This window comes from Bactrocera neohumeralis, chromosome 4 (genome assembly GCF_024586455.1).
Source record: "Bactrocera neohumeralis isolate Rockhampton chromosome 4, APGP_CSIRO_Bneo_wtdbg2-racon-allhic-juicebox.fasta_v2, whole genome shotgun sequence".
Classification (NCBI taxonomy): domain Eukaryota; kingdom Metazoa; phylum Arthropoda; class Insecta; order Diptera; family Tephritidae; genus Bactrocera; species Bactrocera neohumeralis.
The window spans coordinates 78,847,111-78,983,662 of NC_065921.1; the positions used below are offsets into that span (position 1 = coordinate 78,847,111).

General features: G+C 36.2%; 9 protein-coding genes across 20 annotated transcripts in view; 4 read left to right on the plus strand and 5 right to left on the minus strand.

Annotated features, from left to right (window-relative positions):
• Positions 1–419: 419 nt before the first annotated feature.
• LOC126754766 (Golgi-specific brefeldin A-resistance guanine nucleotide exchange factor 1) lies at positions 420–13,806 on the minus strand. The gene is made up of 10 exons (XM_050466869.1): positions 13,414–13,806; positions 13,120–13,318; positions 11,930–13,056; positions 10,893–11,867; positions 10,620–10,828; positions 10,326–10,552; positions 6,896–8,192; positions 5,739–6,832; positions 2,439–2,656; positions 420–2,380 (listed from the first exon to the last, which is right to left on the minus strand). The coding sequence occupies exons 1-10, from the start codon at positions 13,513–13,515 to the stop codon at positions 1,283–1,285; spliced, it is 6,546 nt and encodes a 2,181-aa protein (XP_050322826.1). The 5' UTR covers positions 13,516–13,806; the 3' UTR covers positions 420–1,282.
• A 513-nt stretch (positions 13,807–14,319) lies between these two features.
• On the plus strand, positions 14,320–17,890 carry LOC126755458 (protein HID1). Its single transcript, XM_050468038.1, has 2 exons — positions 14,320–15,869; positions 15,924–17,890. Exons 1-2 carry the CDS (start codon positions 14,528–14,530, stop codon positions 17,204–17,206), a joined length of 2,625 nt encoding a protein of 874 aa, XP_050323995.1. The 5' UTR covers positions 14,320–14,527; the 3' UTR covers positions 17,207–17,890.
• A 221-nt stretch (positions 17,891–18,111) lies between these two features.
• Positions 18,112–19,482, plus strand: LOC126755322 (uncharacterized). Its single transcript, XM_050467796.1, has 3 exons — positions 18,112–18,505; positions 18,569–18,634; positions 18,705–19,482. The coding sequence occupies exons 1-3, from the start codon at positions 18,210–18,212 to the stop codon at positions 19,003–19,005; spliced, it is 663 nt and encodes a 220-aa protein (XP_050323753.1). The 5' UTR covers positions 18,112–18,209; the 3' UTR covers positions 19,006–19,482.
• Positions 19,483–19,606: 124 nt separating this feature from the next.
• Positions 19,607–24,873, minus strand: LOC126755320 (spondin-1-like). Of its 2 annotated transcripts, none has more exons than XM_050467794.1 (6): positions 24,666–24,873; positions 21,903–22,294; positions 21,626–21,838; positions 21,313–21,567; positions 21,080–21,251; positions 19,607–21,015 (listed from the first exon to the last, which is right to left on the minus strand). In XM_050467794.1, the coding sequence occupies exons 1-6, from the start codon at positions 24,841–24,843 to the stop codon at positions 19,757–19,759; spliced, it is 2,469 nt and encodes an 822-aa protein (XP_050323751.1). In that variant the 5' UTR covers positions 24,844–24,873; the 3' UTR covers positions 19,607–19,756. The 2 variants fall into 2 exon arrangements, with proteins under 2 accessions (XP_050323751.1, XP_050323750.1); XM_050467793.1 differs by having other exon boundaries at positions 21,891–22,294.
• A 2,235-nt stretch (positions 24,874–27,108) lies between these two features.
• LOC126755321 (spondin-1) lies at positions 27,109–30,324 on the minus strand. Its single transcript, XM_050467795.1, has 7 exons — positions 30,023–30,324; positions 29,573–29,952; positions 29,212–29,412; positions 28,899–29,156; positions 28,672–28,837; positions 28,264–28,595; positions 27,109–28,200 (listed from the first exon to the last, which is right to left on the minus strand). Exons 1-7 carry the CDS (start codon positions 30,192–30,194, stop codon positions 27,238–27,240), a joined length of 2,472 nt encoding a protein of 823 aa, XP_050323752.1. The 5' UTR covers positions 30,195–30,324; the 3' UTR covers positions 27,109–27,237.
• A 2,691-nt stretch (positions 30,325–33,015) lies between these two features.
• Positions 33,016–113,990, minus strand: LOC126756776 (spondin-1-like). Of its 7 annotated transcripts, none has more exons than XM_050470143.1 (8): positions 110,177–110,718; positions 36,195–36,461; positions 35,729–36,120; positions 35,454–35,660; positions 35,135–35,389; positions 34,903–35,074; positions 34,474–34,838; positions 33,016–34,414 (listed from the first exon to the last, which is right to left on the minus strand). In XM_050470143.1, the coding sequence occupies exons 1-8, from the start codon at positions 110,400–110,402 to the stop codon at positions 33,260–33,262; spliced, it is 3,039 nt and encodes a 1,012-aa protein (XP_050326100.1). In that variant the 5' UTR covers positions 110,403–110,718; the 3' UTR covers positions 33,016–33,259. The 7 variants fall into 7 exon arrangements, with proteins under 7 accessions (XP_050326100.1, XP_050326102.1, XP_050326103.1 ...); XM_050470145.1 differs by lacking the exon at positions 110,177–110,718 and adding an exon at positions 41,089–41,288; XM_050470146.1 differs by lacking the exon at positions 110,177–110,718 and adding an exon at positions 41,089–41,288 and having other exon boundaries at positions 36,195–36,489.
• On the plus strand, positions 43,311–50,606 carry LOC126756778 (early endosome antigen 1). Of its 4 annotated transcripts, none has more exons than XM_050470152.1 (16): positions 43,311–43,503; positions 43,584–43,789; positions 43,928–43,978; positions 44,047–44,272; positions 44,338–44,682; positions 44,742–44,893; positions 45,764–45,865; positions 45,935–46,078; positions 46,156–46,292; positions 46,997–47,273; positions 47,343–47,401; positions 47,673–47,739; positions 47,808–48,053; positions 48,128–48,330; positions 49,983–50,124; positions 50,199–50,606. In XM_050470152.1, the coding sequence occupies exons 1-16, from the start codon at positions 43,455–43,457 to the stop codon at positions 50,214–50,216; spliced, it is 2,424 nt and encodes an 807-aa protein (XP_050326109.1). In that variant the 5' UTR covers positions 43,311–43,454; the 3' UTR covers positions 50,217–50,606. The 4 variants fall into 4 exon arrangements, with proteins under 4 accessions (XP_050326109.1, XP_050326111.1, XP_050326108.1 ...); XM_050470154.1 differs by having other exon boundaries at positions 49,983–50,112; XM_050470151.1 differs by having other exon boundaries at positions 49,983–50,606.
• On the plus strand, positions 53,506–67,467 carry LOC126756779 (sodium-dependent nutrient amino acid transporter 1). 2 transcript variants are annotated; one of them, XM_050470155.1, is made up of 11 exons: positions 53,506–53,630; positions 62,093–62,290; positions 62,364–62,661; positions 63,736–63,964; positions 64,032–64,147; positions 64,212–64,366; positions 64,440–64,543; positions 65,876–66,105; positions 66,211–66,447; positions 66,532–66,803; positions 66,882–67,467. In XM_050470155.1, exons 2-11 carry the CDS (start codon positions 62,180–62,182, stop codon positions 67,026–67,028), a joined length of 1,899 nt encoding a protein of 632 aa, XP_050326112.1. In that variant the 5' UTR covers positions 53,506–53,630; positions 62,093–62,179; the 3' UTR covers positions 67,029–67,467. The 2 variants fall into 2 exon arrangements, with proteins under 2 accessions (XP_050326112.1, XP_050326113.1); XM_050470156.1 differs by having other exon boundaries at positions 62,096–62,290.
• An 11,652-nt stretch (positions 113,991–125,642) lies between the features above and the next one.
• LOC126757182 (calmodulin) overlaps positions 125,643–136,552 on the minus strand; it is a 30,082-nt gene continuing 19,172 nt past the window's right edge. Inside the window, exons 4-5 of the mRNA XM_050470879.1 lie at positions 134,394–134,636; positions 125,643–127,238 (exon numbers count right to left, since the gene is read on the minus strand). Coding sequence (XP_050326836.1) covers positions 127,210–127,238; positions 134,394–134,636 — 272 coding nt within the window. The 3' untranslated portion in view covers positions 125,643–127,209. The remainder of the gene's footprint in view (positions 127,239–134,393; positions 134,637–136,552) is intronic.

Sequence of the window (136,552 nt, forward strand, 5' to 3'; positions counted from 1 at the left end):
CTATAACATATAGCTGTCATACAAACTGATCGTTGAAACTCAAATCCTCATATGGAAAAGTCTTTTATTTGACAAGATATCTTCATGAAATTTGGCATAGATTATTGACCAAAGCAACGCTACAGTCTCCGAAGTAATGGTTTAAATTGGACCACTTTAACATATAGCTGTCATACAAACTGATCGATCAAAATTAAGTCCTTGTATGGCAAACTTTGTCATTTGACGAGATGTCTTCACAAGATTTGGCATGAATTATTTTCGAGGGGAAGGCTATAATATCTGAAGAAATTTTTCAGATCGAACCACTATAGCATATAGCTGCCATACAAACTGATTGATCAAAATCAAGTCCACGTATGGAAAACTGTTTTATTTGACAAGGTATCTGCACGAAAACAAAAACAACAACAAATAACTGCATTTTTTTATTTTTATGCACTTTTTATATGTGTATTTATTTGTTACGTATGTATTTACAGTAAATTTACACACAGACACAATAATAATAGTTATAATAATAAATTAACGCTAGAATTATGTATGTAGATATATATGTATATATGCGCAAACTTGCCACGCCCTGCTACTGCTGGTGTTTAAATATATTTTCCTTCCGTTTCTGCTGCATAATAGACAAGGAAAGCTTGTTGTTGCCATTTTTACTAAACATTCAACTATTAAAAAATAACACGCAATATTTTATAGAAAAAAGTGTGTGTGTGTGTGTGTGTGTGTGTTTAAAACCAACAATTACGGAATGTAAATTTAAAATTTACAAAAAAAATAAATCAATTTGCAATTTGTGTATAAATATTTGTATTATATATATAGATAAAATTTGAAAAAAAAATTATTTTGACACTGAATAAAAATAGTTGCATAATTATTTTTATTTAGCGCAATTTTCAAAAAATTTTTCTTGCACACATTGGCTATGCAATTGCAACAATGTTTTTGTTTATTTTTTTTTTTCATAACACAAACCATAACCAACCACATTCCTTTTAGGCCACTCTTCTACTTAAGGAAGTAACACATAACTGTAAATGTGCTTAAAAAATAACGAGAAATTTTGAATTTCGAATTTTTGCATTTGCAACAACTTTTCATTATAAAAGATGTTTCACTTTGCATTTTGCAACCACACACACGCACTATATTTTGCACAACACTGTAGCACTGTGCATGGAGTGGTGTGCATGTCGTTTGTTACTTATTTATATATGCTTGTATATGTATATATGTAATACGTTAACTGTAATTAACTGTTAGACGCAACCTATGGCTGGCCATAGAGCATTTCCGAGCCGGGCGGTATTGAGCTGGGATCTACGCTGGCATTAAAGTAGCTCGCTGGCGAAGCGAAGACATTTGTCAACGCTGTTGGGGCTGCTGTCAGCTCCGGGTGTCGACCAGTGGTCGGTGTTGATAAGTTATAGGGATTTTTCAGATACTCTTGATAGATGTCGTTTTCGCCGCTTTGTTGTTGTTGTTGCAGCGTCGGGTATTGCATAGCAATATTCGATGCGTAGCTCGAGACGATGGCAGGATTGTTTGGTTGTTGTAACAATGGTGGTTGTTGTTGTTGCTGTTGTTGCGTTTGCCTGCTGCTTTGCATGGCGATGTAGGGAGCACTGGTGTAGTAGGGATGTTGTTGGGTGGGTATTGGCACATTATCGGACACCGGCGCATCTATAGCGGACTGCTGAAGTTGTTGTTGTTGTTGCTGGGGTTGCTGTTGCACGTTCGCCTGCACGGTTGCTGCGTGTATGGCGCTATGCTGCTGCCCATCAAGCGCATGTTGATTGTATAAAGCGTGCTGTTGTCGTTGTTGTTGTAGCAAGAGTTGTTGGTACTGCTGCTGCGTGGCCGCGGCCTGAGCGGCAATGTAATCTGCATACTGCTGCTGCTGTTGCAATTGCGGCTCATGACTCTCTTGTTGTTGTTGTTGTTGCAACAATTGCGTGTTCGCCTCGGCGGCCGCTGGTGGCGTTTCCGGCAACTCAATAGCGTACGAATAACTGCTGTAGATATTATTTTGCACCGTGTTGTTGACAACGATCGCCGGTTGCTGCTGTGTTGCCACCGACGACGACGTGTTCGATGCATGCTGCGTTTGTTCGACAGCTGTTGGGGCGCTCACCAGCGACAGCTGTGCTGTGTCATGCACTAAATCAGGTAAACTAGTAGGCGCAGTGACGCCAGCTGCGGCGGGCAAAGCTGTCTCCGACACGCTTTGTGGCACAATGCTGGGCACTGGACGCACCAGCAGTGGCGTGTCATCCAACAACAACAGCGGATTGGTTGTGATCGGCGAAGCGGCCAATGAGTGACGCGGTGATGCGGCCTCCAAAGTGTGACGCTGAACGCTGCTCAACTGTAATTTGTAGGTTATTTTAATATTATATTTCGACATTATTTCCTTTGGCACTTACTTGCTCGGCGGAGTGTGGTCGTTGCGCGTAAGTGGCTTCCACTGCACCTGCGGACGCATGCGTAGCTGTTGCGGTGACTGGCAGCACCAATGGTGTGGGCGGCAACAGCACCGGTTGCGAGTCTGCTGGCTTTATTGCCGAAATGCTGTTTGGTGCGCTGGCGGTGTCGGATGTTGCGGATGCTGCATTGGTCATAGACATCACTTGAGCGCGCTTATCTGAAAGCATAAACAACAAGGAGGTGTGTGTGATTGGAAACATCTATAACAAAAGTTATAAGGAATGTTTGTAAACAAAACAATGAATGAAAATATAACAACAATAAACTGTGGTCGCTATTAGTGTTGCAGTCATCTGAGTAAAACAAATATTTCGACAAGTGACTTATCATAACCTCAAATTCTGCATTTATAAACGAACAAGTACAGTTGTTGTTGTTGTCGTAGCGACGGAAAACATTCCTTAAGTAATTTCGAGGAATGGTGCCGAGTTGACTGCCCTTGGTCGCATAAAAATCAGGGTCCGTTCCGGTTATTTAGGCCCCGACTGCCGTGGGAACGGTTCTTGTTGTTGTTGTAACGGGAACCTAACTCCCGTTAGGATGGTAAGGATTAGATAAGTTGTCATCGACGTCATCCAACGGTAGGCCCAGGAAACGTACTGTTTTGATGGGGTCGGACCAAAGGGAGAAGGGTTAGCAGGGCATGCAAGGAGGTAGCTAGTGTCATGCGGGGACTCATTGCACGTTGGGCTTATGTTTGATATGTCAGGGTCTTTTCTGAGTAAGTAGAAGTTTAACCAGCTACAGTATCCAGAACGAAGCTGCGCAATCTCGTTTCTCGCGGCAGCTCAAGTTCTTCGTCTGCAATGGGATGTGGTTTGACTCCAAATACGAGAAGGAGTCGTTGCAGCTGTTAATGGCTCAACTGTGAATGGCGGTCAGTGCATGTATTACGTCCGAAGTCTGGTCGGCGTTTTGTTTTTTGTCGACGTAGTTGAGGAAGGACCTCTTGATACTCGTAGGAGGCGGTTCCGCTCCGCTCTTAACGTTACTGACAGTCGGAATCTTAACGCCATGGACTGCAATATTAAGGTCCAGCCTGTACCCCTCCGTCCAGTTTGTGAATATGCCACCGACGTCATTATCGTGCAATCATCAGCGTACGAGGTGACAGAAATTCCCTCAGGCGGTTGCGGGAGTTTCGAGATGTAGAAGTTAAACAGTAAAGGGAAAAGGAAACCATCCTACACAACTCCCTGTTCAATTCTCCTCAATTTTGGAGTTTTTACTTCAAAATAGTACGGAAGATTGACAAGTAGTTCATAGTCCACCTCTTCAGTCCTGGAAAAGGCGTAAATTTTTCGATGTTCTGAAGAAGCGTTGAGTGATTGACTGTGTCAAAAGCTTTTTACAAGTCCAACGCTACGAGGATCGTTCTTTCGCAGGGTGATTTCTGGCTAAGGCCATAAACTAGCTGGGCGTTTATGACGCTAAATGTTGTGGTGGGGATGTGCACTGTTCGGAAGCCATACTGGTGGTTCGCTAGGCTCAGGTGGTGCGTAAAGGTCGGGAGTAGCAAGGTCTCAAGTGTCTTCACTACTGGGGAGAGGAGAGTTATCGGACGATGGGACTCGCTTTTGTTGGCGAGTATCCCCGGTTTCAGTAGTGGGGCTACTCTTCCGATTTTCAACACATCGGGTATTTAGGGGTGGTCAGCGACAGGTTGAGTCCCTTGGTGAAGCAGCTAACTTACTATTTTCGGAGATCTAACTCCGATCGGTAAGTTTTTTAGTCGTGGTAATGGTCAACAAGTGGGGTCATCGCAGCGGCTTTCCACAAAACACTTTGTAAACAAGCTTTTAGGAAATGTTACTGTACCAACGACTACCAGACTACTACAAGATTACCGTTCCCACGTCAATCAGATCTAAATAACCGGAACGGAAACGGCTTTTTATCAGTCCAAGGACTGTCAACTTGGCAGAATTCTGCCGCTCTAACAACAACAACACAAGATTCTCACAATCGTAAAAGCTAACGGCTTAAGGATAAATAATTTTGACAGCACATCCAAAAATGTAACATAACCTCAAAATCGAAAAATGTTATAACCCGTGAAAAAACATAAACTTGTGGATTAGTAAAATAGTAAAGGAAAGCTTTTGCAAAATTATTTCTGGAAAAGCATTAAAATATACATAAAACGTAACAAAAACCGAAAACAGAAGGAAATGGAAAAATTAAAAACATATGTAAAGAGAGAAATAAAAAAGATTAAAAAAAATAATGAAAAATTAAAAACAAAAACATAGAAAAATAAATAAATAAAAAATATAAATTTAAAAAATAAATAAATAAAAATAAAAACAACAAAACAAAAAAATACAAACAAAAATATATAAAATATAAATATAAAAAATATAGTAAAAAAAATATTAATTAAAAAATAATAATAATAATTAAAATAAAAAAAAAAAAAAAAATTTAAACAAAATTAAAAAAAAAAATATAATATAAAGTAAATAAAAATAAAAAATAAAAATAAATAAATATAAAAAAACAAAAACAACAAAAAATATATAAAAATAAGTGAAAACAAAGAAAATAAAAAAAAAAAAAAAAATTAAAAAAAAAAAAAAAAAAAAAAAAAAAAAAAAAATTATAAAAAAAAAAAAAAAAAAAAAAAATAAAAAAAAAAAAAATAAAAAAAAAAAAAACTTTTTAATAAAAAAAAATATATTAAAAAAAAAATTAATAAAAAATAGTAAAACAAAAAAAATAAACAAAAAAAATAAAAAAGAAAACAAAAAAATAAAATAAATAAAAAAAATAAAATAAAATAAAAAAAAACTAAAAAAACTAAAAATAAAAACAAAAAAAATTAATAACTAAAATAATTTCCTCTTTTAACTAGTTTTCAAAACTAAATACTGTTAGCGATAGAAAATTTAGTTATCTGCTTGTTTTTGCGCGAATTTTGAATTAATCCAATGGCACTTGGCGTTTGAGTTTCCATAATTTTCTTAGTTTCCTCGGCGCTGAGCTCGTGGCAACTTTCGCATTCGTTTGCAATGGAAAAGCGCTTTCTGGCCGAAGCACTTGCTCTACTACGCTATGGAGCTCAGGGCAGTTATGGGCCAAGTCAGCGCGCAATAAATTTATTTGGTTGCAATTTTCATAATGAAAATCCATATTTTCTTTAAAAGTATATTAATTATATAAAAACAAAAGCTTAAAATATTAAATAACGAACAAAAGCACACACACACTAATGCACACACGCAACAACGCCGACTTACCTTCATCGTGAAACAGCTCCTCCTTGATGTTGGGCAGAAATTCGCCTATGCGCTGCCACGTCAAGTCCCACAGCGGCAGCTGCAGCGTGCCGTCATCATTGTGGAAGACGCGCACCGAATGCATCACCAACAACATATTCTTCAGTATTTCCTGCATCTGTTCGGACAGCATATCGGAGCCGACTTTCATGAATCTCTCAATATAATCCAGTATATCGATCCACAGCTCGTTGAAGGCCGTGCCCAATTCAATTAACGGTGTTAGATGGTGCAAGAACACCTTCGACATAATGGTCGCGGTGCGTATGCGCGACTCCTCCAGCAGCACGATTTCCAAATGCGCCACCGAAGCGCTTTCCGGCAACAATTCGTTGAGTAGCGGGAATAGAACTTGTTGGAAGCACGACGCCCATTCGGCGCCCGACAATGTCTGCAAATCGTGCACTAGCAGCGCGCGCTGCTGCAGACACGATATGGCGTAGGTGCGCACCTCACGACGCCGATCCATGGCGAGCCGCGCAATGCCCTGCAACAGTGGACACCAGCCTTGCGCCCACAGCGCCGAGCACTGCGGCACCGCGCACTCCTCCTCGGCCCACCAACGAAAGATTTGCGCTGTGCGCGTATACAGCGTGTACATGAGGTCAATCAATTGTATGGAGAGCGTTTCGTAGCGTTGACGCAAGTCCTCCTCCTTAGCGTCGCCGCCACGTTGCTCATGCGCGTAGTAATCAGCCGCCGCATTGGATTTACGCTGTGCATCGCGTTCATTACGCTTGCCGGCCGCTTTGCGACGTTGCGCAGCCGTAGTGTTGGCCGTCTGCCTTGCCGAGAGCTCAGCGGCGAATTTGCGGCGTTGCGTTATGCCACCATCGCGGCAACACTCGACAAAGGTGCGTATGCAACGCACGCACGACTCGAAGTTGTAGGGTGTAATGTGTGCGACATTGCGCACGATGAACGCTAGCGAGTCCCAGCATTTGAAGAGCGCGATGGGCGAGTGTTCGCCCAATTTGCAATTGTAGATGAGCGGTGTGGCTGTCGGTGCGGCTGCAAACGAATTCGCCGCATTCGCCGTAGGCGGTGATTGTGGACTGTGGAACAAAGTCGAAATTAGCAAATTTTATAAAGCAAATAGTTACAGTTATAGCTATTACCGCGATTGCGTAGACAAATCACTATCCTTATTCACCAAAATCCAATTCTCGGCCGTCGGACTCGACGGATACGGACTGCTCGTGTTCGACTGTGCTTGCTGTTGCTGCTGTTTGCTTTGTTGTTGCGCTGGCTGCTGCTGCGATTTAACGCTCGCATCTGTGTCCGATATATAACCGCGATCGGGCAAACCGGAATCCTCCTCGCTGCTTAAAGTGCCCTCGGAATTGGCACCGCCGCCCAACTCAACCGCCAGCTGCGGCAATATAATGTCCACATACTCGGGTGGCACAGCGCCGGCGCCGACACATTCCAATATCGTGAAAATTATTTGCCAATCCTGTTCGGAGTGTATATTTTGTGCCGACGTCTTGAGCAGCTCGTAAACGCCGGTGGAAATTTGTCGAGAAATGCGTAAAATAACGGGAGATTTCAGCGTGAGCAACATTTTCAGTGATTGCAACACAATCGGACAGAGCTCTTCGTTGCGCATCAAGTAAATGGCCAACTTCAGCACAGCCACAATGCTGCGATTGAGCAAATATTCATAGTTGAAGGTGGTGGCACCGATTAGCAGCAAATAGATGCGGTCGCGCACATCCGGCCACAAATGCACCATGCGATCACGATTCTGTATGACTATTTTCACGAGCAACTCCATCCAGAAGACAACAACATCCTCGGCGTACGGTGTGCCGTCGTCGTACTTGGGCGCTGTCGGTGGCTTGATAAGCGCCAAGATGTTGCGCAGCAATTCTTGTAGCGATTCCAACTGCACGAATTTCGATTCTTGTATCATTTGATCTAGTTGGCATTCTTTGATGCATTTCTTGCCCAATTTGATGAACTCTTGCTCTTCGTAGGTCGGTTCGCGTTGCCCCTCCGATGAGAGATACGAGTAGAGGCTGGAGAAGAGGCTGGCCTCTTGCTTCTGGCTCGGTTTCTCCAATTTCAGCTGTGTTTTGCCGCTCTCCTCGCAGAAGTCCTCCACTTCGATTAGTGATTTCGGCAGTAATTTCAAACGGAACAATTGCAGGAATAACTCGAGTATGTGTTTCCAACCTTCGCGCAAGCAATCGCCATAGTCGTGCACCAAAGCGAAGACTGTACGCATGGCCGCCTGCGCTTTTGCATTGAAGCCGAAGCTAACCGATTGGGTGAGCTCGTTATTGGCGACGGTGGGCGCCTCCGGCTGTGACAAATTCGAAAGTGTGGTGAATTTGCAAAGGGTGAGTATGAGCGCATCGAAATTGGCGTGCAGATTGTAGTGAGCGGCAATGCCAGCGCATTTGGTGAAGCCTAGAAGAAAGAAAAGAGTGGGAATTATTTAAATTATTTTTTAAAAAATATATTTACATATATTGTATTTAATAAAAAAAGTATGATAATAAACTAAGACTTAAAAAAATAGTTTAAATAAGAAAAGTACATATATTTAAGTGGAAAAATAAAAAATAAAACAATTTAGGATATTAAAAAAATATTTTAATGAAAAAAATAAAACAAAAGCGCAAAAAAACAATTTAGGATATTAAAAAAAAAATTTTAAAGAAAAAGAATTAAAAAAAATAAATAAAAAATAAAAAAACAATTTAAGATATAAAAAAACAATTTTAATGAAAAAGAAATAAAAAAAAAATTTAATGAAACAGAATTAAAAAAAATAAATAAAAAAAAACAATTTAAGATATAAAAAAATATTTTAATGAAAAAAAATTAAAAAATTAAATAAATAAAAAAACAAAAAAAAAAACAATTTAGGATATTAAAAAAATTTTAATGAAAAAGAATTAAAAAAAAATATTTTAATGAAAAAAATAAATAAAAATAAAAAAAAAACAATTTAAGATATTAAAAAAAGATTTGAATGAAAAAAAATTAAAACATGCATATTTTTATGAAAATTTTTGAAAATATTAAAAAAAATATGAAAATATTAAAAAAATATATATGTATATATTTTTGTATGGAAATATTAAATGTGAATGGTAAAACAAAACTATTGGATACATATAAAAAAATTAGAAAATTAAACAAAAATATTTTTTTAATGAAAATCTAAAAAATACACGTAGTTTATTTTTATATTTTTAAATGAAAATATTTAAAAAAAATTAATATTTATAAGCATATTAATGAAAATATATATTTTTATGAAAAAATTAAAAAACAATACAGTTATTATGGCAAATCAAATTAAAAAAATTTAAATATTAAAATGAAAATATTTTTATGAAAATATTAAAAAAAATTAAAAAAATATTTTTTTATGAAAATATTAAAAAAATAGGAAAAATATAAAAAAATATATTTCTTTTTGAAAATATTGAAAAAAAATATTTTTTTATGAAAATATTAAAAAAAAAATTAATAAAAATATTTAAAAAAAATATTTTTTTATGAAAATATTACAAAAAATATGTTTTCTTTTATTCAAAATATGTTTTTGTATACAACTCTTTTTAACATAAAACGCTTATTTTTGTTTAAAAAATTGTGTTACATAACTTTTTTGTGAAAAAAATTGCATAAACAAATTTAACGTTAATTTAAAAACTAATTTTACAAAAAGTAACTTAAATAAAAATATTTAATTAAAATAATATTAACAGTTTTTATAAAATATTTACTGCTAAATTTTTTATTTATAGTACATATTGGAAATAAAGCTTCAAAAAATGTTATAAAGAAAAAAATAATTTTTAATTAAAAAGATTCAATAAAATAAATTTAATAAAAATTAAAGCTAATCAAAAGATAACTTTAAAGAATTTAACATTTATTCCAAATATATGTTTTGTTTAAAACAACAGTAATGAACGACTTGCGATTAAAAAAAATTTCCTTAACAAAAAGTAAAAATTTTACAAAAAAAAACTTTTTACAAAATATTTTATTAATAAAATCAAGAAATTTGGAAAGAAATATTTTTTAAAAAATCCTTTGTTATGAAAAAGTATTTTTTTAATTAAAAATTTTATTTAAAAAAATTATATAAAATTATTTTTCTTTTTCATTAAAAAAAATGTTATTAATAATAAATAATTTGATATAAAAAAATATACATTAATAAGAAAATATTGTAATAAAATATATATTTTAATAAAAATTATTAAAAAATTTTATATAAGAAAAATAACTTTATAAAAAATAAAAAAAAAATATTTTTATATTAAAAAAAAAATTATTTTTTTAATGAATTTTTTTTTTTTTTTATATTTAAAAAAATATTTTTATATAAAAAAATATACATCAATAACAATAAAAATATTTTTATATAAAATTAATATTTATATTTTTATATAAAAAAATATACATCAATAACAATAAAAATATTTTTATAAAAAATATACGTCAAAAACAAAAAAAAAAATCATTAAAAAAATAATTTTAATAAAGAAAAATCATTTAAAAAAAAAGATGCCGACTCACCACTCAGTATGCGTTGATAACCATTTTCGGAGCTCTTGTCAAACATAAAGCTGAGTGCACTCAACGAAGCACCCCATAACAAATTGAACACCTCCAAATCGTAGGCTGCATCCTGCACGTATTTATAGCCGCCATCTGGGCCCAAACCACGACGCAATAGCACCTTCCACAAGTAGTTCTCACGCACCAGACCCGTTTGCTCAGCGGGCATGACAATTTCTTCATTTCTGCGCAATAAAAATGGTTGGAATAAACAGAAATTCAACAAAATAAATAACAACAAAAAACCCTTACTTGATTGCATTGAAGACGTTTGAAAGCATCTCCTGATCAAAGTCCACGCCACCATTCAAGCCACGCAGATTCTTGAGAAAGTCCTCCTGTGTCATGGGCACATTCAAACGCTTCGCATTCAAATTATGCTGATCCATATTCAACATAATGATGGCATAAGCCAAGCTAAAAGCAGCATCCGTATTGGCGAATGGCGCATTATTTTGTTTCTGCAAGTAAATTGAAAGGAATTAATATAATTTTATTTAGCTAGCGTAAGTGGGACACACGCACATGCCAGTGATCGGCAAAATGTTCGAGTACGAGAAATATGAGCGGCGCCTCGCCCGGCAAACGGAAAGTCTCCAAGTACAAACGCAACGCTTGATCCACGCGCAAGCCGGCAAAATCGAAGGAGTCGACGAAATTCATCAAAATCTTCGAATCCACATTCTTCTTCTTCGATATGTACTCGCCAATCATCTTTTTGTCTAAGCCGGGATTTTCGCGCAAGAACAAGGCCACCTCCATGGGATCCAGTTGCGCGCTGAGTATGCCGTGTTCCTGTAAATACAGTATGCCCTTATCGGGACGTTGATTGAACAACTCGGTGCCCTGTGTGAGCACACGCTTCTTCTGCTTCACATTAGCCAAGTATTCGCGTGTCAAGCCGGCATTAGCTATGCCACCGGCGCCGAGGCGTAAACGTGATGAGCTATTAATGAATTTGGAGATATTTTCCACAACCGATTTGTTGTCTTCATTGTTGCTATCGATAATTATGCCCTCCAACTCGGAGTTATGACGTGAGTGACGACCGGTGGTTGTTACTGCGCTTGCGCTTGTGCTGCCATCTTCGTTATTGACGAGCTTTGAGGCTATGCAATTCTGCTCAATATTCTCAATAACCGATGACAGCGTGTCTAGCGAGATGATGTGTGTGCTGTAGACAGCATTGGTAGCGGACAGTGTGTATTTGGAGAGCAAGTTAACCAGGCCCTCAAACAGATCGGTGCAGTATAAATCGCAATCGTAATTAATATAGAGTTCGGAGACGAAGCCTGGTATGCGCCACAATTGTAGCAGATTGTCGAGTGCCAGCTCGCGCATTTCATAAGGCGTTTTTGGACTGTCGCTCGCAATAATCTCGGATAGTCGCTTGAGATATGCTTCCAGCTGGAATTTCAAGTGGCCGCGCAGCGATTCGAAGAGCAGAAAACAAAGCTGCAAATCGGCGGCGAAAATTGTTAGACGCTCGGAGTTCATTAACTGTGAAGAAATAATAAAAAAAAGTAGTAAACACTAAATTTTTATATATTTAGTTGACTTACAGCGAAAAGATTTCTGCACAAGTCATCCTTGACCAACTCCAGCAACGTATCGTATTTACCGATGTTATCGGCGCCCACTTTGAACGCCACCGTAAGCAAACTCAAACCCATATGTATCATGGTATCGGTATTTTGTTTGTCCAATGGATTGCACAGCAGTATGAGAAAACGGAATAGTTCCTGTATGCATGGCAAGCCATAAGGCAGCAGCGATGCCGTGCCCTCCGAGCCATCAAGCGAATTTTGTTGTGTGAAACGCACGCCAACTGAATTTATATACTCACTGCTGCCGCCACTATTCGACTGCAAGCAGTTCTCTTCACCTTCTACCAGCGTTGTTGATGTTAAGCTGGCGCCAGCATCAGCGACCGGCTGTTCGGCAGCATTTAATGGTTGTGTTTGTGCAGCGCCTTCAACGACGTCTGCCTGCTCTTCACAATGCTCGACATTTATAGACGGCTCTGTTGTTGCTGTAGTGCCATCAGCATCAACAATGCCTTGTGTTGTTGTTGGCGTTTGTGTAATTTTTCCCTGCATATCGAGTATATTGCCCGCCGGTGTTGCTGGCGTTGTGGCTAAGGGTAGCGCTTTCGTGTGTGGCACCTGTAAATGTGGAGTTTGTGGATCTATACCAGCAGTGGCTGATAATTTACGTTCCGAGTCGGGTTTTGTATTTTCGCTACCACTTCTTGATAGTGTATTGGCAGCTGTTGGCGGCTGACCACTTTTGGATATTTTCTTGCGTTGTTTATTTTTATTCTGATCCATTGAGGTGGCTATCATTTGGAATTTGCGCAATACATTTGCCGTATTACGATCTTCGGAGAATTGTGGTAGACGCATGAAGAGTAGATAAACCATATCTTTGAGCGCTTTTTTAGCATAGCGTCGCAAAAGTTCATTGAGTCGCGGTTCAAAGCAAATTTTAAAGCAACTGAGCATTACTTCGCACACTGCCTCGTTACTCAGCACCGAACCCTCGGGTGAACGCATAAGTGTGTGCAGCACTTCAACGACACAAAAGAGTGTAACACCATCTGAAGACTGATCGGTTCCCATAAAGCGTGCATGCGTGACGGCATCAACGATATTCTCTACAGTTACAGCGAGATTGGTTGAGGTGGGGTCTGGATGTATTAAAACAAAACATATTAGTGGCAATAGCTATTTGTATAATAAAACATGCGTACCGATTAAGCCGGATGAAAGAAATTCATTGATTGCCTCTAGCGCCAGACTAGTGACAGCGCCGGTAGTCTCGTCGGTACGTATTACTTCCAAGAATGGCGCCAGAAATATATTGGGCTCTATTAGTCTTAAATCTTCCACATTTTTTAATATTTCTTTAAGGTTAACGAACATTTTCATTAAGCCATCCTTTTCTTCATCCTAAAGATAGTTGAAACACACAAAAAAAAAAAACACCATTGAAATTAAACATATGTTCGTTACATATATAGTATATACAAATGTTTCCTACTTACCACGTAAGCGGCGGAGTTCCAACGGGTGCCACGGCGCATGGCCGTCATAAGCGTGGACATCTGTTCGCGCACCACGAAGATTCCATTGCCGGGTAACGTCATTTTTATAGAATCTTTTATGAATTGCTTACGATTTTCTTCTCAGCCACGGAAATACCCGCAGTAGAAGTATAACACACACACAAACACACTTCCTCTTTAGCAATACAACTGGCGAGCCTATAAATCGTTGTGGATAATATAATTCGTTTTTTGCCTGCTGCTTTACAAAAATTGATGCTTATTTATTCTTGAACATTTTGTATATCTACAGAAAACTATTGATGAAAATATACAATTTTTCCACGCAGCCACGACAATTTTTACTCGATAGACAAATAAGTGATGACGTTTCGTTAAGAGTATTAAGTTGACAGCTGTTTATTGATGTATTGGTATTTGAAATGGCAATGCTAATGTGAAGCAATGTTCTCACCACCAGCGGCATAGCTGGTATTTATTTTGAGCTATAAATTAAAAATTAAATATTGTGGGAAAATTATTTGGATATAATTGGAATATGTTGTTAAAATTTGTTTGTTATTTTGTAAAGATTTATGTTATTAATATTTTTACGAATATAAAAACAAATTTTCTCAAAAGATTGCAACTGTTATATTTACATATGTTATTTTATGTTATGTCAGCACTTCAGCTCATGATGATTATAAGTGCATGAGTACAAAAATTGAGCCAATATTTTGCTGTTACTTTACTCTCTATATAACTTAACAAAAAAATTAAATAAATACAATTCTAACAAAAAAAATTTATTATCAACAAATTTTCGAAAATTTTATTCTACCAATTTGTATAAAATTATGCCTTCAGCTGCACTGACAGAGAAGTCTGGCAATATTCGGGGAAAAATGATAGATGAAAGCAGAATTTCATTTTCTACGTTGGAGTTTTTAATGAATTGTGAATATAAACGTGTGAAAAGTGAAAATATTTATAAAATATAGCTTTTTATTAATTAATTATTTCATTCCACGTCCCTACAAACATTTTCCCGTACGTCCTTTGACCAAACAGAGTCGCAGCTAAATTTTAAGGAGCGCTTTGGACACGCAATATGGGAAATTCTGACTCAAAATTAAACTTCCGCAAAGCTATCGTACAGCTCACGCAGAAAAACCAGAAAATTGATGACACTGACAATCAATTTTGGGACCAGTTTTGGTATGGACATCAAACAACGTTAGAAGACGTTTTTGCCTTGGTCACATCAGCAGAAATACGAAATATACGTAATGATAATCCGGCCAACTTGGCGACGTTGTGTTACAAGGCCGTTGAGAAGTTGGCCCTGGCAGTAGATAACAGTTGTCGTACGCATGTAGAACAGCAGTGTGTGTTAAATTGTGTGCGTCTATTAATACGAATTCTACCGTATATTTTTGAGGATGAAAAATGGCGTGAGTTTTTCTGGAGTAGTCTGCCTACGCGAAATACGCCCACATCTGCCGATGCAATTGAAGTATTACGTGAAAATTCGCCACGCCTTACTAGCACACAACCTGTGCCATTGGCACAATCTTTAATCAACGCTTTATGTGATTTGTTATTTTGTCCTGATTTCACTGTGACCGCTACACGTCGTGCAGGACCCGATAAGGCGGAGGAGTTGGCTAATATCGATAGTTGTGAATACATTTGGGAAGCTGGTGTGGGTTTTGCGCATTCACCACCGAAAAATGCCAACATGGAAAAACGGCGCACGGAAATTTTAAAACTTTTACTCACCTGTTTTTCGGAAACCATCTACAGTTTAACGGATGAACCTAACAGGTGGATCGCTTATTTTACCTCAGCCGATAATCGACATGCGCTACCACTCTTCACCTCACTGCTGAATACTGTGTGTGCTTACGATCCGGTCGGCTTGGGCGTACCCTATAATCATTTGCTATTTCAAGATACCACTGAACCGCTTGTGGAAGCTTGTCTGCAAATACTTATTGTAACATTGGATCACGACATGATAATACACCAACAGCAACAATTAGAGTTGCGACGCCAAATGCAAGGTCTAACAACAAACACAACTACACCGCCTGCAGCTAACTCTTACGATGACGGTTTCGGGGATAATTTGTTTATTAATTATTTATCGCGTGTACATCGCGATGAGGATTTCCATTTCATACTGAAAGGCATAACGCGTTTGCTTAACAACCCACTACTACAAAATTACCTACCAAACTCAACAAAACGCCTTCATTGTCATCAAGAGTTGCTTATACTATTCTGGAAAGTATGCGACTTTAACAAGAAATTCCTCTACTTTGTTTTAAAGAGCTCCGATGTTTTGGATATACTTATACCAATATTGTATCATTTGAACTATTCACGCGCAGATCAATCCCGCGTGGGCCTTATGCATATTGGTGTTTTTATACTATTACTACTCTCAGGTAAATTCATCTCCCTATTGGTTTAACAGTATATTAAATTCATTATAATTTTAGGTGAACGTAATTTTGGTGTACGCCTTAATAAACCTTACACCGCTACCGTACCCATGGATATACCAGTATTCACTGGCACCCACGCTGATCTTCTCATAACGGTTTTCCATAAGATTATTGCCACTGGTCATCAGCGTTTGCAACCGCTATTTGACTGTCTGCTCACCATACTGGTGAATGTATCGCCATATCTAAAGACTTTGTCAATGGTCGCTAGCGTTAAATTGTTGCATTTGTTAGAGGCTTTTAGCACGCCATGGTTTCTGCTGTCGGCGCCCAATAACCACCATTTAGTTTTCTTCTTATTGGAAATCTTCAATAATATAATCCAATATCAATTTGATGGTAATTCCAATTTAGTTTACACAATCATACGTAAACGACACGTATTTCATGCCATGGCAAATTTACCATCGGATATGGCTGGTATCGCGAAATGCTTAAGTGGACGTAAGGTCGGTAAGTTCAGCATACCGCCTGTGCCACACTCAAATGCATCAGCGCATCTCGCCACATTGAGTGGTGGTCGTCAATTAGATGTCGATGTCGATGACGAGGAATGTGAATCCGAGACTGAGTCTCACGATAAACAAAGCGATGCACAAGGCGAAGGAAATATATTGGCAGCATTACCCGCTGAACCGGGTACTTTAAAGACGTCTTTGCTGGAAACGCCTGCCATTAATCAAATGACAGAACGCGAGGCTGCTCATCCAAGCAACGAAGACTCACAAACGCCCACCGTCGATGGTACCTCAGACATTACACAGTTCGAGCAAACAGGCAATCGCACGCCAACTAGTCTAAATCGTAATGATATTGCGCGTCGCAGCAATACATCGCTCAATTCAACCGAAAGCAATTCCATACCGAAGGAGCATCAAACACGTCTCTCGGTGGCCACGCGCGGCAGCATACGTATGGTTCCGAATGCAACGGGTGATCACTGGACACCTACACCAGAATGGATTGTATCATGGCGTTCAAAATTACCTCTGCAAACTATTATGCGTTTGCTACAGGTGCTCGTACCACAGGTGGAGAAAATATGCATCGACAAGGGCTTAACTGATGAATCGGAAATATTAAAATTTTTACAACACGGTACACTTGTAGGTTTGCTACCGGTACCGCACCCAATATTGATTAGAAAATATCAGGCGAATGCTGGCACAACCGCCTGGTTTCGTACGTACATTTGGGGTGTCATATATTTGCGCAATGTAGGACCGTCTATATGGTATGACACGGATGTGAAACTTTTCGAAATTCAGCGGGTATAAATTGCATAAAAACTGACTATTTGCGAACGTCTATAACTATTTAAAGGTGCAATTGGCATAACAGCTGTTATTATTGTTTTGTTTATTTTGCAATCATTTATAAACTAGCATTCCAAAAATGCTTTGGCTACACGGAAGCGCCTATAGTAATTATTATTTATTAGTATTTTAACTATATTATGCCTGAAAGTTTTAAAAAATGTCCTTTTATATTTTAAGAAATTATTTTAAAGCTTTATAGTGTGTATTAAGTGTCTAATTAAATAATTCCTTAAAACTAAAGTTTGTATATAAGAGAAAATGACAATTTCGTTTAAGTTTATAATATTATTAAGCTGATAATATGAAAAAAAATCTTCATAGAAGCTAGCGCTAGATGCGCTTTTAATTTATTTTATATTCTTTTTTTTGTTTATTTACATTTGTTTAAAACAAAATTAAAGGATACAAAAAAAAAAAGAAATTTAAAAGTTAATTTAGAAAAATTATGTTGGCTATACACATATTGAATTTATACTAAAGTTAATACATATACATATATAAATATAAATAAAATGCAAAATGTAGTTCACGTATAACATATAAATAACTTAAATTATGCAGTTCCCTACTAAACATATACGTACATATACACTAAAATATCTACAATGCAAACGAAAAACCAATAAATAACGAATAAATCAAGATTTTCTGCAAATTTGAAAAAAAAAAATCAAACTTTTCTTATTATCAAAAGAAATCTGTTAAATGTATTGTATTCAAAATTAACTTTTAATTTTTTGCTTTTAACAACTAATTTTTAGAACATTCTTATATTTGAAATAGACAATCGCAACACAATTTATCGATGTTTGTTATCGATAAGAGAATACTGTGCCATCATTTGAATCGCTTTGACAGCTGTTTTTACCAGCTGTTAGCTGTAAGGAAATAAAGAAACAAAAACAAAAGTGAAAATCAAATTTTATCGCGAATTTTCACCACAAAAATATTTACTTAAAAAATGAATCTGCTGCTACAGAGATCAACAAGAACCTTACTCTATTCTTTGGTTCAACAAAATGTGCAATTAGCAGCTTTTGTGCGTACTAAAAAGACAAGTGCACCGTCACCCGCCAGTAGTGCAGGAGTTGCGCAGCAACATATCACGAATCCTTTGTCCAAAATAACACTTGTGCAACCCAATCAAAGTATGACAGTGACAACGTTTAAGGAGGCACAAAAATTAGCCAAACGTCGTGAGTTGCATTTGGTTAAACAACAGGATTTCGATACAAAGACGCAACGTGCTGTTTACAAGTATTCATAAAAATATAGAAATAATAACTATAATCCACCAATTGTATCAATATCTACTTATAGGTTGGTTACCGCTGCCGAAATGCTTTCTGAGGATGTGGATGAGAGCGCAGTAGATAAAAAGAACAGGTGATACATTCGGCTATACTAAATATATTCGTATACTAAAACCAGTACTTGCATTTTCTTTATTATACAGCACCGAAAAAAAATCTGAAAAATCTCTCACACTTGGTTCGCGCATAACCGAACATGATTTGGCGTCACGTTTGAAACACATATCCAAATGGTTGGCGAAAAATCACGAAGTCTGCGTACTCATACAAGGCAGCCCCGATGATATTGGTAAATGCGAGCGTATATTGAAAACTATTGAACAAAGCGTTAAGGAACCGGAAAATATTGGACGAATTGTACAGAAACGCATCAAGGGTTCACATATCAAATTTAATATTTTACCCGTACCTAAGCCAACAGGCGAAACAGTGACGCAATCATGACAAGTAATGCCCGTGCTTCGGAGCCAAATATTAACCGGTGCACGGTGCTATTCCACGCAGCTACTTACGCAGCGTGCTGCGCAAATATCGCAAGACTTTACTAACACTAAAAGTCTTAGCTCATCATTTAGTGATGAAAACAAAAAGCCAGTTATTGTGTTCGGTATTTTCACGGTTATGCTATTAGTTTCGAAATATTTCTATTGGTTCAAGTTGAAGAAAAGCAGTAAAGCGCAAAGATAAAATATTTAGTCGAACTTCATATTGTTATTTAAAATGCTCGCGAATTTTAATTTGAAAAGAATGCATAATATTATTTTTAACCTAACCTCAAAATTGTAAATTGCTTTAAGTTCAAGGAAAGTAAATATAAAATAAGCATATGCATATGTTATATAATGTGCGTTATTGGGATTGCGGAGATACCTGGGAAATTCGAGAATAAAAAAATATTACAAACGGACCAAAGATAACAGATATCAAGGGGCTGAGTCTCAAGGATAAGTTCTTTCCCAAAATTGATGATAATTAACTCGAAAATAATTTTTTGAAAAGAATTTTCTTGGAAAATCCTTTTCGTATAAAAATAAAAACCAAGACCTTTTCGGTTTTTGGCACACGTCCGTGACTGCCGTTAATTATGTTAAATATTTACGAAATATAAATATTCGAAAAATAATCAATTTGAAAATTAGCTAATGTATCAAAAACAAAAATTCTTACAACTAAAACAAATTGAAACAATCATGTCTTAAGTAATACCTAAATATCTAGATTTTTGTTTCAACGCGTTTGGCTGGTAACAGCTCTGTTTTTGCTTGCGACGCAATAAGAATTGAGTTCTCGGCGGCCGACACGTCTCCTCACACGCTTCTAAGGTGGTGAATTTATTTTTATTCCTATCACACTTATCCGCGGTAAAGAGCATGCACATGTCCTCGCAATAACTGTAGAACCAGTAGTTTTTCAAGGCTATTTTTTGTGGACAGTTATACACTTTGATCGATTGAAGGCAATAATATGGTATTTTGGACTGCTTATTGTCAGGCTCCTCGTCATCAACCGGATTTCGGCGTGCATTAGGACGGCGGTTGCTGCCACGCCCTTTCGATCTGCCAAAATAATCTTCTTCCACTTGCTCCTGCTCCTCCTCCTCCTCTTCGTCTTCATCTTCATCATCCTCTTCATCTATTTCCTGATTTGGTCGGTTGCCACCGCCACTGTACCGATTACTGTTACTAAATCGACCTGGCGTTCGGTTGCCAGTATTTTCATCTTCATTAGGTTCAACTTCGTCAACTGTACGAAATTCACTAGAAGCACCTTTACGGCGTCCTCCTACATTATAACGGTTGTTGTAACCATAACGATTGCCATAAGTATTCGCTTCCTTATTAGCATCTTCATCTTCTTCATCAGCATCTGCATCTTTCTCGCCTTCTGCTTCATCCTCTTCTTCTTGCGCTTCTTCGCCCTCCTCATTCTCGTCATTATTTTCACTTTCTTGTTCCTCTGCATTGATGGGTCTCATGTAGCCGTAACGATTACGCCCACGACTTTGTTGCTTGTTACTAAATCCTGGTCGTTGTGGCTTTTCTTGTGCTTCCTCCACTTCATTTTCATTTTCAGCTGTTTTCTCATCATCCTGTTCGTCCTCGTTCTCCGCTTCAGCTTCAGTGTCACCTTCATTTTCCTCCTCTTCCGATTCGCCTTTTGCCTCATCGTTGCCTCCATCTAACTCCTCTTCTTTCTCTACTTTTTCAAAGTCATATTCGCCATACCCATCGCGGTCTCGCATTCGATTTAAGCGTCTTTCGGCTCTGCCACATTCTTCTCCCATACATGTGCGATCTTGTCGTGTCTCCACCTCACACTTGAAAATTTTGGCCAAATCCGGCTGTTTGTAAACGCGCGTACGAAATTGCCGACCCTCTCCGCATTTAGATGTGCACTCGGTCCATGCAGTCCAAGGGTGTGTGAAACATTCGCGCGGCACGTCCACATTGTTGGCTGTAAGTATTTAAAATAAAAATTATTCGAATACTGCGTTTCCAAAAACTATTCACAAACTTACATTCTTCATCCTCACACAAACGTTCATAAAGTCGTTGACGTTTAATCTCTAATATTGCTAAAGGTTTAATTTTTCCGCCATTCTCGTCGAAAAATGGCGAGCGCGGATCATTTGGCAAATCGGAGCGTATACGTTGTATAACCGCGGCCGGAATTTGTGGCTGATCTGGCGACTAGAAGTGATAACTAAGCAGTCACATAAATATATCGTGAGATTATATATGTTCGAGTTACCGTATAAGAAGGTCCCGCATCGGTGCCGATATCCCACGGATATAATGTTACAGTTTTCTGTTCAAGCCACGTACAATTGCTCATGCAGAGCTCTAAGCCAGAGACACCGACAATCCAATCGGGTGATGGATCTATTTTGGAAGCTAATGACAGCAGATGATGTTGCGGATCGGCACGTATGGAAGCCATAGATTGCCCGTTCAAGTTGGGAAAAGCCGGACCACGCGCCTTAATAATGGTGCGTATTTTGCCTTTCTACGCAGGACATAATATTATAAATACTCACTGAGAAATACATACATATTACAAGTACCTTAAAGTTATAACTGAACTCGCGCTCCAATGTTTGCGCCGCACCATGCTCCGCAAACTCTTTCATACCTTGACTGGCCAGTTGCCCATATTCCCAAAAGCGATAGTCCTCCATATGCGATGAGCCTATAATGTCACTGAAACGTGTTATCCAACCTTTTGAAGGGAAGTCTTTCGGATGATGATTGCGCGACCAAGTGCCTTTGAAAGTGAGCTAAACAGAAATTTACCACTTAGTTAACAACTTGAAACTTCAGCGCATTCACCTTTTTGCTCACCTCATAGCGTGCCTCGTCGCAAGCGCAACATTTATTTTGATTCTCACTCAGCGGCGCACTTTCCACTTCGTCTGTGCTTTCCTCACAAATCTGGCGCGTTAGGCCGCCATCGTCCATGTGCCAAACTTCACGATGTTGCAACAGTGTGGTGCGTATGAGTATACAACCGCTGCCTGGTTTATCCGGCGCCACCCACATAACATCGATGCGCGCCTTCGGATTCGTATTTGTACTCTCCACCATATTTATACAATTGGGACTGTAGCGTGTCTCCACCGGATCTATCAGTTCAAAGTGTCCAAGATCTTGTGTATAACCTGGCTTGCCATCTTTACTCTCTAGCGCAAGTTTGAAGCTAATGAAACGCAGATCACTGTAGGCTTGGATTGTGACTGTGTGTTGGTGGGAAGTTGGAAAAGAGAAAAAAGTGTAAGTTTAAAATGTTTTTTCGTACTAATTGGAGCTGCTGAGAAAACACATTTCCACGAAGTTTCGTTCCCATCACATAGAAAGTACAGGGAAGTAGACATGAGGCAGACGTTGGAGCACGTCCTCTGCTTAAATACGGCCTTATCTAGAAATCGGCTTGGATGTCTGGGAACTGCACAGTTCAAGCGACTGAATGAAGTTTCGAAATTAAATATCAAGTCTCTATTAATCGTTGATATCCTGCACGTCGTAAACTTTAGCTCTTATTATTAATGAACTCCATCCGGCATTTTAAAGGACATTTTTTTTACTAATTGAAAAAGCTGAAGAACTAAATTTCCACAGAGCTTCATTCACCGCACATAGAAAGTACAGGAAAGTGGGATTAGGAGAGACTCTGAAGCACTGGAGTCCTTCCACAGTGGAAGCTAACCTAAACTTCGTTCACATCAGCCTATTCAGTGTACCGATCAATTATCACTTTATCAATTGAAAAAACCATTCATGAACTCTGCAGATGAAGTTCTAAAGAAAAGCTTTGACCAGTGTTTCGGACTCGATATGTGATTTACATTTACGGCAACGCAATTCATACGACCTCAGAATGAAAGGACAGTGACAAGATCTAGAAGTGAAGGTACTTAATGTGTAATTGCGGACGTGGAGTTTGATTTCCCTTTACGGCGAAGTTGGAACTCGTTTGAAATGAAAAGTTGTAGAGCAAAATAGAACCAACTTTCATATAGATATTCGAGTATTCAGAGCAAAATCTACGAGACATTTAAAGCGGCAATTGAAAATACGAAGATCTAGAAAGCACTTTGTTTATAAACAAAAAATCCGCGTCAAAAAATACATACATACATTCGGATGTAAATAAGTTTGTGTGTAATCAAAGGAATTGATTAAGCGCCCTTGATTTTTCTGAGGTCTCAGAAATGTAGTAATTTATTTATTACCTCATCGTAAGTGTGTAAGAAAGTACGACTGTACGGAACTTTATTTGTTTAGAATGCTAAGCGAGGGTGGTTGGATAATTCTGTATTTCTTTCGGACCGTTTTTTACTTTGTACATTATTGAAGTCGTGAAGAAGAACCTTCGTTGCAAAGTAGGCTGAAACTTCACGTTGTCATAGTGAAAGATTGCTTTTTCGTTCGCTAAATCTGGTCGTCCGCCTCGAGCGTTCCAATGAGTCATCGTTGATCTATTTATCCTGTGACTTCTAAGGTTGTTATTTCAACATATATCTCTACACCATTTACGATTCATTGGCATTTAGTATTATACTGATAGGTGTACCCGATGTCGATCTTTTAGGGTGAGTTGCGCAAGTTTATAGCTGAGTTCCACTCAATTAGTGGCATCAACTCAGCTGTGATGGCTATCATCTTAGATGACTCAAGCCCTTTCATTTTTGGAATATATCGGCGAAATTCAGCTCTAACGACAGTTCCCTGGCTATTCGCACTTAAATAAATTTTCATAAGCTATTTTTTATGAGATTTCGAGGGCAAGGTTTTGCGGAAGTTTTTTGTTTTTGGAGCTTTGCGCATTGGCAACCGCGAGTATCGGATTCGATGGAACGATTAACTGTGCGAGTTCGACGACATTGACATAGTTCAGCGAATTAAGAGACGGCGGCTACGTTGGCTAGTTCATGTCGTCGGAATAGACGAAAACACTCCAGCTGTGAAAGTATTCGGCGCAGTAACCGCCGGGGGAAGCAGAGGATGAGCAATAACTCCATTCCGTTGGAAAGACCAGCTGGTGACGGACCTGGCTACACTTGGAATCTCCAATTGGCGCCTAATTGCTGTTGTAAACTCGGCTTAAACCGCGTAAGCGCTGTGTACGCCAATAAGGAAGAAGCTATTTTCAAACCTAGCAAATCGGCGTCTTCAACATATTTTATTCAAGCATTCCTCAGTTAGCAGCAGTTCTTTTCAGTGCATTTCAAAAAATTATTAACCTATTGCACTACCCTCATATTTCGTACAGCCTTCTAGCAAATACATAATATGAAATATGCGGCGTCTACGCCAGCCAATTCCAGTAAACGCTTGATAAGCCAGACTTTATACTCCAACAACACTTAGCAACTATTTTGAAATTTATATGCACCGTATGCATAATATACAATATTGTCTTGCCGTTGGCGCGATTTCTATTTCGTAATTTTCAAGTTCACGGTTCGTCCAATCAACTCTGATAATGTCAAAGCCGAATTTCAATGCACTCACACACATTATTGATTAGTTTTTATTGTTGTTTCTTTGCTAAAAACACATGAATTGACCGGATATTCGACAAACACTTCTACCAACGACACTCACCGTTATATGATTGTCCCAAAATATAGGTTTGCGGATTGTCACTAATTGTGACTAAAAAATTCTCATCTACCGGCATTTTGTCGTTATTTGTATTTGTCGGATAACGGCTACATATTATCGCCACCGACTGCCTGACGGCTATAAGTAACAGTACGTAAATGGCTTGGAGCCACAGCATTTTCACTAAAACTGTTGTTTATGCGATCGATTTGAAAAGTGAACTGAACGGCTCGGATGCTGTTGAGAGCGCTTCAAGTGAAGATTGTGTTTTTTGCAAAAACAAATGGTGATAAGTACACAGTGGGGTCCACTAAAATAAGGACCAAACAGAAAAAAAAAATATTAGAGACGATACAAACGAGAATAAGTATTCAAAAGTGGCTTAAACTTTATTGCTTCTGAAGGAAAGTGGGTGTCATATTATCCACCATCAAGTCTCTAAATTATGCCGAGCTCAGTCTGACATGGTACTGATATAAACTAAAATTAGAAGATGACGCCAGATATTCTACTTAACCGTATGATTTTATCCTTCATATCTTCTTAAATAGCTTTGGAATCATTGGACAGTGTAGATCAGCTCTAAATTTAGTACTTCATTGATGTTAGGTCCTGTCATTAACGTTACCTAACGAAGGTACTCCAAGTTTATGTTTTATTTCTATTTTGTGTCGGAGATGTTGAGCGGATCGAAACAAGCCAAAACTTTATAGAGCTCTCGTGGTTCTATGTTGTTGTTGTAATAGCATACCATACCAATGTTTTCGAATATGCCACTGAAGCGATAGCCTTTGGATAGACATAAGGCGAATTTCGTACGACGACATTGACATAATTCAGCGAATTAAGACCTCCACTCCGTTAGAAAGACCAGGACCTAGCTATACTTGGAATATCCAACTGGTGCGAAACACGAAAAGGAAAAACGACTGTTGGCTATAACCGCGTAACGACGTCTACGCCAATAAAGAAGAAGAAAAAAAGCCATAACGCTAAAACAATAATCAGGTGATCAAATATCAGCACAGAACTTGGATCAATCGAGCTGTACATAGTATTTCATTTAACTTCGCTTGAAGCGTAGGACCAAATTAAAAGCGTTGAAGTCAGTCCGACATTTTGCGAAGAGAGATAAGCTATTTAGATTAGTATGAGAGCCCTTCAAGTCGGTTTCTGCCATACGTCGGACGTCGGACGTCCGCAATTCCTAGACCCTTGTGGGCTCTGTAAATCCCATTGTCCCCAAATTGTCTTCATTTGATTGTTAGCTCTATAGATAGTTCGTTGGTTTTTTGGAAATAGATCTTTTTTAGATATGATAAGAGGCCACCAGATACTTAAGATTTTTCTTAAACACTAGTTTGCAAAAGACTGCAGCTTAAGGACCAGTATTCATACGTATAAGAGTACTCTCTTCACACTGGAGTTAAAAATACGAAATTTAGAGCTGGCTGAGACAGATTTACATAATCAGATGGTGTTTAACTGAGCAAACGCACCACGTACTTTGTTTATGCACTCGCCAAGCTTATTTAGATGTCATTATTTTTACTGCCAGTAGAGCAATATCATCCGGGTAAGACAGTGCTTTCAGATGTTTCATGGAGCACCGTGTTTGTTTATTCTTCCTCTTCCTTATTGGGTTAGACAACGCTAACGCGGTTATAGCCGAATTTACAACAGCGCGCTGATCTTTCTTCCTTTTCGCTGTTTGGCGCCAATTGGAGAATCCAAGTGCAGCCAGGTCCTCCTCTACCTGGTCTTTCCAACGTAGTGGAGGTCTTCCTCTGCCTCTGCTTCCCCCGGCGTATTTTCATCCATTCGGATGACATGTCCTAACCAGCGGAGCCCTGTCTCTTAATTCGCTGAACTATGTCAATGTCGTAATATATATATTCTCTCTCTCGAAAACTCGTAATGCCGACTCATCAAAAGTTGTCATCGTCCATGTCTCTGCACCATATAGCTGGTCAGAAATGATGAGTGACTTGTAAAGTTTCGCCTTTGTTCGTGGAAACTTCTCAATTGCTTACTAAGTCCGAAGTAGCACCTGTCGTAAGAGTCTTATAACTTGAAGGGCCCTGCTTACACATAAGGAAACTTGGTATTTATGTCTTTAAAGGTGTACGGAAACATGTGTGACGTAACTCCATTTTAGTTTTCATAGCATCTTCATTAATGACACAAGTGATTCGACTCCTCTGCCCACCACTGTACTATTCAATTGAATCTTATAGAAAATAAGAGGGGCCAGTATTGCTGATAAGGCGATAGCTTGGCGGCCTATCAATGAATGGCACCACTAAGCGGTAGTTTAAATCGAAAGCGAACTAGTACTTGTAGTATTCAGAACAATCAGAAAATAAAAAATAGATTTTTCGCGAAAAAATGCTTATCTCAAACATGAGAAATGAGGAAATTTAAACAAATAAACAACGAACGGTTTTGTACTGTTGCTGTATTTATTTATTTTTGAAAACGTATTAAAAATATCTACAAAAAATGTGTTGGTGTACCTCGTACCCATAAACCCGTATGTGTATAATAATATATTATTAATCAGCTAAACTTTTCACTTATACGAGTAGTTCTTTATATTGCCGACGTAATAGTTTTGTTTACGTTTACGATTTTTACGTCCGCTCTTCTTTTTCGGTTTCTTCACCAACGATTCCGACTCACCAAATTGCCGACTCCAGCCATTGTCATTATCCTCATCCCTATCCGGCTGACTTAGATAGAGACTGTGCGGCAAGAGACAGGTGCCTTCACATGCCGACAGTGTTCTGAATTTATTTTTATTCTCATCACAACCATCGGCGGTAAAGATTTGACATTGGCGTTCGTCCGCGTCGTAGAACCAGTAATTACGAAAACCTAAATTAAGGCGATCACAACGCGTTGTTCTTGCAGAGGGTTTTTCAAAACAAAATCGTTGCAGCACATCGTAATTGTTTGGATCACTGGCGCCCACAAGTATAGCTTTATGTCCATCCTCATCGTAAACTTCACGTAAATTAGAGTTGTTGTCTTCATCGTCGCCCTCGTTGTTGCGATCGTATGAATCATAGCCGGTTGCAGAGCCGCTATAACGATTTCGTTCACGTCCACGCACGAAGCCACCACGATTGCCATATGGACGACTGTAGGCATCGCCAGCATTCAGTGCATTATCGTTATCTTCAAATTGCATATTATCATCTTCTTCACCTTCAGCTGCCCGATCGGAATCGTCGTTGTCACCCCAATCAGTTTGGCGTCCGTTGTAGTATGAATTTGTGCGCCTGTTTGACAACTGCGGGCGACGACGTCCAAACAATTCTGGCTGTGGCAGTCGGTTAATATCGCCCTCAACATTTTCTTCTTCTTCTTCTTTGTTATCATCATTCTCGTCATTCCGCTCAACATCTTCCACAGCTAAGTTATCATTGTTATTTTCATTGACGTCTTCATCGCGATCTTGTTGTGTTCGCCGCGTACCACAGTCGCGACCTTCACAATCTCGCCGTTGCTCTAGCTCTACAGGGTTGTCGTTCTGAAAAGTCACTTATTATTCCAAAAATCGTGTGCTTCGTTCTGATATTTTCAATCAACTCACCAAGCATTGTTCGCGTTCATACGGTTTGACATACTCACGGCTACGTGTCATGTACCCACGTCCACACCGCCTTGAACATACGCTCCATGCCGACCAATGCGTCAATTCGCAACCGTCAGCTTCACCATCATCAGGCTCTACGTCGGCTACACGGCATTGTTCGCCAACACACCTTTGTGCTTGCTCCAGCTCTACCTTACAACTGAAGCTTGCCGCCAAGACGGGATCTTTATATGCGCGCGTACGGTATTGTTTACCGGGACCGCAACGTGTTGTACACTCACTCCAAGCGGTCCATGGGTGTGTTGCACATTCTAATGGCATTACTTCACCTGGTATTTGTAGAGAACAAGCAGAAATAATTAAAAACTTAGCTGGTTCAGAAACCTATTATGAGCTTTCGCATACCCGAATCACATTCGCGTTCGTATAACTTCTTGCGGCGCACATACAAAGTAGCCAGCGCTTGCATTGGCTTGCCAGTCTCCTCATAAAATGGCGAGCGCTGATCATTCGGTGAGGTGGAAGTTATGCGACGCACCACGTCTGGCGGTTTTTGCTGCTGATCTGCCGACTGCATATACATTTTAACTACAATTTGTGTCGTCACAATGCAAATTCCCACTTAAACTTACCATATAAGATGGACCAGCATCGGTGCCAATATCCCAAGGGTATAAATTTAACACTTTCTCATTAACCCAAGTGCAATTCTCCAAGCACAACTCCAAACCGGCAACGCCTAAAATCCAGTCCGGCGAAGGTTCAATTTTCGACACCAACGAAATGACATGGTGTTGTCGGTCGACGCGCACATTAGCTAGCGTGGTGCTGACAGTATTTTCGCGATATATAATGCCCGGTGCCTTGATGATCGTGCGTACATCGCCGGACTGCAAAATAATTATTCACTCATCTTATTTAAGTTCTGTGATTACGAAGCGTTACCTTGATTTCCCTTTCCAACTGCAGTGTGGCGCCATGTTCTGCCATCTCTTGTAGACCAGGGCTCGCGTACTTACCATATTGCCAGAAACGGTAGTCTGGCGTATGCGATGCACCAATGAGCTCACTGAAGCGTGTGCGCCAAGGTTCTTTCGGGAAATCATGTGGATGTGTATTGCGGCTCCATTTACGCTCCACAATCAGCTGAAAGCCAGAAAAAAGCAAGCACGTCTTGATTAGTGCTTGTTTACAAGAGGCCAGTTTGAGCGCAATGCGCGCTCTCAACTCGCGTTATCACTGTTTTTTAAGCTCTCTGGCAATTTACTGCCTGCTTGTTTAGACTTTTTACTCCACCACCACCCACCTCGTATTTTGCCTCATCACACGCGCAACACACATCCAATGCCGGCGTTTGACTGTTGACTTCGTCAATCTCTTCCGCACAAATGCGTTTCGTAAGGAAACCGTCGTCCATATACCACACACTGCGATGTTGCAGCACCGCCGCCTTGATGAGTACACAACCGCCGTTTGGCGCCACCCAACCAACACTGACACGTACTTTTGTATTCGCATTTGTACTTTCGATCATATTCTCGCACAGCGTACTGAAACGCGTCTCGGCCTTGTCGATGATCTCAAAGTAGCCGATCGTGTCGGGCGTAGGGCTTATATTATCATCTTCACTCTCCACAACCAGCGTGAAGCTGAGAAAATTGAACGCGATGTCAACAGATAAGCTTACTGAAATTATTATAGTTTAAATAAACATTTTTTTTTTAATAAAAAAATTTTGTATAAAGCTTGCACTCACTATTATAAGTCTGTCCCGGTATGAAGGTCTTTGGATTGCCTTGGATCAACACTTGAAAGTTCTCATCGACCGCGGAGCGTTCACCGGTGGCACCTTGCGGTCTGCGATCACAGATTTGCCATGAGTCGCGTATGATTACTAATACCAACAACAATTGCAACCACGTGAACATGGCGCACACGTTTCCAAAGCAATTTCAAAACAGTTCTCAAATATTTACCGCAATACCTACGCTCAGAAAAATCCAGAAACGGAAGTAAATTCGTAAGTTCGCAATGTCACTGACTTGCCGAAATTTTTTTGTTCCGTTCGTAGTGAAAGCGTCACAGTAAATGATGTTTGGCTGCGAATAGTGACTTGAGTTAGGTCCAAATTGTTGTGGCTGCGGAGAGCGCCTATGTTACGCGCTCTACCCCGTGACGCCTTCGGCCAACGTCGAGTTGTGTGTTGACGAAAAATATTTATTCTTTTTAACTTTTAATTGTCCGGCAACCGAAATTGTGTCATCAGCTTATCACTTGTACAAAAAATTAATAGCATTTTTGCGTCTTTGGCGCCTTTAAGCTTACTCACGCAATTCCCTCAAGCAGACATTTGTATAAGTACGATGTTTATAAGTAATTAATAATGAAAACAATAAAAATATCGCGAAGTCTTAATCAATTTGTGGGCATGCGAACATATTTTCGGCATGCGTTATGATCAGCGGCTTAGCTTCAACGGTAGCGGCTCTCTAACAGCGCTTGAAATAATGTGGAATTTCGAGTGACGAAAATTCTTTAGCGAGAATCTCTTTTAAAAAATTACGCGCGCTGATCTTGATCTTGAAATCGAAACGTTAATTCAGTTCAGAGATATAAGACTTCTCTGCAAGAGAGAAATTTCAGTAAATCGGTTAATTTCCGCATCCGAATATAAGATAAAGGTATCTTTAGAATATTGGCGTTCACCATTGCCGAGTGCATTGAGCATTAAAATATGAAATGGTGGGTCGGGAGTTCAAAAACTGGATAATATATCATCTGAACAAAATATTGCCCAAATCAGTCTGGATCATTTTTTTTATTCTTAAACGCTGTGGTCCACAAAATAATTTTAGGTGGCCATCAACTGAAGTTGATCGAGAGGCCAGGCAATCTAGAAATATCAACTGAACGTGTACCTTCTATCATTGATGAATTTTAGGTGAGAAAGCGCTATGCAAAGTGGGTGCCGCGCGAGCTAACTTTCGACCAAAACCAACAACGAGTTGATGATTCGGAGCAGTGTTTGGAGATGTTGGATGATGGATGAAACATGGCTCCCTCATATCACTCCGAAATTCTTTCGACAGTCAAGCGAGTAGACGGCACACGACGAACCCGCAACAAAGCGTGGAGAAACCCAACAGGCGTCTGTATTTTGGTATGCGCAAGCACGATGGTCCTTCATAATGATCGTGAAACATGAGGATCATCAAGGACGGAATCGCCGAAAAACTGCGGTCTGTGAAAACAATAGAAAAAATCCATGAATTGAGCTTCAAATTGCTTCCGCGACTGCAACAGCGACTGTCCAAATCTCAAAAAAATATGGGCAAAATATTGAAGCCACGCTCATAAATTGTTAAACTTTGCAGAAAAAAAACTGGTTCCAGAAATCGGAACTAGTAATAGTCCGTAGGTGACAAGAAGAGGGAGAATTTGGTGGGTGTGGTAGTACATTCCACTCAAGCATAAACGGCTTTAGGCGAGCAATAAAACTAGTATGAGGCTTCGCAAGAAACACAACATATTTTCTATTGATCAAAACCTGCCTCTTATGTTTGAGTGCATCACTCAAATTGTCCAGCTGATCACAGTACAGTTCAGAATTAATCATGGTATTTAATTCGAGTTTAAGCCCCACTAAACAAGCAACATAACTTTTTTGGGTGACTATCGACCTTCGAATTGGTTTTAGCTGGTTCATCCTTTTAAGACCATGATCTCTTGCACTTTTTATTCTTGTAAACAAACCACTTCGCGTTTTTCTTATATAGAGAGTGACTTTCAAATCACATCACTTCGCGGTGTGAGCGTCATCCAAGCACTGGCCAGCCACGCTGCCTGCTTTTCTTATATAGAGCCATAAGGCAGCCAGCAACAGTTGAAGTCACTCGTGCCTGCTTTCCTTATATGTAGGCTTGGTGACTGCTTTTCTTATATAGAACCAGCTGGCAGCCAGCAACGGTTGAAGTCACTCGTGGCTTTAAAATCACATCACTTCGCGGTGTGAGCGTCACTCAAGCACTTGCCAGGCACGGCGTCGGCTTTTCTTATATAGAACCAGCTGGCAGCCAGCAACGGTTGAAGTCACTCGTGACTTAAAAATCACATCACTTCGCGGTGTGAGCGTCACCCAACCACTGGCCAGGCACGGCGCCTGCTTTTCTTATATAGAGCCAGCTGGCAACCAGCAATTCACTCGTGACTCACATCACATCACTTCTCCCAAGCACCACCTTGCATTGTAAGTAATACTGTGCTTCAAAAGTGGATCACTTTGATGTTTGGTGAGCAAATCACAGTCGTTAATGAGACGCAGCAAATTTTGTTCTGTAAGTGCATGAGGAACCCATATGTCAAGCATCGAAACTAATGTGCTTGTGAACGGTTGCGTTAGACCAATTTAAACTTTTAGCAATCTCTCGAGGTGTTATGCGACATTGGCTTCAAGAGGCCTTCCAGTACGTGGTGCATCCTCAAGTTCGAAATTGCCGGAACGAAATTTTGCAAATATATTTTTGCATTGGCGTTCGGTCAACACATCTTCTCCGTACACAACACCTAATTTGCGCCTTGCTAGAACAGCTGTTCTCATCAAATGAAATTACTTAGTTAACGACCCAACATTATGGTTCCTTACCGAAACAGTGATATTCCAAGAAAATAAATAGTTAGGGGGAATCAAGGAGTCAGTAAAGCGCTGGGAAATAACTTCAAAAATTGCACTTACGAATACATAACACACGATTTTTTTTTAACTAAACTCTTTATTTGGTTAGACAAAAGATCGATGCGTGGGATCTACTACATATGTGAGTATTTCTTTAGATATTTGTATAACTACACATTACTAAAACAAATTAATCTACGTTAAAGCACTAGTAAAAGCACATGGATTAAATATAGAATTTATAGCTCTCTTGGGCAAATAATTTGGAAGAGCATTATTTTGCTTGAAACAGTTTTTCACCAAAACTCTTCATCCTTGGTATTACCACTCACTATCCTGATCGTTACTCTCCAAGAGACACGGCATCACGGTACATTTTTCCACACGCACACGATCCTTACATTTGTAGCTGAGTTCGGTGTTGAGCAGAGTTCTTGTCTGCTGACGCATGGAATTGTCGCCGCAACTCGCTGTGCATGGCGTCCAAACCGACCACTCAGAGTAACGACAATCGTCTTTCTTCGGCAGCTGTCGTGCGCTCACATAACTGCCACGATTGCGGTTTACAACGTCATAGTCGCTGGATTCGCCAGTGTTGCCACCGAAATTAATGCCGCCACTAATTGTGTAGACTTCATCGCAGCTTTGATAGCATTTCTCCAGGCGTACCAAATGTTTGGGACACGGTTTGCCACCGTATTTAGCGCGTCGCAGTACGCGTCGCGTTTTTATTAACATACCCTCGCCACAGGTCACATTGCATGAACGCGCATCCCATTCGGAAACGATACAATCGACGGGTTGTTGCTCCAAGCGTAAACTTTCACTTTGCAAATCCAATTTTTGACGTGGTTGCCGACAGGTTTCCTCGCACACCTCCTTCGAGGGAAACTTATTTTGATTCTTATCGCATTTATCAGCCCAGTACAGCGCGCATTGATCGGTGGGATAATCGTAGTACCAATAGTTGGTAACATCGCCATCACGACATGGACTAATTTTGAGACTGGCATAACAAAAGTGTGGCACGATAGTATCGCAAGCGGGGTTTGTACAATTAACGATTTCCTCACGTTTAATATGACGACACGGATTGGTACCATCCGATTTGGGATTCACCACGCCATAAACCTCATCATTATTCCAGATTTTACGTTGTCTTTGACGATAACCAACGCTGCCGCAAGGACCTATGCATGGCGAGAAGTCAGACCACGGTGACACGCCGCATTCTGGCGGTATGTAGTCCTCACGTTTCTGACTATAACTTTTGAATTTTCGAAAACCATTGTTGTTATCGCCATAAAATGAACTTGTGCCTTCGCTCAACTCATTCTCGACAGCATTGCCTTCTTCGGCTGGAGTTTCATCACCTTCACCGTTCGGCTCAGCTTCAGCGCCACCATTACCCAGATCGCCACCACATTCAGGGCCTTCGCATTTGCGCGTCTCCTGTAAACGCACCCGACTCACTTTCTGTTGAATAAAACGGCATTATTTTATTTTTTATTTTATAAAATATAGTTAGCGCTAACCTGACACTTCTTTTTGGCACGCGGATTGAGATAATGACGCGTACGTACTATGACGCCCGCACCACAAGTGGCCGAACAACTGGACCATTCGCTCCAATCTGATATCGCGCATTCGGGATTTTCATGTGGCCCAATTTGCACGTCACTTGGATTCTCACCTTCCTCTGCGTTTTCTTCATTTGTACTACCGCATCTGCGTCCATTACAGGGTTGCTCCTCGCGTAAAGCGCTGCGACATTTCGAACGTCTTGCCACTGCGGGTTGCTTGTAATCGCGTGTACGTTGCTGTGTGCCTGGTCCACATTTGGCGCTACACTCACTCCAATGACTCCAAGGATAAGTGGCGCATTCCTCAGACTCATCCTCTGCGTCGACAAAGCGTGACATTTAGTACCGTAATATAAAAGATGCAATAAAGTAAACACTCACCTTCTGGTTTTGTACATGTCTTCTCGTACAATCTACGCCGATTTATATGCAGCGTAGCCAGCGGTTTCATTGGCGCGCCAGTGGGATCATAGAAGGGTGAGCGTGGATCATTTGGAAAATTCGACTTGATGCGTCGTATCACATCGGGTGGCACTTGCGGCTGATCGGCGGACTGAAAGTAAGTGGTACATGGCTTGAGAATTTTGTCCAACTAAGCTTTTTTAAAACTTACCATGTAGGATGGTCCGCTATCTGTGCCCGCATCCCATGGATAAAGGTTATGTATCTTATTTTCGACCCATGTGCAGTTGGCTAAGCATAGTTCTAAACCAGAAATGCCAACTATCCAATCCGGTGATGGGTCTATCATGGACACCAGTGATATTAAATGATGTTTCGAGTCCACGCGAAAAACTGCAAAGGTTTTACCCGTCACATTCGGATAGGAGATACCGCGCGCTTTAATGATAGTCCTTATTTGGTCACTCTATGCATGAAAAAGGTCAGATGTTTCTCACTACCAGCATTGTCACATAAACTAAGCGTCTTACCTGATCCTTCAACTCGCTCTCTAGCGTTCGCGTCGAGCCATGTTCGGCCACTTCGCGCAGACCCTCACTCGCCATCTCACCGTAAGTCCAGAACCTATAATCGATAGTGTGTGAAGCGCCAATGATATCGCTAAATCTGGTGCGCCAACTATTGGCGGGAAAGTCCTTAGGATGCGTGTGACGTGACCACTTGCCTTCGAAAGTGAGCTGTGGTATCAAAAATTGAAAAATTAAAAGAAATTTGGCATAAAGTATTTTCAAACACAACCACCCACCTCATACTTCGCCTCATCACATGCACAGCAAGGATCCATTATAGTCGGTTGTGTATCGACGTCATCAACCTCTTCCTCGCAAATGCGTTTCGTTAAAAATCCATCATCCATAAACCAGACATCGCGGTGCTGCGTCACAGTGGCCTTGATGAGCACGCAACCATTACCGGTAGTTGACGGCGCCACCCAAGTTACCACTACATGTGTCTTCACATTCGTGTTGGTGTTCTCCACCAGATTCGGACAACGCGGACTGAAACGTGTCTCTGCCAAATCGGTAATCTCGAAATAACCCAATCTACCGAAATCCGCCTGACCGTCCGCCTCATTGGCGCTCTCCAAAGCCAATATGAAACTGATGAATGACAGATCATTGTAGGCGGTGAGCGTGACTGCGGCGCACATGAAAGAATGTTGTTTAATATTATTTAGTATTTATGGTATATAGAATTTCTACTAGTCATACCATTGTACTTCTGCCCCGGTATATATGACTGCGGGTTTCCGGCTATCGATACCATGAAACTCTCGTCGACTGGCGATTTGGGCGTTGTTGTGCCTGGCGGTATGCGGCTACAGCCGAGCGCTATATTAATTGTCGCCGAAATGGAAATTATCAATGCTAACCAATTCATGTTTTTCCGCTCGATTCGCCTTTGAGTTGCAACGGGTTTTAAATGAATTTCTAGAGACTTCCGGTTATTGTGCAACGTTTGTCTTTTGGTTATAGAATCTGCAATGTTTTGTGCAATGTTTCAAGTCTAAAACAATATATCTACTATGTATATAGTGATATTATATAGAAATTGGTATGTTAATATATAAAGGGTGACTTGTTTGGATCAGCTCGGTCGCATGAGAAAAGAAAGAAACAGTGAATGCTAGTGAGTTAGGGAAGAGCGAGTTGGAGAAATCCGCACCGATAACATGGCTGATCTACGGGTTATTATATTAAATTTTGTTTTTTTTTTTGTATCTTCTTAATCTTCTTATGTGGAAGATTCTATAAACAAAATAAAACTAGATTCCGAAAAGAACCAATGGGAACTAAGAAAAGATGGCATCAAAAGTACTCCCCTTTTGGGGCTCTTTTCGGAATCTAGTTTTATTTCAGTGAATTTTATTTATCTAAGTAGGAAACTTAAAAACACTCCATATTAGATGGAATTGTTTTGCTTCTGAAAATGGTTACTAAGAAGGCCAATCTGCTGGTTAATTAGCTGTGACCCAGCACTTTGTGTCATACGGCAAATTGAGGGTCCCTAAAGGTAGATTGCCTACCAATTTTGTCGGCAGAGGAATGCTCGGTCAATGACAAATGATCTGCCATCATTTATTAGAGATAAGAGCTGAAAGAGATGGAGCTTTCAGAAAGTTTCACCCCACAAAGACTCGTAAAAGAGTCAGTGCCAAGAATGACGTGAGTAAAAACGAGCTACCTTTCTTGCTTGTCATATAAAAAGCGCATTTGAATTTTGAAGAGGATCTTCGTTCTTTGGTTTTGTGTAAGGATCCCTGCGGTTTTGCAAAATTGTTTGAAAGAATAAACAAGTTCGAGATATTGACCTTCGAGTTCAATGTAATACGCTCTGGTGTTGTTTCTGAAACGATCGTGCCTAGAAATCGCACTGCTAAACTAAAAGATGGCTTGTTCAATTGACTTCTTTCAAGAACTGTAATTTCTTCGAAAATTGCAAGATTAGTGTTGGTCAGCCATGTATGTTGGCTCATTATTTCGGTTTAAAAAGATCTTTTGGGAGTGTTTCCAAGAAATATTGCTGGATTTCTTGAATGGAGAAACTTGAGAGGTCTAGGTACTAAAATATATCTTCTTGGACTGACTTTATCGCTAAAAATGTAATTTTTTCGGAAATGTCAAGATAATTGTAAGTCAGCCACGTATGTATGCTCATTATTCCGGTCTAAAAAGTTTCTAAAAATGTCTTCTGGCGGTGTTTATAAGCATAATTGCTACATTTCTTGAACAGAGAATCGTGAGCAGCCCTTGAAATCTCATTGCTAGACTAAAATATGCCTTGTTGGACTGACTTTTCCGGTAGAACTGTAATTTCTTCGGAAAGAATTATTGTTGGTCAGCCATTTGTGTTGGCTCATTATACTGTTCTAAAAAGGCCTTTGGTAGTCGGTTACTGTACATAGTCAACAAGCCTACGCGCTATGCCGAACTGCTAGACGGCATTTTCACTCCACTTGTATGCACGGTAGTCAAAACTCCTGTGCTTTAGCATGACCGAGAATCGAAGAAAACGGATGACCCTTTATATCTCACCAATGGGATTCGCGTTAATTAATTGCTTTCAATTAGTTGTAATGTCATTTGATAATGTGCAAAAACATATTATATGGTATATGCAGTTCCAGAAGCTTCCCGCTGTTTGCATGGAGCATGAAATTATTTTAAAAATATATTTTTATTGGCACTTGTGCTGATATTTTTAGAATGCATTGCACGTGGTGTTGTAGTAATCTTTATATACATCTGTAAGCATATATGATATAAAATATAACCAATATATCAATTGAAAAGTCCCCGGCCTGAGCAGAGAGGATGATGAAGGCAGTGAACGCCCAAAAAGGTTCTAACGGATGAAAATATCAAAAAAGCCCACAAAATATTATATAATTTTGGATGATCGTAAAGTTAAATTGTTCGAGATAGCAGGCACTCTAAAGATATCAACTGAACATAAACAACATATCATTCACGAATACAAGGTTTGTCCGGAAAGTGATAGGACTGAGACGATTTAAAAAAAATTATTGAACCAATCGTTACAATTCTTTAAAAACTTTCAAAATAGGCTCCTTCTGCATCGATGTAGCGCGATTTCCAAGCATTGAAGTCGTCATGGAAGGCATTCTCCGGAATAGCTGCTTGGTTCCCCTCTGTCGTCTCAAAGTGCCGTGTGCCACTCGGAAATTTCCCTCTTTGTCTCGGGATCATACTCAAAGATCCATGACTCGTCACCTGCGGTAACGTTATCAAAAAATTGGGTGTCTCTTTCACACATGTTAAAATTTTCTTGGCACAGTTCCACTTGCCGCAATTTCTTGTCGTCAGTGAGCACTTTTGAGATCATCTTCGCGGACACCTTGCGCAATTTCAAGTGCTCCGTCCCAATGTCATGAACCACATATTTCGATAAATTTAACATCTGGGCAATGAAACGAATACTTAGTCGACGGGCTGAGTTCAAAACTTTGCGCAAACGAGTCACATTTTCGGTGTTTGTCGAAGTCGTAGGTCTCCCAGCACGTTCTTCATAAGCGACCTCTTCGCGGCCCTCCAAAAAGGCATGGTGGTACCGAAGCACACCACTTCTTGCTAAAGCAACATCTGGGTAAGGCTGTTTAATCATATCAAATGTCTCTTTCGCAGATTTACCAAGTTTGACACAGAATTTAATCGCGTACATCTGCTCTAACGCTGCATTTTCGGCTTGCAACACTCACAAAAACACGTCGCGCGAAAATGTTTGTCCTGACTCTCCAGGTGCTCGCAGACAACTGCTCGGAACTACCGAATCCAGTCGGTGCGCGCACGCTCCGAAGTACAGTCGCGGCGGAAGAAAAACAATACTATTACTTTCCGAACAAATCCTATATTTGGGTATGATAAAGCGCTGTGCAAAGTGGATGCCACGCAAGCTCACTTTTGGCCAAAAAGAACGACGAGTTGATGATTTGGAGCAGTGTTTGGAGATGTTCAAGCGCAATAAACCCGGGATTTTGCGACCATATGTGACAATAAATGAAACATGGCTCCAAAATTGGACTTCGAAGTTCAATCGATAGTCATCCGAGCGGACTACACAGCACAAACCCGCTTCAAAGTGTGGAAAACGCAAGGCTGCCAAGGTTATGGCATCTGTACTTTAGAATGTGCATGGAAAAAGGTTTATTAACTGTCTTGGAAAAGGGATTACCATCAACAGCGACTATTACATAACGTTATTGGACATTTTAAAGCACAAAATTAGCGAAAAACGGCCGAATTTGAAAGGAAAGAAAGTGATTTTCACCAAGACAATGCGCCATGTCACAAGTCAGTGAAAACGATAGCAAAAATCTTTGAATTGGGCTTTGCATTGCTTCCGCATCCACCGTATTCTTTAGATCTGGCCCCAGAGCAACTTTTTTCTGCTTTCAAAGCTCAAAATAATGCACACTGGGCATAAATGTTCGATAAAGAAAAGGTGATCGCCGAAACTGAGGCATATTTTGAAGCAAAGCACAAATCGTACTACCGAAAATGGTATCGAAAATTTGGGGTTACTTATAATCAAAGTATCACCCTTGAAGAGAACTAAAATGCGACAAAAAAGCACCCGAAAAGTGTCATATTTATAATATTGTTGGTAGGTCAGTAGTGCGTTGCGATTTTTACAATGGACAAAAATATCGAACAAAGAGTTTGTCTAAGATTTTGAATGCGGAAACGTTGCGAGTGTTGAAAAGGCTTTCAGTGATTCAGTTTTATCAAAAACATAAGTCTATGAGTAGTGCAAAGCCTTCAAAGAAGGTCGAGAGATCGTTGAAGACATACCTCGTTCTGAACGACCTTCGACCTCTTCAACTGATGAAAATATTAAAAAGTGAAGGATATGGGTCTTGAAAATCGTTAGGTAAATGTTAGAGAGATGGCAAGTGGCCTCGACAGCTCGCGAGTCCGTTCGTACAATTTTGGTTGATATTTTAGTATGAAACGCGTTCTTGCACGACTCGTCCCAATGAAGCTGATTTTTTTTTTCAAAAATAATACGATTGTGACCGAATTCAAAGCCAAAACCGCAATGAATACCGTATTCACCAGGTTTGGGTCAGTGTGATTTACTTTTTTGTTAAAATGTAAATTGAATATAAATATCGAATTTTGCAAAAAAAAAAATGTATTTCACTAAAGTACACCGGAGACTTTTCAATTGACCTGTTACATACCATATATTTACATATATACACATTTTGTTGCTAATTGCATATTTTCCATAAATTTTGTTGTAAATAATATTTTAGCAATAACAAATTTCAAAACTAATCACCAGCTAAGCACATAGACACATAGAAATATTTGTGTGTACATATATATGCAAGTACGTCAGTGGGATTTCGACGCCTGTTTGTTGGCACATTCAAATTGATTAAGTGTGATTCAATTGAATTTATAACACAGCTATGCATTTTGTTTTTGTTTTGGCTTCAATTCGACACTTTTCAATCTTTGGACGCACCCCTTTCACTAGTGTGGCTTCCGTACAGCACAATTTCAGTAACATAGCACGCATAACACACACATACACAGTTGCAACAATAAATTATGCTTTTAAGCATAAGTTACCTACCAGCTAACACTATACCAATAATATTATAAAGATTCTTTAAAAGTATATATTTTTTAATTAAATAAAAATTGCCACTTTCACTTTGCACTTCCGCAATACTTGCACTCTTGCGATTTTCCGCGTTTTCCTACACGTCCGCTCGCCAGTTGAACCGCAACTAAGGTGCTACTGCACTATCAATTGACCGCTGCAGGCATGCAGGCTGATGTCTGGGGCTCCCTATGGCTCAATTAAGCTAGGCGCTCTAAAAACAAAACCGTTGTACCCCACCGTATTGTGCCTAAGCGATAGGCATTCAATGAGTCGCGGAGTGTTCCATGAATGAAAACATTTATTCAGTGAAATAAAACAACACTCGCGCTGTGGATTTGCATATGGTTGTAAACGTAGTCCTCTCACTATCTCTCTGCTTTAAGCTGCATTCGTACTGAGAGTCTCTCTTTAGTCAAGCTTGCAATGTTTTAAAAGTATATATGCGCTGCTAGCATGAGTTTTGTTTACATTTTCTATTACCGTTAATCAAAATATCACGCTCTCAGATAGGGTATTCATTTACACCTCTAAAAATTGGTTTTGAAAAATATCAAAGAATAAATGTGCCGACAGCTTGTCGTCTCGAAACTGGCTGCAACTCTCGAGTCATGTGTAGAAGTTCACGTAAGTGAGGAAAGTTCTCTGATTGCCATTCACTTGGGGGTGGCCAGAAACGATTATTTTCCAATGGGCTTATCAGTTCACGACTTCCGGTCTTAGACCAAGTATCCTCTGGGTAGTCAAAGAACATCCGTTTGAAGGCGAGCTAAAGTGAGAAAGCTAACCATCGCTCCCTAGAGTTGCGCGCTGGGTTAGGAGGCCGTCTCGTAAAAAACGCCTCAATGAAGGGAAAACATCAGCATCGGAAGAGAAACCTCGCTTTTGATGACATTGATGACATCCACAGCAAACGTAATAAAAAATATTATTTAAGGCAATGCACTTGGAATGTCCGATCTCTTAATTGAGATGGTGGCGCTGCCTGGCTGGTTAATGTCCTCGTGAAAATAGAGGCTGACATCACTGCCGTCAAAAAAATGCGGTGGACGGGACAAGGACTGAGACATGTAGGTCCTTGTGGAATTTATTACAGTGGCCATGTAAAGGAGCGCAAAATCGGTGTGAGATTCGTGGGGGAGAGAGACTCCGTCGATGAGTCCTGGCACCCACCCCGTATGAACGTATAGCCACAATCGTTTCATCTACTAGTATTCGCCGTGGCCATCGCGCAAAGGACCATAAATCTTTCGCAGAAGCTTTCTCTCGAAAACTCGTAACGTCGAGTCATCAGATGTTGTCATCGTTCATGCCTCTGCACCATATAGACAGAACAGGGATGATGAGTGACTTATAGAGTTTTGTTTTTGTTCCTCGAGAGAGGACTTTACTTCTCAACCACCTACTCAGTTCGAAGTAGCAACTGTTGACAAGAGTTATTCTGCGTTGGATTTCGAGGCTGACATTGTTGTTGCTGTGATTACTGGTTCCAAGATAGACGAAATTATCTACGACTTCGAAGTTATGACTGCCTACAGTGACGTGGGAGCCAAGACGCGAATATGACGAATATATTTGTTGATTGTTAACTGATGGCAGGAGATATTTCGTCTTGACCTCGGTCACTACCAGACCCATTTGCTTCGCGTCTTTGTTCAAGAAGCAGCACTAACAGCACGGTTGTTATGACCAATGATATCGATGTCATCGGCATACGCCAGCAATTGTACAGCCTTGGAGAAAATTCTACCTTCTCTATTCTGCGAATTATTTTCTTCAGCAGTAGACTGAAGAAGTCGCCTTGTCTGAAACCTCGTTTGGTATCGAACGGCTCGGAGGGGTTCTTCCCGAATCTGTCCTGCGCCTTAAACCTAAGCCCACGTCATTATTACTTTTAGTACAGTAATGCGCGATTACCCAAAGTGAGCTGTATGCTAGTAACTCAATCAGGCATTGCCTACACTTCGGCGCCGTGGTGTGACGAAATTCATTTTAAGCTCAAAGTACTGAAAAAAGAGCTGCAAAAAGTATGCGAAGTTCGGAGAGCAATCCACTTGTAAAGCTTACGGCTTCTTACCATCAACATTTATAAGTCACTTGTATATTCTGTATTGAAGCAAATTTTTTCTTTGATGATCATGAAAAGCTAAAGCATTCGTTTGAATAAAATTCAATTGAATGTCAGTGAAAAATTTTAATTATATTTTTTTACAATACAAAAAATTATTTTCTCGCTAAGCGTATATTTTAAATTAATTTCTACTTAAGCCAAATTGAAAGCGAAACTTAGTTTAAAGCATAAGAAATTTCAATACTAACAAAAAAAATTTTGCCAAATGGATGTTTCGCCCAGCAGAAATAGTGTCGGCAGTGGAAGCAAACACGGTAAGACTTGAAGACAACAGTGAATATAGCAGGGAATTGGTTTCGTTAGACATAGAGTTGCAAAAAATATAATTTTCTAGTAACTAGCTCATTATCACCCGGCCGTAAGGATCTTTCCAAATCCATACCTAAATTAAATGGTGAACAAATTCTCAAGCAAAAGGTCGAGTCGAAGCCACCACAAGCGGACAGTGCAGTCGAAAATGTGGCCGTCAGCAATGTTGCAAAGAACACGACAGCCAACAGCGGCGCGGAGTCCAAACCCAACTTCGCAAGATCGAAAACTGTGAGTAGGGGGTTGAGAAAAAAATCGAAAGCAAGACTGCTTTGCTCGAGCACTCAATAAAATTCAAATAAATTTTGATTTTTTCTGCATTTTACGCTCTTTTTTATTTTTTTTTATAATTTTTACCCATACAACTAGTTGGCGGCAGCGCAAAACTCGGCGCAAACGAAAATACCCATGAAACGCGCGGTACGTAAGCACGACTACAAGAAGAGACGTTCAAAACTCATTTTTTTTTTATATTTTCCACACGATAGGGTGCCAATACAACTACAAAGTCGGCGACTACGCCACGTCTCACGCATCGCCAGCAAATGCGTTCCGCCTCGAAAATCAGCTTGACCATCAAAGAGGTGGGCGCCGGCAAAAAACTCGAGCCAAATATGTCCAAACTGAGCTTCAAAGCCAACACGTCGACGAATCTGAAGACGCCGCATACGAAAGTGCAGACCGCGCGCAGCGCAGGAGTCTCCAAACGCAGTGGTAAGTGGTCCAATAAATAAACAAGTGTGCATTATAAGTATTTAACTGCTTTCACGTTATTTCAGCCAGCACAGTTTCCTGCCGCAGCGATAATCGTAAGACCGAAGAGACGTTGTCGCAACTCACCAAGGTGAGTTCGGCTGCGGGTGATCAGGAGACTGGCGGCGGTGGTGGTCAAGTATTAAGCGCACGCGAACGCGTTGTCGAAAATAATAAGCTAAAGGTATTCGAGGGTCTACAACGTAAACTACAGGATATGCAAACGGACTTCATGCAGAAGTTCGAAACGCTTAAACGTACCTCGCCCGATAAACTGAAGACGGACTTTAAATTCATAACGATGGTGCGAAATGATGAATACAAATTAGTGTTGAAGGACGATCATATGGTGAAGATGCCCAAAAAGTTGCGTAAGTATGCATGTATTTAATACAAAGCAGCTTTCGGTAGCGTTATTGTCTTCCTGAAGCTGCGGATTCCGTAAACGATTTTAAAGAGAAAGTGCGCAGTGCAGTGGAGAGTTCGCTCATGTCTGTGGTAGACAATCTAAAGGACATACAAAGCGATCCAGACCGCATGCTGAACTTGGATGATGCCCATAACTACTTAGGAAGGCAGCAGGTAAGTAGCAGTTGTACAGTCCGAAGTTCTTGGAGAGTTGTTCGGCAGAAAACGTTGTTAGATAGAGAAAACCAAAGTGATCTTAGATATTGATGATAGCCAGAGCTCTGAGTTAACGTTAATCTATCTTATTTGATAATTTCTTAGAGGTTTTGTAGAGCAGCAGGTTCTCTGATCTCCAAACCGCTCATCTATTGATCTATACACGCTCATCTGAGATTATGCGGATTTCTTCAGGTATACGATAATTTTCGCCTGATATTACTTATGAACACTACTCTGAGAACCCTTCTTCTATTCTTATTTAAAAGTATGGTTTCCATCCACAACCTTTTGATCTTGCCTTCTAAGCATAAAGTAAACTTGGTCCGAAGCTCATCATAGACCCATTAAGCCTTGTAAAAGTATGACTGGCTGTCCTATTTAAACACTTGTCAAATTGTCATAGGAGATATGGTTTCAAGCGGGTTACAAGTCCCTTCCGCTAGATCTAGTAAAAAGTTGTAGATGATTTCAAAGGGGTCAGGAGTCCGTACTGTTTTCATTTATCTATTAGAGATTAGTAGAATTAAAACTTACAGGATAGTAAGGTACATTTTTGGCTGGAATCTGTATTTTATGAGTGAAACCCAGACCAAGTATATTGTTTGTACGAAGGTATTATTAACAATACTCCATACTGATCAGGTACGATGGCAAGTCATTCCTTAAAAATACACGTGTAGCTCCTAAAGTACGTTCATCTATAAATGTAGCTACCAAATCCTTAACCTAAAGGATCAATCTGCGATTTCTCATTTGACTTTTGACATACAAATGAAAAAATCTCTTCTAACTATTCTTTTAAACCCCAAACTTTCTACCTTCTAGAACAAAAAAATGCAAGATCTTTTTGAGTGTGTGAATGCGCTAGCCAATGCCAAAGATACGGAGATGGATGCGCAAATCGTTAGGATGCAGAAAGAAATACAGGTCTCTAACAAATAAAGGTTATATACATGACAAGAAACGTCTTAACAAAGTCTTTTCATAATCCTTTAGGAGGGTAAAAAAGCTTTACAGATAGCCGAGAAAAAATTAACCGAGCTGAAAGCTATACACACGAGTGAGTTAGAAGCTTTGGAGAAAGATTTGAAAGAGAAAACTGATGCCGATACAATGAAGCGCGAAAATCAAATCGCAGAGGTAGGTTAAATAAGAACGGAGAAAAAGGCGAGAGAGTTACTTTTTTTTACTTTTTTTCAACGTGAATCACGTTATAGATGAATCGTAAATTGCGCAATTTAGAAAAACAGCATGATAAATTGAAAACCACATTGCAACAGAATACGGAAGAATGCAGCCATGGACAAACCGAGAAGGCGAAACTGCTAGATGAGCTCAAAACCTGTAAAGATAAGTAAGTAAATTTGGTTATGAAGTGTGTTAAAACTCGCAGGGTCTCAAATACTTAGTTCACCAAGTTGAATATTTACCTATAAAAAAGGTGGACCATTTCGAGGTTCCCTATTTTCTTAAAGAAAAAACATATAAATTTCAAATTTTATGGGGAATGTTTAGTATCATTCGAAAGAACATTCTTTGATATTTTTTGAAGCTTATCTCTTTCAAATGTTGGCCACGGCTATGTCCCACATGGTCCATCCGTTGAGTCCAATTTTCGATGACTCGTTCGAGCATTTCGACTGGTAACTGGCGAATGGCACGCGTGATGTTTTGCTCCAAGGCCTGAATCGAATCGTCGTTGTCCGCATTTACATTAGACTTTATATATGCCCACAGGGAAAAATCTAACGGTGTGATAACACACGATCTTGAGCCAATCGACCGGCCCAAAACGTGAATGAATATGCATACCAAAGTGTTATCTTAATAAATCCGTCTTGTTGAAAACAAATGTCGCCGAGATCACGACCTTCAATTTCAGGCATCAAATAGTCTTTTATCAGGGTTTGGTAAGAGTCGCCATTGACGGTTACGTTCTCATATTTCATGTACTTAAATTAATCTTACGATCTTAGAACTGCCCAATGAGGCCAAAATTGTAAGGGAACGTGCTCTTCTAAATATATCCACTAGTCCTCACTCTCCTTCTCGCTTTAGCATACAAGCGCTCAATAAGAAGTTGACACAAGCTGAGAACCAATTGAGTCACGAGAAGAAAGATAAACATGAGAAGAACGACACCATACAAAAACTTGAAGTTGAACTTGAAAAATACAAAAAGGAATTGGAAGAGGCACTCCAGGCAAAGCCAACACCTGAACAACACAATCATGAGAAAGAACTGAAAAAGGAAGTACACAAATTAAAAGGAAAAGTCGAAAATTTAGAAAAAGAGAAGCAAGAATTTATTACGCAGGTCGAGCAACTACAAGAGGTAAGCGAATGAGTGAAATAAGTAGAAACTCTATAGCAACAATTTATTTGTGTAATCGAAATTCCACAGGATATTAAAGTAATGGATAAGTTACGGCATAGAATTCATGATCTGGAGGAAGAGAATCGGTAAGTGAGCGTTAATGTGATGAGTATGCGGTTATAGAGCTTAAACGAATAGAAACCGGCGGTTTCTCTCTCTCTCTCTCTCTGCCTAATTCTTACAATGCATGAGTAAATATTCGCTACACATGTTCCATGATTTCTTGCTTGAACAACGTGGCTCTATAGTTATAGTTTTTACTTTAAAAAACTCAGCAACTCGTATTTCAAGCACCACACTAATGTTTCCTTACTTAAAATTTCGTGTTCTCATCATGTTTGTTTACGCCTACATCAGGGATTTATTGGCACGCGAGAAGAATGCCTTGGAAAATGTGGAGTTACCCAAAGAGTTCCAAGCAGAGGTAAGTCTTATTATATATACCATAGCACCAAGCATGTTTGAGCTGAAAACGTGACTTTCCACTTACAGCTCTGTAGACTGCGTCAGTCAGAGACTGAGAAAGCGCGTGAGATTGAGAAACTCAAAATTCAACTATCCAAAGCCCACTACAATATCGAACAATTGGAGGAGCAAATACGGCGCGATCAACAACTGTTGGAGGTGCGTTCCGAATTGATCAATTCACTGCAGACCAACGATCATACTCAGCGCATACAATTGGATCAGATATTTGCCGAAGTTGGCGTCAAAAATAATACCATCAATGAGGTATGGGTGAGTTTACTGACGTAAAGATCTTTACACATCTCATGCATATTGCTTCCTTTTCGTCCACACATTGCTTGTAGTTAAATAATGATTTGCGCACAAAATCGGAAGAATTCCAAAATCTCTTCAACACCTTGAGCAACAAACAAATGGAGCTGTCGCGTCAGGAGCATATGATCAAATTGTTGGAGGAGAGTAATGAGCGTAGTCAGATGTTGCGTGTGAAGCAGGAAGAGAAGATCGGCCGTATGGAGGAGGAGATTGCGCGGCTGAAGCAAACAATGTAAGTGTGTATGATCCTCTTGATTGAATACGCTTTAAAACTAAGCGATACTAAAGTTACATTTTAATCTAAGGTTTCCATTTATGTAAATCAGATACCGCAAGCGTTAGCTGTCTGACCCAACTTATCACACAGCGAGTACTCAGGTTCTTCAGCAAATTTATTGCTCCTTCTCTATCTTAAGAGCTATGACTATAGTCGTCAGGTTTTATTTAAGAAAACCATGTACAATAATATTATACAAAGTATTGTCTGAAGCTATTAGATTCCCATCTTTCTGGCTGCTTTTGGATTCCATCCCAAAAATAACTACTCTGGCTTGGCGACCAAGAATAAATCAAGCCAATTTTTGATACCCTGTTCTGATGTGAACCGTGTTCTAGTGATGGGCTCTGCATTGATCCAACCAAATGAAGTCAGAATGGCCACCTTTCTGGCTGTTTGTGGATTCCATCCCAAAATAACTACTCTGGCTTGGCTTCCCAGCCTCTGTTTTTCATATAATTTTTAACCGATCTAGCAACATGGGTCGAGAGTTATTATGATGGAAAATGGTCAATATGGAATAGCGAGGTTGTCTAGTCTCGATGCTTTCGGCATCGCTGGCTTTAATTTGATGAGATCTTGTCGGTTGCGGTGCCCAATAAGAGTTTCAACCGGTTTTAGAAGCTCATAACACAGCACGTCCTTCAGATCCCTCCAAAAACAGATTGTTATCTTGAAATGTTCTCTATGTTGTGGATCGCGGTCCCCATTGATGGTTTCATCCGGTTTTAGAAGCTCATAATACAGCACGTTCTTCTGGTCTCACCAACATTATCTTAACGTCATGGCTTTGCCGTGACTTTCGAATGTGTCTGACAACTTTTAAACGTTTTGAAATGACTTCTTGTGTAACTCCCAAACATTTTCCGAGCTTTTCTTGTATTTGACAACTTCAGAGCGTATTGTTTCCAGTTCCTCATCTTCAAACTTTTTCGGGCGTCGAAGACTTTCTTCATTTTTCAAGCTAAAATCAGCACTTCTAAATCGTTCAAATCACGTTTGGCACTTCCGGTCAGCTCGAGCATATTCATCATATTTCTATTCATTCAAAGTTGGTAAATTTTTCTGTATAGAACTTAGGTTGTTTTCTTCCATAAGTGGTATGATATTGGTAGAGGCTTACCTACCAAATAATTTCCACCACCATTTATTGCTTTTGGTGTAGTCGTGGGGAGGAACCAATAATTAACAGTCAGTTTCATAAAAGAGCTGAAAGTTAAATATATCCATATATTAACGGTATACATATACATATGTATATAGTATATGGCACAATACTTTTGGTGGTTGAAGATCTGATATATTATAGCAGTAGACTTCGTGAGAATATTTTTCATGTTACCAAGGTCTCTTGGTTTAGGGTCGACAAGGTCTCTGAGGAGACTTGAAAGCGTAGCTCTTCTAGCTTTTCTTTGATTAATGTTGAGATTACCACATTCAGAAGACCAGCAGTATCTAGAAAATTTCACCACTTTTTTATTCCTTATCGTTTTATGTCCTCACGTTTAGACGATCATAATACATAACCATTTACAGTATATACATATATGTACTTAAATGTTGCTGAACTGAAACTATTCAATCAACTCCTCTTTCCTCCTACTCAGCGCTCTATATCAACACAATGTACTTGGCAATGCCGGCTGCAAGAATCTGATCTATCAACCAGTGGTTGGCGCCGATGACTACAACGAGAATCTCTACTATTATACGAGTGAGAGGCGACGTAAACGGCAGGTAGATATCAATGTAAAGAAATATGAAGTCTAATTTGAACAAAAACAAAAAGAAAATTACAAAAAATATTTCACAAAATAATCAAGGATCTGCAAATGAAATAATCCGCACACTGGCAAGGATATCGTACGCAAGGATGTTATTATGTATTATGAATGGATGTGTGATGTGATGTCTGAGTTGTTGTTTGATTAATGCTTCAATATGTGTATAACTGTATATAACAACTGTCCACATATATATATATACATATATACGAGTGTGTGAAAAAATTAATGTATATATGTATCAAATGATGAGGCGCTAGAAAGCCAGGCCGAACTTTCGTGCTCTACAAAATTAAAATGCATTTATTGTTGTTTTATGTATATACTATATATGCATGTATGTATGTAGTTATATGTACAAACATAATTATAACTGAAGGCTGAGCCGGAAGTTTACCTGTAATACAAAATTAATTTAATAAATAAATAAAAATCTATAAAATGCAACTCTGTCGATTTGTTTTCCTCGCAGAAAACCGGTAGTAACCGCCACTGACCGTCGGCAATAATCTTTGCATTGCATCGCATAAATCTCTTGATTGATTTGCGAACATTGTGGAAATTGGCGCAATCAATTGAAATCATTTATAAACATGATTACTCGTCGATAGATCAAATAAATGATAATTAGTATGAATTATGATGTGACAAAGCGATGCCGAATCGATTATGTTGCCTTGTGTGCGGTGTGTGTCTATGCGAGCCTTCTGATTGCCGCAAACGGGGTGTATTGTTGACCGTTACAGTGTAGCGAGCTTAACAAAATTTTGTATAAAAATATAGGTTAGCTTAGGTTAGGTTAATCTGGTGGGCCAATAAGGTACATAGACCAGTTTGGGAGCTTTGCGATACCAGTCAGTTTCTAAATAAAAACATAAAAAATTAGTGATTTTAGAATCATCATGACAGCCTGTTGAACTAGAAATCTGCTGTTGAACTTGAAATCTGGGGTGTTCAAGACTTTTTAACCAGTCTACAACTTTCAGCTCCGCAAGCATTTTTCTAAACAGTTCGACGTTGTTTTATGCACCTATAACAACAACAATAGTACACTTAGTAGCTCAGAGAACTCAATATTGAAACTCATTGTACGGGGATACATTACTCTTAACGAAGCGAAGGTTTTTACCACGAAGTAGACTTAAAACTATGACCTGTAGACCTCTATCTTTAGACCACCACTTTTTCGATATATTTTTGTTATTAACTATAATAACTCTAAAGACTTTGATTCCCACGAAAGCGTAAAGGAGGCGACATCATTTTCTTCAAAAAAAGTTTTCGGTAATGCCCTTTTCTAAATAACTGTTGAAGAACGGAACCAGAATATTATCCGGTCAAGAGCTGTCAACTCGGCACCAATCCTCGAAATTACTTCAGGAATGTTTACTGCCACTACCACAACAGAGAGGTTCTAGCTTTTTATAATAGAAAACTTTAAAGAAAGAATCCTAATGGTCGAGTTCGAAGATCTTCGAATACTTCCATTGGGTTTATAACTATATTCGAGCGGTTTGCTAAGAGATGATGTAACTTGATTATTATTTTCCATTACTTCAATAATCCGAACCAGATTTGGCTTGAAAGACAGTACGTCCTAGTTTGAAGATGAGATACCGGAAGCAGAAGCCGATGAATACAGGAAGAGCTCTCAGAATCTTTGAGAGTTACACAAGAAACCATTTCAAAACGCTTAAAAGCAGTCTGATACATTCAAAAGCAAGGAAATTGGGTGTCAGATGAATTGAAGCCAAGAGGCGTTGAAAGACAATTTTGCATTTCCGAAATGCTGCTTGAACGCTACAAAAATAAGTCGTTTTTGCAACAGATTGTGACCGGTCCTGAAAAAGGGATCCATTACCACAATCTTAAACGCAAAATGTTATATGACAAACCAGCGGAATCGACGGCATAGCTTAATACTCATGACGTCAAGGTAATGTACAGTTTTTGGTGGGATCAGAAGGCCGTGCTGTATTATGGTCTTCCAAATCGGTGTGAAACCCTTAATGGGGACTGCAATAAACAACAATTCTCAAATTAAGGCGATCAATTGCCGAAAAACGTTCGGGATTTCCGACTAAACGTGAGGCAACAGCTTTCCATCATAACAATGGGAAGGCTGGGAACCAAGCCATGTTCTCTTCTGTCTACCATTTCTTGATCGAGAGAGGACTTTACTTTGCCTACTCAGTCCCAAGTAGCACCTATTCGCAAGAGTTATTCTGCGTTGGATTTCGAGTCCGACGTTGTTAATGTTGGTTCCAAGATAGACGAAATTATCTGCGACTTCAAAGTTTTGACTATCAGCAGTGACGTGTCGCGACTGCTTGTTTGATGACAGAAGATATTTCGTCTTGCCCTCGTTCACTACCAGACCCATTTGCTTCGCGCGTCCCTCTTACTTTAAATAAATATAAGATATGATCGCCCAATGTGTTAGAATGAAACACTTTGTTATACCAAAAGTAAACTTCGAATTTAGAAGAGATTATCGTCGAGATTAAAACAAAGGTTTCTTTGTATTATCATTTTTTATTTCGTAGGCTGACATAGAGTCTATAAAAGCATTACAGCGTTTACACCGATTTGCTAAGCGTTTATTACATGTAGATCTCGCCATCATTACTTAAGTTTAGACAATAGGGAAAAAATACAGGTTGTCAAATGTGGAGAAATAAGTTACTTGCTGAGTGTTGTTTCCTTTTGTCTTTGGCCGCCGAAGTTTAGATTTAGGAAAAAAGTAGTTGATCTTTTGATCAATCAAAATTAATTTCTTGTAACGAAAACATGAAGTTGTGAAGGGTAGAGTTTAACTGCAGGCGAAGTCAACATTTTTTTCTTGTTTTGACTTATCGTGGATTTCGGTGTTTACTTAATCTCGTTACATTTTGTTTAAAGTAAAGATTTAAGCTTATGTACGTAAAGACTTATATATGAAGCCATCATAGTTGATGTGGTAAGTCAAGTTCAAACAAATTACCAACTTTACCTTAGTGCTTCTTGCAACAAAACTACCCATATCAGGTTGAAAGAAACACTGTTATCTTTTGCATAAATGCTAATAAAGACCGACACGAACATAATAAAGCTGTTACGAGTAGTATGTTAGATAAGCAAATATGAGTATTTATACGAAGCTTAGCATGTTTCAAATTCTTGAGAGATTTCATTTAAAGATCTGTAGCTTTCTAGCGCGATTTCTTCAATACAAACAAAAACACAAACACCTACAATAGTACGAAGAGGCGCCATGTGTGCAGCAATTGTGAAATGCAAATGTGCTTGTTGGCTGATCGTAGACTTCGTTGGATCGTCGTTTCGTATACAATTTAGTCGTTATTTTAAACTGATTACGCGCGGTTGTAAAGCTAAAGTTGGCTAAACACGAGCCGCTTGATTATTGTGTACGAGGATTAAAGCTGTACAGCGTGTTGGCAGGACACTTAACGGGGTCCTTTAAATTATTCGGTAGGCGTTATTAAGAAGAGTTGTTGTAATAACATGGACTGTAAACTCATTGTGAAGTGAACGAAAGTTAGTTTATTTTAAACTATTTTTGAAATAAAATTTTAAAGTGAAATTGGTGCTTTAAAAATAAAATTAAAAAATATATAAAATATTTAAAAATAATAAAAAATATATTTTTTGAATAAAAAGTAAAAAAAATGGTGTTTAAAAACAAAAGGATAATGATAAAAATAATTAAAAAAATATATAAAAGTATTAAAAAAACTAATTTTATTTATTTAATGTGTTTTTCATTAATTTTATTTATTTTCAATTTTTAAAAGAAAATTGAGTGCTTAACCACAAAAAAAATAAAATTAAAATTTAATTAAAACTAATCCAAAAAATATATCAAATATTTAAAACTATTAAAAAAAGAAATATTTTTTCGAATAAAAAGTTAAAAAATATGTGCGTAAAAACAAAAAATAATAAAAAGAATTCAAAATATATATATAATATATTAAAAAACAAATAATTTTATTTATTTAATGTATTTTTAACTTAATTTGATTTATTTTCAATTTAAAAAATAAATAAAATGTTTAAAAATAATGAAAAAATATTTTTTTCGAATAAAAAGTTAAAAAAATGGTGTTTAAAAAGAAAAAAAAAATAAAATAAAATAATAATAAAAAAATATATAAAAGTATTAATATAACAATTTTATTTAATTAATGCATTTTTTAATTAATTTTATTTATATTTATATTTTAAAGAAAATTGTGTCTTTGAACAAACCAAAAATATATTATTAAAATACAGTAATAAATAATCCTAAAAATATTAAAATATTTAAAAATATAAAAAAAAATTATTTTGTTTATTTAATTTTTTTTAAATTAATTTAATTTAATTTTAATTTTTTTGTTTTTGTTTTTAATTTAAATTTTTTTCTTTAATAAAAAATATAAAGAAAATTTAGTGTTTGAAAACAATAAAATATTAATAAAATGTAAAAAACAATATTACAGAAATATATAAAATATTTGAAAAATAATAATAAAAGTAATCCAAAAAATATGTAAAACATATAAAAGTATTAAAAAAATATATTTAATATATATTTTAATTAATTTCGTTAATTTTTATTTTTTTTTGTACTTATTAATTTAAAATTTTTTTTTTAATAAAAAGTTTAAAGAGAATTTTGTGTTTGAAAACAATAAAATAATAATAAAAAAAATATTACACAGTTAGATAAAATATTAAAAGTGAAAAAATATATAAAACCTTTTAAATAAAAGTGCGTGTTAATTTTTCTGTTTCGAAAGCTATTGGAGTATCTAAAAGTGCTAAAATATAGGATATAGATTAGGTTTGATGATTGATCCAGAGATCACAATTGGACATCAACATTCTTAGATATAGATTAGAACTCCTGTAATTCGAACTTATGGGTTAGCAAGGCGCCTTGTGGCCGTCACCTAAAAATTTTAGGCATACTATATTTCCTAAGTAGTCTCTCGACGTTTGCCTTGTACATGATTTGATTTACGATCAACTACCATACAATGGATTGTAGTTGTGTATTTGAAAGATTATAAGGCAATCCATTAGAAGACGACCGATTTTTATGACTTGACATTTTCAGGATAAAAGCGGGATTTGAATGTTGGCCGTTCTGCAAATATTCTAAACGACATGCGTGAAATTGATTTAGTAAAATTGAAAAAATGGATTTATATCCACTTGAATAAGCATTTTTTATAAAAAAAAATAAATAATTAAAAGTGTGAATTTATAGAATTTTATGTTCAGTAATAATCTTTGATTTATTTTTAAAAATTTGGACTCCTTTGACCACTTCATCGATATCCAGGAAGACCTTCGAATAAAGTTGTCTTGCGGTGAGAAAGATTTTTCTGCTTAAACTATCTCAAATCCAAAAATAAAAAAAAAACTGTTATTGCAACGGAAGAATGGAAGTACAGATCGAAGGATCAGTCAAAATTTGTATTTTTACGGCTCGCCAAAAAGTCGGTTTTTGTGAGGAAATTAACTCTTCAAAGTGACTTAAAAAATTATCAAAAATTATTATCAAAGATCATATTTTTTTGATCATCATATGGTGAATATATCAAAGAAAATTCTGTGATTATTTCAAGGGATTCGGTGAAGCCGTTTCGGAGAAATTAAATTGTTTTGTTTTAATATAACGATCAAATTCAAAATTGTTCTCTCAGCAATAAGGCACAAAGTGCAATTAAAGTGAGGTTTGTAATTTCCTGGATAAAGAAGAAAATGAATTTGTGGATCAGGAATGACTTGACGATTGTACCTTACTTAATGGGGAAAAATTTAATTGGAAAATAATAATAGTTGAGGTTAGGTTACACTGATTGGCTGTAAAGCCATAATAGTACTTTGTAAAGCCAGATGGAGGTATATTAACACGAGCTAAAGTTTGCTGTTAAGCCGTACATAGTCCTTTGTAATGCCAGATGAAGGTATATTATTACGAGCTGAATTTACGTCTTGCTGGAAGTCAACGCTACTTCCGAAGTTTATTAGAGACTTGCTATCTAATTCTAATACGTCATCTAATCTCTTGAACCTAGATAGCTAAGCCTAGCTCTAGATAAGACCAGACATAAGCAGATTAGGTATTCCAGCATCTTCGTCATCGTTATTCCTGCCCATACGGCTAGCATGTGCTGCCAGTAAGTTGTGACCTGTGACTGTGGCTAACAACCCGCCTGCAGTCTCTTCGAGACTGTGTGAGTAGAAAGTTTGCAAGTTTTCCTACCGCTCCTTTGCACATGATCTTGGCGATTCTGCATGCCTCTAAGGCATTTAATCTCACCTTGATTCGTCTGTCAGCCTTTTCGGATATTTTATTTTCAAGGATTTGCGTAGCTCCTAAACTGGTTCGGTAGTCAATCGGACGACACTCATTAGCTATTTCGTTTTCGAAAATGTTCTTGTGGTCAATATATAGTATATACAAGTATACCGCTTTCCAAAAGCCACTATATCGACTTTTAAGAACATTCTCTGACGCAAGACGATGTACTTTAATTGCCGCTTTTCTACCGACGTATCTGTTGATATTCTTTATGTCATTTCCTGATTTGTTAGCCAACTCAACAGCTTTCCTGGTCGTAAAGGCCGTGAAGATGCTCTTCTTTCTCATATTATACCTGAATGCTGCATTATTCCGGAAGCGTCCCCTGAACCATCCATCCTTTTTAAGCGCGACTTGAAATCTTCTTTCTCATATTATACCTGAAGATATGTGTTCTATTTCATTCACCGACCACTTGCCCATTCAGCATAGGCCAAAGAATCTTGTAGAAAATTCACCTAGCGCCGTCGATCTCGCAGCTGATGTCGCTAACGAGCTTTCCACTGCAATGTCAATTGTTGGCAGGTTGAGTAACATTTCAAGTGCAGCCGTTTGAGTGGTTCTTAGTGAGCAAATAAACAATAGAAAACTATAGTTTCATTTATATAGAGAATTGGGAATCTATGTTTATCACAGCTGTCTGTATATAGCTTGTACTGAGATTCTCCACCAATTACTGGCGCACGTTAAATGACAAATGGCATTAACTTCAGGCCAGCGACCGATTATTTATGACTCTGATTCTATATTTGCCTTTAATTGCTTAATAGGTGTCAATTAAGTGCGTTTATTAACAATTCTTTTGAATATTTATAATATTACAACATTACATTTTATAGTGCTTGTAGGCATATTGTGACAATTTAAATAATAATTTGTTTACTTTGCTAAAATGTTCTTTGTCATCATGGAATTATTCGCACACTTCAATTTATATGCAAATATTTAATTAAGAATAAACGCAGTAGATTTCGCCAATTATAATATTTTTTATAACTGAAATATTATTTAATAAACAAAGTCGATTGTATTACACTGCGCGACATAAAAATAGTCAACGAGCAATTATACTACTGTGGGCAAAAAATAGTAAGACTTTTTAATTTGAATTTTTTCCTGTGAAGTTCAATATTCCTTTTCATCGAAATATTTTTTTCTAGGTTGGTATGACTGTCAATAATATCTGTGTCAAATGTCACATCAAAATAGTCATTAGTGTTAAGTATACACTTTTCTTTCTGAAGTACATAAAGTGCATTAGGCGATTTTAACGATAAGTTAAAATATTCAACAATGAAGTTCCATTAAATTTTGTGGGCGGAAAGTAATTGCTGTTGCCGAAACGTTCAGAATGTTGGAAAAGGTGATACCATAATTATTTGTCGCGAACAAGTATTTTTGATTGGTACAAATTATTCAAAGAGGGTCGAGAACTCATTGAAGACGAACTATGTACATATGTCCAGGACGGCCTTCAACATCAACTGATAATCAAGACGTCAATAAAATAAAGTAATTGGTACTTGAGAATCGACAGTCAAAGATCTTACTGGTATCGTTGGAATATCGAAAGGATCGGTGAAAACTATTTTAATCATTTCGGCATAAGATAAGTGAAAAAACATTTGGTTCCAAAATCGCTCAATTTGGGGATATAGCATAGCGTAAAGTCTATAAAACAATGCTTTCAGATGACCAGGATGTCATTAAATGTATAATTTCTGGCGATGAGTCTTGGATTTAAGCTTACGACCCGGAAACGTACGATCAACCTGCCGGATATCGTGCCAAAGATGGGCCAAATCCGAAAAACACGTTAAAGCAGGTCAAAAATCAAAGTTATGTTGACATTTTTCTTTGATTATCAATGTGTTGCTCTACAAATTCCATCCGAACAGCCAAACTGTCAACAAGGAATATTACTCGAGTGTTTTTTCGCTTGCGCGAAGCTATTCGTCGCATACTGCATTGACTTTTCGTGAGTTTTTCGCCAAATTTTCAACTAATATCGTACCCCAGCCATCGATTGCTCCGCATGACTTCTGGCTATTCAGCAATCCCAAACGACCGCTCCGAGGAAACCATTTTGAGTCAATTGAAGACATTAAACGTGAATCGACACGCGCATTGTACATAGGTCATTCCGGAAATTTGATTTAAGAACTGTTTCAAGGATTGGAACAACCATTGGCATAAGTGTATTGGGGCCAAGGGGGATTACTTTGAGGGGGATTTAGAAGAATAAATTAAGAATTTTAAAATTATGAACAAAGTCTTACTATTTTTTGTTCCTAGAGGTATAGCTAAAAAGGCGGTGCGGACATATAAAGGCGTTCCGAGCATTTCGGTGAAAATTTTGCTGACCAGCTCTGAAAACATTGTTTCGATATAACCGCCTTTTAAGTTTTTACAGCAATGCTCAAAAAAAGTGAAGTTAAGTAATAGATTTCTTATTAAAATCTTACATTATTTTATTTAAAAATCAAAATCGAAAAAGTGAGATTAAGTAATGAAGTTTTTATTCTGAAATTTTACCTTAATTTTTTCTTTGGCAGAATTTTTTTTAATTACTTAATTTTTGTATGATTTGTTCATGAACAATTATTATTTATGTTATCAATAATTGCGACAGTCTATTCGGCCTTAAACTCTGGAACACTTTGTGAAATATATATACAAATTGCTTTTTATTGATAAAATTTCAAGTTAAAGGCGGTTGTCAGCTGCGAATGCCAGTTCTGCGACCGATCAGAGTGCGTTTATTCACCTTTCATAATTTTTTTTTATAATTTGATTAAGGTACCGTTGTACGCATGCATGCAAATTCACGGCTCATGACTAGATTAAATTATTTAATGCTAGAGTACGACTTTGGCGTACAATTTTATTCAGCGAAATTTTGGAATCACTGCGCAGAGTTCTAATAATGGATGTGGTGCTTTTATTGTCATAAAAGGAAAATTCGAAATTTACGTTAATTTTCTTATCAACCTTAGGAAAAAGAGAAAGAAGCGGCCTTGAGGCCAACATTTACATCCCCTGGTCAGGACCTAATCGGACCTAACAGTGTAAGCGAGTTGCGGCTCAAGTTGATGATCAGTGTTAATACCCCTCAGATTTATTTCTGCTTAACTTAATTAGTCGTTTCCGTTATCTTTATTTGCTTGAACAAGAATCTCTCTTATGTCTGGTCTAGTTCCGAATTGTTGATATCAATATTTTATTTTCCTTACCAAGTTCAATTCAAAGTGAAATGCACGCCTTACTCAAGCCAAGCGGTATTTATTTGGTTCTTCCAGAGACTTTTCCGCGATCTGTAAGCCTAATGAGCGATTATGTTAGTGGTTCGCAGAATTTCTTGTTATAAATACTAGTTATATCATAATATTTTTCGTATTTATACCTTCTCTGTTATCTAGTCCTGTATGGACGGGGTCAGAAAGAGAAAGGTTCGCTAGATGAGAGGGGTTAGTTGGACAAGCAAAAACGTGGTTGGAGTCCTGTGGAGACTCTTTGTACGCTGCTTGTATGTCGGGTTTGATTCTGAATAAGTACGAGTTTAAACTGCTACAGGGTCCAGAACGAAGTTGTGCAAGGGTCACTCTGGATTCTCGGGTCAACTTGAGCGCTTCGTCTGCAATATTAGGTGGTTTGAGTCTAAGTACGCCATTCACTGAAAGGGAGTTGAGAAAGGTGTTGATGGGTCCACTGTGAATATTGATATCGCGGCGCTGCGAATGGCGGTCAGTGCTTGTCTTATGTTTGTTGCGTCCGAAGTTTGGTCGGCGTACTAATCGATGTCGTCATAAACAAGGAAAGAGCTGTTGATGTTCATAGGAAGCGGCTCCGCTTCAAGTAGACAACTTAAGGCAGGGTTTCTGCGAAAAACGCAGTCGTATAAGTAGTTATGGGACACAGGCTGTCGAATGTAACACCTAAAATCTTAGGGTTGCTGATAGTCCAAATTTTTAACGCCATTGACTATGATATTAAGATCCAGTTTGTATGCCTTTGTCCGGTTAGCGAATATGGACGCTGTGCTTTTAGTAGTGTCAGGCTCCTTGCAGAACCTCTGGGGGTTCCAAAAGAGTATGCTCCGGTCTTAAATCCTTCTGTTAGTCGCCGCATCTTTTTGTAGAATTTTTGTCCAGTTAGTGAATATAGTCGCTGTTCTTTTAGTGGAAGAGAGTGTCAGGCTCCTTGCAGACTCTTTTGAGGTTCTACAAGTGTATGCTCCGGTCTTGAAACCTTCTGTTAGTCGCCGCATCTTTTTGTAGAATTTTTGTCCAGTTAGTGAATATAGTCGCTGTACTTTTAGTGGAAGAGAGTGTCAGGCTTCTTACAGGGAAGAAACCACAGAGATTGAAGAGATAGCTGTTTACTAGCGTGATATCATCTGACACCAGAGCGCACTAACTTATCGATATTTTCATTAGCCTCGATGGATAATCTCACTGGGTTGTTCTTGATACTTTCCAACATAGAACCAACAGCTCTGTATTATGCTAATTTTATAGGTTCTGCCTAGCCATTGATATTGATGGATCAGCTTAGTTCGCTTTTATTTAGTGTTGTTAATTTGTAGTTGTCTATCTCCATTTGTAGACCAAGATCTTAAGTATTCTGCTCTGATCTAATGTTTCAAAATTTTCGAAAGGCCTTATGAATTAAGTAGTTCATGTTAACTTGCCAGCCTTTCCATATGTCTCGATGAATGTTGCAAGTGACCATAAGAGCTCTTAATTTATACCCGGAACCCTATGATTTTCGGTCGCTTGATTATTACAGTTTCTTGACGATGTTTCGGAGTTTGCACAGACAAAACAAGCTCCTTAATTCATAACCGAAACCTTACGTTTTCCAGTAGACTTGTTATTACGGTTTCTTGACGATGTTTCGGAGATTGCACAGTTAAAATATTTAGTATTGATGAACTTCATCATATGCACGGATTGGTTCAGAGAGGACATAATAGAGTATGGGGATTTTAATGACGATGGTTTCACAATGGACCTTCTAAAGATCTAAGCTCGTCATCAGACATCCACTCTACCTACCAACTTACCTAAGGTGATATACAATTTGCTATTTGACCGAATTTTTGAGAGACTTCTGGCAGCATAGTAAGCCTCTTTCCGATTACATACCAGCAGAGCGCAGCGTTAATATATATTTTAAGTAGTTCAAACGAACCTCTGTCAGTCAAGCAAGCGTTAAATACATATGGTTATTTTGTTTATATACATTGTACTAATATTTTTCACATGTTTGATTGATGCCGATGTTTGATTGGCAACATACTATTCCATTAATAGATGCGAACATACGCGCGCAAACATACTTACATACTAAAATTTATACTTAAAAGCTTGCATTGTAACTATGCAAATGCTTCAGCTTTTTTTTTTGTCTTTAGCCTCATGCATATTTAATAATTTTTTTCTGTGCCTAATCAGTGCCTTGCAATAAGTTTCTTTGCAGCGGTTCAATGACAAAGCTTGACCTTGCCGTTTTTACTACAAACAGCATCTTTAATCAGCAATAATTTTCCTTTTCTTAATCTATTTTACATTAGCAGCACGTGTTGAATGCTTTTAATCAGCTACTTGCAAGGTTGCATCACTGCATAGACTAACACGCCCACACTTGTTTAAATGCCAACATGCCCAGGTCCAAAATACATACGCGCCGTTGCGATGTGGACGAAAAGGACTCGCTTTCCATAATGGACAGCTTGTGCGCGCCGAATGTGTGCTACGGACTTGATGAAGCGGTAAGTAATTAGTAAAGCTGCTGTTACTAAAAACAAGTTCCACATAATACAACTTTGAAATACCTCTTCACAGATCGATCGCGGCAGCGAATTGGAAACGCCAGCTGGTGACGGTGCTGGTGGCGGTGAACGCGAGAAATGGAGTCGCGAAATAGAGTTTCTCTTCTCGTGCATTGCTCTGTCTGTCGGGCTGGGTAATGTGTGGCGATTTCCATTCATAGCATTGGAGAATGGTGGTGGTGCCTTCGTGATACCTTACGTTATTGTATTGCTACTTATCGGTCGACCCGTCTATTATATGGAGGTACTGATCGGACAATTCGCTAGTCGTGGCGCAGTGGGCGTGTTCGATATGGCGCCAATTATGAAAGGTGAGTGGCAGCTTGAAGAAAGTGAGAGGTTGGTTTAATGCAGTGGACGGCCTACCACAGTAAAACACTTTTTCTGGCAAAATTCGTTTTTTTATTCAGCATAGTTGCCTTCTAGGACAATACACTGATTATAGAGAGCTTTGCTTCAAAATAGGCCCCAGTTTCGGCGGTCGTCTCTTCATTCGACGGAAATTTATTCGCAGTGAACATTATTTTGGAATCTGAGAACAGGAAATAGTCGCTGGAGGCCAGATCTAGAGAATTCGGTGGAAGCGAAAATATTTCGAAGCCCATTTAATGGATTTTCGCCATCGTTTTCAATGATTTGTAACAAGGTGTTTTGTTTTGTCGAAAAAACACTGTTTTTCTGTTCAAATGTTGCCGTTTTTCGGCGATTTCGTCCTTCAAACGGTTCAATAACGCTATATAATATTCGCTGTTGATGGTCTCTCCTTTTTCATGGTCGAAAATAAAAACTATTTCAAGCACATCTCAAAGTACAGACACCATAAACTTGCCAGCCGACTGTTGCGTTTTTCCATGCTTTGGAGCGGGTTCAACGTGTCCAGTCCACTCGAATGACTGGCGTTTGGACTTCGGAGTGAAATGATGGAGCCATGTTTCATCTATTGAAACATATCGATGCCAAAACTCGGGTTTATTTCGCTTGTACATCTCCAAACACTGTTCCGAATCTTCAGCTCGTCTTTGTTTTTAGACAAAAGTGAGTTCGTGCGGCTCCGTCTTTGCACAGAGCTTTCTCATACCCAAATATTCGTGAATGATATAATGTATACGTTTCTGCTATGTCGAACAACTTTACTTTACGGTCATCCAAAATTATTTTGTGTACTGTTTAGATGTTTTGATCGGTAACAAACTATTTTGGGCCTCCATTGCGTTCACCGTCTTCGGTACTCATTTCACCACGTCTAAACTTAGACTTTTTCTTTTCAATTGATCTGTTGCAATTCAGTAAACAAAAAAATACTTCAAATTATGGATCTCTGGGATCTAGGATATAGAACAATTATATTTCCTTTAAGTAGACTATTAATGCTTTCAACCCCTTAGGCATCGCGTATGGTCAAGTTTATGCAACCGCGTTGGCGACCACTTACTACGCCGCCATTATGGCACTAACTATCAAATACTTAATTGCTTCATTCGCCGAAATACTACCCTGGGCCACATGTCTACCGGATTGGGGTGACAATTGTGTATCAATAACAAACTTTAATTCCAGTACCATTGGCAATACTACAGAGGGCAAACTCATCTCTTCAGCCGAATTGTATTTCACGTGAGTAGCAATGAAAGTAGCAACAAAACTCTTCACAGTAAAAATTTCACACAAATCTTTCCGACAGCAAGGTGGTGCTGCGCGAGAAGGACAATATCGAAGACGGCATTGGCGCGCCAAATACGGATTTGGTGATCTACTTATTCCTTGTCTGGGTGATGATTGCGACAACGCTCATTAAAGGTAATATCCAGCAACATTTGATTATTAAGCATGCATTAGGTCGACCTTTTCACTTTTCTTCAAGGCATTCACAGCTCCGGCAAAGCCTCGTATTTTCTGGCTTTATTTCCTTATGTCATACTATTTATTTTACTTGGACGTGCTTTAACCTTGCCCGGCGCCTGGGATGGTATAGTTTATTTCTTAAAACCGCAATGGGATCAGCTGCTGAATGCAGATGTAGGTATCTGGAATGGAATTCTATTCACTCAAAATTTTGTTTTATTTATCCAATTTGTATTACCTCCAACAGGTTTGGTATGCCGCGATCACACAAATGTTCTTCTCGCTGGCGATCTGTTTTGGCACACTGATCATGTATGCCTCGTTCAATAACTTTCACAAGCGAGTGCACAAGTGAGTAGCTTTCGTTTTATAGAGTGATCTTCCTGTGAAAAATCTTTGAATGTAAGCTCGGTTTTACCGGCAATATAAAGATCTTTTATCAGTGTTGCCATCTTGAGTCTGGGACATTGGCTTGACCTAATTTCATGTGGCCAAATTCTTCGCTGCCTCGTTGACTATAGTACATCAATCCGTGTACTTCATTGATTTCTTCCGTTTTTTCGTAACCCTATCCCCGCTTGGGTGGTAAGGTTCAGGTACCTTGTCATCGAAGTCTTCTATGGGTAGACGCAAGAAACATGATGTTTCGACGGGGTCGGACCAGAGGAAACATAATTGCTTGGTTGTGTAAGAGTTCGACTAGGGACATCAAGAGGCATCCGGTTGTAGTCCGGAGTGTAGGGTTCTGATAGTCTGAAGCTTCTTCGTCCGCCTTTCACTGCATTTAGGAGACTATATCGGCGCGGCATAGTTTACGATCGGTACGGAGTGCAATGTTATGATAGGCTGAAACTTCTTCGTCTGCGTTTCACTCAACCAGGCGGTCATATCGACGCGGCCTAGTTTAAGATTGGCCAGGGCCCTTGCCATGTATGTTGCCTTTGTTTCTTTGTCTTGTCTCCATGAGCTGCCGACTAGCAAATAGAGAATTTTGTTGCGGCTCTGTGTTTTGGCTACTATCGCGATCGTATGAGGAATATAGACACAAACTGTCGAGTGTGACATCTAAATTATTAACACTCGGAATTCGAACGTCCTCGACAGTAGTGACTGAACTCCTTCGTACAGTTCGTGAATATGGTCGCTGTGGATTTAGTGGGGGAAAGTGTTGAGCTCCTTGCAGAGAAGAAGTAAGAAAGTTCGGAGCGTTAAATTTTCATCTCTCTAATCGGTGCTCAATGGCTCTTTTCGTATTCCTTGGGACTCTCTCTAACTCTCACCGGTAGTACTAGGTTGGAAGGTGTACCAGAGAATCCAGCTAGAAAAGGAACGAACTTTACTAGGAGGAAACTGTGGAGCTCTCTAGTTCTAGTGCTCTTTTTTAGTCACAATAGGGAGCTCGTTTCTAGAATTGAGAACGAAATATTTCGAAACGAGTTTACAGTTTTCTCGAATAGTATCCGATGTTGACAGAACTTAATTCAGAGATCTTACTAAAGCTTGTATCCAATATATTATTAGGAAATTCTTCAAACTAACTAACTTTCTCCCGTCAAGCGGGACCGAGAAATTCGGGATCTCGGATAGTTTCCCACAAAAATTCATAAATATGATAACCCTTGACTCTTAAAACTTCAAAAAACAAAAAATGTAAAAAATCACTTCAACTCTTTTCCATCACAGAGACGTCATAATCGTGACCACAATAGATTCCTGCACCTCAATACTCGCTGGCTGTGTCATCTTCGGTATACTTGGTAATCTTGCGCTGGAAACGAACACCACAGACATATCGAAAGTGGTGAAAGGAGGCGCTGGATTGGCCTTCATCTCATATCCCGAAGCAATAGCGAAGTTTAAATTGTTACCACAATTATTTGCGGTGCTCTTCTTCTTCATGCTGTTCGTGTTAGGTAAGTGAGAGCAAAGTAAGAGCGAGATAAGTAGATATAAAGACAGAGAGATAGACGTAGAAGAGACCTAGTGTATGATTCAGCCTTTCTCTCTGCTCCCACCAGGCATAGGCAGCAATATTGGAATGTCTTCCTGCGTAATAACAGTTTTCAAAGATCGTTTCAATCACCTGCCACAATGGGTGATAACAATCGGCTTTTCAATATGCAGTTTTCTCTGCGGACTCATCTATACGACACCTGGTGGACAGTTTCTGCTCAACTTAGTCGACTTCTTTGGTTGCTCTTTTATAGCCTTATTTTTGGCTATTGGTGAGATTGTGACCATATCATGGATTTATGGTGAGTAGTTAATCTAATTATTAATATTTTTTGTTTGGATAAGTGAGAGACTTATTCCATGCTCTCTGTTTTCCCGATATTTAGGCGTCAAACGCTTCTGCAAGGACATTGAATTCATGTGTGATCTCAAGACTGGTATATACTGGCGCCTCTGCTGGGCTATTTTCACGCCTGGTCTTATGTTTCTTGTGCTCGTCTACACATTGGTTACGTACAAACCGCTCGAATATAAGGATATCGCATATCCAGATTATATTATGAATATGGCTTGGCTCTTGTGGTTCATTGGTGTCGGTCAATTGCCTTTTTGGGCTTTGTACGCGGTCTTCAAGCAGCCGGGTGGTACGCTTAAAGAGGTGGGTACTCGAAGTGAGATGTATATAAGGAATATAGGCTTCACATTAATTATTATTTTTTTCTTTTTTTTCAAACAGAAATTCCGCCAAGCCATACAACCCGAGTCCAGTTGGGGTCCAGCGTCACCAGACAAATACGAAAAGTATCTATTATTTATGAAAAATTCACAAGCGATACCGGATGATAGTTGGACGTCGCGCATTTATGACAATATTTTCGGTTAATTTTAAGTGAAATCCAGCATTAAGTACTTAAAGCGTCTATTTAATCACCCACTTTTATACTTACACTGCTTTTTGTGAGCAAAAAAATTACAAAATATTTTTTAGCTTTAAATTTATTTTCCTAGTTGGTTTTAGCTTAGTTTTATTGTTAATTTCGCTGCTTTAAGGTTTTTGTATTTATAATAAAGAAAGTACTTAGTTGCTCTAAAGTTTTGTAAATATTGTGTATTTGATATATATTTTTGTTATAATTCATATTACCGTTAATCGCTTAGTTTGTTAGCTACTGTATAAAGTCGCATGAGAGAGAGAATTGGAAGAAGAGAGAGTGCTTTCACTACAGTTTTTTTTCAGAAATTCCACGTGACTGACTTACATAGCTAGTTTAGGCAGGCGGTGCAGTAGTGGCAAGTGGTAAATTTATTTTTATGGTGTTTATTTTTAAATATTTAGTTTTTTTATAAACTAACGCTTTGATATGGTTTTGTTTTTTACTTCTAGCGAAAGGAGCGAGGCACGAATTTTCGAAAATTTATTTTTTAAATACCATAATTTATAAATATTCTGCTGAAAACAAATCTTAAAAATATGTACGTATTTTCATCTATAAATTTAATATGATTTTTTTTTTTTATTTTTATGAAAATCCATGCAAAATTTTTCATAATTATTTTAATTCAGATAACCTCAAAAATAATAGCAAAAATAAAAAAAACAATAAAAAAGTTAATTTTGAAGATCTTTATACTGATTTAGATCGTTCAGTTTGTGTTATAGTCCGATCTAAACAATTTAATAGGAGATTATGCTCGCTGCGCTGCCAAAAACGGGAGCTTTAACCCATTTAGACCTACCGTCTCATATACGATACACCAGAAGTAATAAATTATTTTGAAGTACCCTTGATAAGAAATTGTTTTTTGTTGTATTATTGCATATACATATATGTATATGAGCCTACTGTATCACATACATTACGGCCTTTTCTACCTAACCTGTAGAAATGTCATTTATTTTTTAATTTTTTTTATGTTCTGCGATACCCTAGGTCTAATAAAAATAGACAAAAAACACTTCAATTAAAAAAAAATAGTTTCAGGTCTAAATGGGTTAAGAACAACTATAGCGGCGGAACTAAACCTCCCACCCATAGACCTCTTCGCTGAAAACTGCGCAGCAAAATCGGCGGGACGACTACCGGCTCCAGGAGAATTTACATATAGAACCTTCGGGCATAGCTCGGTCGGTGGGTTATAACGGTTGGACAAACACCGACTACATGATCCCACTTTTTAACTGGGAAAGAAGGTTCGAAGTAAACATAGGAAAATATTCCTAAGCGTAAAGGTATGTCAGCTATGCGCAACACTCTAAACAACTACCACTACTGATGGCTCGAAGATGGACAATGGAGTCGATGCGGGAATATACTGTCCAGAGTTAGACATAAGGCAACCGTTAAAATTGCCAGACCACTGCAGTATATTTCAAGCCGAGGTCTTTGTTATTGCTTCTAATGCATCTGCAGGCAATTCCAGAGTCAACATCTACGAAGACAGTCAAGCAGCTATGATGACACTAACCTCGTGTAGCATATTGGCTAGAAGTGTCTTGGGAAGCAGGGTAGCAGTGAAAAGTGTTGCCAGAAGAAAGTAACTTCACTTCTACAGAGTGACAGGCCACAAAGGCATCGAGGGCAATGAGATAGTGGACGAGATTGCCAAGAATGGTTTACGATTAATATCCGAAAACGTAATCAACACCGGGAAGCCCATACATTGTCTGTACGACGATCTCGACAGAAGCATGGTAAAGAAAATCAAAACCCGATGGAACGAGCACCTAGGTAGCAAAACTGCAAAAATCATGTGCAAGACGTTAGATCGGAAGTACACAAAATTCTTATTGGCACTCGATAGAAGAGAATGTAGGAACATGATGGGAATACTAACTGGTCACTGTCTGCTGGCGACACACGCCCATATGATGGAGCTGACAGATCGAGAAGACTGCAGGAAATGTCCAAAGCAGCGAACCAGAGAAAGAACGGAGCATCTCTTGTGCACTTGTCCCCATTGGCAAGACTATGCTGTAAGCATCTGTGGTCCCCACGGTAGGAGGTATCTATAGTGAAACCGCAGAGTCTGTTAAAATTCGCGTCAAGCGCAGGCATCCCAAAGGATGGCTACTCTTTTTGCACTAGTTTTTTTGGGCCTAATAACTGAACTCCATCTGGTATCGCAAAGGACCAAAACTGGTCTAACAGATTAACCTAACTTATCCTTTCAGTTTAAATTTCGCAGGAAAACCCATTCGCTGAAATATTTTTTTCTAGGTTGGAATTGTCAATGATATCTGTGCTTATTATCACATGAAAATAATTATTAGTGTTTAGTATATGCTTGTCTCTCTGAAGTACATAAAGTGCATTCGGCGATTTTGCCGATGAGTGAAATTATTCAACAGAGAAGTTCCACTAAATTTTTTTTGCGGAATCAAAGTTCTGGTGCCGAAACGTTCACAGTGTTGGAAAAGGTCTTCGGTGATAATTGTTTGTCATGAGTAAGTGCTTTTGATGGGCACAATTATTCAAAGAGGGTCAAGAAGGCGTTGACGTTAAAGCACGTCCAGGAGGGCCAACCTCATCAACTGATGATCAATACGTCAATAAAATAAAGGAACTGGTGCTTAAGAATCAAAGTTTAACAGACAGCGATCTTCTTGGAATATCGGAAGGATCAGTGGAAACCATTTTGAAAGCTCATTTGGGCCTAAGCAAAGTAAAAGCACGATTGGTTCCAAAATCACTCAATTTTTTGGAAAAACAGTGTCGCGTTAATGTCTGTGAAACAATGCTTTCCGAGTACCGCGGTGTCAGAAAATGTATTATTACCAGCGATGAGTCTTGAATCGATGCTTACGACCTGGAAACAGACGATCATCTGCGGAAAATCGTGGCAAAGGTGAGACGAAGCCGTAAAAACCACGTCAAATCTGTTCAATAATCAAAGTTGTGTTGACAGTTTTCTTCGATTATTGAAGTGTGATGCACACCGAATTACTTCCGACCGGCCAAACAGTCTACAAAGAATACTATTTGAGGCTTATGCATCTTTTGCGCGAAGCTATTCGTAAATAGAGGCCGGGTTATGGGCTGACAATACTAGGTTTTTGGCACCACGATTATACGCCGTCGCATACTGCATTGATTCGCCGTGAGTTTTTCGCCAAATTTTCAACAAATATAGTGCCGCAACCACTGTTTTCGACTGATTTAACTCCGTGTGACTGGCTAATCAGGAAACTCAAACGACCGCTCCAGGGAAACTGTTTTGAGTCAATTGAAAACATATAACGTGAATCGCTACGCGCATTGAAGGCTACTCCGGAAATTGACTTTCACAACTGTTTCGAGAATCGGAAAAATAAATCAAAATCTATGTCATCCCCCTCAAAGTAATCCCTCTTGGCCAAAATACACGGATGCCAACGTTTCAAATTTTAAAATTATGAGCAAAGTCTTACTCCTAATTGCTCATAGCAGTATTAAGAGCAAGCGGATAGTTTTTACCGGCCACACCGTTGCTCTTATTTCCCTACTGAGATATTTCTCGCAAGCGGATAGGAATTTACATTTAAAACGTAAAGAAAAAGCTGAAAGGCATACATTAAGGTGGGGCAAACAATTCTTTTAGACCCAACAATTTTTTTATTTTTTCCCTCGGTTCTCTGAAAAATGCGTTCTAGTCACCATTTGAGCTTTTAAAGGCAACGGGAAGGCCTCCACTTTACAGTTTTCTATTTTTTTCTTATTATCATGTAGAAGATATCAAATCTCGCTTTCAGCTACTTGAAAAAATAGCTCATCGATTTTTTACGAAAGAAAGGAAATTGAATTCTCCATAAAAAATGTTTCTAATAATTTTTCGATTAAGTTAAGCGTTTACGAGTTATCGTCAAACATCGTTACAATACTTGAAGAGTGTTTCTTAGAGATGTCTAAGAACCTATTTTTCAGAGTACCCACCCTAATATACATAAATACAATAGATACAAAAATTTATGATGATATTAAAATAAAAACAATGCCAATTTAAATTACGAATAATAAATTAATGGTTCCCAAAACACAAACAAAAACAAAAATACTTCGTTTCAGCTGGATTTTGCATTGCTCGTATTAATTCTTCTAGTAATTTAATAATGTTGTTTAAATAACTTATTTATTTACTATTTTTCTTTACTTCTTGACCTTTGTTTTTTTTTGGAATTTTAATTTTTTAATTTTTTTGAAATTTTAATTTTTAAATTTTTTGTATTTTTTATTTTTTTTTATTTCTGCCTTTTTGTTCTTCTCAATTTTTGAATGCTTACCACTAACTTTGAACTACTACATTTGTAACTTTTAGTTATAAAATTTAAAGCGTTATTTGACTTGTTAGTATTACTAATTACTTTCGTATTTAAAATTGCTTAAATTTTTAGTTTTATTTTCTAGTTTAATTGCAGCTTAATGGTTTTTCACTGAGTGTAGCACTTTTGCTCGCATTTGTTGCGTAATTGATTTTTGTTTTATTTATCACAGCATTTTTGATTTAGCAAGTATTTATTGATTTAATGCTATTTATCGCTACTATTGTTTGTTTATTTATTTATTTTTAGTTTGATTCAAATAAACTTATAGCATAATGATTTGCTTAATTTTCTAACTTATTATGTAATAATCGGTTTTGGTTTCAAAATTTACTAAACAAGCTAATCAAAATTTTTGAAGTTATGTTTCAAACAAGCGTTTACGGTTATTTTTCGAAAATTCAATTTTTGAAACTTTTTTATAATTTTTAATTTGTTGTTTTTTTAATTATTCTATTTTCTTGATTTACTTCTCCATCATAATTAAAGAAAAAATATTTTTATTTTAACTATTTTTGTGGTTTAATCTATGCCCTCTTTCCTATTTTCTTGATACTATGTATATACGTAAAAATTAAATTTTGCTTTCACGTCAAGATCGTCCTTACTCTTCTTTATTCAAAATCGGATTTGCCAACTTGATTGAAATTCATTAAATTTTCATTTCCTATATAGACCGGCCTTATTCTTTCTCTGTAAAAACCAAAAAACGTATTTCTCAACTGAATTCTAATCCATGCTGAATTCAAAATCGTATGATTTAATACTTGTTTATCTCTCCTCTTCTTTTGAAATATTCCATATTTACTGCTAAAGTTGCTAAGAGCGCACCAAACACTGATATCTACGATACCATTATGATTTTCGATTTTTCTTCAAAACGAAAAAACTAACAACCGAAAAATAGTTTAAAATACATACTTGCATGTCAAATTCAGTATTAGTTTAAAGCACCATTATCTTCCTCCATGACAGATTACTGAAATTTTTTCGCAAACCAAACCACTGTGCCAGCAAACGCACTAAGCTGAATTCAATAATTCAAGAAAAAAAGTTGTATATTGCATTTAAATATGCACAATCATGCATATATACTATATACAATGCAGATATATGCATATGCATGTTATACATATGTACATTAGGGTGTTTTTTTAACTATTTTAACCTTACTTAAAAAGCTGAATGTCTCGAGAAGTATTAATGATAGCGATTTTGCCCTCTAACCTTTTTTATAGCAAATAAAATTTCCTACAAATTTGTCATGTAAATTTTTTCCATAGCTCTTGTCATTTACAAGATATATACAAAAAAATGCGAAATTCTTGGTAAACTCGGGTTTAGAGCACCGTACTACCTCGCCGGTGTGAGTTCCGACTTTGTTGCACTGGGCACTTTTGTAGAGTGAACAATTCTGAGAAATATGCGTCTAAAGTCAAAACGATGCCATAAAATACCTCTGATCTGTAGGAATTTAAAGATAAAAACTCACGATTGTAGTGTATTTTCTATGGAAAATTTTTACAGGCCTTGGTCCAGTTCTTAATGTTAATATTAAGGCCTAAAATTTTCAGGAAATTTTTTTAGGGTATTTCCAAGGAAATTTCGTGACGGGACTGAAAAAAATTAATAGTTCAAACAAAAAAAAAAAACACCCTAATGTACATATGTATGTCATATTTATAATAATCCACTAAGGTGCCCAAGTTATCACAAGAGTTAATTATAATTATGACTTGAGCTTTTATCAGTAAATTATTATTGAATTTATGTTGATTTAATGGCTTAAGGTTAGTAAATTGATTTTAAATCAAATCATAAATTAAAAATAATTACAGATAAATAAATAACGTGAAAAACAGTAATTATTAAATTAATTATGTTTAATTTTTAGAATAGAAAAATTTACAATTGAAAATTAAATAAAATTAAATAAAAAGTTGGAATTGAAATTTGATTAAATTAATTAAATTAGTATTATTAAATCATATCATAAAATTAAACAAAATGAATTTAATACGACATAAAATGAACTTTTAATTATTTATAACAATTTTGCTAAATTAAAGTAATTACTTAAAATTTTAATTAATTATTTCATTTTATTACATTTGCAGTTAAAGTAGTTAATTACTTATTAATTTATTACAATTGAAAATTATATAAAAAATTTGAATTAAAATTTAATTAAAGAAATTATTAAGAAATAATTAGTAATTAACTCATTAACATCATGGTCATTTGCATAAATATAATTAATTAAAATTCGTTAAAATTCGTTTAATTTCGCTCAAACTCTCAAAAATAATTAAACGAGTTTGCTATGATATGTCTCTCTTCTACATAATTATATTAACGTTAATTAAATTTAGTTAAAAATAAAGAAATTTAATTAAAAAAGGATTATTTTAAATTAGCATTTAATTAATTAGTTGCAATTTAAAAAAAATTAATTAAAGCATTGAAATTATGTGTAAAAATTAAAAAAAATCTATTTTTTGTAATTATTTTAGAATTGTAGAATTTAATTAATTTAATTTAAAACAATTAATATTAAAAATAAAAAAATTAATTCAAAAAGAGAATTATAATTAATTGGCGTTTATTTATTATTTAAAATTAAAAAAGAATTAAAGTATTGGAACAATGTGTCAAAATTTTTAAATAATTTAAATTTCTATATATATGTATATTTGAATTGTTTTATTTAACTAATTGATTTTAATTAATTGACCTATTGCAATTTCACTGTAAATTTATTAAATTTTTAATTAATTTCTATTTTTATTTAATTAAAATATTATTTTAAATTCAAATAATTATTTAACTTGAATTAATTCCAAGTAAGTCAAATAATTCAATATAATTAGTAAAGTTTAATTATTTAATATTTTAAAATTGTTGTTTTGTTTATTTATATAGTAATTAACCTTAGTAAATTATTTTGAACTTTTTTTAAATTTAATTAAGTTTTTTCAAATTTTTTATACTTTTAATTAATTAGTTAATTTAATAAAATTTAAATTTATTTATTTATTGAATTATTTTTTTTAACTTTTTTATACTGTTAATTAATTTTTTAATTTAATTAAAGTAATTAATAATTCATTTTATAAAATTCCAAATTAATTAGATAATTGAAAAATTCATATGATTTAATAATTCAAGAATTTAAAATTGTTAATAATAATACAAATAAATCTTTTATAATTGTTGAAAATTAAGTTTTTTATTTAATTTTTATAAAAGAAATTAAATTAATAAAATTCCTTTTAATTAAAATATATAAAAAATATCATATATTAACTGATAATTAATTATTTATATAATAATGTTAGTCAAATCTAAAACAAGATTTTTTTAATTTTAGCGTTCATTAATTTTTTAAATTAAATTATTGTAATTAATTATTTTTTAAAGAGAGGATAAAAAATAAATTGTTTAAGAAGAATTTAAAAATTTACATAATTTTGATAATCAATTAAAATATTTTTAATACTTAATTAATTATAATCTGAATTAAAATTGTAATTGTTAATTTGAATTTGTACCAAAAATTTTGTTAACAAGTGTCATTGTTGTTAATTTTGATTAAATTATTTAATTCCGTAGTAAAAATTTAATAAAAAAAATTATAATTAATAAGAAAAAAGAAAAAAAAAATAATATAGTTACGGTTGGTAATTTTTACTTAATTATAATATATAGAATATTATAAAAATTTAATTGAATCTGAATTAAATTTGTAATTGTTTTTGATTAAATAAATTAATATAATTTTAATTAAATAATTTACATCTAAATTCTTAGTAATAATTTGATAAAGACAATTATAATTAATAAAAAAATATAAATTAACATTGTTATTGTTTGTAGTTTTTAGGAATTACTTAGTAATAATATACATGCCTTATAAAAAAATCAGAAGTAAATTTTAATTTTTATCAAAAAAATTGTTGAAAAATTAATTCAGATTCACTAACATTTTTTAAAACACATCTGTATTTTTCTGAAAAATTTGAATTTCTCGCTCAACACTTTCATTGTTATATATCCTTTCCAAAACTACAAAATTGTATTTAATTATTTAATGTGGCCACACCGCAAGTTACCAATCGGTTAAGTCACTGGTTAGTTACCCAACAACACTACAATAGTTTATATAAGCTACTTAAGGCGCCCAATTGTCAAATTTCACGGAAACTCTGGTGTATGTGTGATGGTTCATTCCTTTCTTACGCCTAGACTCAATGAGTACACGGAGTGTATGCGTTAGTTTCCACGGTCATTCTTTTAACGGATTGGAATTCCGGTAGCCGTGAGTTGCTGGGCATGTAATAGTGTGGTGAAAAAGTATTTTAAAGTTTTTGTTGTAACTTTGCTAATAGCATGTACGTTGCCAGATTGTATTTCTAAAGGCATTCGTATTCACACGCATACATATGCTGTTCGGTGTGTTGAAGCAGTTATAAAAGATCATACATACATATGTATGCAAGAATTCATTCATATTGAATATTTATTTTAATTTTAATTTATTTTATTGCTTAATTTGGCTAATAAATAAGCATTTATTATTACTTTTATTTATTATTATTTACTTTTCTATTTCTTTAGAATTACGCAGTTACGTAGTTTCAAAAATAGTTAGATGCATATGCCTCATAATCATAATCATATATACATATAAGTATGTATGTGTATATGCATGTGTTCGTCTGCTGTTTTTTATTTGCTAAATATTCATTCGCATGCGAAAATTGTACCAACTTTATTGCCATATCTTTTCATTCTAAAAGCTGATTGTTCAAAAACGTTATTTCTTTTCCGATTATTGGACTAAGTTTTTAATTATTTTAATTTTTAATTTTATTCATATTAAAAGTTTTATTTTTTCATTGCACTTTTCAACAATTTTACAAACTACTAAAATTTTGAGCTTGCCACATGTTCATATTTCTAGCACTTTTTGCTTTATTAAATCTGTGGTCTATAAATAAATAATAATTTTCAATTTAAAGCAACAGTTTTTTTGATTTTTTTTTCTTTCATTTTTATTTTCTTCGAATTTTCAATTTGTATTCTTTTGTCTTAATTTAAAGTTATCACACGTGTGTATGTATGTATGTCGATATACATTTCTTGTTTTCCTACTCAGATTTTGCTTTTTTATTGACAATTGTTGTTGTTGATTTTTTATGTTTTCTCATAACCTTAGAACACTTGTATTGGCTTGTAAAGTCCCGTGTAGCCGCAGAGGCGCGCTCGCAGTGCGGGTATCAAGAAGGCAGCAGAAGATATATCCTTGAGCAAGTCAGCACACTCGCAAACCAACAAATACATTTTATCGCCACGCTGCGAGGTGCTCTTATGTAGAGCAATACGACGTAGACCAGCGGCGCGTGGCAAATAACTGTTGTGCAGTGGGAGAGAAAGAGAAGAGTGGAGGAAAACATATTATTTACTGCTGTAATAAGGAGTATTTTATAGGAGTTTATTAAAAAAGTATCACTAGTTGCGATTTGCCCGCTATAAGTAACGGGTGATCCAAGTAGAGGTGCCTTTTTCAATAGCTATTTTTTGACAGATCAGGCGTGAGTCGTATCATGCTGTCATCTTAGTTTTGTTCAGTATTGTTTGGCATTTCATCATGGAAAGACTTATTCATGAACAACGTTTACAAAACGCCAGACTTTGTTACGAAAGTTCATGTTCTGTAAACAATGTGTTTTGCTCAACTTATGGTCAACATAAATCGGCTTACTGAGCGTACTATTCACAACACTATCACCCATCTTAACACAGTATCCATTATCGGATACTATTCGACCGAATAGACCACGGCCAGCTCGCAGTGAAGAAAACATAGCAGCTGTAACTAGGAGTATACACGAAGACCGTGGAGAGTCGATTCGGCGCCGTTCGCAGCAACTCGAACTGATGTATGGATCGATTTGACGCATTTTACGTCGAGATCTTACATTGAAAGTATGTATACAAAATACAGCTTGTGATAGAACTGAAGCCGCTCGACCTACCAAGCAACATCAGTTCGCTCTGTGTGGTCTTGAAAAGTTCCAAGAAGATCCGACGTTTTCGAGCCAAATTTTGTTCAGCGATGAGGCCCATTTCTGACTTAATGGGTATGTAAACACGCGAAATTGCCACATTTGGTACGAAGAGCAACCTGAAGAGATTCAAAAGCTGCCATTTCATCCAGAAAAAACAACGGTTTGGTGTGGTTTGTGGGCTGGTGGAATCATTGGCCCATATTTCTTCAAAAATGATGATGAGAACGGAATCGTCATTGGCGACCGTTATCGAATCATGATAATTAACTATTTGATGCCTGAAATTGAAGCTCGTGATCTCGGCGACATTTGTTTTCAACAAAACGGCGCCACTTCCCACACATCGCATCAATCAATGGATTTATTGAGAGAATACTTGAGCGTGAGCAGATTATTTCACGTTTTGGGCTGGTCGATTGGCCACCATGATCGTGTGATATCACACCTTTAGACTTTTTCCTGTGGGGATTTTTGAAGTCTAAGGTCTATGCGGACAATCTCGCTTCGATTCAGCAGCAGCTTGCAGAAAATCATCACGCGTATCATTCGCCAGTTACCAGTCGAAATGCTCGAACAAGTCATCGAAAATTGGACTTAACAGATGGACTATCTGAGACGTAGCCGCGCCCAATATTTGAAAGCGACAATCTTCAAAAAATTAATACCAAAGAATGTTCTTTTGAATGATAATAAGCACTCTCCTTTAAATTTGAAGTTTCTATGTTTTTTATTTAAAAAAGTAGGGAATCTCGAAACGGTTTACCCTATACAATATTGACCCAATGTAATGAAGCCGCCGCATAAACTTCTTCAATATTCAAGGTTTTATTGACTTATTCAATGTATTTTTGTACAATTCCGAACCAATTTTCTTCCCTTTCTAGCTATTCAACCACCACTTACCGATATAGCATACGCGCTCCCGTCCAGTACAGCCAATTCTTCTCAAAACGTTCACCGTCATCGCCTTCAAAAACCTAAGTGAATATACAGAATTCATTGAAATTAAATATTTTATACACTTGAGTGCAAAAAATTATGCAAAGCAATATTAACTCTACGCTGTCTTCTTCAATGTCTAGTACATGCTGATATCAACCCTTTATTAGTTATTTAAAATTCCATTTTCACTCTAGATACAGGAAGAGCACACTATTGAGTATACCCTGCAGGACTGCTTTCACTTAAAGGCTGTTTCGCGAAATCTTTTATTTTGGGAAATTTTCACAATATGATGTTTCAACCCTCTATGGAGAGAGTCATTTTCATATTCTCTAAAGAGTTATATGAAGAGAGAGAGAGAGAGGAAAACTAAATTAAAAGCGAGAAGTTCAAAGCGGCGACAGTTTGTTTGCTAAATTTGGTCCGGGAACTTCTGAATATGGTAAATTTTCTTAGCATGAAGTTTCAATCTTAGTGTGAGGATCATTTTCCCATTTTCTAAAGGGTTATATGAAGATATTTAAAATTTTGGAGACCTTTGCCTGGTAGATTTCATAATCCTATTACTGAGTATATTATTTTGCAGAGTTCCATCTTTAGGAAGTGGAAGTGAAAGAGTCTCCTTGAATTATTGAGCCGTAATAGTATAGATTGCTATATTTCTACCAGTTAATGGAACCGAGTAGTATAATATATGGTTCCGAATAAGTACGGCTAAATAGAATATCCTAAAAATTGAGAAAGAACTCTCACCAATAAAGAAGAATGTCTAAAAATGAAGCAGAGAGAAGTTGAATGCATAAAAAGTTAAACAGTTTGAGATAACTGCTCCCTCTTGACCTTTGAAACATGAAGTTGATTCAGAAAGCAAAATAAAATTACCAAAAAGATGTGTTCCCAGCATTAAATACTACTTTGAGGTTCGTAGATTAAACAAAACACTTTGACGTAGAAAATTTCTTTTGAGTTGCCATTATCGTCTCCAATCTTTTCCTGCAGGGTTGCTTCACTGATAGTGCTTTGACAGCTAACTCTTATAAATATTTAACTAGACTCAAGCACGTTAAATAGCTAGTTACATTTATAGATATATATAGGTAGATATAACGGTATATGCATACCTTAAACACGCTGATTATGTAGCCTGTTGCTGGCGTCTGTGTCTTCTTGAAGCTACCACTTTCATTGGGTGCCAATACCAATGGCGGACGGCAAATGGCAGCCACTTCGCTGTACAAGTCCAAGGTATGAGCGGCAGTATATCTAGATGCATAGGGAAAAATAATGAAATATGAAATATAGAAACTGTCTGAAAGTATTATTGTAGGTGTGGGTAACAATGAGAAGATTATATGTAAACAGTCATTGGAAAAAATGGATTACAACTAAGTCACAAGTGGAACACAATGAGCTTTTGTTACAATGCCAATAATGATGGATTATTTTTAACAAGGTACATACATACATATATACCTATCTATAGATAGATAAAGTTGATAAGGGTAACGAAAATGTCAATAAATAGTTCTGCCATAATTTCTTAATATTTGAAGAAGTAACAGTTAGGTTAGGTTGGAGGTAATGCTCTGCAAGTAACCGGAGTCTCTCTAAGTTGATTTTTAAACTGTCGCTGATAGGTTATAAAACACAGGGAGCGACAATTTAGTGCGAGTTTTTCACAAAGTGCCAGATCCAAACCTCTGAACCAAGCTCGCGAAACTACTATCGAGTCGTTAGCGATGTGTGTGGCTTGGTATTGTCCCGATGGGACACAAATCCTCCTCCATTGGCCAAAGCTGGGTTCAGACGTTCTAATTCGATAGTCCATATCCGTTCCTCAAGCAGGCAGTGGGTAGAATTTGTCCGCGGTAATGTCTGCCTGACGTAAGAGAATTCAATATACACTATGTCTGTTATTTGGCTTGCCTCGAAATTTCAGCATAGCCTTGTTGGAAATAGTTGTCATAGGCTTTGAATGAGATTCCTTCTAATGAAAAGACATTTGAAGTTCAAGCGCCAAAAGTCACCAGTTTAATGGGTGGTCAACTGGTAGAAGCAAAACCTACGAGGTCTGATCGGAGACTGAAATCTGGTACCACGGTGAACAGTTAGACCTAGTAGTTTGCTCCAATCTTTTCATAGGGTTTGGCCCTTTGGGGAAATTCATGGTAGCTGTGGTTTAAACCTAAAGGTAGGTAGAATTGAAAATTCAGTTCAGTGTGGAGTCGCACTGCGGGCGGGTGCCGGACCCACAGCACGGCAGAGGCTTTAAGTCGGCCTCAAACCCGACCAAGGTGGAAAAGGTGTCTCTTTTAAAGACCGTGGACCACGTTTACACCAGCCCGTTAGGATCGGTTTTGGTTGAACTTGTCGTTTGTGAGGGATTTTTGAAGAGGACGCTCAGAGCGACTAAAATATTTTGTCGGAGCTTTTCCATAGCAAAAGTCGGTCCAAGGACTTATCGATGCATGCAACCAATACTACAAAAATCTTTTAAAAAATCTTTAGTGATAATACACTGCTCTACTCACTACATCAAGTCGACCGCGAATACACAAGAGAATTGAAAACTGAAGGTGCTGAAGATCATCTTCCTGGTATCGGTATAACAGAAGAGCAAAGGCCACTCTTAACAACTTAATGAATGGGTGCGAGCTTTACAAAATGGCTTATGATGACAAGGATCTCTAAACTACAATCCCTTAATACTCACTTTAGTGATTTCGGCTCGAATTTCGATAGTGATGAGACGCGTATGCCCGAGTAAAAGTGCGATGGATCCGTTTGTGTAGTATTGATTAAATAGTACGATATAAATGGAAAATCCGCTGTAAGCAAATTAAAACAAATTTTTTTCACTATTCTACACTTTACACTTCAATGGTCAACTTACCATTCTTCTCCATATTGGCCAGTAGCATGCCACCCACCGCCGTATTCGCCTGCTGCACCTCGGAGACGAGCTCGGCCGCAACGGCGCGTTGTTTCAACAATGGATGTGACAGCGGTGACTCCAGCATTGGATCAATCGGTTCCAAAGGACTCATCAAATGTACGAGTATGCATAATTTCGGATCGGAGACCTCTAGTATGCTGAGTGGGCTATTGGTTTTACCATCAGCTGAGGGGGCGGGTAGCTGCAAGAGATTTGCTGACTTTATCACTGTAACTGTATACTTATTCGCACCTCACTTACCGGTATGCCGGCTGGCAAAAAACGATCGACACTGTGTACCGGTATAATAAAGCAATCGCGATCCAGCGCTGACAATGAAATCGGTTCCGAGCGCACTGCAGCCGATGTGCCGGCCGCATTGTCGTAACCAACTGGAAAAATTTGTTTGTTGACAAATTATTGTTTGTTTTTGTAAATATTTTAATTAGTTTAAGAGTAGCAAAAAAATTTAATACAAAAATTTTGGTTACTTAGCACAAAGCTTTATGAAGCTTTTAGTTGTAAGTTTGACAAAGCTTTGTCAGTTCTTTTCAGATTTAATAGCTTTTTAAATTAAATTCAACGCAGTAGTATAAAAAGCTTTCACTGTTAAAGGACTTACACATATGATTTATGAGCTGATAAGCTGCTTTGAGCTTTTTAAGCTACTGCTGGTGCTTTTACTGTTTTAAAAACTTTGTTGGTTAGTATTATTTTGACTACAAAAGACAGACTTTGAGCTTTAAGTAGTATTTAGAAGTTAGGAAGTATACTCTCGAGAGCTTTTAGAGGTGTTTTTAATATATTCTTGCGCTAACAATTATTTAACAGCAGTATATGCATATTTATTTTTGTTTACTTAATATCAAATTTAATCGAAAGCTTTTAATATATTTATCGGAATTCCGCCGAGCTTTCAAATAGGTTAAAAAAGCTCAGAAAAAATTAAGTTTCGAGTTTCAGAAATAGCTTTCGATCAGGTTAAAAAGCTGAATTGAAAATAAATTTCAGTTCTAAAAAAGCTTTTGATTAGGTTAAAAAAGCTCTGACAAAATTAATTTTTGAGTTTCAAAAATAGCTTTCGATCAGGTTAAAAAGCAGAATTGAAAATAAATTTCAGTTTCCAAAAAAGCTTTTGAACAGTTTATAAAAGCTCAAATGAAATTAATTTTCAGTTTCAGCAATGAGCTTTCAATATTTTTTAGTTAATATAATAATAATTTTAGTTAATTAATTGCAATCATTTTTTCAGCTAATTTTTGCAGCACAGGGGAAACATGAAACCAAAATGTACCGTTAAGAAGCTTCGAAATCGTTATAGTTTTAATAAAATTGTTTTCTATAAGCAATAAATCGACAAAACAACACATCGCAGAATCACCGACCGTTAACCACATTAACAAAAACATTATTATATATAGATGCTTCCGTTATGAAAGCACAAGGACACGAAGCTTTACGAAAAAAGCACAATTCAGCATTAAAATAGTTCATACACAACTTCAAAGTCAAACTTCGCGGAAAGAAATAAGTTCAAGGTCACTTTATGTATTATGCGAAATTTACAAAAACAACTTTAGTGCTTAAGGAAATAGAATTTCTCTTAAATGTACTTTTATTGGCCATTGTTCCCCTGTGTGTAATATTTTACGCTAAAATCTGCTTCTCCAGCTTTCAAGGCAATGTTAGACAATGGGTGAGGAAGGGTAGTGATTGGAGTAAGGATGGGTGGCAGGTTGTAGGAGTTGTGATGGAAATAGAGGTTTGTCTATTTGTTTAAAGAATAGGCGCTATAACACATATTAATACAATTTTTCAAATATTTTTTTTAATTTTTTTTTCGCTAAAGAATTAGTTTTGCAGCAATGGCTTTTGGTAGATTGATTTATTAACGACAAAATATGTACTTAAATTACGATTTTTTTAAATTTAATTTGCATTTTACTTTTATTTTCGTTATGATTATTATTTTTGTTGTTGTTGTGTGTGTGTTTTTTTTTTAATTTTGTCAGTCGTATTAGAGAGGAAACGGAAATTCAAACCTTGCCTGGCAGCTTGAAAACGCGCCGTTGTTGTTGCTGCTGCATTCGATAGTACCGTAGCAACCTGACCATTCCGTATTCTAACACTATTATTCCATCTTAATAGAGATATGGACGGCTTGCGATCGACTAGGGGCTGCGGTGTGTCCACTTCATATGGCTGAGGTGGAAGTGAAAGTGACGTTGTGGTGGTCGATAACGGTGTGCACGCACCCGATAAGGCAGTGCACCTTTCTGCAATGAGTTCTGTTGATTTAAAGGATGTTTTTTGTTGTTTGCATTTACTGAATTTTGTTTTTTTGTTTGGTGTTTTTTGTGTACTTTTTATTTTTAGTACGTGTATGTTTGTAAGTATGTGGTTAAGTAATGCCTTTAACTTACTCAAGTGTAAAAACTACATAGGCGTGTGTGTTTGTGTTAGTTAATTAATTACAAGAACCGTGTATAATTTATTTACAATAAATGCCTACGATTAGCTTAATTAAGTCGATTAGCTTTACTGAGTCAATATCCTAATTGAGTCCGTTATTTTCATTGACTCAATTATGTTATTTGACGGGATTAACTTTACGGAGTCAATAGTTTAATTGAGTAAATTTTCTTAATTGAGTCAATTAGCTTAATTGAATCAGTTATCTTAATTGACTCATTTACCTTATTATCTTTACGAAGTCAATATTTAAATTGAGTCAGTTACCTTAATTGATTCAATTAGCTTAATTGAGTCACTTAACTTAATTTATTCAATTAACTTAATTGAGTTACTTAACTTAATTGATTCAATTAACTTGATTAAGTCAATTGTCCTAATTATGTAAGGTTCTTTCTCCTTGATTAAATTAGCTTAATTGATTCAATTATAATTATTCAAATGCATATGTATATAAATATTCAGACAATTTTCTAATTGAGTGATTAAGCGCCTGTCCATAATGCTTATTAGATCACCAGATGGCTTATAACCAGACCCAAAATGGTCTCATATAATGAGAAGAAGTCTGAATTAAAATAGTGTAAAAACTACATACTCGTAGCCAAGAAATTTGTCTTTTTAAATTAATTACAAAGAACCGTGCATAATTGGTTCAGTAACTTAATTCAGGCATTATGCCTTGAATCAATTAGCTTAGTCGAATCACTGAATCTTATTTCAGTGACCTTACATTAATTCATTGACCTTACATTCAAATTCATCAACTCAGTGAAGCTAATTGACTCAATTAAGTTTAATGACTGAATTAAGTGTAGGTTTTTGCTTTAAATCAGTGTTTATATAATTAAATAAATTTACTTAATTGAGTCAATTAGCTTAATTAACTCAATTATAAATTTTCCTCATAAATATTCATACAATAAATATTAAAAGGCTTTCAAAGTGCCTATTCAGACCTTCATGGTCTTATGAAATGATTTTAATAAATTAAAATGGTAATTAACTCAAGTATAAATTTTCCTTCTCATATATATTCCGACAGTTGACTTGAAATCAGACTTTGAATGGTCTTATGAAATGATTTAAAAAAAATTGAAATGGTTTATACAATAAAATTTACCTGAAAAGGAGTTTAAATGAAGAGAAAATTATGTCGAGCTATAATTTAATATATTACATATTTTCGAACTCTTAAGAGGCATATAACTCTCTGTCCAGCACTACTTTCTAAGCTTGAAAAACTTGACAAAATTTTTTCATAATCAGTTTTCTCTACTCTTTCAATGTGTTCCTGATCAAAATGAGTAGGTAAGAAGAAAAGTCTATTGTGAACCGAACACTTTTTGGTTGAATGTGGGAAAGTAAGGCACAGATTCCTCAAAAGTTTACATTTTATTTTAGTTTTCTTTCTGATTATTGGATCGAAGTTTAACCTCAACAATTTTCCTCCTCAGTCGGATTACCTTAGGCTATCAAATGAACTATTAGATTTGGTTATACTGGCTGACTATCGCGCTATACACAGACCAACTGGTCCTTCATAATGCCAGGTGGAGGTTCAGTTTAATTTGAGGTGAAAAGTTCGTCAAGGACGTCAACGTTTTTTGCGAAGTTTAAAAGCGACTTGATATCTACGTTTGAAACTTTGTCCAGTCCTTTGAACTCCAAATCTCCTAGATATTTGAGTCGAGTTCTAGATGGTGCTGGGCAAAACCAAAGGAGGTGCTCCAGCGTCTTTAAATTAAAGGTAAACGTACTATTATGACGTTATTCTAAGGTCCGATTAAAGGAATATAGATTTATTAAAGTCATAAATTATTTAAGGTTATGGTAATCAATTCTAACTCACTACCCCTTTTTCTCTGGGAATTACTGATCATATTGCAGGGACTTTCATTTATGGCTGAAGACAGGAACATTTTTTTATATTTTCAATACCACTCAGGCTCTCGGAGGTTCGCACATTTAATATAACTCGATTTTATTTCGTTTCTTATTTTAGAGATGTAAACTGATACTGTCGCTATCTATGATTGTTTCTTCTATTCTTCCTATAGAAGTTCAACTGGCTAAAGCTTCGTCTGGAGACCTCAGACATGATGCTGGTACCACGGATAGAAGGAAATGCTTTTCTTATAGTGACAGAAAACTAATTTTGAGATATACCACCGAGTTGATAGGCCTTAGCATCGAGTGATAATGATCAGGACGATTTGTTTTCTTCATTTCAACCTAAAATCTATATTCGGTTAGCTTTCGGCTTACCCTAATTTATAACTAATAAAAACCATTTTTATAAAAGACTTACGGATTAGTATAGCTACTATGCGTTTATATGCAAAATGTTAATTTTTTGAGCATTAAATGAGAATGCTTGACACACATAGAGGATGGAAAATAAAAAAAAAACGAAAAATAAAATATTATGAAAACGGTGCAATTTAGCGACGCGCGCGCGAACCCAAACCACTACGGGTGCGTCAGTGTGTGAGTCGAGTTAATTGTGCCGTGTGAACGATTGGAAAACATTGTTTTGATCAAAAGGTGTTGACACGTTTGCCGAATCATTAATTTGGAAAAATTCGAAATTTTGGAAAATTGTTAAAATTTTTTTTTTTTTTTGATATTTAACGATTTTTATGAATTTTGTGTTTCTATACTTGGTTTTTGATTTTCAATTATTTAGTGTTTATTTTTGTTGTAATTTGAAAACAAGCGACTTATTGCAGAATGGTGCAGCTAACAACAACATTTATGCATACGCCTACCTTCCCCCACATCCATGCCAGGGCGACTGGGTGCAAAGAATAAATGCGTCCGATAATGGATCTCCTCCTGTTGTGCGCCCATGTCGCGTGAGCGTTTCGTGCGATTAGCCTTCGGTTGCAGCTTACTGCCGCCGCCACCGGACTTACCACCTCCACCTTCGCGAAAATGCTTGCGAAACATTAAATTCATTTTGAGTGCTTTTGTTGTTCTTGTATTTTTGTATTTTTTTGTTGTTGTACTTTTTGTTTTTGTATTTTTGTATTGATGTTTTTGTATTTTTTGTTGTTGTACTTTTTGTTTTTGTTTTTGTATTTTTGTTGTTGTTTTTTTGTTTTTAATATACCAAGTATTATATGTGTTTGTTGGTGTTTTTGTAAATGCACTGTGGCTGTAATTGCCTATGTGTGACGTGGCGTATGAGCAACCTAAGTTTGTATACTTAATATTTTCGGTGCGTACTGTTGCTGTTGTTGTTTATTTACGGCAATAATATAGTTGTTGTAATTGTTGTTGTTTTTATGTTTAGCTGTTGTTGCCGTTCACGGACAATTTGTCAGTTTTGTAAACACTGCAGCTTTTGGGTGTGTTTGTTGTTGTTATTGTTGAATTATAACAAAAGTTAACGATAAATGCAAATATGTTGACTGTATATCATTACTTTTATTGTTAATTTACTTAAAATTACATTTCATTGTATTTTTTAAATGAATATGGCAACCCTAATCAGTCAAATTCCGTTTAACGCAAAATTCTACCAAATTAAGCCGACAAAATCCTCAAATAATAGCAGCCAATTAAATTTCACACAAATGCTGCTCATTTTCTATAGTCCCAACAACAATGGCGGCGACCGAAAATTGCCCACAGCGTCAAATTCGCATTGCAGCAACTCTGCGCGCTAACTGTTGCCAGCAAATATGCACGTGGCGAAGAGTAAAAGTGGACAAGTTGCGGACAGGGAACGAGAGGGCGGCACGGGGACCAAAAGCAGCTTGATGCATGGCGCAAAACTTTACGTGCACGCTTGGGAAAAGTAAATAAAAAACCAAAGCGCGCATATTGTGAACCGTGAACTGTCTGACAGACTATATACAACAACAACAGCGTAGTAAAAGTACACACAAAAGACCGGCAAGTGGGCGCACTAGGCACCATTAATCACAAGCGCGGCAAACGCACGCTCAAACCACACAAATTTACGATAAAATAGCAGCGCTCCCAGCACTACTTGATTTTCACTCCCACTTGCCACTCGTAAACTCACTCTCACGGCGCTTTTACTCAGCCGTACTTTTATGCATTCATTTAGTAGCCCATCCGCTCACTTTCCATTCACTCACTGCCACTCAGAAACACTCTCCCCAACTAACACTCAGTATCACACTCTCTCACTTCCACTCAGAATCATTCTCCCTCACTCCCACTCATAATCACACTCCCTCACTCCCACTCCGACTCACCCACATACTCACTCTCACTCACTCAAACTCACCTCTACTCACTTGCTCTCATACTCACACTCAATTACAATCAATATTTAGCCCGCGGCGGATATAGCAAATTTCCGCTTTAACGGTAATGTTAGAGAGGAAATAACAAATTGGCACATTTGAGCGGCGTCGGCGGTGCGCCTGCAGTCACGCAATCTTAGCACGCGTGTATATTTGCGATAAATTACTGCTTGCGTCTGTTCACCCCGCAATTATACACTGTTATTTGTTTCTAATTGGTTTTTTGTTTCTCCCCAGCTACTTCAATTCCTACCTATACTCAATTTTAACATGGTTTTTTCATGAGACTAGTGTTGCCACTCGAGATTTATATCTAATGTTATGTTTTTAGTAACGTAACGCAATCCATTTTAATTACTAGCAACATGTAAATGTTGGTTCACCGCCCGGAAAGCGGTGTGAAAGTCTAGCAAACGCCCACAAGTGTCTATTCACATAAACACCCTGTAGGAAAAATGCATCGCAATAAATTTTTTTCGTTTCAGCAAACAAAAAACCACTTTAAACAGAGTGAGTTAACTATTTATGGAGTATTCGGTATTATTATAGCTACAAAAATAGCTAGGGTAGGAGCAAGCAATTTTTGACAATCACTAAAAAAGTCTTCGAAATATATTTCGGTATTGATCCAATTATCATCCGACTTAAGTATATGTTTTTTGCACGGGTTCAGGACTGACTTAGAGCAAAGACTTCATCTCTTCTTCTTCTTTATTGGCGTAGACACCGCGCCTGTCGTTCTTTCTTTTCGCTTTTTGGTGCCAATTGGAGATTCTGACATTGTTGTTGCTGTTAATACTGGTTCTAAGATAGACGAAATCATCTACGACTTCGATGTTCGGAGGATGGAGTCATGTGTATAAGTTCACGCAAGTGAGGAAAGTTCTCTGATTGCCATACACTCGGGAGTGACCAGAAATTATTATTTTGCATATGGCTCAAGTAGCTCGCGTCTTCCAGTCTTAGAACAAGTATCCTCCGGGTAGCCAAAGAACATACGTTTGAAGGCGAGCTAAAGTGAGAAGGCTACCCGCCGCGTAAAAAACGCCCCTAATAAAAAGGAAACAACAGCCTCGAATAACGACGCCCCTTTTGATGACGACCATGTCAAATGCATTAAGGATTACGGTTTAAGGGCATGACCTGGAATGTGTGATCAATTAATTGAGATGGTGCCGCTGCCCAGCAGGTTGACGTCCTCGTAAAAGTAAACGCTGACATCACCGCCGTCCAATAAGTACGATGGACAGGACAAGAACTGAGGCGAGGTCTATTTGGCATTTACTATAGTGGCTATATACAAGAGCGCAAATTCGGTGTGGGCTTTATGGTGGGAAAGAGACTCCGTCGCCGAGTACTATCACTCCCTCCAGTGGATGAACGTCTAGTCACAATCCGCATGCATGCCTTCTATGGAGCGCACCTATGAGAGCTGCTCTCGCCACGAGGTCAAAATTGTACGACTTTAACGACTTTAGGGTGAGCAAAGAAGGTATCTTGGGTACAACAGTCGGTAAATTCAGCCTCCAAAATGAAACATCCCCAAATGAGTTGAGGCTGATCGACTACGCCTTGGCTCGAAATTTGGTTATCTGAAGTACTACATTCCAGCATAGGAAAATTCAGCAATCTACTTGACTATCTAGGGATCGAAAAGCTACCAACCAGACCGATCATATTGTGATAGACGGAAGACACGTCTCCAGTGTTTTAGACGTGCGTACGCTACAAGGTCCTAATATCAACTCGGACCGCTATCTTGTTGCAGCCAAAATACGCACCCGCCACTGTGCGGCAAAAAACGGGCATCAATAAACACTAGGAAGGTTAGACGTCGAGAATCTAAAATCACAACAAAAATACTAACGATTTTCTACTCGACTTGGCCTTCTGCTCTCTAAGGGTAATTGTCTACTCAGTTCGTAGTAGCACCTCGAGACTGACCTTGTTGTTGATGTTAATGCTGGTTCCAAGATAAACGAAAAATTCATATATTGGGCGACTTGTTTATGAAGCATTAAGAATTATTAACCAAAAAATTATGAAACGCACTCAAAAATCGCTTAAACCCGGCTTTAAATCGGTAAATCATTACCTCAACCAAGCTTCTAGCAAATTTCATACTGTCCGGAGAAAGTTAGTAGCTTTCGAACTTTCGAGTGATTCAAAATTAGCTACTTCAACTCAACAATATAGTATGATAGTTGATTCAATATATAATAGTATAATTTACTACCAACTTTTCCTAAACCTTTTACCTTCTCAGTGCAAAATAATTCCTACAGGGTTTGTACCCAAGTGCATACACATATATGCATTGACGAGCGCAAACAGTTTCAGACCAAAAAAGGCCGGTGGTGGTGTGTATTTCAATCAGTTGTTGGTGCTTATCAACAAGTAAACAAAGAATACCATGATTTATGCAGATCAAGGCTTTTGTAGTATTGAAATTGGGTTTTGCGGTTTTGTGGCGCATAAAAAAATTTATGAAAGACGCTGACAACGGAAAAAGAAGCGTGTCACAATTTTGATTTATGCACTTGAGCTTAAAGGATTGAAACCATAAAATATTTCGTGGTTGCAGTTTATTGAATTTTTCTTTATTCACGCAATGTTTTTGAGGCTTTTTTGACCATGAAAATCTAATTTAGCGCCTATCGATAGACACACAATAACACAGAGCATATTTCTGGCATGAAAAGCTGTTGATACTTATTTCAAGGAAGTCATACAAAGTCGGCTTAAAACATAAAAAACTCTCTTTTTGTGGTACAATATCGCAGTTAGTAATAAAATCCCAACCTTAAAACTAAGTATAAAGTTTTCTGAGCATCATACCCTTGGGAGTAGCCAGCTCACGACTTCCGGTCTTAGACCAAGTAACTTTTGGGTTGCCAAAAAATACCCATTTTGATTTCCGAACGATTTTCTACTCGACTTGCGCTCTTGCTCTCTAACAGCACTCATCAGCAACTCGGTAGAAGGGAACTGTTGGACGGCATTTCAAGCTCCTTACGTACAGCTGCAAACGAAACCATTGGTTTTCGGAAAAGGCAAAAAGACAACTCCTCCACAACACGTGCGATATGAGATAGACACCGAGAGTAGAAGAGGGAAGACGTTATAACTAAATGCTGACTGACTTTTTCCACAGAATTTTAAGAAGTCTACGCGGATGAACACTACTTCCAACAAGATGATGCGCCGGCTCATCTTTCACATCTAAACATGGACACATTGCTTGCAAAGTTGGACGACTCGTTAATTCCGAGAAATGGACCAGTCAAATGGCCGCCAAGATCCTGCGATTTAACGCTTCTAGATTATTTTCTCTAGAGGCATATTATAGTACATCAAAGATCTACGCTAATCAACCAGCAACGTTCGAGGTGCTTGAAGATAACATTCAACGCACTATAGCCGAAATGCTGCACCGAATCAATGAAAATTTGCGTAACCTGGAGGAATTGCATATGCGGAGCATGGTAGACCTTTGGCTTACGACAGTTTGTCCAAAGCATTGAAATATTCTGGATAACAAAAAAAAAAACAAAAAACATAACTAATTTTGACCAACTGTGAGCCTCTATTTCACTTTAACATCACGTCGTTCTTGTCGCTAGACGCCATACATACACATATGTATGTATATTTGCACTGTAGTTTTTATACGCACGAATTTGTGGTACCAAATACGTCAGTAATCTATATATAGTCTGCTAATTAAAATTTTAACAACTTAGCGAACTTTTAAATGCAGTCAAAACATTGAGGTGTTTGAGTTCCAATTTCTTACTTTCGAAAAATATTCCACTAACAATAACAAATGAAGCAAAAGCGTCAAGAAAAACAAATTGAAAACAAAAACAAATAACATACAATACAAATATATATGTACAAAATAAAACCGATTTAAATATATATATACTCTGATACATACATATGTATATACTACAAATGCGTATGAAAAATTGTATAAAAATGAAAATGGCACTTGAAAATCGCATTGCGACCAAAATAGAAATGCCAACGCGTTGGAACGTTGCAAAAGCAAATTAGTGTATATACTTTGTTTGTATTAAAATAATATATAAAATACATTTTTAATACAAAGAAGGTGTATTTTATAATTTGAAGAAGTAAGTTGAAAAAACAATTAATTATTTAAAAAAAAAAAAATTACGCTTTTGTGGCATATTCTAGTCTATGAGCTATTTAGTTTACTTTTTTTTTACAAAAAAGCTAGATATAGCGGGATCTCTGAAACAAATTGACTATATTTATGAACATATGCTAATTCAGCAAAATTCCGAGCCAATCGATTAAAACATTTTCAAGATAGAGTGAGAAATAGTTGATAGTTAGCCTCCTCAACATCGCTTATAAGGAAACACAGGAAATTCAACAACTGACCACATATATTCATCATGCGCTAAATCTTGTAAAAAAACTGAAAAAAGACGATCGACACATATCACCTCTTCGTCGATTTCAAAGCTGCTTTTGACAAAAGGAACTGGCTCTATGCCACTGTGTTTGAATTTGGTACCCCCGAAAAATTAATACGGCTGTGCAAGCTTGCTCAACGTCTGCTTACACCAAAAGCTCGGTCAGGATCGGGAAGGACCTCTCCAAGCAGTTCGGGACCAAACAAGGTTTCAGACAAGTCGCCTCCCTATCGTGCGACATCTTCAATCTGCTGAGCTGAATATAGAAGGTACAGCTGCTGGCGCAGCCGATGATATTGTTATTGTCATTTGCCTCAACAACCGCGCCGTTAGTTCTGCTTTCTCTATACTGGATAAGGAAGGAAAGCAAATGGGTCTGGTTGTGAACGAGGGCAAGACAAAATATCTCCTGTCATCAAACAAACAGTCGTCACACTCGTGACTTGGCTACCACCTCGCTGTTGAGAGTCATAATTTCGAAGTCGTAGATAATTTCGACTATCTTAGAACCAGAATTAACACCAACAACAATGTCAGCCTCAATATCCAATGCAGAATAACTTTTTTTCCAGAGAAAGTTTCTGCGGAAGATTTATGGTCACGGACAAAGGCTCCAGCTTATACGTAAGGAGACGAACTATTAGGCAACGCAAACCGTTTTAACTGCCGACTGACGGAAAGAAGCTCGAAAAAAACAAGCTAGGGGAACTCTATATATAATATATCAGAGTAAGAGTTAAAAATGTGAACCAAAGACGAAAACTGGCCGTAAATTACCTCGTACCACGCAGTAAAAAAGAGATATGGACACATACTCTCCTGCCCCCGAAAAATTCGAGTCAATAGAAGACGAACCTGATGCTGACTCCAAAATCGTAAGTATTCTACACGTCCAGGTAGAATAGAAACCGACACGAAATCGATTCATATTGGTACATCTTGGAAACCTTGCCCTGAAGTAATGCGAAAGAGATTCCGAGGGAAGAAAAAAATGGATGATAAAAGAGGGTGATGTTTTAGTGTGAACACCACTCAACCTCTATATGGTTCGAAGGCATTTTGAACCCTCCTTACGACCAAAATAAAAATTCTCTGAATAGAAAAAAAGTCTAATACCAGAAGATATATATGTATATACCTAAATGATCAGCGTGATGAGCAGAATCGATTTAGCCATGTTCGTTTGTCTGTATATATGCAAATTAGCGTTTCAGTTTTTGAGATATCCATCTGGAATTTTGCACACATTCTTTTCTCCACAAGAAGCTTCTCAGTTTTCGGAATCGCCGATATCGGACGACTATAGCATATAGCTGCCATACAAACTGAATGATTCGTATCAAGCGCTTGTATGGGAAACTCTTTCATTTAGCGAGATATCTTAACGAAATTTGTCATGGATTATAGCCTAAGACAGTGATACAATCTGTGAAGAATTGGTTGTGATCGGCTCACTATAGCATATAGCTGCCATACAAACTTAATGATTCGTATCAAGCGCTTGTATGGGGAACTCTTTCATTCGACGAGATATCTTCACGAAATTTGGCATGGATTATAGCCTAAGACAGTGATACAATCTGTGAAGAATTGGTTGTGATCGACTCACTATAGCATATAGCTGCCATACAAACTGAACGACTCGAATCAAGTGCTTGCATGGGAAACTCTTTCATTTAGCGAGATATCTCTACGAAATTTGGCGTGAATTATTGTCAAAGAAAACTCTGCTATATGTAAATATATTGTTCGAATCGGATTACTATTGCATATAGTTTTCATATAAACCGACCGATAAAAATAAAATTCTTCTAATGAAAACTTTTTTATTTGACAATATATCTTCACTACATTCAACACAAATTATTATTCAAGGCAAGGCTACAATTTCCGAACATATCATTCAGATTGGACTACTATAGCATATAGCTGCCATACAACCTGAATGATCCGAATAAAGTGCTTGTGTGGGGAACTCTTTCATTCGGCGAGATATCTTCACGAAATTTGGCATGGATTATTGCCAAAGGAAACTCTGCTATCTGTGAATATATTTAATCTAAAATTATTTATTTAATTTTATTTTGGTTTAAAGACATAATTTAATAATTATTTTTTATAAATTTTCCTTTGTATAGAACTCACAATTTTTTATTACATACACATTCAGCACATAAGTACATATCTAAATGAATTTGAAAATCTTAATATTTTGATTGCTTGTTAATTTGTATATTATTGTGTCTAAATATATCTCATGCAAATTATTGATGCTATTTTTGTTGTTGTTTTCTGTTGTTGTTTTTGTTTTTTTTTTAATGACTTAACAAACACAGATCATATACATACAGAGAGATAGTTATACATAAATCAAATTTCGTTCAATATCAAACAGGCGGACGGATGTGGAAGGCGTTGGATAAGAGCAGTCAATAGTCAAATCTCAACTACAGTGCTAAACTAATGGGATTTGTTGTTGCAACTTAGTGTTTTTTTCGCCGTTTCTCGTTTATTACTATGCCACACGCGAAGAATCGTCGACATTTATGCAATTATCTGCTTGTATAGTTGTTGCTGTTAATGAATTTTATTTCCGTATTAAGCAATTAAACGCTATTTTTAACACTTGCAAACACATTTATGCAGATTTATAACTTGTTTTCCCAAAAGTCACATAAATTTGCCAAACGTCACTTGAAATTCTGCACTCATGCATACACAACACACACTGAATTCACTAGTTTCGCTAAATTTTTTCACAACACTTCCGCAGCATACACAGTAACTAAATCAAGCGAAGAATCATTAAAACAATTGTGCCCAGCGCACAGCGCACAGCACACACCAACCGCGTATGTATATATGTATGTGTGTATACGCACGAGGAACGAGTGAAAATGTCGCGCGTCACCGACTTTGTCAAAGGTCTGCCATTGACACTCGCGTGCGTGCGCCTTGAAATTCTATTTTATAAATACACGTCTGCCTGTACACTTGTGTCCGCTACGGCTGGTCGTTCGTATGAAATGCCCAAACGAGCGATGGCTTGTAAACGAAAGATCATTCGAAAATCTGGCTAAATTCTGCGAAGTGGCGCGCAAGGCACTTGGCATGCAACTGTCACAGCTGATCGTGGCTGCTTTTGAGTGTGGACAAATGCGAGACGCTGTAGCTGTATTAACGAAGCTGATCGGAGAGGCGAAAGAGAGACAGAGACTTTTTATTTTATATTTTTCGTTTTTTTTACTTGATTTTTTTTGTTGTTGCTTTTTAAGTAAGTGAGTGTTTTTTGTATGAGGCAAACCAAATGTTTGTAGCAATGCTCAAAGTATAATAACTCACTACATAAATTTGAGTGAAACGTTACTCATACGTCATGTACGTCTATTGAAAGTCGCTTCACTATGGCGAAAGTTTGTCACGAAGTTGGTAGAAACCAAAAGAAAGCGATGGAGACTCTTTAAAGTAGATATGTAAATCATCAGCGTGTTGAGCTGAATGGATTTAGAAAGGTCCGTCTGTACGTGCGTCTATATATAAGCGCACTAGTTCCTCATTTTTTGAGATATCGATCTGAAATTCTCAACACATCCTTTTCCCCAAGAAATTGATTATTTGTCGGAATCGCCGATATTGAGCTATTATAGGCATAAAGCTGCCATACAAACTGTTCGATCAAAGTCAAGGCATTGAATGGAAACATATTTTTATTTAACGGGATATCTTTACAAAATTTGATGTAGAATATTACCTAAAGAAACATTATAATATCTGAACATTTTTTAAATATATTATTGCCATATAAACTGTCCCTTTGTATTTGATATGTTATCATCACCAAAATTGTCATGGATTATTATCTAAGGTAGGGCCACAATCTCCGAAGATATTATTGAAATCGGTTTCAAGACTGGACCATACTCTTCGAGAACCCCCAGAGGTAATCAAGTGACCAGCACCAGGAGATGGTCAACTCGATGACGATGGATCGGTACGTTTCAAATAGCAATTACCCTTCTCAAGAACAACAAAGCAGCGGGGGCCGATGGATTGCTGGCCGAGCTATTCAAACCCGGCGGCGTAATACTGATAAGAACTTCTTCATCAGCATCTTTGCGGAATTTGGTCGGACGAAAGCTTGCCGGACGATTGGAATTTATGTTTGCTCTACCCAATCCACAAAAAGGGATACACCACAATCTGTGCGAACTACCGTGAGGTAAGCCTCCTCAACATCTCATATAAGGTTCTATCGACCATACTGTGTGAAAAAATAAAGCCCACCGTCAGCAAACTAATTGGACCTTATCAGTGTGGCTTTAGACCTGGAAGATCAACAACCAGACCAGATATTCACCATGCGCCAAGTCTTGGAAAAGACACGTGAAAATAGGATCGACACACACCAACTCTTCGTCGATTTCAAAGCTGCTTTTGACAGCACGAAAAGGAGCTGCCTCTAGGGCTCGATATATGAATTTGGTATCCCCGCAAAACTAATACGGCTGTGTAAACTGATGTTGAGTAACACAAAAAGCTCAGTCAGGATCGGGAAGGACCTCTCCGAGCCGTTCGATACCAAACGAGATTTCAGACCAGGCGACTCCTTATGGTTCGACTTTTTCAATCTGCCCTTGGAGAAAATGATTTGAGCTGCAGAACTAAACAAAGAAGGTACCATCTTCCATAAGAGTGGCCTCACGAACCACGCCTTTAGTTTTGCTTTGTCCAGACTGGGTAGAGAAGCGAAGCCCATAAGTCCGGTAGTGAACGATGGCTCTTACGTCACTGTTGACTTCGAAGTCGTAAATAATTTAATCTCTCTTGAAACCAGCATTAACACCTACAACAACGTCAGCTTCGAAATCCAAAGGAAAATAATTCTTTCCAACAGGTGCTCCTTCGGACTGAGTAGACAATTGAGAAGTAAAGTCCTCTCTCGACGAACAAAGACCAAACTCTACAAGTCACTTATCATCTCCGTCCTGTTATAGGGTGCAAAGGCATGGACGTGGACAACATCTGATGAGTAGGCGCTTCGAGTTTTCGGAAGAAAAGTTCTGCGTAAGATTTATGGTCCTTTGCGCATTGGCAACGGCGAGTACGATGGTGACAGCAAACGACGTTTTCGATGGAGGCGAAATTATTAAAATTTACTACCGAAATTCGGAGTCAGTGACCTCAACTTTAAGAGCGCTACGTCCAATTTATGGTCATCATAATCGTCCTGTCAGATAAACAATTGAGCATCTAGTAGAAAAATTTGAATCTGCAGTTGCAGTACAAAATATTCTCGTGCCAATGAGACAAGGAAGTGCCCGTAGTGTCGAGAATATTGCCGCCGCTAGCGCATAAATTGAGGAGGATCCAAATCAGTCTCTCGCACGTCGTTCTCAAGCATTGGGCATCTCTGTGACGTTTTTGCAGCGAATTTCGCGAAAAGATCTTGGCTTACATCCTTACAAGATCAAATTGACGCAAGAAGCTGAAGCCGCTTGAGCACCAGAATCGTCGTATGTTCGTGAATTGGGCTGAGCAGCAACTTGAAAATGCCGGATCATTTTCACAGAAAAATCAACTTCAGCGACGACGCTCATATCTGACTGAATGGCTTCGTCAATAAGCAAAATATGCCTTATTGGTCAGGCATGCACTTCACGAGTCCGCATTACCCCGAAGAAATTACGGTTTAGTGCAGTTTATGGGCATACGACGTCACTGGGCCGTACTTCTTCCGTTTCTTCCATGGTAATCAAGGCCGGCATGTAATTGTGAATGGGAATCGCTACCATTCAATGCCGAATACTTTGGCCCAAATTGGATGATATGGACTAGTACAATATGTGGTTTCAACAGGATGTAGGGCCATCAGCGAACGACACAATCGATAAATTGAAAACCAGGTTTGGTGAACGTGTTATCTCATGAAATGGTTAATTTGCCGTCTAGGTCGTGCGATTTGAAGCCGTTATACTATTTCCTGTGGCGCTTCGTCAAGTCTATGATCTATGCCAACAAGTCAGCCATGATTGATGAATGTCGTACGAATATCGAACGAAAAGTTACAGCAGTATCGACCGATTTGTGCTTGAAAACCGTTGAGAATTGGGTTCAGCGTCTGGACTACTACAAGCGTGCCCCTGAAGGCCATAAAAAAAAACTCGAGTTCCATACATAATCGTATCGAAAGTACTTTCACAGGAATAAAGAATTTCATTGATATCCAACTCATTTTGTTTTCTTTAAAATTTTTTTAAATTGTTCTGATCGGACCACTATAGCTGTGTGAAGCCAAGAAACAAAGAAAGAACTAAGCTGATGATGATTTTTGAAAGTCGATCTAAAGGAATTTCTACTCAAAAATCCCACTTTCTGCCCATTCCGAAATGACCGTCAAATACGAGATCATATGCTGAGTGGATTGGTTGAGGAAAGGCGAGGGATTTTAGTCTCATACTGCTTCTAAAAATATAATCATAAATAAGCTAATCAATTTATTGTTATTTGTTTACTATTTGAACTTCATTTTAATTGCCACTTTCTCATTTGTTTTACTTTAATGACAACTAAAAGTCGTCGACTGCATTTATTTACCGTTACTATCGTCATATGCTTTTTATTATCTTCTTGTTTCAGCAGCGTCAATACTCATAGTGAACTCACGCAAACACACACACCCACACACGTGGAAAGTTTCATGCACTTGCTAAGTTACGCCGCCAGTTCGTGTATTCGTTTGTTTACCTTTAGTTTTTAAGGTCGCCTGCAGAAGACAAGGACATCGATTTAACGTAAGTAAATAAAAATCAACACAAACACACGCACACTGACACATTTGCATGGAAATTAGCGTTTCAGTGCAGATGTGCACATTCACATATGCTGCCTGGTACAAACGCCTGAAAGTATGCCGCTCATTTCAATTGCTATCTGTTTGCTTAGGCGCCGCGCTGTTCGGAGAGCGGCAAGGGCAGGGTTGTCATGCATAAACATTTGCCACTTAAATTGGAATGCTTTGCCGGCGAAATGTTAATTGAGTGTTTCACTAATGTAAATTTGTTGTTTGATTTTGTATCTTGGCTTGTTTATTTTCATTCATTATTTATAGAAAGAAGTTCTTTATCTTTAGTTAGTATAAATTTTACGTACTTATTTTGCATCATCGGTTGGCAATTATAAAATTAGTATTTTTTTGTAGTTTGAAACCTAACTGGTAGCAAAAATAGCTTTTAAATTCATTAAATTTCAGCTTCCATATGAAATTTATATCGAAGTAGGTTACGCATACGCCATGTCATACTCAATAGTTGCAGTGTCATACTGATTGAGGTGTCATATTGACAGAAATCAGGCTTAAATAGAGAACGTTTTTAGTAGAACTGTCAGATTTTGGTAAAATGTCTTCACAGGTATATTCTTTCTAGCACAAAAAGGTTAAAAAAGTTATTTTTTTTTTCATTTTGGTCAGTTAGTTTGTATGACAGCTATATGCTATAGTTGTCCCACCTTAACGATTTCTTCGGAAATTATAGCATTTTTTTGGGTTATAAGACGTGCCAAATTTTGTGAAGATAACTTGTCAAATAAAAGTTTTTCATACAAACATTTGATTTGCACCGCTCAATTTGTATGGCAGCTATATGCTATAGTTGTCCGATCCAAAAGATTTCTTTGGAGATTGTAGCGTTGTCTTGGATAATAATCTATACCGAATTTCATGAAGATATATTTGCAAATAAAAAAGTTTTCCATGCAAGGACTTGAAATTGATTGGTCAATTTATATGGCAGCTATATGCTATAGTGGTCCGATCCTCACAATTTATACAGAGATTATAGCCTTGTCTTGAACAATACTCTGTGCGGAATTTCGTGAATATTATTTCATAAATAAAAAAAGTTTTTTAACGAGCACTAGATTTTGATCGGCAGTTTGTATGACAGCTATATGCTATAGTGATCCGATATCGGCGGTTCCGAGGAATAAGTAGCTTCTTGGGGAGAAAAGGACGTGTAGAAAATTTCAGAACTATATTTTAACAACCTCGCATATATCGCCTCAGATCATCACGCTGTTAATTTACTATATATATGTATGGTACGTATATAGTATAATGTTATGAACTTCGTGGCAAACTTAATATGTTATACCCAGGAGGATAATGAAGCGAATACCACCCTTTCAACTCCGAGCGATAAAGTTCTGAGTCTAAGCTCTCGACAACTAAGCTGAAAACTCTGAGATCGTATTAAATAATTTCCGATTTCCGCAAAGTGGCTACGAAAAGATTTAGATCTTCAATCATATTTACTAAAAAGTATCTGCCATCCAATATAGCACTGATTTTTTTATGTTTCCACAAAAGCTATAGAAATAGCTGAAAATATCTTTGAAATTGACCAATATTATGCTGTTTGGTCCATATTTGCCGCAAAAAGCCTCAATCCAACTATCTATTTAGCTAGCCAGGCGCTTACTTTGAAGTTCTCAATAAAGATGTGTAATAAAATCCTTGTTTTTTTTCCAGTCCGGTTCAAATTTGATCAGATGTTATAGCCTTTGAAAAGCCTCAATCCTACTATCTATTTAGCTAGTCAGGCGCTTACTTTGAAGTTCTCAATAAAGATGTGTATTAAAATCCTTGTTTTTTTTCCAGTCCGGTTCAAATTTGATCAGATGTTATAAGAGGGTCAGAATGGTGTTAGTGCCAAATAAGCTGTTTAGTAGAGTTTGCTGTTCAATAAGAGATCGGTAATTGTGAAGTATCATGCTGCAACACGTCTTTCTGAGCAAGTCTGTCATCTGAGTGAGTCTGTCAGCAACTACTTGTACAACACAGTGCCTGGTAGAAAATGTAAGATTGAGCGGAAAATCAGACCTTCAACGAGCCGTTCCTATGTGATCTATTAAAATGAATTCAAATTTATTTCTGATCAAAATTCTCCATCCAGTGATTTTAGTTCAAGTCCCTCAAAATGTCTGTCCTCGCATATTTCCAACCTTTTTTGAGCCCAACTCGTTTGGCATTCGTCATAAAAGCCCATCCAATTACACACTCATATATTTTTACTATCTCAAAAGCAATATAATACAAAAGTCAGTCTATAAATCATTCATCAGCATCATAAAAATAACAACAACATCATCATCATAATGCTGCCAAGCTCAAATAACAGAAGCCGCTTTTTCGGCAATTTGCTTTGCCTTTACGAACCAAACAGCCATTAAAAGGTTGCTAAAGTAGCAGAAGAAGAAAAAAAAGCAAATGAGAGTAAAGCAAAAAAATCATTGCAACAAAATGTGTCCTTGCAACGAGAATTTATTCAATTTCCCACAGAATGTCAGGTGACTCTTACAATTTATATTGCAAGCTTTGGTGGTGGGTCCGTTGTAAACTTTGAGTGAGGTCTACAAAATTATTTCGTCACATTGTTGCTATTTGCGCTAACAAGCAGCGCCACATACACAAGCAAACAAACAATTTTCATAAAATGCATATTTGTTGTTGTGATTAAATCTCTGCTCCCGCTGCTGCGGTGCGCCGCCGAGCACACAATAAATTCCGGTGCAAATATTTAATCATATGATAATAAAATTTTATACTTATGCCAATGTGTGGAAATATATGCGCAAGTGTTTATAGAGCGCTATTTTGTTTATTAGCGGGATCCCGATGGAACGTACTACATTTTTTCGGGATATTAAATTAAGCACTTTTTACACTCCGCTTTTGAAATTTCGATTTGAAATTTTGCACACGTCATTTTCTCTACAAGAACCTGCTTATTTATCAAAATCGCCGATATCGGCTCATTATAGCATATAGCTGTCATATAAACTGACCGATCAAAATCAAGTTTTTCTACGAAAAACTTTTTTATTTGAAAAGATATCTTCACGAAATTTGGCACAGATTATTATTCAAGGCAAGACAATAATCTCTGAATATATAGCCCAGATCGGATCACTTTAACATATAGCTGCCATACAAACTGACCGATCAAAATCAAGTTTTTCTATGAAAAACTTTTTTATTTGACAAGATCTCATCATGAAATTTGGCATGAATTAAATTTCAAGACAACGCTACAATATCCAAATGTTTAGTTCAGATCGGACTACTGTAGCATATAGCTGCCATACAAACTGACCGGCCAAACTCAGGTTTTTCTATGAACAATTTTTTTATATGACAAGATATCTTCACAAAATTTGGCACAGATTATTTTCTAAGACAACCCTACAATATCTGTATATATAGTTCAGATCGGATCACTATAACATATAGCTGCTATACAAACGGATCGGTCAGAAAAAGGTCCTTGTACGGAAAACTTTCTTAGTTGAGACAATATCTTCCCGAAATTCGGCTCGACTTAATATCCAAGACAAAGCTACAATCTCCGAAAATAGTTTTCAAATCGGACCACTATAACATATAGCTGCCATACAAATCGGCCGTTCAAAATCGAGATAAAGTTATTTTTATACCCATTTATGCCATAAGAAATCCCCTCGTGAAGGGTACAGTAACATATATTATTAAGAAACATAATTTAACCGAAAAATCTAAGAAAATAATAAAAAGTATATATGAAAATCAACCATCCAATAAAAAGTCAACATCTTATAAGTAATCCCGCGGTCTCGGTATCCGTTGTACGTTATAAATTACACTGCTTTTTGCATACCTTTAGTATCTGCAAATTTCTGGTTTGACACACATACGCATGCAAACATCATATAATACATTTTTATTACCCATAAAGGAAGCACTTGCTGATTTATGTGAATGTGTTATTAATGAGGCCGCAATATTTGCAATGCAGGCAATTGCTGGCAAACAGAGAGCAGCATAAATATGAATAATTGTACATATGTACATATATATGGGATAAAATGTCCAAATAAGCATGAGTACATGTGTTTATATTGTGCTTAAATTATTGACAACACATTCTTTATTTGTGACAGATAACAGTTTAATACAAAATAACATAAATATACGCTTTTGTAGATATAATGTGTTTATGGATTGTTGGTAAATATGCCTAGCACATTTATTTACAACACTTCGAAACAATTGTTGTTGTTTTTATATGAACAAAATTTAATTGAAACAAAGCTATATGTCTGCGCACTTTGCTTTTTGTATTTTAAGGCAATAAAACTGCATTTTTATCGCTGTGCTGTAGTTGGGCATACATGCACGTCCATACATTATGAGTAAATAAGAGTGTAAGGGCTACATAAGTATACAAGTACATATATATGTGTATATTTGTATGTGTGTAAGTAAAATTTAATACATCTTGCCGAATTTTGGCATATCGGAAGAGATAAATATAGATATTAAACTAAATCACAACATAAGTTTGTAGTATATTTTAGCTTTATAAGGTTACTCATACGCCCCATGGCACCGTTAATACGAGTAACGCGTCTACGTTAATTTCTATGCAATATATCTATTCTATTTATTGCTTTAAGTAATAAATAAAAATTTTTCCTTATGAAATTTCATTAGCTCTTTAGAGATAAGTTTCTATGTCATAAAATAGTTTTTTATGTAAAATTCTATGCGTAAATTGCTCTGCTTTCTCAACATTTGTAGCGTTAATTGGGAAAATTTCTTTATTGCGCAAATACTGATGGATTTCAACATAGAACCGTTTTTCAAATGTAATAGGTGAAAAATTTATAAATTATGTATGTTTTACTTCCACAGGGTGGGTCAAAAAAATTTTTTTTCTAATAAAAATTAATATTTTTCTAAATAAAAAATCAAATCTATTTTTTCAAATAAAAATAATATAAAAAATTTTAAAAAATTAGGAACTATATAAATAAACGACTTTGTTTAAAAAGAATTGTGAATTAAGAAAGTTTCAGTTAAATAGTTAATTTTAAATAAAAAAAAAATATTAAATAAAAATTAAATTTTTTTTATATAAACAATTTTAAAATCATTATTTTTCGACTATCTATTTAAGTATTGTGAAAGTTTAACTTTTGGAGGGTGATAAAATTATTTTTTCTAAAAAAAATAAAAGAAAAATCGCATAGCTATTTTTACATCAAAAACCCTATTCTAAAATCTCAAAATATTTTTTAATAAAAAAGATTTCAATTATTATTTTTGTATATATTCAGAAATAATTTTTTTTCAAAAAAAAAAAAGATAAAAACCATGAATTATTTTCAAATCAAGAAAATATAAAAAAAACAAAAATTTTTTTTTTTAATACAAAAATTTTTACTAGAAGTACTAAAGAACTTTAGTACTACAAAAGTTTTACTTTTGCAAGGTGGTTCAAAAATTATATTTCTTTACAAAAAATACCAGAATTCAAATAATTATTTTTATGTCAAAAAACATATTTTTAAATCTCAAAAATATTTTATTAATAAAAAAAATATTTAAATTATTATTATGCATATTCAAAAATAATATGTTTTCCAAAAAAAAACAAAATGACAGAACTATGTTCAAATCAAGAAATATGGAAAAAAGCTCAAAAATTATTTTTTTATAATTCGTGCTTAAACTTTATATTTTTGTAAAATACACACAAACATAATTATTTTTATATCAAACATAATACTTTAAATACTCAAACAAAAAATTTTAACAAAAGAAGAATCAAAAATATTATTTTTTCTAAAAAAATCAAAAATAAAAAGTTGCAGATTTATTTTCAAATCAAGAAGTATGAAAAAACGCAAAAATTGTTTTTTTAATGCAAAAAATATTAAAATAATAATTTTTTTGACTATATAATTTAATACTATGAATGTTTTATTTTTATGGTATGGTTTAAAAACATAGTTTTTTTCTAAAAAATAAAAAAAAACAAGTCACATAATTATTTTTATATCAAAAACCAATTTTTAAAATCTCAAAAATATTTTTTTTATGTATTTTTTAGTTATTTTCAAATCAAAAGATGTTTAAAAATATCTCAAACATAATTATTTAACAAAATAAATTTAAATCAATGTTTCTTTCGGATTTTTGTTGGTTTAGTTAAGAAATTATTCATCAATTTCATTCTTCTAACTATTTTTGTATTTTATATATACATGATTATATAGCAAAAATTTTACTCTTATAGAGTGGTACAAAAATATTTTTTTTTCTTCCAAAAAACAATATCAAAAATAACACAATTACATTCAAATCAATATAGAAACATTGAAATTATATTTAATTTCTTTTCATAAAAAAATGTAAAATTATCATTAATTTGTTTTTTTTTTAATATATTGGCTAATAATTCTGTGATTTTTTAATCTTTTTAACCAGGCTATATAGTTAGAATAATGAAATCAGGGAAGAGCTTTTACCTAAAAAGGGTACCTAAAAAGGGTAAAAGCTCTTCCCTGATTTCATTATTCTAACTATATAGCCTGGCTAAAAAGATTAAAAAATCACAGAATTATTTTCAAATCAAACAGTTTTTAAAAACTCTCAAAATATATATTTTTCCGATTTTTTTTTTTTTTTTTTTTTTGTTTAGTTAAGAAGCACCTCGCTGATTTCATTCGTATGACTTTATATTCTATCTCACAATTAGCTTACCCAATATACTCTCTTAAATAGCAGATTTATTAATGAATATCTTGCATAAAACCGATTCTTTAGGACACCGCCATACAATTTTTTTGGAAATTTGAAATATTTACTCTCATCAAGCCATTGTACAGCTGAGTCGACTAATGAAGACTTTAAAAAATTGTGACAGCTTTCAAAGGTGCCCAGATCCCACTACTATATACCTGTATAACTATATTGTAGTACTACTTGGACGAGCTGAAATTTTTGAGCTGTAAAACTTTTTAGGCGGTTCCAAGCATAGATCACTACATCAGCATTTGTTCTTAACAAATCGAACCTAAAGAAATCGGGTTTTAAACTGCCAACCGCTCTCATAAATCGAATTTATTGAATTTGCTGCATTCCTCTTTATTTTAAAGGCTTAACATTAGGTCTCATACTAACATTGCACAAATCAAGTAAACCCAGAATTCAAGATGCACTATTTCTTAGATAGAAACTTGGTCAGAATTATGAACATACGAGTTTTAAGGACAGCGGACGATCTCGACAACTAAAAATTATCAGAACTTCAAAGACATCTAATTGATTTTGAGGAAATAGCATGTGAGTATATATACCACAAACTTTTTATCGAAGTCTTTCGGCTGTATGGGCAAATGGACGCTGAATAAGGTGATGTTTCTCTGAACTAGCGGTCATGATTGAATTTCGGTTAAACTTTTTTCTGAAACAATTATTCTTCGCTTTCTTTAATACATCATTATTTTTTTCTTTATCGCGTAAAGACAGCTGAAGCACTTAACTACGCATGGTGTCTAGCTAACCTAACTTGAAGCAAAAAATTATGGACATTATACGCTCGATTCGTGTGGCTTATGTGCTGCTGGAACGAATAAAACATAAATTTCATATGTTGCCTTATGGATTTTAATAACTTTCTGTAGCCTACAGCTTATGCTTTCAAAATTCCTTCACTCATACAGAAAACTATAAGACCTCAGCAGCAATACATACATACCGATAACTTAAAAAGTAAGCATTAAACCCACATATATCGCATATGTGCAACCACAATTTTATCGTAAGCATTATATTTTTGTCTATCTAACCACGAACACAAGGCTAAATACCTGTTGGCTCTTATGGCAAGCCACAGAAGCGAGCAAAAAAAAGCCACACACACAAAAGGCGCATTTAAGACTTTGGCCAAGATGCAACCTTTCCTGTGACCGAGTCGTAAACAATAGAAAATATGGCAAAACAAATCGCAGCGCTGCCGCACTCCCGTCTGCACCACCCAGGTCCATACTACTTGAGGAAAATGAATGCACAGTTGCCAAATGAAGGGTAGCGAGTCGATGAGAATGCTGGTAAATGGGCACTTCATGGAGCTTTGACTTAATGCCTAGTGGTTTTTGCTTTCTTTTAGTTTCATTTTATTTCATTTATTTCTGTTTCTTTTTTTTGTTGGCGCTTGCAATTTATTCGAACACTTTTTTTTACTTTCATTTAGTGTTTTTATTTTCAACCATTTTATTGTGCGACATTGAAATTCATCTGTAAATGCAGCATTTTACCGCAATATGTGGCGTCAATGGTTTAGGCAAATGCGAAAAGGTTGAGTGGAAATCGGTGAGAGTAAATAATATAGCCTACAGTTATTTAAAAAGAAAAAACACATGTTATTTGAGGGCTTTAGGTCGGTAGGTTTTTGTTGGTGAATATAAGTTAGATTAAGTCGAAATAGTTGTTTCAGCTTAAGAAACTTCTAAGGGGTGATCCATTTCGAGGTTCCTTCCTTTTTTAAAGAAAAAACATAGAAACCTCAAATTTAATGGGGAATATTTATTATCTTTCTTTGGCATTTATTTTTGAAGACTATCTCTTTCAAATGTTGGCTATGTCGCAGATGGTCCATCCGTTGAGTCCAATTTTCGATGACTCGTTCGAGCATTTCCACTGCTAGAACTTTCTCACAGGAAAAAGTCTAACGATGTGATATCACAGGATCTTATTGACCAATCGAGATTATCTGCTCACCAAAGTGTTCACTCAATAAATCCATTGTGGAAAGTGGCGCCGTCTTGTTGAAACCAAAAGTCGCCGACATCACAGCCTTCAGTTTCAGGCTACAAATAGTGGGTTACCATTGCGCGATAACGGTAGCCTTTGAGACGGTTACGTTCTCACCGTCATCGTTTTTGCAAAAATATGGACCGATGATTCCACCGGCCCACAAACCACACCAAACCGTTTTTTTTCTGCATGAAATGGCAGCTCTTGAATCTCTTCAAGTTGCTCTTTGTCCCAAATGCGGAAATTTTGCTTGCTCAGTCCGAGCTGCAAGGAACGGCGCCGAATCGACTCTCCACGGTCTTCGTGTACACTCTCTCCTACGGCTGCTATATTTTCTTCACTGCGTGCTAGACATGGTCTATTCGGTCGAAGATTATCCAATAATGAATGCTGAGTCTCAAGATAGCTGATCGTAGAAAGTGAATTTTCGTAGTAAAGTTGAAGGATTTGTAAACGTTGTTCAGAGGTAAGTCTTTCCATGATGAAATGGCGAACATTACTGGACAAAAATTACATGACAGCTTGACATGACTCACGCGCGATCTGTCAAAAAAGGCTATTGAAAAAGTACCTCTACTTGGACCACCCGTTAGAAGCATGGAAACTGAAATAGCCTGGAATTAGAAAAGCAACTTAAAAGATCTTACGTATCTTTTTTTTCTAAGCCAATAACTCTGAAACCTCAACGTACTATATGATGTCTGTATGAAGTTTAGAAATCCCTTAATAATTGTTCTGATGATATAAAAGAAAAAAATATTATTTGTAAATGTTATAACGAAAGAATGGAAACCGACACCCAGCATTCATCCTTGGTTCAAGGGAACCTACAACTTTTACAACAACTTTTAGAAAACCTCCGGGACTAAAACAACCTCTCTGAACTAGCCTATGCTCCTAGCACTCTTCCTAAAGTTCTTATGTCATTCCTTTTGAATTTTAACAGTCGACATGTGTGATCCATATTCCATTCATGTGACGTTTGCCTGCTTTACGAACAAGTTAAGTATTGGCTCCGCCGAGACTCAGCTATATCTTTAACATGTTAATTTATATTCCCTCTTTGCGGAGTCTAATTGTATGGTGGCTAGTTCATCTGATATCCCATATCCCTGATCTGTTCTGGAACCTATTACAAGTTCGTCGTGAAGTAAGTAGGATGTTAGATCCACTAATATCTCGTTTAGAGCCATCCGCAACAAAGCTAAGATTGATATCTGATACTTCTGACCTAGCATCAAAGGCCGGTTTTTCACCAAACTACTTGATCTTGAGGATCATTATGATCATTATAACAGAGTTTTAGGTATCACAATGGACCGGCGTTTCAAGCTGTCCAAGTGAGATTCTTGTTGGCGCTTGTAACCGGACCTTTTAAGCTAATCTAGCATAATTTAACCTACCGAAGAACAACAAATATTTTTAATATCTAAAACTTTTCCGCGACAGTATATCAAAAGTCTCAGTATCCACTACATTTCGGTGGTGATCGTAGGGGAGTTAAGTTTTGGATCAAGAATCGTTAAATTTTCGTGTGAAATTTAAAGAAATATTACGAAACTCAGAAATAAAACCTCAAAAATAACTGTGGCATTCAAGTTTAATTCAAGCAATAATTCTAATAACCAGAAGCTTTGTGATGAAGCCTGATCTACCTACAGTAGTAGTATCTTTCATAGCGCCATCTATTGGTGAATAATGATTTTGAGAAAATTTGGAAGTTATAAAAGAAGAATTTAGAAAACGTTGAACTACCGTTGAACTGAAAAAAATTAATTTTAGAAAGAAAATTGGTTTCTTGTCAAAAAATTTACACACATTTTTAAAACAGTATCAGTGGCCTCTTTGTAGCTTTAAACCACTACGCACACCCAAGTCCACAAATTTTAAAATAAATATTCACTAACAACAACATTGCATTCGAGATGCCATGGGTACTCTACTCACCTTTTGTGTTAGTTTGTATGGATGACATCGGTATGGCCACACAATTTGGCGGCGCCTTCGCTGCCGAGGTGCGCCGCTGCACCTGCAACGCCGCCTTCTCATCCGGCGGCTCCATGCGCGGACACAGCGTATAGGCGACCTTACTGCCACGGCCCGGTGTTGGACTGATGCGCGAATGACGTGCACCGACGGCCGTCGCCGCTGCTGCTGCTATGCGTTCACCCATCGCGACACGCACACACGCACGCACACTCTTAAAACCTAGCGCACGTCTATTTTGGTCGACTCACAGTGGCGAGTGAAATTATTTGTGTCCCGTATGCAATCGCGCGGAAGCTGCGTGCTGCCCTAGCCATCGCAACACATGCGCGCACATCGATTTACTTATGCAGTTTACACTTTTCTATACACTCTATATTATAGCACATTTTTAGGCGCATTCATCCATTGCGCTGCAGTTATGTAGTTAGACAGCGTTCTTTAATTACTAGGCTCAGGCCTCATTAACAAGTGTTCGCCGCAGCATTATGCGTTCAAATGTCCAGCTGGCATAATTGCAAAAATGAAATGTGTAGAGCGGGGAATGAGGGGTGCATGAAATGCAAATGGAAATGCCAGCAAGTTATTATTTAATGATTGTGTTAAATGCCAGCCAAGTCGCAGTGGCTGATTGCCTGTTGGCTGCTTGCCCAACGAGTCGCTAAAGTGATATCCGTTTTTATCGCGGTTGGCTTACAGTCTCTCTGCGCCTCCTTGGTTAGCAAAAAGAGGGCACAAGTTCAGAAAGAAATTGTTTTAAATGACTCTGCATAATTGGCTTAGTCAATTTTTTTTCACTACTTTAACCTTTGGGGGCCATGAATGCTATTATAACCTGGTGGCTATTGCAACGGGGAATCTTGCCTGAATCTACGCTAAGTCTATCTATGTCCAGAAAACTGCTTTAGAATAAGTAGTAAGAATAAGTATTAGCGGTAAAAGATATGGTTGAGTTACTTAATTTTTCTGACAAAACGAAACATAGCAGATATGCATCTGGCCATAAGATTAGGTTAGGTTATGTTGTTCTGGTGGGCCAATGAACCACGCAAAGACCTTTTGGTCCTTTGCGATATCAGATGGAGTTCAGTGACTCATCCTTAAGAATGCCTGCGCTTAACGCGAAATTTAACAGACTCTGTAGCCTCACTATCTGTCTCTCCTCCAGTGTATCATACTGTGGGGACCCAAGTTGCTTACAGTGTAGTCTTGTTAAGTGACACTTCATTGCTCTAAACATTTCCTGCAGTCTTCCCGATCTGTCAGCCATAATTAACATACAACACAATTATATCCGAAAGTTATATTAAATTCAATATCAATGCCAAGAAATTAAGGTCTCAATGGAACTTTCAGTAACTGAGCGGATTGTGCTCTATATTGTCTTTTATAAGAACTACATATATAGCCCGAAAGCTCTAGCTAGCAAGTAATTTTACACGACTTCTGCTTAGTATACACCTGAGCTCTACTGCGCGAAAGGTATTGTTTTAGGAATATTTGAAATCGAGTTCTTGAACAAAATTTCGAACCAATTGCATCACGACGAGTAGACTTCCCTTATAAGACTTTGAGTAGGAAATGCGTAGGAAAATCGGGTTCTTATATGATCCGAAGGCTCTAGATAACATATACTAACATACACGACTTCTGCGTAGTATACTCCTGAGCTCCACTGCGAGAGAGGTGATGGTTTTTGGGGTTTTTGAAGTCGAGTTTTTGAACAAACTTTTGAGCTAGTGGTCAGCTTCGACCAAAAGCAGAGGCAATGTGTTTCAACGGCACAACACCAGGCCATGCACATCGATAACGACTCGCAGGAGCTCCCGAGGCAGGAAATTATCTACTATGAGCTTCTCCCCTAGGTCCGAACTCTTATTTCGAACCTATGTTGTTTCGAATAAGACAGTCCATGATAATCATTCGCCCAGAAGCGGCCAGCTTTGCCTAATAGGTGAGGAAATGTGTCCCATAGATAATAACGCGAGGCTACACACATCCATAATGACTCGCCAAAAAATCCGAAGCCAGGACACTTTCTATTATGAGCTGCTGCTCGACGTCCAAACTCGTAAACTGGACCTGTATTGTGACCAATTGGACTGTCAGAATGCAGCATCATCCAGAAACAGCAAGTTTTGGCCGACAGGAGACGATAAGTATTCCATCAAGACAACTCCAGCCCACACACTTCAATAATGACTCGCTAGAAGCTCCGGAGCTAGGGAATTTTCTACTATGTGCTGCTCCACAACAGCCGAACTTTTAATTTGAATCTGTATTATAAGCAATTTGACCTACGGAAACGTCAAAAAAAAAAGAAATCGTCTAGATGCGTCCAACTTTAGCCGATATGAGAAGAAATATGTTCCATCGGGACAATGTCAGGCCAAGCACATCGACAACGACTCGCCAGAAGCTATAAGAACTTGGTTGGGTGGTTTCTGCGCATCTAACTTCTAGCCCAACCTGGCACCAAGTGAACTAGCTGCTTCTATCAATGAAGCAAATGAGTTTGCTGCTGAAAAATTCGCTTCAAGACAAGCTGATTTGGATGGTACTTATGCATCCACCTATAGTGTGGATGTGGAACCAAGTGATTACTACCCGTTCCTGTCTTTGAAGAATGACTTTGCTGGTGAAAAAAATTGTCTGAATGGAGCTTTTGTGTCACAGTTTGGTAACCAGGGACTAGTGTTTCTAGGAGAGTTGCTTTGGAAATCCTTGAGCTAACTTTTCTTGGTTTTTTGAAGCCTTACCAGGAACTAAGACATTTTAGTTTGAAGCTTCAGCTTGTTTGGAAGGAGTATCTTATTAATAATAAAAAATATTGTGTAGTCATTTTAAGTTAGTTGGACCAAAATTTTTCTCCCTCGAGGGACAATGAGCTAGTTGCTGGTAAATTTTTCCCGTTGAGACACAATGAGCTTGTTCATAGTAAGATGACAAGAGTTTTTTGAATTATCTGCCAGAGCCAGAGCCAGAGCGGGCGGTGTTTTGGTAACTATTCTGCAAAGCCGAGTCAAACCAACATTCTATTAATTCATATTTCAAATTTCGCTCTTTTTTCAAACTTCTTTTCAAAAGCTCCTAAGCTTCATTCCTCAACGAAATGGCAGTTCTGTGTCACTCGACTAGTTTTGATTGCAATTCGTTGATCATTTTTCTCAGTCAATTTTGTTTATCTGCCTGACGCCTAACGACTATTTTAAGCCTGCATTAAATCGCGTGCAACTTTTTTCACTACGCCATATAACGGTTTCATATTTTTTCTGCACAAAACGTGTCACATTTCCACTTCCCGACGATTTTTATACTTTTATTACAAATGTTTCTATTGTGACACGCACACTCGCACACCAATACATATGCACGCGTTGTGTCTGTGGTGCGAAAACAGATGCGAGTGAAGGAAGCGTCAGCGTCGCAAGGACACACGTGCAAATTTGAAACACGTTTCACACGACCGACGAATGCGGCGTGCATTTGTTAGCAATGCCAAGGCACGATACGACGTACGAACACGCATTCAAACGGTAAAGCACACACGAACACAATGTAACGGATTCGACGCGTCTGATTGTTTTATTAAAACACCATGAAAGGACTCGCCTATAGTCGCATAGTGATTTGCATCCTTTTGGCCGTGAAGCTTAAAATACACTAACACCATTAACTGCCGACACTTCACTTGGCCTTCCACAATGCAGCCATCTCGCAAAGCAAACACAAAAAAACAAAACCGAAAAAATGTCGAAAGAAAGCGAGAGTTGTGAAAAAAACACACACACAAATACTATAAATATTATATGACCCTTTATACTCGACGCTGCAGTTGTTGCCACTAGTATCCTCCGGTCGTACGTACAAACAAACAAACACACGCGTACAACGCGCCGTTACAACACGTAGAGCCACTTAACTGAACACACACGAAGCACTCAAAACACACAGCTGCCCTCGGTGTCCTGTCACCAACTGCCGACAGCAGCCTCGCGAAATTTGCATTGAGTCCTGGTCGCTGAAGCGGCGGCAGCAGCACTCGGCGTTTGGCGACACGAGCGCCAAAGCGGTAACGAATACGGTAGCGTACACGTGCAAAGCCAAACGAACGAAAAAAGTGCGCTTTAAAGTCAACGTAGAAGAGGAAGCACAAAGCAGCTAAGTCGTACCGCCTTTGTCCACCGAACTGTGTGAGGTGGGCTGTAAACGAGACAGCCGCCTGCAACGGCTTTATGCACTAAAAGCTCACTACGCTGCATGCCAAAGAGCTTTCGTTGACTGCAGTCATAGTTGTATGCACTAACACATGCGAATACTAGACACATAAACCAAAAACAGCCGAGCAGAAGCAACAGCGTTCGGCTGCGGGTAGCACGTTGCACAGCCGAGCGGCAAGTTCATTGAGAAATTGCGGTTTATTGTGTTTGCAAGCATGTGACAAGTGCTAGTTCTTGTATTTGTTGTCTTTTCGGCAGAATACCGGCAAACTTAACGGTGCTTTCGCTGAAAGCGCTGTACTTTGACTTGTCACTTAACAACACTGGCGGAGAGCTTTTAGTAACTTTTGTGGCTTCGACAGTTAAGCTTAAAGGTTTGAAACTGTCAAAACACTTCGCATGTTATGATGAAGGACGAAATTTTTATTATCATCTAAATAAACAGTTATAAAACAAATAGACTTTTCTACGGTCAAACTTAGCGTTACAATACAGAGCAAATATTGATAAATCCACTTTACTGTACCTCCTTTTCATTTTAGCCAGGTCGGAAAAATGCTCAAGAATACCAAGGGCATTCGCTTCCACAATCAGTGAGATTATGGAAAGAGCCCTACAGAGGTTACACCTAGGAACCGCGAATAACAGACTAGATGTAAACCCTAGTAAGGCAGAACTGATGCTATTCACAAATAAAACCAAATTTCCCCAATTTCAACTTCCCTCAATCGGTGGTACTACAACTTCTCTTGATATCTCTCGACCTCTCCGTCTACCAAACTCAGCTGGTAACCGGCAGCATTAGACATAGAGAATGCCTGTGGAGTTTTACTGAATCATTACAGGAAGATACAGAAAGCAGCCATTTACACAGACAGCCAGATGGCTCTACTAGCTTTGTCGTTGTCAAAAACCAACTACAGTTTAGTAAATAAAGACGAGGAAGACTTTAAACGCACTGGCAGGTTAATTCGATTTGCCCTTAATTTGGGTTTCCGGTCACAGGAATATTTTCGGTAATGAAAAACGATCGTGTCGGATGATCCTCGCAGGGCGGGTATGAGCGGTGCCACTCTCAAGTGGTACTTGAGGCACCTCCAGGATGAAAAGTCACCAAAGGCTGTCTCTAAGCAAGAGCAGCGGCAGCAACCCTTCTCCTGGCACTAACAGACGCGTAGAAGCTAAATCCGCGCCCGCTGCTAGACGCGGCAATTAGAGGCGCCGCCTGGACAACGCAACTCTGTCGGAGAGGCGTGGTAGCGGAAAAGGCTGCACCTCTAGAGGCAACGAAGCAGACCGCAGAGCGAAAGAGCAGGCAGATATTGCCTCAAAAACCTCAGAGTTCCAAGAGGCGGTCGGAGGACAACACTGCGCTCCCAACCCCTCTTCGGTGGTGCCGGGTCTGCACAAATACGCCGAGGCCTTAAATGGTATTGGCGGTGCCACCCAGCAACTACCCGGCGGAGGTCTTGTGGTCAGAAGAACTAACTGCACTGCAAGACTGCATCATGAATGAGATTTTCAGGGGGTGTGGATACAGTGGCTCATTCCATGGATTCTAGTTTAGGTCAGGTCTGCTTCTAGTCGACTGTAAGGGCGAGAAGACGGCCATCTGACTAGCAGAGATTACTCCGAAGCAGGAATGTTGGAAAGGCATAGTCCTATGCGCGAAGAGGGGTGAAGAGATACCACCCTCGCAAAGCATAACCATATTTCTTTCCCGGGGCGCAGGGAAATGATTTTCCCTATGATTTTGCGCTTGGTTTGATCAAAAACCAAAACGAGGGCATCAGTATCTTGGCGTAGATGGTAGTCGAGAGCAGCGTTGAGGACGCCGATTGGAGGCTCAACATCACCATTGATGACGAGTCCTATAAATTCATCCTCAGGAGGGGTTCCGGCTGAACTATCGATTCAGTGCGATGATTATGCGGCCCTGGAAGCCCATAGCGGCGCAGAAGATCAGCCAAAGGAACAAAGGAAGCAATTGGACAAGGAACCGACTCATCCCGGTATCAACACAGCTGAGTAGATTACCACTGCCGCTGTCGTTGAAGGAGAGCGGAACAAGTCTACTAGCAAGCGGAAAGGGGTGCTATTCTCCGCACTCAGGAGCTCCTGGATGGGCTGGAGGAACAAGCTGGTGAGGTCAAGCCAAACAATGGAATAAGACCGAGTTAGAATTCCACTGACTTCTTGCGTTGTAGCACTGGCTAAACGGACCTCGCATGCGCTTATCAGGCGCTGGTGGGTGTCCCATTTCTATGCGACTACAAGATTGGCGTTGAATAGAATGCAGGAGACCTTACAAACTAGTTAACAAAGTTCCAATCGTAGGCGTTCTTACTGGGCATTGTCCAATAGGCATTCGTGCGGTAAGTCTAAATGTTTTGAATCTCGGACGCAAGTTGTCAAAGTTGTATGGAGGAGAGTGAGTTGGAAACTTCCAGGCACTTTCTTCTCTATTAACCAGCCTTTACAAGACTGAGATTGAAACTTATCGACAGTTTTACATTCTTCGAATCAGGCAATATAGCAGAAACTGAATTTAGCCGTATCAACAAGTTTTTGAGAGATGCTTGAAACGTTTTGTCGCTTTGTAAGCGAGTATAGAAGTTTTAAGTATCACAAAGGACCGGCGTTCTAAGCTGTCCGAGTGAGATCGCTGTTATAACTGATTTCTAACCTAAACTAAACTAACCTAACTTAAGTATAGAAAGAGTTATTTCTTCTCGTTCTTCTAGATCAGGCGATCCATTCGCAAATATGGTATATACTTTGCTAAGATCGGTTAAATCGATGATACCGTCCTCTTCATGCTTTTGCCAGCTACTCTGTAAGTTTATTTCAAATCTCTCAGTCGATATTAAAACGTCTTATGTCAATTTCAATGGAACAGAGGGAGAGAAAGAGGTTTCTCAAAATGTTGAACTGAATAAGGAGCTTAACCCACATCCCTCTTCTTCTGAACTGGCGTAAACACCGCTTACGCGGTTATAGCCGAGTTAACAACAGCGCGCCAGTCGTTTCTTCTTTTCGCAATGTGGCGCCAATTGGAGATTCTAAGCGAAGCCATGTTCTTCTCCATCTGGTATTTTCAACGGATGGAGGTCTTCCTCTTCCTCTGCTTATCCCGGCGGCTAATGCGTCAAATACTTTCGAAGTTATGACTATCAACAGTGACGTGGGAGCCTAATTGCGAGTGCGACGACTGGAGGATGGAATCATGTGAGAAAGTTCACGCAAGTGAGAAAAGTTCTCTGATTGCCATTTATTTGGCAGTGACCAGAAACGATTTTTTTTACATGTGGCTCAAGTAGCTCACAACTTCCTGTCTTAGACCAAGTACCCTCTGGGTACCCAAAACACATCCGTTTGAAGGCGAGCTAAAGAGAGAAGGCGAACCATCCCTCCACAGGGTTGTGCGCTGGGTTTGGGACCCGCCACGTAAAACACGCCCCCAATGAAAATGAAACTCAACATTCCTGCATTTTTTTCATTTAATTTCCCAAAAAGATCTACTATCCATCCTCAGTTTTCTACTTCGCGTCTAAAATACCCGCTCCGAAGCGTTCGCACACGTTCAACTCACATATTTATTTATCTATTATTGCTTATTGAAATCAATTTGCTACAAATTGTTGCTGTTGTTGTTGTTGTTTTACAACCACTCGTAGGTCTTCCCATCGACGCTTTCATCACATCATTTAAATTGTTGATTACACACATTAATCATCGATTATTGTAGCGAAAGCAATTAAATACAATTTTTTTCGACTGAACGCTTCATAAATTGCTTTCCGATGCCAACAAAGCTATCTCTGTATCCACGTATATACATATATGTATATAGATATACGTACATGTGAACTAGATTCTAGTGGCGCATTTGCCTGCCGCCACCCACGTGCCTCGGTCACCCGCCCACCAGATAATTTGCATTCTAGTTTCGCCAATTCGGTTTTGTAGTTGAGTTACATACATACATACATACAGATATATATACTTAAATGGGTGGCAGCAGATGTAATATATACATATATTTATCTGTGTAAATGTTTTATATATATAATAATCTATTTAAGTGTACCTCACACCGTATAAAGCAAAGAAAAACAAATTACCATTTCATTGCTTTAGTTTGTTTATTTTGGATTTGATTTCTGTACGCTCGTTCTTTGACACGCGAATCGCATTGAACTGAAGGTCTCGACGTCATCAGTTTATTTTTGAATTCCATAGACCGTTATGTACACTTAGTCTCTGTTGTGGTGTGGATGAACTTAAGTGACTATGAAAATTGTGCAATAAAGTCGCAACTCACCCGATTTAACCACTTTGTAAGTAGATTTTCGAAATTTTACAGTTTTCAAAATATGTAGCATACATCTCAGCGCAGATGATAAACTGTTAAATTTTTGTACTCGACAGTATGTTTATTTCATATTTTAGTACTTGTTTAGGAAATAGTCGGAAATGAGTTTTATAATCGAAAATCTAGTAGACGTGAATAGCTGTTTTTTATAGATTTGAAGGTCACAATTTCCAAAACAAGTTAGTTTTGTGAGCTTAATATAGGAGTATGAGCTATAAACGCAGTAATAACCATATAAAAATAAATTTCGAAAATTCGAAGATCAATTTCGAACATGAAATGTGACATCTTCAATTGCTAACATAATATTTTTCAAAAATGCTGCAAATATTTTGGCGCAAAAATGCATTCTGCCGAATTCACACTTTACAGAAAGTGTTTTATTTATGCTTTTCTTCTTCTTTTTCACTATGTAGCATAGACAGCGCTTACGCGGTTATAAACGAGTTAACAGCAACGCGCCAGTTGTTTCTTCATTCGCGCCAATTGGAGATACCAAGCGAAGCCAGTTCTTTCTCCACCTGGTCTTTCCAACGGATTGGAGGTCTTCCTCTTCCTCTGCTTTCTCCGACGAGTACTGTGTCGAATACTTTCAGAGCTGGAGTGTTTCCGTTGAGCTTTTAGACTCGGTTAATGGCGTATGTACATATGTACATATGTATACAAACTTGATAGATGTCCTTGTTTTTATAGACTTCAAGACCAACATTCATAAAATATGGCAGTTTTGTGAGCTGAAAATCGATTTTTAAGCTGTACATTCAATAATAAAAATTAAAAAGTTGGCTTAGAAAATTCGAACATAAGTTTCGAACATCGATTTAGTTAACGCAAAAGTTAATTACACAACTTTAAGCAGTAACACTGTTAAGTTGAGGATTAATAATGGAAATTTATTTGGTAAATATAAAATTTTTCGAAGATACCTCAAAAAATATCTAGGTATGTTCGAATTGTATTTAAAATAAATTAGCACTTTTCTAAAAATTAAAAAATAAATGTCTAATCAAATTTCAAACCAATTTTGAAAATTCGAAATTTTATAGAAAGTACTAAAATTTGATTGCAAAAATTCAAAATCAAAGTTAATTTGCGAATTTTGAAATTTTTATTAAAATTTCTTACCAAGAACTAATATTTTCTTTTATTATTAATTTACATAAAAACTCACAAAAAACACATTTATAAATTTCGAATATTCATTTTTCAAAATTTAAAAACTCACAAAATTCAAAAATTTCACATTTATAAAAACTCGAATAATTCGAAAATTGTTTTTTCCAAACAGCAGGCAAAAATTTATTAAAAATATGAAAAAAAATTTTTTCATTTATTTTCAAAAACACGAATTTTGAATTCAAAAATTGTAACATTTAATTTTGAAATTTACTTTTATTATTCCCATTTACAAATTTCGAACTTTCATATTAACGACTCAATATTTTTTTAAAAATTCGAAAATTTATTGAAAACAAGCAATTTTTATTCAAAAATTTCGAAATTTATTTTCAAAAACTCGAATTTTTAATTCGAAAATTGTTTCGTTTCCAAACAGCAGGTAAAAATTTATTAAAAATATGGAATTTTTATTCAAAAATTTTTTAATTTATTTTCAAAAACACGAATTTTGAATTCAAAAATTGTAACATTTCAGAAAAAGCAGGTGAAATTTATAATAATAGTAAAAAAAAATTTACACAAACCTTACAGCTATAGCAAAGCTCCACATCATCTTTTAAAACCCCAAATAATAACAAATATGTAGTTGTTGTTTTTTTTTCAGTTTTTAAATAACTGTTGGTGTATTTTAAAGAAAGTTTTGTTTTTTGCAAATTTTACAATATTTTTAATTATATATAAACTGTAATATGTGTTTTTGTGAGTGTAACTTGAAATTTTTGTCTCGAAATATTTTCACTTTTTTCTTTTTTACTTTTTACTTTAGGCGCCAACGCAATACGCTCGAGTCGGTTGAAGAAATCCAGCTAAACGGAAGCCAGTATTGAGGAATTGAAGTATGTAAGTACATATAAGGTTTTGCATTATTTGCTTCTTCTTCTTGTTCTACATTTTGCGCTGTCACAGAGAGACACGCTTCATTACGCTTCAGCGCATCGTAAAATAGTTACAAAAACGAAATTTCACGGTACATACATATGTACATATACATATGTATATAATTTTATATTTATGTACATAAATCGATTAAGAAGCAGCAGCAAGCCGAATGAAGCTCAATCTTAATTGTGCAATAAAACAAATAGCAACAGTGGGTTGTTACCAAACAAAAATAGAGAGGGTTTAGAATTTAATTTTAAATTTCAAGTAGTTCTTTAAAATTTTAGCGCAATATTTTTGTTGCGCTATTTTGAAATTGCAGCGTGTGTTATCGAAGGTTTTGTGATTTTGGGAATTTTATTTTCAAAACTTTTTTTTTAATTTTCTTACGATTTTGTTTGAAATTTTTTGTGAAATTTTATTTTTGAATTCTTTTTCCAAAAATTCAATTATCGAACATTTTTGAATTTTTTCAAAATTAGTTTTTGGAATTTATTTTTCAAAACTTTTTTTGTTTGGAATTTTTTCGAAAATTTTGTTTTAGAATTCTTTTTCGAAAAATTCAATTATCCAATTATCGATGATTTTTGAATTTTTTTTTTTTGGAATTTTTCAAATTTTTTTATTATTTTTTTCAACTTTTTTTGGAATTTTTTTTCGAAATATTTTTTTTAATTTTTAAGATTCTTTGTTTTGGAAAATACGTTTACCTTTACTTACAGTCCACAACAAACAAAATTTTCGAACTAATTCAACTTAATATGTAATTTCGAATTTCGAAAACTACTTATATGTGTTCGGTTGTCGTTATTGGCGAAATTCTTAAAGCTTTTGCATATTAGATTTATTTTTCACATGAAAAACAAGCGGAAAACCCACAACACGGCAATTATTTTGCTGCTCGCAACTTCAGTACACACTGAAGCGTTGCTGTCACAGCTCCCATTTTGAAAGCAGCAGCTACAATGATTTTTTCTACAAACTTTTGGCTACATTTAGTCACCACTGCGTCACTAACAAGCCATCATGTCATTCCAGTTTAGTATTTCAAAACAATCATTGTGATTTACTAAGCTGTCAGCAGCGCTCAAGTAGTAGCTGCGGTCGCTAGCAACAAAAGCGTGTTTTTGTTGTATGCTACAACTTCGTAAACGCTTGCATAATTGCTCTAAGCGGCTTAAGCTGCCTGCTAAGCGTTTAAGCCCGCTCAAAAACACACATCGGTTGCCGCTGCCTCGCAAAAGAGTTGCGCTTAAAGTTGTTGTTGTTGTTTTATTAAAGCTATAGTTATGCATCAGCATTCTAGACCACATACGAGCGCTTACCGTTACGCGTGTAAGTGCCTCGGTTGTCTTGCTTAGCAAATTAAATTCCATTTTTTTCGCTGTTGAGGAAAAAACTCAGCATTACAGAGTTGCTTAATAAATTTAATTGAATTTTTTTATATATGTATGTATGTATGTGTGTGTGTGTTACTTATGTATGTACATACATACATATGCTATATATACACATATGTATATACATACGTTTTTGAGTTAGCTTTACACCACATAGCACACTTTACTTCAAATGCATAATTAATTAATTATTTATGTATGTATGTATGCATGTAGCAATTAAGTACAAATAGTCTTGACGTTCATCGATTTGAAATAATTTATCGTTTATCTAAAGAAACTATGCTTTTTCATTTTAAGTATTAATAATATACATAATGTATGTATGTATATAAATAATAATAATAAAACGCTTAAGGACAATATACGCAATTAGACGCAAAGACAGACAGCTGTTGCTTGAGACTTTGTTTTTGTTGATTTTTTGGTTTTTTTTTTAATTTATATATGTATATATTTATAATTTTTTACTTATAATTTTTTTAATTTTTTACTTATAATTTTTTTAATTTTTTATATTTTTTTCTTTTAATTTTTCATATTTTTTCTTTTAATTTTTTCCATATTTTTGTTACTGTTTCTGTCGACAGACTAAGACTGTAGTACTGAGACTGGCTGTCTAAAGCACACATTTGATTAAACTTTCTGCATTTTCTTTTCATTGTTTTGGTTTTGTTTTTGTTGCTTTTTACCTTGCTGCTTTTATAATACATGCATAAGTGTTTGTTTGTATGTATGTATGTATGTATACATATACTTATTATATAGTATAATTATTTGTTGTTGCTTTTTTATATATATGTAGGTACAATGGGAAATGTACATATTTTTGTTGTTGTTGCTGTTTTTTTTTCTATTTATGTTGTTGCACACGTCGTCGTCCGTCAAAGTCCGAGTCCGCGTCCAAAACATGCCACATACCACACGCACACAAACACACGCCGTCTAGGCTATATGTAGAGCGCTGCGCAGACGCACGCCGTTTGTTGATTGTGAATGCTTGACGAAAATAATTTCTTTTTACTTTTGCAGTTGTTCCAATCACAAAAAAATCAACGCCTTCACTTTGAAAGTTTGCCGGATTCGCTATAAATGAAAAAAAATTATAATTTTTTAATGCAATTTCAATTTGAAAATAATACTTAAGTGCGTAGTCTACTTTTAGGCGCTACAACCGACAATCATGCCGCCTTCGTTGACGCTGAAAATTTTGTGCCTGCAAAACAATTGAAACAAAACCAATTTTTTCCGAGCTGTACGCATGCGCAAAAACTAGTACGCCTTAAGTTATGCAACAGATTTCGCAATTCTCTACCAAATCGCTAAAGGTACACGCATTCACAGTCACAAAAACGATGCGTATGCGCTTTTCTCTGCGCATGACTGCCTAGTGTTGTTGCCGCGCGTCTGCAATGCAGTTCGTGCTGCGTTGGCGTGTGCATGTGCGTGTTGAACTTACAAAAAAAACTGCTGTTGGCTATAAGGCGCATAAATTCATGTTTTTATTAAAAATTTGAAAAATAAAAAAAAAATTAAAAAATAACAAAATTAAAAAAATTACAATATTAAAAAAATAACAAAATTAAAAAAAAAAAATTAAAAAAAAATTAAAAAAAAAAAAAAAAAAAAAAAAAAAAATAAAAAAAAAAAAAAAAAATTAAAAAAAAAAAAAAAAAAAAAAAAAAAAAAAAAAAAAAAAAAAAAATTAAAAAAAAAAAAAAAAAAAAAAAAAAAAAAAAAAAAAAAAAAAAATTAAAAAAAAAAAATTTAAAAAAAAAAAAATTTAAAAAAAAAAAATTAAAAAAAAAAACTTAAAAACACTTTTTTCAAATTAAAAAAACAAAATTTTAAAATTGAAAAAAAAAAATAAAAAAAATTATAAAAAATTTAAAACAAAAATTATAAAAAACTAAAAATTAAAAAAAAAAATACAAAAAAATTTAAAAAAAATACAAAAAAATTAAAAATGAAACTAAAAAAATTAAAAAAACTGATTTCAAAAATTAACAAAAATAATTTTATATAAAATTAAATGGAATAAAAATAAAGATTAATTTAATTTAAAAAACAATTTTAAATTTAAATTAAAAAAAGTAATTAATTTTAAATATAAAATAAAAATTAATTATTAATAAATATAAATAAAAAATTATTTTAAATAAAACCAAGTAAATTTTAAACAAAAAATTCTAAATTGAAGAAAACATTAATTTGAATTATAAAACCAATTAATTTTAAATTAATTTTAAAAAATTAATTTTAAATTAATTTTAAATTACAAAAAAAATCAAAATAATTTAATTGTAGAAAAAAAATAATTTTAAATGAAAAAAAAATATTTTATGGATTAAAATAAATTATTTTTAAATAAAAAATAATAATTCTAAATTAAAGAAAAAAATTAATTTAAATAAAAAAGTGAGTTAATTTTGAATTTAAAAAATTAAACTTGTGTTTATATTATAATACATAAAAAAATAATTTAATTTTAAAAAATAAAAATTAATTTTAAATAAAAAAAAACTTGATTTTATATTAAAAAAAAACAAAAATAATTTAATTTAAAAAAATAAAAATTAATTTTAAATAAAAAAAAAATAAAAATTAGTATTAAATTACAAAAAATAATACATTTTGTTTAAGAAAAATAATAATTATTATTTGTATTACTTTTTATTTTTATTTTAAATTTCTATTCAATTAGAAACATTAATACAAAAAACTTTAATTTAAAATTAAAAAAAAATTAAATTAAGAAAAATATTTAAGTGAAAAAAGAAAATTTAAAAAAAGAAATTTATCAAATTTTTTGAAAGTAATTTTCTAAACAACTTAGATTAAAAGTTGTTCATAATTTTTTTAAAAGAAATTTCTAAAAAAAAAATTAAAGGATTTTCTAAAAAAATTAAAAAGAATTTTCTAAAAAATTAAAAAGAAAATTTCTAAAAAAATATTGAATCACTAAATTTCATTGCAACCGTTGCAGTTGCTCTGCCCAACATGCCGCCTCAATGCAGCGTCATTGCTCACGGCCAATCAAATTGCTTTTGGTTTCACGTCTAGCTACTCAAATCCTTCTTTACCCACCCTAACGTCACACACTTTCATCCCATCTGCCACCCGCTCTATACATACATATGCTTACAGCTCGAATACTTAAAACGCTTTGTTTTTTGTTTTGTTTCGTTTTTTTACATATTTTATTAATATTTTTTCGATTTTCAATTTTCTGCTAGCCGCCGCTCTTCTTTAACTTGCATAGAAATGCCTTTTTATAGCTACAATCTACAATTTGTGTTTTTGTGTTCACTTGCTTGTTTTTCAATTTTTTTACAACACGCTTTTTGCACTTTTTCTGCATCAAAGCGGCGCTTCTATTTCTGCTTTGCCGCTTTTCTGTTTGCCATGTATTTTTTTTTTTAATTTTTATACTTTTTTTGCTGTTGTTGTTTACGCTTTATGCAGTTGGAAAGTTGGTATGCTTTTGTTTTTTGTAATTACTGTTGTTGTTAGTTTTGCTCACATTGTTTGCCTATATTTATTCCTAGTATCTGCTCTGCGCTCACATACTTTAATGTCACCTAAGCTGTCCTGTCCTCTCCAGTCCGCTTTCTGCCACGAATACAACGCAAAACTGTACTGCACTGCCTATTTGTTTTATTTTTTTTTTGTTTTTGTTTTTTTATTTCCTGCATGCATTGCATTTTTGCGTTTTTTATTGGCTTTCCGTTACTTCTCGCTTTCAATTAACTGTTTTAATACAATTTAATAAGACTCTTTTGTTCAGGTGTGTGTGCGTGTGTTTGTTATTGTTTTGTTTGTCAGTTTGTTGTTGTAAATTGTTTTGTTTTTGTTGTTCTGCCTGTCATTGTTGCGGTTGATTGATCGATTTTACAGTTATTACTCTAATCATGCATAGCGAATGTCAGTGGTTTTGTTGTATTTTTTTGTTTTTGTAATTTAAATATGTACGTAACTGTCGCTTTGTTGCATTTGTTGCTTACATACGCTTTCTAACTTACTTATTACCTTTCGTTTTCGCCATAAATGTCTGTATGTATGCAAGTTAAATCGCTTTCCATTCGATTTACACGCTTTACAATCACTCAATGTGTGAGGGTGTGTGTGTGTGTTTTCACAGCTAGTTGTTATGCTTGCCATTATTTGACTAATTAAATATTTCATAATATGTGTGTATGTGTGGGTGTGTGTGTGTGTGTGTAGAGTAAACATCAGCAAAAAGTTGTTTATTTTTTCATTCAAATTTTTATTTATTTCTTTATTCTTTTTATTTGAATTTCTTCTAAACACAAGTTCATCAATTAGTACACGATTGCGGCATTGCTCTACGCGCATATTAAGAGGAGGACCCATTTGTTACAAATGGACCTTGCGCTTGATGCACACAATAAATATAGCTAATATATGTATGGTAAGTACTAAGTTGTTGTTTTTTGTTTTGTTGTTGTTGTTTTTGTTGCTGTTGGTGTTATGTGTTCGTAATGCTTGTTAATATATAGGAAATGTACTGTTGCTTTTGCCAGAGCTTTAGCATGTTTGCATGTGATTGTTGTTGTTTTTGTTGTTGTGTAAGAGAATGTGAATAAATGGTTAAATGTTATGGATGTGTGTGTGTGTGTGTATAGTATGTCTTTATCATCATTATTACATTGAGTTGTAAGTTTTATTTTTTATCTTTATTTTAAATATTAAAGTGTAATTTATTATAATGTATTCTGTTTTTTTCTTCTTCTTCTTTTTTGTTTTAATATTTATTTATATATTTAATTCTCCCTTTTGCTCAAGATTTATATATTTTTTTTATATTTCTTTTTCATGGTTTCCATAGCAACAGCGTCGCGCGGTGTTGTTGCGCCCAGCTACAGTCTTCGTCAACATCTTAAAAACATAGAAAGGCTTAAAAACAAGTAATTTATCTGCTCACTTCGATGTCATCATAGTCACGAATTCTGCAAGAGCGGAGCAAGAAAGAAAGGGAATTAGTTTAGTGTTAATAAAAAAATGTATTACAAAAGTAATATTCACTAAAATATAAAATAAAACTTTTCATTTGGTGTGAGTCAGTAAATTCTATAAAAAAAATATGGTTTCGGTACTATTTCAATGAAGAAAAATATTCGTCAGTAGATACACGAAAGGCAACTGAATCTTTGATATCCAAGCAAATGTTTTGAAACTTTGGAGAGTAGTAAATCGAACAAAATGATAAGTAATAAGTTACAAACTGGTATAAATTATCAATTAGTATAAATTATGAACTGGTATAAGTCACCAACTGGTATAAACTTGAAACCGGTATGAACTCCAAACTGGTATAGATTGTAAACTGATATAAATTACAAAAATGCTATAAATGAATAATTTTACCAAATGTCAAAACTGGTATAAATGAAAAACTGATATAAATTCTAAGCTGGCATAAATGACAACTTTTAAAAGAAACAAAATCGTATTAATAAAAAAATACATAAATTATGACAAAACTGCTGCAAATGGCAAATTGGTATAAATTGTAAACTGGTATAAATGACAAAATTGTACAAATGGCAAAAAGGGGTTCAAATGACCAACTGGTATAAATTACAAAAACGTTATGGCTAATTTGTGCAAATGCCAAAACTGTCATAAATGACAACTTATAAATGAAAAAATGGTATTAATAAAAAAATATAAAAATTATGACAGAACTACTGCAAATGGCAAACCGGTATTAAATTGTAAACTGGGATAAATTACAAAACTGGTATAAACGATAAACCGGTATAAATTACAAACTGGTATAAACTACAAACCGGTATAAATGACCAAACTGCCACAAATAACAAAACGGCTGTAAATGGAAAACTGGTATAAATTGTAAGCTGGTATAAATGGCAGCGGAAAAAAGTGGTATTAATAAATAATAGTAAATTAAGAGTTGATGTAAATGAAAAAACTGGTATACATAGCAAAACTTGAATAAATGACAAACTCGTATAGATGACAAACTTCTATAGATAAGAAACTAATATAAATGAGAAACTGGGATAAATGGCAAACTCAAGAGTTCGAGTTATGAAGAACTACGAGTTATAGAAGTACGAGTAATGGCAGTTCAACTGTAAAACTAAAACTTTCGTAATATTACTACTCTAACCTCACTTTTTACGACTTGTAGTGGAAAATCTCTCAAAATGTTAGGTCAATCAAATACTCATATAATGAAAATGATTTGAAAACTATATTTTTTGGAAACTTGACACTAAACCAAACAATTTGCAGTAAAGCCTTGAAGGACAACGCCATAAAAAACCACTTAAATGACTAGTCTAATTCTAATCGCTGGAGTACCATCTATCTAACAGGGTATGCAGCTCATTACTGAAGTATGAACGAAATAGCGCCACTCTGCACTTAAATGCCTTTCATAAAAATCAAATGAAAGTTACCACAACACACCCACTTATAATTTATATTCACCACAGTATTGAGTAACACTACTTAAAGTATATTTAAAATAGCACCCACCTGGAAACACGTTATGGAAACGTAAAAAATAAGAAATGACATAAAAGGCATAAACATATGGAGAGAAATAGGTGCCACCTACACTGAAATATACAAAAGCAACTCATTCATAATAATATTTACAATTTGAAGTAAATATAAACTGACATTTCACGTGAGTCACAACGGACTGGAAAGCAATGGCTGGGAATATTGTGTTAATTGCAGTTTATTTTTTGAAGCAAAAAATGGAGAAAACAATAATCGATTGCGCTTACGTAACACTGTGCCAAGTTATGAACGACAAGAAAATGACGAGTAGAAAATTGATGATATCATCAAGTAGTAGTTATTTAATGCTGATACATTTCGTGTATTAGAAATAAACAATTTTTTGCACCGAAAGCGTGACTTAATTAGTTCGAAAAGCTGTGCTGTAAAATTTTTGAAATGAGTTTTACTTTTGAATTTAGAATTTAATTGACAAAGCTGTTTATAGCTCTTACGAAAATATAACAAAATGTGCGAAAAATAGTATGAAAATGGGAAGAAAGCCCTACAAGTGAGTTTCGAAATATAGAATTTGAGGTAAGAAACTTTTTAATCAAATCTACACCATAATATTTTTAATGTTTTCTTAAAAAATTCTTAAATAATGTTGAAATATGGAGAAAATTTAAATTTCGAATTTTCGAACTCACTTTGATTTTCTATTTAAGTAAAAAAAATATCTTAAACACAGCATTGACTTGCAGAAAAAATATGAGTTAAAATTTTATTTCGAATTTTCGAACGCACTTTGATTTTCTTTTTAAATAAGAAAAATAATTTAAGTTAAATACGGCTTTAATTTGCAGGAAAAAAGAGGTAAATTTTAAATTCGAATTTTCGAACTTTGAAATTCCAATTCAAGGCAAAATAAAGTGATTTTGTTCAATTTAGATTTGATTTCTAAAATAGATATGGAAGTTTTAATTTCGAAATTTCGAACTTTGTAAATTTTTTTTTAAAACAAAATAAAATGGTTTATGTGCAATTTAGATTTGATTTCCAGCAAAAAATGGAAAAAATGTTAATTTCGAATTTTCGAAAATACTTTGAATTTCTATTCAAAACAAAATGAAATGTTTTAGGTGCAATGTAGATTTGATTTCTAGCAAAATATGGAATAAATGTTAGTTTCGAATTTTCGAACTTACTTCAAACCTCCTTTTAGATAAACACTTCCTTTTAGAATATACATATGTATGTAACTAACTGAATATAGCTTCGAGTTGTGGCAAAATATTTTGTAACTTTTAATTTCGAATTTTCGAACTTCTTTTGATAACTCAAAATGAATTTTCGAACTTACTTTTGATAATTCAAAATAAAATTTATTTTCAATGCATAATATATCATACAATAAAAATCGTTCATTGAGCGAAAATTATTGGAAAATACAAATAAAACTGCTACAAATCAACATTTTAATGTTATGAGGTAATAATTCTTAAGTGATAAATGTTTTTTGCCACCGTGTTTTCCCGCAATAATTTTTTAGTGTTTATATAGCAATTTCCTGAACTAATTTACATTGAAATGCTATTACAACAAACTACAACAATATACACATCAACCATAACACGCTTCACTCACTCAACACTATGACTCGTTAATTACAAGAAACCCATCAGCTGATTAAGTCGCTACTAATACCGCATGACGTGTGATCGCGCTAAAAAGGCATGTATGCAGCAGTGACTAAGAGCACAGCACACAAGATAAGAAACAAAACGTGTGGAATGTATGTGCAAAAGACACTAAGCAGAGACTGGCCGCAACGTGGCAACAATCAGCTAAACAAACCGCAAAAAATTAGAGGGCAAATAAAAAGGCGAAATCAACTATTGGCGAAAGTGACCAATTAACATTGAATTTGTTTGCGTTCCTTGCGCAACTCCCCCCGACCAACCGGAGCCGATAAGTAAATTAAGCGGAATTTTTTCGCAAATTCGCCAAAATACACAAACAACAATAAAATAGCACAAATTAAGCGACGCATAAGAAAAAAAAACATAAAAAAACAAGAAGTATTTGAAAGACGGAACAAAGCAGAAACCTTCCACAGTTGGCGCAAAGCCAAAAAATACACTGAGGACCTAATAAAATGTGAAAACAAAGTGCAAATTCTACATTTGTTTGTGCCTGTGTATAAGCGCGTATGTCTTTTTAAGCAAAACGGGATAATCTTTAGTCTTCTAACTTCTAAGTCAATTGAATTTATGGCAGCTAATAAGCTACTACCCACAAGCTACCCACAACCACCCACCAGCAATGGGGTTCACTCACTTGAAAGTGGCTCAACGACTAACGACTAATCCCACGGCGTTAAATAAACATCTATATACATTAAATTGATAGTATTTACAAACACATACACACAGATATATACAGTTATGTGAAAAATAATAAGGACAGGGATGCAAAAACCCAAAACTTCAAAATATTCCTAGTATGCCATGAAAAATGCCGCCAGTTAACGGTATATTTTTTTCACTCATTATTTACATAAACAAATTCCGTTAGACAAACGCAAAGTATTTGCACATATTTTGGATCTAGTCATTCTGTGTTTAACATATTCAGTATTCGGTTGTGCGATTTAATGAGGACAGCGTGTCGTTTTAAGACAATATCGAATTTTCTTTTATTAAAACGTGTTTATTTGCAGAGATAAGGTAAGAATAATATTTTCAGTTTTAATATCAATCATTTAGAACCAGATTTTTTTCTTTATTGAATAGATATCGGGAAGGGTAAGCACTGCGATCCGAAATCTCGAGAACATATTAAAAACTTGGTGAAACAGGGGAATTCGTACAGAAAAGTTGCGAATTTACTTAATATTTCAAAAACAATGGTTGAAAAAGCAGTTAAGTGGATTCCCAAGATTGAAACACGCGGCAGGAAGCCTAAAATAACTCTGTCCACCAAAAAAAGGATAATTCACTGTGTTAAAAAGAATCCATTTATCTCATCCAAACAAATTAAATGTGATTTGAATATTGATGTTGACCCGTCAACTATCCGCAAAGTGCTCATTAAGGAAAATCTCAAGTCCCGAAGTCCTAGAAAAGTGCCTATGTTATCGAAAAAGAACGTGCAACAAAGACTAAAGTTTGCTGAAGAACATGTGCTTTGGTCTAAGGAGAAATGGCGTAATATTCTTTGGTCTGACGAAACAAAAATAAATTTGTTTAATTCTGATCGAGGTATTCATCATGTTAGAAGACCACCAAACGCAGCTTACAATCCTAAATATACCATAAAAACCGTTAAACATGGTGGCGGAAACATTATGGTCTGGGGATCGTTTTCATACAACGGTGTGGGGCCGCTCCATCGCATACAGGGTATTATGAAGGCAACCGATTATGTAGAAATTCTTCAAGAATGTATGCTACAGTACGCTGAAGATAATATGCCCCCTAGGTGGATATTTCAGCAAGATAATGACCCCAAACACACAGCTAAGTGTACAAAAGAGTGGTTTAGGGTCAATAACATTGATGTAATGGAGTGGCCTCCGCAGTCCCCGGATCTAAATCCAATAGAAAATTTGTGGAATACAATGAAAGCGTCAATAAGAGGAAAGTGCCCAAGTAACAGCGACGAGCTTTGGCAAATTATTCAGGATTCCTGGAACGAAATCCCGGTTTCCGTCTGCCGCAATCTAGTTGATTCCATGCCGAAGCGGTGTCGATCTGTTTTAAACAACAAAGAATTTTCAACAAAATATTAAACAATTTAGAAATGTATTTAAACACAATTGAATGAAAACTATTTCCTTTTTCTTATTTAATATTGTTGTTTTTTTAGTTAAACTAGAAGTGTCCTTATTTTTTTTCACATGATAATATCTCAGATTATAAGAAAAATGAAAATAAAATAAAATAATTTGCCATATCTGGGTAAAACTATACAAAAAACCTTTTTCCAATTTGTTTACAATAATTTAGGTTGGTTCACTTCTTTTAATTCCCTCCCATTTTTGGATCCACATAAACTTCATTCACCGCAGGCCACTGTCCTTATTATTTTTCACATAACTGTATAAATATATGTTTTTTGTGGTGCCTACTGCCTTCCGTGCCTTCAAATGACAACCATCAATTCTGCACTGCCAATACTCGTGGCGTACACTGTTACAAAAACAAAAAAAAGCAACAACGCAGCAAAATGAAGATGAAGGTTGATGGACGGACAGTGCTAATACAAACTAATCACTGCGCTGTGTGTTAATGCCGGGCAGCAGAGCTTGGCAGACGGCGGTTGTTGCGTTCTGTTTGCCCACACACCTGGTGAATGTAAATAAAAGTGTTGTGCACACACCCAACTACCACAACAGAAACAAAAACTACCACACATAAAAGGTCAACTAATATATCAAAAAATATGGCAGGTAGGTAACAGCAGGCGACCACCGGCCCATTAGTGCGGGCGGCAGGGTGTTGATAGATTGTGTTTGCGAAATGATTAGCTGGAGCACACGGAATTGTGTGTGTGCTGTGTGTTTGGTTAGCAAACCATTTATAAGTGATTTTGGTTTAGTTAGCAGCAAGGGACGGGGCGCGCATGCTGTTGGCAGCTGGTTGCGTGTCCGTGGCGGCATGATGTCCGTGCGCCTATTGGCGAAAGAGGCAAATAAATTGGCTAATAGATTGAAGAAGCGCCACTACAACGCTGTAATGTTGCGGCAAATAGTGGTAATGTTTACAAAGGCCTTTTGCTGTGTACCCACACGTGCGCCTAAACAAATAAGCGTGCGTAATTGAATGTGGCAGCAAGATGAATTGAGCGCATCTTGCTCCTACACAGGTGTGGCAGCACGCGCAAGTGCTTTTGTGTGGTAATTTTAGGAGAAAATATTTATCTACGCCTTTCACTTCCAGATTAAAATAATTTTTTTTCTTGTAATTAAGTTCATCAAATGCAAATCGTGCCTAGTTTCGTGTTACGTCCTCGATAAGCCACTTCTCTACGGGACATGAGTAAGTTCTGCGCTGTCTTCTAAAAAACAAATTTAATGTGAGTGAGCGAGAAAAACGTTCTTTCTGGGTTTCAGTTAATCTGTATTATTAATTTGGTATAACCGCTATACTCTATCTATATTTTTATTATACCAGTTTACTTAATCGTACGTTCCTTGTAGATGTCGCTTATTGGATAACCATTAAAGCGGTATAACCGTCAGACTTTATCAGCATTAGTATTACACCAGTTTATTTATTTCACACCAGTTTATTTGTTTTATACCAGTTTATTTAATTTATACCAGTTTACTTAATTTATACCAGTTTATTTATTTTATACCAGTTTCATTTTTAATGATTTATACCAATTGGTGCTCGATTCATCACACATTCTACTTTACTCTCTAAAATAGCCGCCCAGCTAACCCGCTGCTCCATTCTAATTTCAAAGATTTATACCAATTATTTCTGCGTTTCATCACAAGCTAAGTAGACCAGCACAAATAAGTTAACATAATAACACTTTTATAATGACTCTTCGCACACCAATTAAAATGTTTCATTTTTTAATATTTTATTATAAATTTGTCAATGGACACCTACCTTCATAATTGACCTGACCGTCACCATCGATATCAGCCTCCCGGATCATTTCATCCACTTCTTCGTCTGTTAACTTTTCACCCAAGTTTGTCATGACGTGACGCAATTCAGCCGCTGAAATGAAGCCATTGCCGTCCTTGTCGAATACTCTAAAGGCTTCTCGGATCTCCTCTTCACTATCGGTATCCTTCATTTTACGTGCCATCATTGTCAAGAACTCGGGGAAGTCAATGGTGCCATTACCTGATTGAAAAAATGAAAAATGAGAATATTATTGATAAAAATTTTTGAAAAAACAGTTAAATAATTTATTATTTTTAAATAATTTATTATTTTTAAATAATTTATTATTTCTAAATAATTTATTATTTCTAAATAATTTATTATTTTTTAGTATTTTGTTTTTTCTATTTAATTATTAAATTTAATTAAATCGTTTTTACTAATTTCATATTCGTTTATTTTATTTTTTTACACATTTTATTTATTTTTTCAGTTATTTTCTTAATTTTCTTCTTAAAATTTTTTTAAAGTTTTAAAAATTTTTTTTTTCTTTTTAATTTCCTTTTTATTTTCTTAATTTTCATACTCTTGTTTTTTATTATTGTTTTTTATTATTTTATTAATTTCTTCATTATTTGATTTTTATATAATTTTATATTTATTTTTTAATTTTTTTTTTAAATTTTTGTTCGTATTTTTTATTTATTTAAATTTTATGCTTTTTTTTTTATTTTTTCTATTTACCTTAGTTTTTTATCTATTTTTTTTATTTACTTTATTTTTAATCTATTTTACTTATTTGATTTTTTTATTTTTTAAATATTTTAATTTTGTTATCTTTTGGTTTTTATATTATTTCATATTGATTTTTTAATTTGTTTCTTCATAATTTTTTCTTATTTTTTATTTTTATTGTCTCATTTATTTATTTATTTTATTTACTTTATTTTTTTTTTATTTACTTTAGTTTTATGTTTTTTTATTAATTTATAATTTTTATATTTTTTTTAACTTTTTGTTTAATTCAATATTTTGTATAATTTTAGATAATAATATTCGATTGAATTTTTTATATTTTTTATTTGTTTTTTTTTTTTTTAATTTATATTACTTGTTTATTTATTTTATTTTCGTATTTTACTTTTTTATTTATTTGGTGTTCGCTTCAATCTTTCTTTATATTTTTTTATGCATTTTATTATTTTTATTTTTTCATTTATTTATGATTTTTATTTATGTACTTTATTTATTTTTTTTTATTTACTTTAGTTTTATTTTTTTTTTAGTTAATAATTTTATTTTATTTTTTAACTTTTCGTTTAATTTAATATTTTGCATAATTTTAGATAATAATATTCGATTGAATTTTTTATTATATTTTATATTTTTTATTTATGTTTTTTTAATTTATATTACTTGTTTAATTATTAATTTTTGTTTTTATTTGATTTTATCGTTTTTTAATATATGTATATTATTATTTCATTTATTTTACTTTTTTATTTATTTTATATGTATTTGTTATTTAATTTTTTTCTTTCCACTTATATTATTTTTTTTATTATATTTTTTATATTTTACATGTTTATTTACTTTATATTTTTATAATATATGACGGATCTAGAATATTCTTTGATTTTTCACTACTTTTGTCTGCCATATTTTCCTACTATTTATTTCAGGTTATGTTCTTCAATGGTACAATGCTAAGAAAACAAATACATACATACTTTCAAACCTAATAGGACCAAAAACCATTTTTCTACTGAATAAACACGCTTAAAAAGCAACTGAAAGCTCTTTAGTACCGTTACTTGCGTTATAATCATAGAAATCCACTCCATGTACTGAGAAAAAATATTGTAAAAATTCTTGCTTTTCTTAAAAAAAAATGTTTTAATAAATCTCACTAAATATTTTACTTAAAAAAATAATTTAAAAACATAAGTACATTTTTTGACTTTTTTGGTTTTTTTCTTGTAGCATTTTTAATTTATTTTTATCGGTAAAAACAACTGTCGCTGCAGCAGCAGTCATCACTTGTTTATAAATAAACTCAATCGCATTTTTGCTAATGTTAAATTTAGCGCCTTTTCATTTACAAAACTGCCATACTCATTTACAAAATAACAACAAAAATACCGCAATTGGATGCT

What these genes read in the sequence shown, in the direction of transcription:
- LOC126754766 (XM_050466869.1), bottom strand. Translation starts at nt 13,515, where the DNA reads ATGACGTTACCCGGCAATGGAATCTTCGTGGTGCGCGAACAGATGTCC. An exon ending in TGTGCAGAAATCTTTTCGCT is followed by an intron (nt 11,868 to 11,929) that starts GTAAGTCAACTA and finishes ATTTCTTCACAG; the next exon opens with TTAATGAACTCCGAGCGTCT. An exon ending in GGAGCTGTTTCACGATGAAG is followed by an intron (nt 2,657 to 5,738) that starts GTAAGTCGGCGT and finishes TTATGCTTTCAG; the next exon opens with ATAAGCGCGCTCAAGTGATG.
- LOC126755458 (XM_050468038.1), top strand. Translation starts at nt 14,528, where the DNA reads ATGGGAAATTCTGACTCAAAATTAAACTTCCGCAAAGCTATCGTACAG. An exon ending in TATACTATTACTACTCTCAG is followed by an intron (nt 15,870 to 15,923) that starts GTAAATTCATCT and finishes TTATAATTTTAG; the next exon opens with GTGAACGTAATTTTGGTGTA.
- LOC126755322 (XM_050467796.1), top strand. Translation starts at nt 18,210, where the DNA reads ATGAATCTGCTGCTACAGAGATCAACAAGAACCTTACTCTATTCTTTG. An exon ending in ACGCAACGTGCTGTTTACAA is followed by an intron (nt 18,506 to 18,568) that starts GTATTCATAAAA and finishes ATCTACTTATAG; the next exon opens with GTTGGTTACCGCTGCCGAAA. An exon ending in GCAGTAGATAAAAAGAACAG is followed by an intron (nt 18,635 to 18,704) that starts GTGATACATTCG and finishes TTTATTATACAG; the next exon opens with CACCGAAAAAAAATCTGAAA.
- LOC126755320 (XM_050467793.1), bottom strand. Translation starts at nt 24,843, where the DNA reads ATGCTGTGGCTCCAAGCCATTTACGTACTGTTACTTATAGCCGTCAGG. An exon ending in TTTGGGACAATCATATAACG is followed by an intron (nt 22,295 to 24,665) that starts GTGAGTGTCGTT and finishes ACCAACACACAG; the next exon opens with TCACAATCCAAGCCTACAGT. An exon ending in GCTATGAGGTGAGCAAAAAG is followed by an intron (nt 21,839 to 21,890) that starts GTGAATGCGCTG and finishes ATTTCTGTTTAG; the next exon opens with CTCACTTTCAAAGGCACTTG.
- LOC126755321 (XM_050467795.1), bottom strand. Translation starts at nt 30,194, where the DNA reads ATGTTCACGTGGTTGCAATTGTTGTTGGTATTAGTAATCATACGCGAC. An exon ending in ACCGGGACAGACTTATAATA is followed by an intron (nt 29,953 to 30,022) that starts GTGAGTGCAAGC and finishes TAATAATTTCAG; the next exon opens with TAAGCTTATCTGTTGACATC. An exon ending in ATGAACGCGAACAATGCTTG is followed by an intron (nt 28,201 to 28,263) that starts GTGAGTTGATTG and finishes GTGACTTTTCAG; the next exon opens with AACGACAACCCTGTAGAGCT.
- LOC126756778 (XM_050470151.1), top strand. Translation starts at nt 43,455, where the DNA reads ATGGATGTTTCGCCCAGCAGAAATAGTGTCGGCAGTGGAAGCAAACAC. An exon ending in GAAGATGCCCAAAAAGTTGC is followed by an intron (nt 44,683 to 44,741) that starts GTAAGTATGCAT and finishes GTCTTCCTGAAG; the next exon opens with CTGCGGATTCCGTAAACGAT. An exon ending in GGATGCAGAAAGAAATACAG is followed by an intron (nt 45,866 to 45,934) that starts GTCTCTAACAAA and finishes ATAATCCTTTAG; the next exon opens with GAGGGTAAAAAAGCTTTACA.
- LOC126756779 (XM_050470155.1), top strand. Translation starts at nt 62,180, where the DNA reads ATGCCCAGGTCCAAAATACATACGCGCCGTTGCGATGTGGACGAAAAG. An exon ending in GCTACGGACTTGATGAAGCG is followed by an intron (nt 62,291 to 62,363) that starts GTAAGTAATTAG and finishes ACCTCTTCACAG; the next exon opens with ATCGATCGCGGCAGCGAATT. An exon ending in CGGGTGGTACGCTTAAAGAG is followed by an intron (nt 66,804 to 66,881) that starts GTGGGTACTCGA and finishes TTTTTCAAACAG; the next exon opens with AAATTCCGCCAAGCCATACA.
- LOC126756776 (XM_050470143.1), bottom strand. Translation starts at nt 110,402, where the DNA reads ATGGGTGAACGCATAGCAGCAGCAGCGGCGACGGCCGTCGGTGCACGT. An exon ending in CATACAAACTAACACAAAAG is followed by an intron (nt 36,462 to 110,176) that starts GTGAGTAGAGTA and finishes AAAACATTGCAG; the next exon opens with ATTCTATAACCAAAAGACAA. An exon ending in GTGCCAAAAAGAAGTGTCAG is followed by an intron (nt 34,415 to 34,473) that starts GTTAGCGCTAAC and finishes TTTATTCAACAG; the next exon opens with AAAGTGAGTCGGGTGCGTTT.